This window comes from Tachypleus tridentatus, chromosome 7 (assembly GCF_004210375.1).
Source record: "Tachypleus tridentatus isolate NWPU-2018 chromosome 7, ASM421037v1, whole genome shotgun sequence".
NCBI lineage: Eukaryota > Metazoa > Arthropoda > Merostomata > Xiphosura > Limulidae > Tachypleus > Tachypleus tridentatus.
In genome coordinates, this window is record NC_134831.1 from 131,664,942 (window position 1) to 131,806,131 (window position 141,190).

Below are 141,190 nucleotides of genomic sequence, written 5' to 3' on the forward strand. Positions count from 1 at the left end.
ATCTCATTTCAAATACGGCCTTCAATTACAAGCATGCTGTCACTATAGAGAAGGTAGAAATAATCGTTTTGCTTGAACTAATAAAAAAAAAAAGAACCCGACATGGCCAGGTGGGTTAAGGCGTGCGACTCGTAATCTGAGGGTCGCGGGTTTGAATCCCCGTCACATCAAACATGCTCATTTTTCAGCCGTGTGAGTGTTATAATGTGATGGTCAATCCCACTATTCGTTGGTAAAAGAGTAGCCCAAGAGTTGGCGGTGGGTGGTGATGACTAGCTGCCTTCTCTCTATTCTTACACTGCTAAATTAGGGACGGCTAGCGCAGATAGCCCTCGAGTAGCTTTGCGAGAAATTAAAAACAAACAAACTAATAAAAAGATTCGTTTCGGGAAAAAAATATATTTTCGTAGACATTAGAATAGTTATTCATCATAAAAAACACTACAGGGCACTAAATAAGCATATTCTTATTGATATGCATGGAAGTGGTTGGAACACGGACTAACAGACAGATTTGAAATGGTTATCTACAGCCTTGCGAATGGTCGCTTCTTGTAAATGCGTATACGACATTTTTGTTTTAATAAGAATAATCAACTAGAACTGTGGAGACAAAAGTAACACGATATTTTATTTGAAATCGTAACATCGTTTACATGTGGATTATTCCGTGTGGAATCTGTTAAACAGAGAGACGATTAGATTTTGTGCTTTTATGTAAGATAGAAATGCTAGTGTATAAGAATGGCACTCAAGAAACGTTTGGTATGAATCATTCTGAACACATACATACATACATATATATAAGAAGCGTGTGTTACTTTTAAAAAAGAGTAAAAAATTATTTAATAAATAAATAAATAAAACTAAACCTAATAATCTTTCACGAAAGGGGAGGAAGAGGAACCACAACGTTCCTGAACACCCCAGTTGGAGAGAGAATTCCTACTATTTCTCTCTCTCTAAACTAAACCCCTGCCACGTTAGTTTGCGTTTGCGTTTTAATGGCCGGAAGAAACAGCTCATCAACGTATCCTTTGTAGAAACTCCGAATTTTTTCTTTCCAATAACATACTTGTAGATTTTTACGTGTAACGTGATTCAAAAATAATAATGTCAACCCATGTCTACACTTTTTTTTTTACGACTCGACTAAAGTCATTTAATATATTTTGGCCGCATTAATTAACACTTAAAGACACTGATAATCAGAGTAGCTTTGTGATATTTTGTTGTCTGAGCTATGACTAGTAAATAGTAAATGCTAACTTTGAATAAATAAACTTTTGAAACAAATAAAATTTAATTCACGTCTAGTCCTCTCTCACAAAAATTCAGCTCACAGAAGCTCATCCCACAGGTTTTTTTTTAACACTTGGGCAGTTGATTATAATCTATCGTTTGGGATGTTTCATACTCTCATTTCTTCAGAAACATATCTTGAAGGTGGCGCCATCCTGTGACAAGAACGATGTAGCAAAGCTGGAGTTTCGAATAATGGCTTCTCTTCAAGAGTGGTGTAGATTAGCTTTAGAGGTATCTTTGGGGGTGTAAGTAGCGGCATAGGAGGAGGTGAAGGGATTTCTTGACTGGACAAAGATAAAGGAAGGCCATGAGGAGGAAGTTCTTGATCGGACAATGATAAGGGAAGAACACGGGACACTTGTTTAGTTTGAAAACTTGCAGTGTTGTCGAATTCTTTCACCATCTTGAGCTGTTTAAAATTCAAATTGGCTGACATCACAAACATAAACAGAATTCTAAGCCTCCCCCCCCAAATATATCAATATCATTATCAAAACTACATATTACCATACACCTAAACTCTAAGAAAAAAAGATATTACACTTTCTGTAGTTGAAACGTAGAAAAATTCTAAACTGACAAATTAACGTTTACTGAAACATAAAGTTTTATGTCGGAGTTGTTTTGAGAAGGGAATTCAAATAAAGAAGACACACAGTATTTTGAAAAAGAGAATACAGTAAAAATTCATCATTTATATTTATTTTGATTTTAACATTTAGAGCATACTATCTCAAGAACATCTTAAGGTAGTAGTTGATGGCATAACTGAAGTTATAACTAAAAAAGCTGCGGGGGGTATTTGAACATACGTTACAAACATATGGGTTAGACAGGTTGTTAGATGATATAATTGATTCTACGAGTCAGATATTGGTTGATTACGTAAAATAACTGTTTTATCGTTTCTATTATTATTAAGTGACAGGTTTAATTTTGTGATTAGGAAGCCATTCAATATTATTTAAAAATTCAGCTTAAACTTATGTGAAGGAAATACAGTTTGTGATGTCACTTCCGTTGGTATGACTGAAACCTTCCAATGGATTGTTTAACTATGCAACAGAGAATCAGGTGAATTATGGATACAGAATTATTAACTGGTTTAGTTATTTTCAGTCACTGGGTTTTGATATCACAATACGTAAAATATAAGTATTCCCAGTCCATACCCTAATGAAAGAAATAGCATTTTTCAAAGGAATTTAACAGTCTAGTGATTTAATAACTAAACAGTCTACGACTTCAGTATTTTAAAGTAGCAAGATTCCTAATACTATAGAAGTATTTTATCTTATACCTTGTAGTTGTTTTTGTGAAGCGTGACGTTAAGTCTGTTCTTGTCTTTTTGGTAAAACAATCCAGTAAAAACCAGAATGTTGAGAATGAGCAGAGAACAACCAACTGCAACGGTGACGCTGAGTGTTGTTGAATAACTACTTTGTTCAAACACGTGCGCTGAGCCAGTAGAATAGTTTAGGGACATTCCAGGAACAGTCGTTGCGAGAGAAGTGGTCGATGGGCCATTAGATGTAACATAAAGCACATTGGTGTTTGTAGCTGAAGAAGCAGTGCTATCTTCAGTAGAGATAACGTTAGCTTTAGAAGTTGATGCTGCTAAGTAAGGGGTTGAGACTGCAACTTCATCGTATCTGTATGTGCCTTTAAAAAAACTGTGATGAGGAGGGGATCCGGATCCACTTCTGTGGAGCTTAGGGATTAGATTGTTCCAGAAAGACAGTTGATGAGCACGATAATGATCACGGACTTTCGGCTTGGTTCCTAGGAAAACAAATTGACGGTGTAATGTGTTATTACACTTTTGTAAAACAGTCAATTATAGCCTTCATAATTACATTGTCGTTAACAATTAAAAATGGAATCATTTATTAAGTTATCATTACAGAATTATATCTACTTGACTTAAATGTTTAATGAGAGTTTCTGAAAAATAAAATTCGTGTAGGAATTACAGAGTTTCTGTAGCAGATTTTAAAACGTAATTACTATTGAAAATCGATCAAATAATTGTAATACAACGTTTTCCTATACATAATTAAAAGCCCCCCCAGTGAAACGTCTGCTGACATACGCACTAAAAACCGGGTTTCGATCCCCGTGGTGGGCAGAACACAGAAAGCCCATTGCGTAGCTTTGTGCTTAATTCTAAATAAACAAACAAAAACATAATTAAAAGTGATGTCGAAACACGTGTTGCTTTTTGTAAATGGAAGCTCTTGACGGCTTCAACAAATATTACTTCATTGTGTACAGAACACATAGTATTTTATCCATTTATTTGACTTCAATGATTGTACAAGTGTTGATTATTCAAACGCAATTATTATATGTAGTATCTATATAAATGTGAAATACATATGTTTTATACTGCCTATCAGACTGTAATTCAATCCACTTGTATATATATATTATTATATTTATACATTATTTTATTATGAATGATATCTAGTTGCATTTTTTAAACATATATTGTGATATAATGACACTTTTCTTTCAATTTAAAGTATCATATTAAAAATCAACCTTAAAAGGAATATAATGGTTCGCTTACATAGGGAACATTTTCGCCTTTTCAGATTTAGGTGCAGCACTATACAAAAGTGTTAGGACAAGGGAATATTTTGTCATTCTTTGCATTTTATAGGACTAAAATCTTTCATGCCATTACACAATGTAAATCTCAACACTACAGAATGCTTTACAGATCCAAGGTGAGAATACCTATGAATGAACATTCTGATCAAATTTAGGGTTTGAAATGACTGTCCTAGTACCCCACGCAGTGTTTTAACTATATAGAAAAAAGCTAGCAAAAAGCAAGCATATGGTACTGGTATATATGGTACTGGCATATGGTAGGAGAAATCAATTAAATACCACTCCACAAATGAACCTTCACCAAAACAGTTTAAGACTATATATTAAGTTTTGTTTTCATACTATACTTCCTAGAATGAAATTAAACATATTATTTTTTTTTACATTTTAAGATCAAGATTCATTATTATTTCTGCCTCTGTGTTAATGTCGTGTTAATAAACATTTGAGGTTTTCTGATTTGTAATTCTTTGTTTCGGGACCTTATTTAATTAATTACAGATGTTTAAAACGAAATATTGCGTTCAAATGCACAAATGCTAAGATCAAACAATATTATCATGAAATGCAATTGCTATGTTTCATTGTTGAACTCTTTGTTGTCTAATAAAATTAATCTAATTTCTGTCATTTAGTCGTAAATCAATACTCCTCAGTTTTATTTAATTAATTGAAAAATCTTAAAGAACACATAAACATTTACATCTTCATAAAAAGTCGTACGTATTCAACCAGTTACATTTAAATAAAAAAAAAATCCAAAAATTAGAACGAACTGCAGTTAATCATCAATAAAGGAAAACAAAATTTAAAAGTAATGTTACAAATTTTTTTGTGTCACTTGTTCATGGTTGAGCTCTCGCAATGTTAATCTGGTTCAGTGATTAAGACTTCATATATCAATGTTAGTAATCGTAACTTTCGTAGGAAATATGCTAATAAAGGCTGTATGAACAGTGAAATAACTTACGTACCCAGACTTAAATATTTTTGATAAACGTTTTCAAAGGCTGGCCACTCTATACTCTCGAACCGACTCTTAAACTTATCTTTTTTGTCATCTTGAATATTGGGATTGCTAAGAAATCAGAGAAGATACCTTGTTAGCAAGAATTTTGAATTCCCCTAAGAGACCTTTTAACATTCTACTGATTCGTAACAAACGTTTTTCCATGAAAACAAAACAAACAAATTATGACATACAAGAATAAACAAGTTCTTTAGCACTAAGGATTTCCGTTACGATTTATTCAACCTGTAATATATTTGAACATCACTGTAAAGCGAGATTATTTTACAAATCGTAAAAATAGGAGAAAATAGAGCATTTTCCAGCTCATAATCTTTAGTCTTAGCTGTCCAAATCCATACATTAGGAAGTATGGTTAGAGTTCAAATATTATTACAAAGGTAAGAATTGTTTGAAACACACAAGTTACAGAAACAGACAAAAAACCACAACAACAGCACTTAGCGAGCGTAACTACCATCTTCCATTTTTCACGTAATAAATAACACATAGATTACAGTTATAATTATTTGAAGTATATATACAAATAGAAAAACAAAAAACATATAATTTCCCTTCCTTACTCAGTTAAATACTTATAAATTATGGCTGTGATCATAAGCAGTAAGCGTAGTTATTAATATGATTCATATATTATAACGTGAGACAAGTAATAAATAGTTCTCAGTTTTTACTAAGTTTCCTACATAGCAGTACAAGAGCAGTTATTAATGTAATTCATATATTATAACGTGAGACAAGTAATAAATAGTCCTAAGTTTTTACTTATAATAAGTTCTCTACATAGCAGTACAAAAGTGATTATTAGTGTGATTCATATATTATAACCTATATATTATAACGTATCAATTTCCTAGATACAGATTCACCCATAAGAATTACAGTTTACACGGACATTTCACTTCATATGTATTGTACATATTGTTGATTCAATTTGAAGCTAAAGGTGGTACTTTTATAATATACCTAACATTAGCAAATGCATTAACACTATTCAAACGAGAACAAAAACTATTAGACAGTTTTGTTGTTGTTGTTTTATTATTTTATTTCTAACAAATACTGGATCGAGCTGTGGTTAAGAATATGGTTAGAAGTTGCTTCAGGTAATATTAATTTGATATTTATAAATTCACAGTGTTTCACACAAAGATATGAAATGTCTTTTAAGACTTCTTAAAATACGCCTTCACATATAATCAAATACACATCAGTTAATTTGTGCACTGTTAACATAAATACTTGTGGGTTTTGGACGTTTAAAACGTGGAATAGTGTTTCTTTTGTTCACATTTCATGAACGAACTAAACAAAACTAACAGCTCCGAAGGAAAAAATATTAAAACTGAACATGTAATTACAAATGGTTTGGCCTTGAGTGGGATATTTACTCTACCTATGTTAAACATTTTAATTTTACAACATTGAAAACTGTATTTTTGAAGTTTATTTTTTCTTACCTTTCCCTGAGCCATCGGAGGACGTAAAATGCCAATATCGTGTTTCGATACGTGCATTAGACAGTGTAAAAATGGCCCAATGTACAGCTTTGTGCTTAATAAAGAAAGTTACTAACCCTTCCCCTTCAGTGGCACAGTAGTATTTCTTCAGACTTACAACACTAGAATATAGGTTTCGATACCCGTCATGGACAGAGAGCTGATAGCCCGTTATGTAGCTTTGTGTTTAGCTACAAACAAACAGTAAGCTACATGTGACAGACATCTCGTCATTATGTAGTGATTATAACTGAAGGAAGCCTTAAGATCTGTGACGTTAAGAAAATAAATTTGTTTGGCTTGTACAGACGAATATGATTAAGTAGTTACAAGAAAAATCACAAGACACTGTATCCTATGCATACATCACAAACGTTTTTTTTTTTTTTCATTTCATTAACAACTTGTTCCATTCAAGATAAAAAGAAAAAGAGAGATAGAAAAATAGAGAAATAACCTTATTTTCATGGTTAGTACAACTGTTATAGAGTTTATTACTTAACTCTCGGTCCATTTCTTCTGGATACACTTTTCGGAACACATTATGTATCTTATAATATGAATTATTATTTTACTTTCATGCACTTTTTGAGATCTGGTTTCTAGGCTGGTTGTTACCAATTCCTTTGAACGAACTTCGCAAAATTATTAGCGGTGTATTTTTGAAAACTTGCTAATTACGGTCTTTAACTTTCCTTGAATAATTTCAGTCCGTTTCTTTTCTTTCTTTCTTTTTAACTTCCTGATTATTACCATTATATTATAGAAAGGTTACACGGTTTAGTAGACTCAAGTGTGAATAATGTTAATAATGCTATAGAGCAAAGTTGTCTGGTTTTGTCTGTTTAATCCGCCATCTATAAGATGTATATTTTGGTTAAAAACCCGAGCGTATTACATGACAGATATTCATGAGAACCTTGCAAACTGGGCTTATTTCTCTCTCTCGTTACTTGATATTATAAAGCTAATAGGGACGTGATTGTACAATAAACTGCACATTCCTATAGGTTTCTCTACGCACGACACTGAAATTTATACGTATATTACATCAATTATTCAAGTATTACAAACAACTAGTACGTGATTAATAACTAATACTTTCAATTATTTTAATTTTAATGGTACATAAATCGTGCATTCGAAATCATATCAAGTGTGTCATTTTTGTTTGACATGTTTGTGCATCATATACTGTTATAGTTAGTTTCACGAACCTAATCATTGTTTTACTTACAACAGAATTGCGTTACGCAGAACTATTGTTAAGTTAAAACAAAACATATTAAAAACTTTATTTTTATTTTATTTTTTACAAACGTTTGGTATATAAGAGGTGAGAAATATGTTTTTATTATATAAGTAGGCGAAAATATTTTAAAATATTACATGACTAAACACATGTATGAGCGTGATAGAATTGTTTGTTTTTTTTTGAATTTCGCACAAAGCTACTTGAGGGCTATCTGCGCTAGCCGTCCCTAATTTAGCAGTGTAAGACTAAAGGGAAGGCAGCTAGTCATCACCACCCACCGCCAACTCTTGGGCTACTCTTTTACCAACGAATAGTGGGATTAACCGTCACATTATAACGCCCCCACGGCTGAAAGGGTGAGCATGTTTGGCGCGACGGGGATGCGAACCCACAATCCTCCGATTACGAATCGCACGCCTTAACACGCTTGGCCATGCCGGGCCGAAATTATTAAAGAAGAAAAGACTTCAGTGTAAATTAGTGTAAACAATGGAACTGTGAAACATTTTACTAAAACAAATGTTTATGGGTAGACATTGAAGTGAAAGTAATATTCAGCCATAACGTACTTTGATGATTCAGATTTGTGGTTCTTTATTTACTAGACATTCAATAAAACGTCGTATAATACACTTTAAGGTTTCATTAGTATTTCTACCATTAAGCTCGACCAAATATTCCATCACGCCTTCGTTAGCAACAGTGTCTTAAGTCCTTTTTTTTTTACCAACAGACATATGCTCTTTTTGTCTGTTGTTGTTATTATCCTATGGTTTTACGTGATCTGAATATTGGGGGGTCGTTCCTCAATATCTGCTATTAAAGACCACGACTCTTCATGAAACCGCTGTTTAGCTTTCACGCAGTAACACAGTTAAGGGTTGTTTAATGAATGATTTAATAGAAAGCACAAATATTAAAACCACAGTATTTACTGAAAACATTAAGAACTGTGCTTGGCTCTTGTAAAACAAAGTTTCTCTATTATAAAGTATGAAATTACGACCAAAATAATCCAGGTGAAATACTAGCACCATTTCCAACAATCCGTTATTTTACGTGGATAACAATAACTTGCTATATGTCTAAACATTTGGAACCTGAAAAAAGAATGAGAAAAAAATAGTAAATAGTTTTAGTGTGTCTTTTCTCAAAATATCAGTAACATCTGATTTGTTTAGAATAAATAAGGATACATATAGTTTAGTAAGTGACGTGTGTATTAGTAATATGCTAGGTATTGCTGTAAAAATATGACTTTCTTTTCTTTATAAGATATGACCGACAACAATTTACTATTTTTCACACTAAAACAATGTAATATTGAAAACTGAACATATCTTAGTCTCTTATATAACATATTTACAAGGCTTATAAAATTTCCTGTTATATTTTTGAAACAGGTTAAATCTGGTTGAGGAATTATGTTCATTAGACTGATCGGACAAAGAATACATTTCTTTTTTTTTCATGGATAGTTAAACTGTGTTCTACGTTATTTGTTCACAGAGAACAACCTCAGGACTCTCATTCCGAACATGGCTATTCAAGTTCTGTGTTTTTGTTGATCAGTTTGCAAAAAAAGTGTGTATTGTGAATATAATGTGTTTTTTTTTTATATTCCTGATCATATTTGCCTCAAACTACGAAAAAAGAGGTTTAGTCTCTGATTCGAGAGATTCAAGGTATGTTACACAATTATTGTCACAGTCTTAGCACTTTCAAACGCATTGACTGTACGTAATTTAGTTTCTGGTCTCTTTTAAAGTTTATTTTTATTATTTATTTCATCTTAATGTAATCCAACCTTAACTACTAAACACAATATTACAATATAAACCATATTTGTCTTTAAAACTAAATAACGTGTTTTATTTCTTACCTTGAGATTAACGCCGTCTCTTGTCACTTTTATTTTACTGTTACACCTATTATTCCACATATCAGATCTGTGAACATAATACTTTTACGAATATTGAGTACTTAAGCACTAGGCTTAACCTTAACATTACCATAAGTCATGTATTTTAGTAATATAGTGATTGTTAATGTAGGAGCATTATCTGTAGTAATGTGTTATTGTTGTAATGACTAAAATATGCCAATTTCACTATTTCATCACTTGTTTAAAATAATCGGATATATTTAGGTAGCCTGTGGTACCATAAACTCCTGGAAAAGACGTAAGCTAAAACATCAGCATGGCCAGGTGGGTTAAGGCGTTTGACTCGTAATCTGAAGGTAGCGGGCTAGAATATCGGTCGCACCAAACATGCTTGCTTATTCAGTCGCGGAGGCGTTATAATGTGACGTTCAATCCCACTATTCGTTGGTAAAAGAGTAACCCAAAATTTGGCGGAGGATGGTGATGACTAGCTGCCTTCCCTCTACTCTTACACTGTTGAATTAGGGACGGCTAGCTTAGATAGCCGTCGTGTAGCTTTGCGCGAAATTAAAAAACAAAACAAACAAAATAAAAGACAAGATTTATCTCAACTTGTTTGTCATTTTCGTGGAAAATGTTTTCCATTCGTTTGTCAGCACTGAAAGCTTTAAAAATATATATATTCAATAAGGTCCTTCCAGTTTCTCTGCATAGGTTTTGGTGTTGCATGACATTCACGTTAATCAATTCTCAAAAGATCGTAAGCACATGTCAACCTTTTTACCCTGTGTCCGGTTTGCCTTGGGAGAAACTAGCCCCTTTAAAGTTGTATCAGTGTACAATTTTGAACGAGTTAGAGCATTTTTTCCTCTCCGATTGCTATTTGAGCTAGTTACTGACATACAGTAGTGAAAAAATGATACGACAAGAGAATATTATGTATTTCTTTCCATTTTATGTGGATAATTCTTCGATGCCCTTACAGAATGTAAATCTCAACACCATGTAATGCTTTACTGATCCCTATTGACAATTAAATGAACCAGGGTGAGAATAGTTATCCAGTTTCAGAAATCCCACATACTTGTACCAAGAGCATACCATAAGGGTTTTGCTTGAATGAACATACCGATCAAATTTAGGGTCTGAAATAACTGTTGTAGTACCCCATACATTGTTTTACCTGTGTAGGGAGAAGCCAGCATATGGTAGAAGTAATCAATGTAATAGCACTGTACAAATAAACATTGATTAAAAACAATGTTTAACACTATATATTAAGTTTGTTGTCATACCATGGCCAAAATGGCGTAGAGAGTTGTCAATAGGCGAGAAAGCTGTCGCATGAAAGCTTTATGTGATTCTGGTTGGACTCTCTGACAAATTGCTGCAGACTTGAAATGCTCCCCAGATACTGTCAGATCGTTAGACCAAGAAAGGTAAATTTGAAGATAGAAAGGGAAGAAGCAGAACACCTAAACTCAATGATACTCATGTTAAGTATCTTTGTTTATACAGCCTTCAGGACAGAAGGAAGACTGTTACTGATCTCAAGCTTGAGATAAACAACCATGTACCAAATAACAGAAGACTCAATGAGAATGGGATATATGACCTTTACTTTGATATCCAAATATTGTCAAGAGACTAAAAGTACAAAAACTGGACTGTTGATGGTTTGAAAAGGGTGTTATGGACAGATGAGTCCAAGTTTGTAATTCCGACGGAAGGAAGGTGAAATATATTTTCCTCATACATGCCACCTACCATGAAGCATGAAGAAGGAAATGTGCTGGTTCACGAATGTTTGTTGCCAGGGCAACAGGACAAATTTCCAAAATAGATGGAATAATAGACCGTCGCAAGTACCATCAGATACTGAATCGTTATATTACACCCAGTGGTTTGTATATTATTGGTAAAAAATTTATTACCAAGAAAATAATTTCCCTAATAATTCGTCCAAACTATGCTGACATAAATTAACTAAGAATGAAACTGCTTGAGTCATTCAACTGATGTAATGACTCCCACATATTCCTGATTTTAAACTAATTGAGCAGTTCTGGGATTTCATGGACCAAAATCTTGACAAATCAAAGGTTACTTCTAAAGAAACTATATGGGAGTGTATTGCATACATTTGGAGTAAAACCCGAAAGGGCACTTTGATTAAATATGTTGCAATAATGTCTGAGAGACTCTGTGGTTAATAAAGCAAAAGTGGAACACATAAAATATTAACTATTTACTGAACTCACACACTTCTACTGAGTTTATGTTGTACTAAATTAGAAGATTAATAGAATGTTTAGGTTTTTCAAACTATTTTCAAAGAAAGGTGAAACATGAACGTAGGACAAAATCCCTATCAAACTTTTAATTGTTTGTCTGAATTAATTATTTCTTTTTCTGTGCGAATGTAAATTATGTCTCTGTCTTGTATGATTTTGTATAGAAGGACTTCCAACAACCCCAAAAGCCAATTAAAGTCATACTAGAAATGACCAATAAGTTTGAAGATCTGCACATTCCTTGTGATTGTTATTTTGTATGTTCGCTTGTGTTATGTTTTTATTACTTTTTTGTTAATTCCCTTTGTAACATTTACCGAAAAATAAACACACATTTCTGGACACCGTGAAATATATATCAGTTATCAGTGGAACAGTGTATGATATTACTTTATATAACGAAACTTGTAATGCAGGGAAATTGAGTCTTTACTCTTGAAGACATATGCTGCTCTAGACCTTTGATCTGTTCCAATATGCCGTTCTTTTAAATTAGGAAACATATACATATTGGTTTTTATTTTATAAGACGTTGGGCTGGAAAGAGATATTGTATCTCAGGACGACTGGTATCGGTGTTAACACTTTTAATAAAATAAAGCAGAGAACAACGTTTCGACCTTCTTGGGTCATCAGGTTAATACCCATACCAACCGTCCTTAAAAACGTTTTTATTTCAACTGGGTTTCTCGTCATCACGAAGTACTTCTCCATGGAGAAAAATATCGATTCGTCTGAGATTGCGTGTTATTGAAAATTTTCGTTTTGAAATTATTATAAAATCAACAAATACCGTATCAATAAATACACAATACTTTATGTCTTGAAAGCTGGAGTTTTGTAGCTTGCAGTTGTTTTGGTGCAAAGCTACGCGAAAGGTTATTTGCAATCTGTCGGGGAATCGAACCTCACATTTTCGTAATGTTAGTCCGTAAACCTACCACTGATTTACTGGGGAAACCCGATGGTTCAAAAGCAATAAGATTTGATGAGTTTAAAGTTTGATTCTAAAATCTTATTAGCCATGTAAATGTTGTTGTTTTATGTAAGTTCTAAGTTATTCTTTTTATATATATCTTTTGTTTTTTTTACTTTTAAAATATCACAAGTCAATAACCTATAAAGTATGTTATCAATACCATAAAGTATGTTATCAATAACCTATAAAGTATGTTATCAATACCATAAAGTATGTTATCAATACCATAAAGTATGTTATGAATACCATAAAGTATGTTATCAATACCATAACGTATGTTATCAATACCATAAAGTATGTTATCAATACCATAACGTATGTTATCAATACCATAACGTATGTTATGAATACCATAAAGTATGTTATCAATACCATAACGTATGTTATCAATACCATAAAGTATGTTATCAATACCATAAAATATATTATCAATAACCTATAAAGTATGTTATCAATACCATAAAGTATGTTATCAATACCATAAAGTATATTATCAATACCATAAAGTATGTTATCAATACCATAAAGTATGTTATCAATACCATTGATGTGATTAACAACAAATTTTATGGATTTACTTTAAGTGGAGTTCACTGAGTGATTATGATATACCGTATTGACGTCACTCATGTTATATCAAATATCATTAATCTAGATTTTCTAAATAGTAATAAAGTAGTTTTACCCCTTCTTAGCAAAAGTGTACCAGTAAATTAGGACAGCCTGAGCCAGTGAGGTTTCCGAGCGCGTGTAGTTACGCTGAAAATGTGCAAGTTTCCCAACTAAAGGGACGCCCAAAACGTAAGGAAGGTCTTCCCCATGGATGCATCCGTATCTCTTGGGAAACTCAGAGTCTTCAGTCTGATGACCAAATACGAAAAGAAACGTTTTCTTATTTCCTTTGTCACGATATTTAGCAGCTTTAAATAGTGGTCCAACTACGAGACCGTCACTAATTGCACGTGCCGTATTTTCGAGGATGTTAATTGGATGTTCCATCGTTCTTTCCCAGTCCGTGTATTCGTTTTCCAGAACATAGAATATTTCTTTTAAGTGATACGTGTATATATTCCTGACTAAGTTTCGAAACAGTTTAGTTCGACGACTCTTCTCAAGACCGTAACGCTCCTCATTCGCCGAAAACTTGTAATAAAATTCCATTCGAGACACACCAAGTAGAAGATCATATTGGTTGTACAGGTTGTTGTCATCTTTCATCAACATCTCAGGCTCATCTGGTATTACTACTCCGTCAATGGTTGGTCCAAAGGCTGTTAGATAGTCTGGAACATCTAACTGAACGTTCAATATTTGTTTCATGGGTCGACTTCTTAGACACTCTATCATCATGATGTTGCTCTCGTTTGGGCACTTCAGTTTACCGGCCAGTTGTCGAGCAAATTTCGGAGCTTCTCTGGCTATAGCCCATGGACTCAGCGCCGATCCGCTGTGCATGATACAACGATGGAACAGCCCTGTAGATTTACAGAGAAACTTTTAAATGAATAACAGACTGAAGTTTACTTCTGAATATCTTGTTCTTAGATACAAAACAACAAACTAAAAAGCACGCTATTATTAGTTTATTGAATTAATAAACTCAACATACAAGAATATATTTATTACGGGAGTAAAACTAAGGTTTCGAAATATGAACAGAAGCTTATCTTGTTTTTATTATATTTATTAATTGTCGTAAGTCTACGTTACTTACACAAGAAGTAGTACATTATATTTTTTAAATTGAATGATGTAATCTTGGTTGCTATGTAAGGCGAACCTGTGAAAACTAACTTAACCACAGACAAGCGTTAAAAACCAATTACTAGTATCTTTTTTTTTACGTATCAACTTTTCAAGCAACGTTAATAAGAGTATATTACATAATTATATTTAAAGTTTACTAAAACAAAAATTAACTTGAATGTAATATATATATTTTTTGTCTTAAAATGAAGTTCAAATAATAAAGTCATAGATTATCGTTTTAAATTTATGATTTAAGTTCTAGTGTGTAGTTAAGTTCTAATTTAAAATATCCAGTGGTTTATTATCATATATTGTATTTAGTTACAATCGAGATCCAAGGCAGACTGTTTATATGTTTTCAGAATTTTCTCACAAAGCTATCATGAGAGTTTGCACGGCATGACCATGTGGTTAGAGCAAATTCGAATCCCTGTTCTACTAACCACACTCGTCCTTTCAGCCGTGGGGGCACTCTAAAGTGACGGCCAATCCCATTATTTATGGATAAAAGAGTACCCCAAGAGTTGACAGTAGTGATGTTCACTAGCTATCTTCCCTCTAGTCTTTCATTGAACGACTATGTAAATAACTTTCGTGTATATTTGCGCGAAATTCAAACCAACCTAATTTTAAACTGATAAACAAGAACCAAGACAACTATTCAAAACACATTCCGTCAACTCGGATGTAATCAAAATCTGGAATTTGATTGTCACTCTTACAACTCTCTAACGGCCCAAAAAATACAAAATGCGTTTTGCGGCAACGGGTCCTGTACCGTGAATCTTCAGATTTACACTCTTGGCACGCTATTCAATTGGTTATGCCCTGCATGGCTTTCTCAGAATTAGAAATACAAACAAAGTTGACTGAAGATTCGAGTGCCACTGAATAATGGTAACACTAAGTTACAAGAGGAATATTGACTCTAGTATATCAAACTGAATGAAAAAGTTCAGTTACCAAACAATGCGTCTTCGCCAGTTGTGATTACTTCCTCAGTTGAATAGTAAATCGGTGAGCCGTACGTTTAATTAGTGAAACACAACTACTGAAAACAAACAAAGAAGAAAATAACACAGGCTTGCTATGGTTTTATTGTATTGAATTTTTTTACATGTTCTACAGTAATTCCATTTTTCTCCACCACCTACGTGTTTTTCATGAAAACGTCATATGTACTTTCACACGAGTGAATTGTTTTCTTTGTAATCAAGTCACGTTTTACTGTGTTTAAAATGTAGATTTCTTTAGACCAATCGCGACGTGAAAGCCATCGATCGTTACAGAACCCAAACATAACAAATATAATTTTAAAAAAATGTTCATTGTGGTAAACAAACTAGTAATTTGATCTAAGTAAGATTTTATTTCTTTCCAATTTGTAAAAAAAATCCTTCGGTGATAGAAAAAATACATAATAGCTTTTGAAATCTGCATAGATGAATTATGGTAAAATCCATTGTTCAAGCAAAGTTTTTCCGTGAGAAATTTCCAAAAATTCAGATGTTTACTATCGAAGAACTAAATTGTGTACCAAATAGTTTTTTTTAATGAATTGGTCGTTAGATTAAATATATTTTATTTAAACGAACAGAGAAATGGACTAAATGCTATAATTAAACAAGAACAATTATTTTAAGATATATAAATTATGTGAGCTACTATGACTTTTTTAAACCCCTCTAACATTGTGCAAGTTACACCAAAACTTAATATTGCATGCAACTTTCTGAATCAACGTGAGAGCTAATTTTAATATCATATCCTATTTAGGCTGACATTGTGCAACATGACATACAGAATCGTATTTGCTTAAACTGTATAACTAATAAAAACACCAATTAATGACGACATTAGATAAATTATCAGAATACTGTCTAGTGTTTACTGTACTATGACTAACACTGCTATTGGATATTGTACAATATTTATACCTATATTAATAATTATCAGAATACTGTCTAGTGTTTACTGTACTATGACTAACACTGCTACTGAATTTCGTACAATATTTATACCTATGTTAATAATTATTAGAATACTGTCTAGTGTTTACTGTACTATGACTAACACTGCTACTGAATGTCGTACAATATTTATACCTAAGCTAATAGTAACGCCGAAAAAAAGGTTTTGGAATTTCCTGTTCATGAAAGTGATATTATATAATAACTGAAGAAAGCTTACGTTTATAAACAAATAAAGCAAGTTTGAACTTCTAATTGAAATAAAATGACTGTTCTTTAGAAAAACTGACATGCTATGTCATGCATTTTATAATATAAACAGAATATGGTCATATATTTTTCAAATACTGCCTGAACAAGTCAAAAGATAATTGTCAAACTAACAATCACAACCTGGACGTTTTAAGTCACATTCTATAATGGAGTTAGAAGTAGAAAACAAGACTTCTCAAGTCACTTAAAGCAGAAGCAACTAGTGCCTTCCCCTTCCAGTCCCATGTCTCTAGTGACTTAACATGTAAATAAAGCGAAATGTAAAGTGATGAGATATTTGTCTTACCCTCCGCCATTGGTGAAATCATCAATAGGTTTACAAACGCAGCTCCGTGGCCATGCCCTATAATAGTAACATTATTAACATCTCCACCAAATGCTGATACGTTTTCCCGTATCCAGTGTAGAGCGGCCACTTGGTCCATTAGGCCGTAGTTACCTCTAGAAGCTTCCTCTAGTGCTGGTAAAAACCCTTTAAAAATACCACGTTTAAAACACGCGCATACCAAAAAATTATTTTCTCTAATAGCAAAATAAAATTTTCAGGTGAATATGTGAACGTTTAATCATAATATCGAGATCATTAACTTTGCAACATATTTTGTGGTTTTATAAGTTTCATAAATAATTTTAATGTATACAAACCGAAAATTCCGAGGCGAAAGTTTAAAGTTATGAAGATAATATCAGCTGTACTTGATATAACACTGCCGTCGTATAGATTTCCGGAATTCCAATTGTAAGAGTCTCCTTGAATGAAAACAACCACTGGAACTTTCACATTGCTGTTAAGGACTGAAAAGACACACACAAGAAAACGGAAATTCAGCACTAATAGATGTCATTATTCGTTTTCAGCTATGAAAACAACCACCGAAACTTTCACATTATTGTTAAGGTCTGAAAAATACATAACAAAAACAGGTACTCAGAGATTTCATTATACATTCGTAGCTACGAAACAACCACTGGAACTTTCACATTGTTGTTAAGAAGTGAAAAAAAAAACACACGTAACAATAACAGAAATGCAATATTCATAGATCTAATTATACATCCTTAGTTAGAAACTGTACAATTCTAAATCAGATTTCAAGCCAATGAAATAAAATAATAATAATCCGTTATGACGAGAAACCCCACTTGTAGAGAAAATTACATATGTAAAAAACGACTGGTATGGGTAGAGAAAGCACTATATAGAGGAAAGAACAACGTTTTGACCTTCTTCAGTCATTTTGTGAGCCTGACGATGGTCGAAGAAGGTTGAAGCGTTGTTCGCTCCTCTACATAGTGCATTCTCTATTCATACCAGCCGTTTTTTACATATATAAAATTAATAATGTCTTAGTTGTTTCAGGGTATATTACTTGTAAGAAAAGTAACAATACATTTAGAGTTTGGAAACACATTGTTAGTTTTAAGATATCATGACATTTGTTGATTTTTTAAGTCAACAGTGTAAACAAAATGGGTTTAGGTTTTCGATTGAAAATATTAACATACTTTCTGACACCAAAACAAACTACCTGCAGGCTTGTTTACACATCATCTGCATGTGATTATGTGAAAATATTTTTATTGACTTTAGTACAGTAAAACAAAAACTTTGGAATACAAGTTCTGACAGCTAAGCTCTAAATAACATAACGCAGTTTGTAGGCTATAGGAACAGTAGCTTAAATATAGCTTTTATTACCCAAAGCGTTATTGATGCGAGGCCCGGCATAGTCAGGTAGATTAAGTCGTTCGGCTCGTAATCTGAAAGTAACGGGTTCGAATCCCCGTCGCGCCAAAAACATGCTCGCTCGTTCAGCCGTATGGGCGTTATAATGTGACGGTCGATCCCACTATTAGTTGGCAAAAGAGTAGTCCAAGAGTTGGTGGTGGGTGGTGATAACTAGCTGCCTCCCTCTAGTCTTACACAACTAAATTAGGGACGGCTAGCGCAGATAGCCCTCGAGTAGCTTTGCGCGAAATTCAAAACAAACAAACAATTATTAATACGCTCATATGCGAGTTCTTTCTATGACATCAGATTACCAAAAATAAAAGAGGTACCCTCCCCAGTGGCACAGCGGGACGTCTAAGACACAAGAACACTAGAAATCGAATTTCCGTACCCCTGGTGGACAGAGCAAAGATAGCTCATTTTGTAACTTTGTGCTTAACTTCAACCAATCAAACATAAAATAGGCTTAACTTTCATTTACAATCGTTAATACAGCCCTTATTTTCGTAATGTATTGAAACATGAGATCTTTAGAAGCCCAGGTTTATAATTTTTTTTTGCATTTTTCAGTAGCTTCTCGCATATATAATGTATATAAATATATCAGAATAAAGAAATGATTTTTAAAACATCAAACATTTTATATACGTTTGGTCATGCAAATATATCCATACATTTCTTAAAGCCACTAATTGCCTGCAGCTAAATGTTTTATTATTACTTGAATAAAAATGTGTATACTGACTGATTATCTATGTAGTTTTACGTTACTGTTATCTAATTGTATATCGAGAAAGATATTGCTAGAATCTACCTAATAAATATATATATTTTAATACAACCGATCACAGTTGCAGTAAGCAAATACAACGTCTGCCACATATACACTTTGGTCGATGTACTGATAACGGAATAACCATCTAAACTCGGCTGAATGAATAAAATTCCGAAAACTTTTACCAGCTAATAGGGTTAGTAGCTGTTACGAGATTATCTATAGTTGTAGACAAACACTCGCGAACTTCGCCTAAGTCTACTCTCATTACTTTAATGCTTGGACCTTTATTTATTTAGAAACTCATTTAATTACCTCAATTTGACATTAAAGTATCAGACTCACGAATCATGACATACAAGTGTATTTGCACGTGCACTGAACATTTGAATATTTGTAGATGAATAAAAGCTTCTATCGCTCAAATTTTATTAACTCTTAGTTAAGGAAATTTTAAACGTACGTTACAAAGCCTAGAGGGATTCCAAACACACTAAAATATATTTTAATTTACGAAAGTGAAAAGCTTCAGCTATGTAACAAATTAAATAAAAGGAGAAAAGAAGGTAGCAAAAATGTTACAGCAAAGATCTAAATTGGAAAGCTTTAAAAAAGGAAAGATTACATTGTTTGAGTGTTAGTCATTGAAACATCTTTCGAACATTTTTTTTGACCGTTTAAAGTGTAAAAGAAATATAAAAATTTTGAGGTTTTGTCGTAAATTTTGTATACAAATGTTAACAACTTTATGATAAAAACAATAGGATTCAATAAAGTTTGATGTTTAAGACATTGATAAGTTCACAAACAAGGAAACGTTCCAAGTATATTTCTAAGCACAGCTTGATAGGGTCTGATGGTTTTGCACTCGACTTGCAACTTGTGGACCTCGGAATCGAACTCAGTTACCGAATATGCTCGCCCTTTCAGCCTTGGAGATAGTATAATGTAACGGTCACTTCCAAAATTTATTATTAAAGAGTATCCCAAGAGTTGACGGTGGATGGTGTTAAATATCTACATTTTTTCTAATCAGTCATTTCCAAATTAGGGATGGATGGCACGGATATTCCTCATTTAGCCTTGCGCGAAATTTAACAAGAAACATTTCTAAGCCTTGCTATTTATGAAAACTTGGATGAAATTTGGGATAAAAAAAACCTGTTCCCCAGTGGCACAGCTGTAAGTCTGCAGGCTTATAGTACAGAGAGCCAATTGTGCATCTTTGTGTTTAGTTACAAACAACAATGAAAGAATGCTTGAATGTAAAACTGCTCATAATATAAAAGACCTTTATCACTTTTTTGTTGTGTCCAAGATGTCATTTGTTTTTATATTTCAGCTTCTGCTTGCTATTTAGCTATTGGTTTATCCACGATTACTCGGTGTTATTTTCTAGCGTTCTTTCCTGATTTTAGAGCGTGTTTTCGTGTTGAATATATTTCAATAATAAGATAATACGTATGGCCCTTGCTTTTCTGTAAATATTTTTTTTATTTTTGTCTCAATTCTAAAAGGGATTTATGAAGATTTTGCGTAAAATTACACGATCCTAAATATATATTAATTATTTATTATGAGAACTGGTAGTTAATTCTCAATCAGTTTAAATAACACAAATATACGTATTATTCACATTTTATAGAACACGATTTTCCATTGGTTTATTCAAGACTGCTTTTAACTCCCATTCACTACTATTAAAAACTATTATTTCATAATAGCAAAAATAGCATAGGTTGCGATTTTGTAATAACGCAAACCCTAATTTACTGTACAAATTTCCTCTCAGCTCGCCCCTCCATCGTGGCACATATGCAAACTTACAACGCTAAAAACTGGTTTTTGATACACGTGAGATGTACAGCACATATAGCCAGTTGTGCATCTTTGCGCTAAACGTCATACATTAAAAAAAATGTATAACGTAGAAACAAACTAGTAAAGTCGCTATTAGTTACGAATCAAACTAGATCAGAAAAAATAGTAATTTTAACAAGTGAACCGTATCGTTTTGTTTTGTATTTTTTCATTTTGAAAATTCAGTTTATTTACTACTGAAATTTGAGGAATACTGTGTATATGGTATATCAGTAATAGTTCCTTCTTCATTTCGACTATCGACTTATTGAAACTAGTCGGGATTAGCTATTTAACCTTATGTCCCATTGAAAAAAACAACAGTAACGAATACTCAGAGATCTATCAAGATTGTGAATGTAATGAGTAATGGCTGATTTCTGAAGTTCATTTTTTTACGGGAGTTATTATAATTTGAAACTTTTCTTGAAATCTAAAACAAATCGAAAGCATGGAAATTAATTCAAAGCAAACTGTGTCGTCTACATTTCTTTTGAAGCTTGTTTAACTCCTGGTCCATTTAAGAGTAAGAATACCAACCGATAAGAATACCAACCGATAACCAGTTCCTCTGGAGTTCTGCCAACTTTCTGTATATATAAGTAAAAAAAAATATGAAGAAATCAATTTTAAAAATTACACTGGCCTCGTAGTAAGAATGATTCAGGGTACTATTGATGACATCTTACGCCTGGTTTTTTTTTGTTTAGAAATTATTACCTATAGTATCCTCCTGAATTATTTCCATGACTAGTAACTTGCTGTGATCTAACACAACAGTGTCTGTAACGGAATTACTATTATGTATTTATTTTAATATTGACGTTTGTTTTAGTTAAATATATATTTAGAAATGCATGTAACTTATATTGTTAAATGTGTATTGCGAAGGTCTTGCCTATTCTCTAAATGTGTAGAAGATTTTCGAGTGTAAGAATGAACAATATATGTTTTACTTTGTTGCCAACTAAACTTCAGATAATCTTGCTTAAAGTTTATAACCGACGAGTCAAGAGACAGTTTTCATATTATTGTTGGTTTGCTACGGGTTCACATATGATAAACCTCTGAAGCTATAACTACGATAAACACTTATTAATTAGCAAACTTCAGATATTTAATCAGGAACGTTTATAGATTATAAACTGTTTAACTTCAGTTGATTAACTTCGGACGATAATATATCTACATGTGTTGTTGTTGTCATTTTGAATTAAGCACAAAAGTACACAATGAGCTATCTGTCCTCTGCCTACCATAGGTTTCGAAACCAGGATTCTAGCGGTGCACGTCCGCAGAAGTACTGCTGTGTCACTGGTGGCTTTTACATGTGAATAAACTAGTTACCTTCTCGTCAAGTAAAGTGTACCTGCATATCAACATAAAATTGATTCGCTCATTATGATCTATCGATAAAATATTCAGTTCAAGACAAGATAAAAGACTCAGTATTGTGTGTAAGTTTGTAAGACTTTTCTATGTAAACCATTACTTGTAATAACCATTATTATAAATTGTATGGTTGTTTGTATATTAAAATATAATTGTGTTTAGAAAGAAAATTGTGTGTAAAAGTCTTGTTAGCAAATATCATATGTCTAATATATATCGACATTGAATTTTCTTTTAAATTAAAATTAAAATTTCCGGGTATTTCATATCGTAACAACTAACATAATAAATCAGAGACTCTTCTGAGATAGATTATAATACGTAACAATAATAAATTGGAAGCTCCATTCGAGATAAATGAGAATTTGTAACATAATAGATTGTGGGTTCGTGGCCGAGATCAGAATCAGAGACAAAATTTGATCTAAATTGAAATTAAAATATTCATTCAATTTATACTTATCAGTGCTAACAAGATTTGATTATGTCTGATTATATAAAGGTTTTCTTGATTCACCCCCTCGAACAACTAGAAGTTATGTAATTAATGAGAAAAAAATGAGCTAAAAAGAACATTATTGGAATACTGGTCAACAATGATTTATTGTCTAAGGAAGTATTAAGAAAATGCTCTAATGTCTCCACTTGCCAGTCAGAGCTCGGTGATAAAGATAAGTTAGAAGTCCAGCTAAAACTTAAACAAATCAAGCTTGAACAGGCCCGTATTAAAGCAAGCTCGTATCGAAGATGGAAAAAATAAATAAACATATATAGTCCAAACAGGCACCGCCAACTCTTGGACTACTCTTTCACCAACGAATAGTGAGATTGACCGTCACATTATAACGCCCCCACGGCCGAAAGGGCGAGCATGTTTGGCACGACGGGGATGCGAACCTACGACCCTCAGATTACGAGTCGCACGCCTTAACACGCTTGGCCATGCCGGGCCGCTTCAAACTGAGTTAAGTCTAAATGAGGCTTTTAAACGTTCTACAAGTGACAACCTCAAAACTTACTTAGATAAAAAATAATGTTGAAACATTCCAGGGAGCAGCTTCAATCCAGAAAACTACTTTTGTTTAAAAATAATTCCTGCCATTCCAGCAAAAATTTATATTTGTACATTCCACTAAAGTTGAAGATTATTCTAAAATAATCCATTTCTTCTAATTCAGAGTCTTCTGACAGGAAAAGCTAAGATTTGATGCAAACCATCAAGGCTTATTTGCTATTTTTGTTAAAAACCCGGCAATGCTATATGTGATTGTTGGTGTTTGAAAAGGAAAACGAAAAGGAGGCAAAACCCATTTCCACATAGATGTAGTTTCACCAGATGACCTGATTTTGTTGATTCATCCATTGATAAATAGCTTGATGTCTGTTGTTTCTGTGTTTTTGACAAATGTTACTGCTATTTCCATATCCATATGTATTTTACGTGATACTGGGTTCGTCCGAGAACAATAAAATACGTAACACGTCGAATAAAAATATTCGGGTAAAAACTAGCAATAGCGTTAACTTCAGGGAAATGAAACAAAACTGAAGCCATCCGTAAATGTGAACAGTTTTTTTATAAATCAAACAAGTCCGAAATAAAATGTTAGCTCCAGTCAATTTCTAGTTGTAACTTTGCCATTATAAGGATCTGATGTGACCTGCAACGTACAATAGCTATTATATGTAAATCAAAACCTAAGTACATCCAAATTTTTAATGAAAATAGACAGGTAATAACTGTGTAAAATTAAGATGTCTGTTTATTTTCTTAATTGCGGAACAATTAATGCAAAGATTATTTTAACGAGGTTGGATGCAGATGTATACATTTATTGTGACCGGAAGCTCAGCAAACTCTGTAGTCTTTCTTCTTTTCTTGTCTACCAGACATGGCCAGGCGATTAGGGCGCTTGACTAGTAAGCTGAGAATTACAGGTTCGAATCGCCGTCATACCAAACATATTCGCCCTTTCAGCCTTGGGAATGTTATAATTAACTTTCAGTCCTACTATTCTTTCAGACCCGGCATGACCAAGCGTGTTAAGGCGTGCGACTTGTAATCTCAGGGGCGCGGGTTCGCATCCCCGTCGCGCTAAACATGTTCGCTCTTTCAGCCGTGGGGGCGTTATAATGTTATGGTCAATCCCACTATTCGTTGGTAAAAGAGTAGCCCAAGAGTTGGCGGTGGGTGGTGATGACTAGCTGCCTTCCCTCTAGTCTTACACTGCTAAATTAGGGACGGCTAGCACAGATAGTTCTTAAGTAGCTTTGTGTGAAATTAAAAAAACAAAAAAAGCTAACTATTCTTTAGCAAAATAGTAACTCAAGAGTTGGTGGCGATTACTAGTTGCTTTCTAAGTTAGAGACTGCTAAAGCAAATAGCACTCGTTTGGTTTTGCGCAAAATTCAATAAACAATCAATTTTTTTCTATGTTTCAGAAGTTTACACCATTAATTTTGAGCTGATAGACATCCACCATAAATTCTTGGGATATGTTTATCAGAGATAACAGTGGTATTTCATTATATTACGATGCCGCATTTTTTGAAAAGTTACTTTTTATAAACAAAGTAATTCTGAATGACGAGGAACCCACTTTTTGTTAACCTGAAGATGACCTTGGAAGGTTGAAACGTTGTTCTTTGCTTATCAATAAAAGCGTTAATACTAGTTATTCTGAGATACATTTCAGACAAAGATTTTCTGTATCGTATTCGAAAGAAAGTTTGAACCTTATTAGTTTTGTGTATAACTTTACGGTTTACTCTTATCTTCTGGAAGCTTTGTGCTTGGGAACTGTTGAAAACCGGTTTTGAAAACATCGACAAGTTTTAGCACAGTTGATTTGTTTTGAATTTCGCGCAAAGCTACTCGAGAGCTATCTGCGCTAGCCGTCCCTAATTTGGTAGTGTAAGACTAGAAGGAAGGCAGCTAGTCATCACCACCCACCGCCAACTCTTGGGCTACTCATTTACCAATTAATAGTGGGATTGACCGTCACATTGTAACGCTCCCACGGCTGAAAGGGCGAGCATGCTTGGTGCGACCGGGATTCGAACCCGCGACCCTCACATTACGGGTTGAACGCCTTAACACGCTTGGCCATGCCGGGCCAGCACAGTTGACATTAGAACAGTGAACTTTTGTAACTGTATATCTAGCATGAATTTCAACATTGAATTTAGATACTGAATTTTGACATACTAAGAGTGAAGTGATTACTTTGAATTGGAGAGACAGTTCCTACCTGAATCTACCAATATAGGGAGTTTTGTATTTTACACTTCTATAAATTATTTTATATAAGGTATTATTTCACATTTGTCTTTTTTATGTTATAATATACATATAACTACAGAACTGAGTTGTCATTTTCTTGTTTTACATAATGTACAGTACGGTAATACGGGATTGTAACAATTATTTTATCGTAATTTTTATAGCGTGTTCACGGTTCTAAAGTACAGAGACGTATTTGCAACAACTGGTCGCGAAACATGAATTGTAGGACCTATATTCTTGGCACGCTTACTAATTTATTACATTCAGTCCAACCTTTTTAGGAACACGTAACATTGTTCGTAACTGAATAATCTACACATATAAAGCACAAACAAAATCTGTGTGCCTGTTTGTTTGTCTGTCTGTTACATAACTACTCTTGGGGCGTGGGGCCAATCTCAACCAAACTTTTAGGATGACAGTTTGGAACAAGGGACATGTTAATGGTGGCTCAAAAATCTTTCTATCTACACTACTGCTGTTATTGAGCGTTTTTTATCTTTGAAGTAAGTTAACGTTAATTACATTTATATATGACCCCACATTCCTGCAAACACAAACTTTATTAAATGTCTTATAATACAACATGCACAAAGTGCGAGGGGACACAAACTCCTTACATATCTCAGAAAGTGCAGTAGCACTCTCTACGGAGAAATATAGTTAAAAAAGGCCGCTACTACTGCAGTAATACATAAACTCATCTGAAGTTCTTACTCTAACAGTCACCGTAGCATTGATATGAAAAGCCGTTTCTTGAGTTGTACTCACTTCCTACTTTGACCCTCGACCTTTCAACTTCTGCAGCCATCAATGAATTAATCATATGAAACACTCTGGAAGGACAGTAAGAGGTGGGTGTTTAAAGCGGATGACAAAAATACCTCTTTCGCCACCATTTTTTTTCGCCACCTCTGCCTACAAAGTCACCCTGAATATCGCACAGTATATACTATATTTCAAATATACATACACATTTGAATTATTAAAATCTACGTAAAATGCTATGAAAGTTAGGATTTGTGTGTTATTTATCATAGCATCCACCCACATATTTTTTGAAGTTCATAATGCGGACAAAGGACGGGCACCTCAGCTTGTTTAGATATAATAATAAACCAACTGTTTTCTCTCTTACAGTGCTTATATATATATATAATCATTAATGAGAGATAATAAAATTCTAAATCAGCAAATCGCAAGAACAACTGAATGGGAAATGAAAATAACAATGTGTACAATCTTCGTAATTAATTTAGGTACATGATAAAATAACTTAATTTCCAACAGTAAAAATCAAAGAGTAAGTTTTTTCTCCACAAAGCATAACTATGACTAGTGGAACACTTTTCAATCATTAAAAGGAGATTTAAGTTCACGCTGTTTATTTAAGCAAATAATCAATTGCCCTTCACAAGGCATCGAATTTTACCTTGTTAAAACCTTACCATGCATAAAGGGAATGTTTTCTATGCTACTGAAAGTGCAGAAATGCACGTCCTTCATCTCAATGGAACATGAGGAAAGCAGTGTGATGGATTGAGAGTGTTTTACTGCTGAGACAAAAGGAAATATTTGCAAATCAGATGGAATAATGGAGCAGCACAAGTACCATCAGGTGCTGATTCATTATGGTATATCCAGTGGTTGGTAAATGAACCTATTATAAAAAAATACACTCATCCAACCTATGCATGAATTACTTAGATAAGATTTTGTTTGTTATGCACAAAGCTACACAAAGGGATATCCATCTGTACTCTACCCACCACGGGTATCGAAATCCGATGTCTAGCAGCATAAGTTCTTAGACATACCACTGTGCCACTGAAGGGCTACTTAGTTAAGAAAGAAGTTGCCAGAGTCTTTCAAATAATGCAACGGTCCTCACAAAGCTCGATCTGAACCCGACTGAGTAGGTCTGGGATTTGATGGTCCAAAAGCTCGAGAAATCAAAAGTTACGTCCAAAGAAATTTTGTGGGAGTGTATCAGATACATCTGTAGTAAAATTTCAAAGACACATTAATTAAATATTTTATAACAATGCCTGAAAGACTGTCTGCAGTTATTAAAGCAAATATTAACAGCACTTCTACTAACCATGAAGATAAATAAGGTTTTGCTGTTTTACCTATGATTTACTTCTTTGAATGTAGCCTGAAATCTAATTTTTGACTTTGTCCTAACACTTTTGTACAGTATCGTATGTAGTGCTGGATTTTGATATATCAAACTTTTAACAATTATTCTAAATCTGTATTCTTTGCTAATGTAAATAATTTTCCTTGGTGTTTTACATATTTGCTTGTATTAAACCCCACGAAGAAATGCACATTAATTTTGGTGTTTTACATGTTTGCATGTAATAGCCCCCACGAAGAAATGCACAATAATTTTGGTGCTTTACATGTTTGCTTGTATTAGTCTCCCCTTTTCTGTTCATGTTTTCGATTAATTCTCTTTGTAACATTTCACGAATTTGCATTTCTGGATACCATGGAACTTATATGTCGGTTATCAGTATAACTGAATATCATATCACTTTATACAAGGAAACGTGTAATATAAGGGAATCAAGTCTTTATTATTGAAGACGTATTGCTTCAGACCTTTGATCTGTTCCAATATGGTATTGTTTTATATCAGGAAATATATACAAATTGGTTTTTACTTTAGAAGACGTTGCACTGGAGCAAGATATTGATTCATCTTGGAGTGTGTGTTGTTGAGAATATATAAAGTATATATATATATATATATATATATATAATTGCCCCTCACAAATCACTGGATTTTAAATTGCATGTTATTAAGACCTTACCATGCATGCAGAGAATGGTTTCTATGTTGCTGAAATAACATAAATGAAGCTACTTTACTTTTTTTTACAGAGTTAAGTAAGAAGCCAATGTCATAGTTTCAGGATTATGTTAATTAAAAAATATTAATACTTATTACAGTCTCTATCTGTTTGTTCGTGGAAGCTTTTATCAAAGACCTTGTTCTTACATGCCAAGCAGGAAATTTACAACTTTAATGGTAATGTTTATGGGATGTAATATATTATATTGCTCCATATATTACTTAGCTAAACTATCGTCTTATAAAAATGACCTTGCCCAGAAACAATGACCATTATGAAAAGTAATATTAATAATCTAGCCCATTAGTTTGTTTGTTTTTAATCTGGACAATGAGCTATCTGTGTTGTGCTCACTACTGTTATCTAAATCCGGATTTTAGTTTATAAGCCTTCAGACTTATCTAACCTGATAATGTCACGGAATTCTTACTTTTCTCAAAAGTAAAAGTAGAAACGGTGATCAATCATGATACATTAAAAAAAACGGTTTGAAGGTACTTGAAATTCATGAAGGTACTTGAAATCCATTACCTTCCTACGCTGTGGTTTCTTTGGTTTGCTCTGTTTTGAATTTCGCGCAAAAAATTACACGAGAGCTATCTGCGCTAGCCGTCCCTAATTGACGAGTGTAAAACTATAGGGAAGGCAGTTAGTCATCACCATCCACCGCCAACTCTTGGACTACCCTTTTACCAACGAATAGTGGGATTGATCGTAACATTATAACGTCGCAATGGCTGAAAGGGCGAGCATGTTTGGTGCAACGGAGATTTGAACCCGCAACCTTATTACGAGTTGAGTGCCTTAACCGCTTGGCCATGCCAGGCTGCCTTATTCTGTGTAATAATTATCTAGTCAATAAATAAAAGTCGATATGATGTTACGCAAAATGCTACGGATGCTAATTTGAGAACTTTTATACGAAATAAGAAAATACAACTTTTCTAAATGCGAGAATATAGTACACAAAAGTAGAAGATGTATTACTAACCACTTGCCAAGATAGAAAATATATTTTCAAGTATTTCGTATACAAGTGTTTGTTAGTAAAATTTGTAAAATTTCACTTTGTTAAAACAGGTATCTCTTAAACGAAATTACAAATAACACAGGCTTTCACTTCGCAACATTGATTTTTGATTGTTAAAAGTGCTTATATTTCATTTCTACATATGGTTCTTTCTCTTTCTCCTAAAAGAAAGGACACATCATTTATTTAGTTTTCAAACATTCATATGGACTTCTAGTAAGCCCTCTAAAGTTAAGAGCTGAAAACAACGCTACTCAATAAGGTTCACATTGTTATACAGTGGGCAATCGGTGTTTGTGTAACAAAAGTAAACATTTTCTCACATATCTACCCTTTTACAAATTGGACAAAATATTTTACTGCGATAACATACGCATTGTTGTCTTTAATTTGTTTTTAAACCCACTCTGTGCATCAGATCTCGATTTTGAGCACTATTAAGCCTTCAATCGAGTTACAGCAGACTTGATTCTATAATAGCATACAAAAACACATGTTTTTCACAAACAAAAATACTGCAAGCACGTTTACACGTGCTTCACAAGCTGTCTATTGAATGTTTTTGAGTCATAAAGCCTAAGTATCAAATGTGATGTGGCACTTATAAGTATTTTTTAATATCATAAGCAAATACAGTTGCGATTGTTTTTTGTTTGTTTTTGTTAATTTCGCACAAAGCTACTCGAGGGCTATCTGAGCTAGTCGTCCCTAATTTAGCAGTGTAAGACTAGAGGGAAGGCAGCTAGTCATCACCACCCACTGCAACGTTTGGGCAACTCTATTACCAAGGGATAGTGGGATTGACCGTCACATTATAACGCTTTCAGGGCTGAAAGGACAAGCATGTTTGGTGCCACGGGGATTTGAACCCGCGACTCTCAGATTACGAGTCGAGTGTCTTATCCACCCACAAATAAGGCATGTCTCAACGAATGGAAAGTAGTTCCGCCAAGCGTAAGTAAACTAGTAAAACTGAGCATCTTCGTCAGCCATATTAGTTAAACAATATCGTATTAGATATAAGTGCACATGTATTTTATAAATCTATTTTTTAAATACCTTTTCTTTCTAACGTTAAAGTGTTGCAACAGCTGTCTTTTGAGGATACTCAACAGCTTAACTATTCAAATAATACGTAATTTAGCTGTTATAGTTAAAGAATTAGTTCATAAACAGTGATATAGGCAATATATTTGTGTCGTTAATTTTCTGAAGATGGCAACTATCTTACAGGTATTTTCGGTGGCAGGTGTAACTTGTACTCTAGAACACTGAAGAGTGGCAACTCTTGTCTGTGAGATTTGTATGTTACTTGCTAAGCAATCGAACATTTACTTACAAGACCAACAAAAACAATTGAATTGACTGACACCCAAGACGTTTACTTGTGTTTATGGCAAAGCTACTGAAGCTATTTTCTCTATCATTCTTAACTATGAACTGCCGACAACGGGAAAGGCAATCGGTCAGAAGCACCCACCGCCAACTCTTGAGTTACTCTTTACCAATAAATAGTTGGCTTGGTCGTCATGTTAAATATTACCATGGCCGAACGAGTGGGTATATTCGACGCAGGATTTCGTTCCCGTAACCCACTAATTCCCAGTTAAGTGTCCTGACCACCAGAACATGTCAGGCCATCCAAGAAGAATCAGTTTTCACTGTAATATGTATGCAAAAACGGCTCATTTAGGTTGAGAAAATATTTTACAAAGAAGAGCAAACAACGTTTCGACCTTCTTTGGTCATCGTCAGGTTCACAAAGAAAGAGGTAACTGACCGGAAGCTGACCACATGTTTGGAAGGGGTTGTGTAACTGAGTGTCGGAATCAGTTATGTCGAGAAACCCACTTGTTGAGAAATTTATATGCAAAAACGGCTCGTTTGGGTTGAGAAAATATTTTACATATAAATGAGTGTCGGAATGTAGAGGGCGATGTTAGATGCTCGAATATATAATAAACCAATATAAAATAATATAAATATAAAATAATAAATAATAAAATAATAAATATAAAATAAATAAACCAATATAAAGGAAAGCCTTTATACCTATATTAATATAATAAAATAAATAAAATTTTATATTCAAACATCTAACACCGCCTTCTACATTCCGACACTCAGTTACACAACCCCTTCCAAACATGTGGTCAGGTTCCGGTCAGTTACCTCTTTCTTTGTGAACCTGACGATGACCGAAGAAGGTCGAAACGTTGTTCGCTCTTCTATGTAAAATATTTTCTCAACCCAAACGAGCCGTTTTTGCATATATATTTCTCAACAAGTGGGTTTCTCGACATCACTGATTATTATTATTTCGTCACGTCGATTGTACGAGAAGTGTAAGTCTTTGTGTTTTTCTCAGTGTATTTGTACTTACCTGTTACCATTATGTCTGAACTAGCATACCGCACACCACTGTTAACAGTACACGCTCACACGATTGTTAAGAAACTAAGGAATTTAAACCAGAGAATTATCAATAGAAGAAATGACATCTATTTTATTCAACAATGTAGAAAGGAACAACTAACCCCCAATTTTGTAAAAATAAAACTTTCAAAAAATTTTAATAAATACACAAACATTATCCAAAATTTACAGAAAAAACTACTTAAAGCCATGTTGAACACAAAATACAAAGAACTACATGACTTACAAAAACAAAAAATGAACCTAGACCATTAACTGGCATGCTGCATTAAACCAGATATTTACGGACATATACAACGAAACATAAACCAAATCAACACTAAGAACGACAGAGACAAAAAGATCTGCCACAACAAACAACTAGAAAAACTAAGATGCAAACAACAGAAAAGACACAAACACGACAAACCGTTGACTAACCTCATAATTAACAGATCCGACCGACCATTAAACACAGACGAGATACATCCACTTAACAAAGGACTCAACTTCGCAATAGCACCCAGATACATCCCAAACTTAGAAAGTAAAACATGTTTAGAATACCTAGCCAGGAGACTTGTGAAACAACCAAAAACTACCAACAGAAAGAAGACAACTTAGATAATTTTATTGGCATCTAACAGCCAAACTTTCCAGGTAAAAGTAAAAATTTATATTTTCCAGAAACACCTAAAAACAACATCTTAAACGATTTTTTCAAAGAATTTTCTCACAAAACCATCAACATAATTTCACAAAATAAAAAACTAAAAAAAAATCCTACAAAAAAAGACATTAATTCCATTGAAAACCTAAAACAAGACAAAAACATAAAAATTCTAAAAGCAGATAAAGGTAACGCTATAGTCATAATGAACACGAATGAATACATCAAAAAATGAAGATCATCCTATCAGACACGAACAAATTTAAACCAATACACACAAATCCAACAAAGACACACGATACGCAACTGAACAAATTACTACTACAAATGAAAAAAGCCAACACAATTTCACAAACACTTTATTCCTACCTACGTAAAACCGACTCACGCACATCACAAATATACGGCATCCCCAAACCTCATAAACCAGATTGTCCATTACGACCAATAATGTCCACATATGAATCGTTTAATTAAAATCTTGGTAAATACATAGCATGGGCATTCTCCAAATATGTAACATCAGCCAGCTCATTCATCAAAGACTCTTTTAATTTCAAGTCTAACCTTAATCAACTTAATCATAAAGCCTTGATAGGCAGTTTCGATGTTATATCCCTCTTTGCAGAAGCCACAACCGGTGAAGCCTGCAAGATAGCCTTAGAACTCTATATCCGAGACTTTAACCTATCAATAGACATTCCCGACAACCAATTAGCAACCCTCATAGATTTCACCACGATGAAGACAAACTTCACGTTCAATAACCACAACTATGTACAAACAAATGGCCTAAGCATGGGCAACCCAGTATTACCAGTTCTAGCCAATATTTTTATGATACAAGTTGAAACACAGGCAATTAACACAGCATTACATCCACCACTATACTAATACAGATATGTAGATGACACGGTTGCAGGATTCAAATCTACATAACACATACTTAATTTTTTTCAATCACATTAACTCTATACATCCCAACATTAACTTCACATGCGAACAGGAAGAAAGCAATCAAATATCATTTCTTAACCTCAAAATTACAAGAACCGATACACAATTCAAAACAGAAATCCACCGAAAAATCACCCATACTGGACTATACATTCCTTGGGACTCAGCACATGAAACAAAACAAAAACTCAACATACTAAGAAACCAAATAAACACAGCCACAAAACTATGCTCACCGGATAAAATTAACGATGAATTAGACATAATAAAACAATACTTCATCAACATCAATAAGTTTCCCCCACAAACCGTAGAAAACATTATACGCACACATCTAGACAGAAAGCAAAATCAACCAACAAAAGTAAATATATCTCCCGAATCAAAAACCACGAAACCATATACTGCTGCATACCATATATTCCGGACATCAGCAGACAAATAACCAACATTTGGCAAAACCTAGTAACAAAATATGACATCCCTGTTAATACGAAATTTATTCAAAATCCAGCCACAAAACTGAGGTCTATACTATGTAAAAACTACACTGACAAACACCACACCAACATTATTTATAAAATACAATGTGATAACTGCCACGACTTCTATATTGGAGAAACAAGTAGAAAAATGGAAATCAGATTCAAAGAACATAAAAAAGTCACCTTCACACGTTTTCGAACACTGCAAGTCAAATAAACACAACACAACCATAGAAAACACTCAAATACTAAATAAAGAAACAAACATAAACAAACGCAAAATTAAAGAAGCCTTACTTATACAACAACTTAAACCCAAAATAAACCAATATAAAGGAACGCCTTTATACCTATATTAATATAATAAAATAAATAAAATTATATATTCAAACATCTAACACCGCCCTCTACATTCCGACACTCAGTTTCACAACCCCTTCCAAACATGTGGTCAGCTTCCGGTCAGTTACCTATTTCTTTGTGAACCTGACGATGACCAAAGAAGGTCGAAACGTTCTTTGTTCTTCTATGTAAAATATTTTCTCAAACCAAACAAGCCGTTTTTGCATATATATTTCTCTACAAGTGGGTTTTCTCGACATCACAGTTTTCACTGTATTCGCCCCGATTTAATATATATACTATGAAACGACTTATGTCTAAATGTCCGTTTCTTTGTCTAAAATTCCAAAATTTCCAACATTCCGGTCATGGAATTATTCGAGGGTTTTATTGAGTCAGCCTCAGAGAAATTCTGAAACCACTTACTTTATCTGTTTTCTCATTTCTACAAATTTGACAACGATTTTCTCTTCACAGCTACTGGCCTTCAGTCATTCACGTGAACCAAGTAAAAATAAATGACTCACTAGGCACGGGTACCTTTGTTCGTTTCATTAAATGGTTTGTTTGTTGTTTTCCTGTGTGAGACCCCACTTTATTAACTTCACTTTCAATTAACATAATGGGTTTTACGCTGAACGTTAACTCTGAGTTGTTCTTTGTTTCTAAATTAGGTGTCCTAATATTAAAAAAAAATCTAACATTTGCATTTATGTTATTTTAACATATGATATGTTTCAACAACTTTTATAACATAAGTCGATTCTTATTATGAAATGTTGATCATATATATATATATATATTTCCAATTCCTTTAGAGCAAGTTTAACGAATTATTTCTGTTTTAACCCTAGAGGTGATGATCGTTTGTCCTCGTGACACAGTGGTATGTCTGTGGACTTACACTACTAAAAACCGGGTTTCGATACTCGTGGTGAGTAGTGCGTTGTGCATAACAAACAAACTGATGATTGTTATGCCATTTCCATGATTAAAAAACAATTATTTCGCGTTGCAAAATTTGTGAAACAAATTCAAGTAAAGCATAATAGAAAACAACAGAAAGTGAACAACCCCTTTTCTACTTTAGCTAAGAAATCAAAACCAAAAAGGTACAAAGAACAATGATTAAAAACTGATTTCCTAAAGGATTTTGAGTTTATACAAACTTTGAAACGAAATCTTGAAAAATCAAATATTAAATTGAAAAATATCAAAACTTTATTTTTTGAAATTACGTTTCCATGGTATCAAAAACGTGGAGTTTGAAAAATGATACGAAAATTTAAAAATTGGGATAAAATACGACTTACAATCTCTGATTAGAACTTTAAAATTCAACACTGTTATGGTAACTATTTAATTAATATGTGGGAAAGTCGGTATTACTGAGCTATGTCCTTGTTTCAGACTATTTTAAATGGTGCTTTTAATAGCTACGACGACCTGAGCATGACCTAGTCGTCAACGTGCCAAATTATAAATTTGAGAGTCAGTGGTTTGCTTCACATAGACGTAGTTCTCTTTTAAAGATTTGTTCACATTTTCTCATTTTAAAGATATGTTCGTATAAAAAGAGATAAAACAGATAATCTTAAACAATAAGTACTATTTACGGAAAAAACAACAACAATACTTGTACCAAATTCAGGGATCTAAGCTTTGTTCCTCCATACCAGAACAATTGCACTTTGGAATAGTAGTGCATTATAAGAGTGACAATCAAATTCCACTGTATGATTACTATAGCCAAAGTTTTAGTGGTGAGCAGTGCTGACAGCCCTCTATTCTACCAGCTCAAAATAAGTGACAACTAAAGTAGATAGCCTTTGAGCAGCTCTGCCCAGCCTTCCAAGACAAACACTAATGACGATTATAGTTTTTATTATATATTAAGAATCTACTGGTTTATTAAAGCTTCTTTTGAGTAACACAGTTTGATTTTATTTGCCTAAATTGATCTAATCAGTCAGCGTCTTTGGCATAATAATAAAGTAGAGAAAAAACAGGAGAGGATATAACTTATAAACGGACTGGTTAATATATGTTATATATTATGTTGGTAAAGTATCCCTATTCACTTTATTTTAGCAGGATAACAATAACGTTATCAAAGCCTATAGATAAATATACGCATGAAAATATTATTCTATACATATAAAATAATTATTTCTACTTAAAGAACATTCTCCCAATCAGTATATTAATTCTCTAGGTTTGTATATAAATAGCAATTTTTCGTAATTATATCAATATTTTTTGCCAGTTGGTTTGTCTATTAGTTAATCACAAAGCTACACAACGGGCTGTCTGTGCTCTGCCCAACAAGGGTATAAAAACAACAACCCGGTTTATAGCGTTGTTAGTCCTCAGACGTACCACTGTGCCACCTGGTAGGGCTTAATCAAGCAATTTAGTCATCAGCATTTTCATAGAGAAAAACCTGTTTTTTATACCGTTGTTGGGCAGAGCACAGACAGCCCATTGTGTAGCTTTATGATTAACTAATAAACAAACCGACTGGCAAAATATATTGATATAATTACGCACCACTGTGCCACCTGATAAGGCTTGATCAATCAACTTAGGCATCAGCATTTTCATAGAGAAAAACCTGGAACAGGTATCGTATTAGAAGAAACATGAAGTTTTTACATGTACTGTTAGATATTTTTTAAAACCAGTAAATAACTGATTAATCGATTATTTACTGGTCAACAAGACTTTGAAACTAATAACACGCTTTTCAGCAAAAAGTAAGCAGTCTTGAAATTACTTAGCTATATGAATGAACAACATTGTGATATAATTATATCATCGTTTATTGGCATCTGAGCATGTTCTTAATGTCCTCATAATTGCTATAGAAACAGTTACATCTGAGTTAGGCGAAAATTATAGTTGCTTTAGCTATAAGGCTAAGGAAAAAGAATAAGAGAAATAAATAGTGAGTCACTTTCTCTGTCTTGAGAGAATAAACTGGAATGTTTAACGATCAGCTCTCCAGATCACCAGGGAAATAATCTTCATATGCTATTTAGATCCTGATCCAATGTACTGAATTTATTTCCAAACTTCCTTTAAACGCCACAACCTTAAAGTAGACATCTGAGCAAGTGTTCAGGGACACTCAGATGAAATAATTATTCAAGCAACATTAGAAACTTTAATGTATTGTTTAAATTATTAGTAATAAAATAATTTGTATAAGTACCTTGCTGATGAGTGAGAGGTAGAAGAGTTATTTGTTATGTACAACTTACGAAATATTAAGAGAGATATTCTTCCGGATGTTTAGATGAAAGTAAATTTATATTTCTGGATGAGATGAATTATTAAACTGGGAGTATAACAGATGGTTTTAAAACCACAATTGTTCTTTAGCATATGTGAGATACAAAAGATTGTTTAGAATGTTTAGATGACGAGAAACCAGCTTAAAGTTGATCTGTATCTCAAGACGGTTGGTATGAATATTAACACGTTTATTAAAATAAAGTAGACAACAATGTTTCGACATTATTAGGTCATCTTCGGCTTAGCCTACACCAGCCGTCTTGAGATACATATTTAGCGTGATATTATTAATTTATTTATTTCCTGTTTGTAACTGACTTATGTCGAAGCTATCGAACGTTGTATTTGCAATCCATTAATATCGAAACTATGGAGACTTCTAGAAATAATAGCTGCGCCAGACGGTCAGAAAGAGAATAAAAGTAAAGCCACATGAAAGAGAAGTTCGGTCAGAGAAAAGTTAGAAAACGTAAAGATAACTGTCGTTAGCATGAATAGCCTAGAGGTTGATATGTTATAGTGAAATTAACAGTTTAAAGAGATAAGAAAAAGGATTTATCTCGCCAAAGAGTGTTCTAAATTAAATGAACTCGTCTGTGTGGGTTTTAACAAAAGGCAGACGATTATTGGAAGTTCAGGACACAACTGCGGTAACTCTCGTGAATACGTGAGTAAGTTACACACGAATACTATTGATATTCGGCTTGTCAACAGAATTCTAAAGCAATTGAATTGACCTAAGTGAACTTTTGCCATGAAGAAGCAAAGTGTGATCTGTATAGCTCAAAGAATTTCTGTACATACGTTTAACTTGTTTACAATATATATAGTTTTAAAAACAATAGGAGTGCGTGCTGTTCGTTTGTTGTCAAATTTATCGCCAGCCAATCACAGACACCTATTCTAGAAGAATCTTTAGCCAAACATATCCATATGTGTACATTATGTATTTGCTACTAAAAAGTTGCTAACAGCATATATCATGTTACAAAAAAAAAAACAAACCTGAACGCAAAGTAAATTAATTGAGTTTCTTAAATTTGCTATCAAGATAACTTGTTAATCTTTTGAAGTCTTAAATAATACAATAAAGATAAATAGAGATAACCTATGCATCTCTTTATGTATACGGCTTAACAAACTGCCAATGGACGTACATTCTGAAAGAATGATTTTTATTCTTGGAGAAAAATAATCATAATGTATACACAATAGTACTATAGAGCAACTAACGTAAATTTCAAGCTTAGTGAGCATATATGTGATATTGCTATGAAGAATTTAAATGCAAGACGTTCACTCTGTTATCTTACATTTCTTTTCCCAAACAGTCAGTAGATTTATACACTTGATGCCCAGTATCTGTTATAAGAATGTAATGTTACATCTGCTTCTGTACTAGTGACATTATGTTTCAATAAAGAAAGCAACTGTTAGGCCTCTTTAACTTTGCGTAGGATTCAGGCATAGCGGTCTCTAACCTTAAATTACTGACGACTGGTTAGGAACTAGCTACCAAGACATGTCTTTACAAGGACTGTGGAGAACTCATTGAAATAAGTAACGAGATGGATTGTGCTCACAAGTTAAATTACAGAATGTATTTAATGTTATCACGTAACAAACCTTGGACTCTTTGATATTCAGGCCAGCATCCTATCGAGTAGAGTTCACCCGGCTTCTTTAGGAAAAAAATAGTAAAATAAAAATGAACTTAAAAACTATTTTGTGACTTTGAAATTGGATAAGAAATGACATTTCTTTTAAGTTTTTCATTCTAGCAATCAATAATTATTAGCTGAAAATATCTACAAATCACAAACTCACTTGACTGAATAAGTAAAAAGAGAAAATAAAAGCTAGACTGTGTGCCTTTTACATGAAAATTCAATAAATCACAAAATTCATTCTTGGTTTAACATACGAACACTCTAGAAATATAGATTCTAAACTAAAGCACACAAACTTAGATGTGCAGACATCGCAGTTAGAGCTTCAGAAAAGGACTTAAAATATTTGAAAACTCTTCACTTTTAACTAAATGTAACGTTCCAAGTCAAGAATGTGGACACATTTGACATTCTATTTACTCAAAGATGAAAATAAAGGTTCAACCAGCCCTTATAAAAAAGGTCACATCAAGCTATGTTCCTCTGTTTCGAATCATATTACCCTACGTACACCAAATAAGAAATTATCTTTGTTCGACTCTTTAAGGCTATATAAACTAGTGCTAGTATTAGTGCAGAGGAAGCACAAGCCTCATACCTTCCAAATATCCTGTTATTTGTTACTTCCGCAACATCACATTATACTTTCTTAAAATATAAGAAAGAAAATACGAAGAAAGAAAACATCTAAATCTTATAAATCCAAATTTCTCTTTCCGCACATCTACCTGAAAATACCTGCTAGAAATAAAACTTAACTTTAACACACGAATAAGTTAAAAACCAGAAATTAAGTTCCTTCTTGAGAAAGTAAAACAACTTGCTCTTAAACTACTCCTATGGCTGCAAAGCTAATTTCAGTGCACGCATTTGCTCAACAATAAGTATAGCATTTAGTGGTAGTAGTTACGTAGATTGTAAACCCGGATACATAAGTGAAATAGACATATCCATGAGAAAAAGGCAAGAAGAACATGCTAAGGCGACACACCATTATATCACTAATCACGGTCTGCCAAAACCAGAATGTTCTTTTTAACGTCGAGATACACTACAGAGTCTCCTCAATTTTTAGTTATAGATACAAAACAATTTATACAACAGCATGGCTCTCTTCTCTTCACTATTAGATATATCCTTCAAAATCATCTCATATATCCATGTTTCTCAGACTTCTTTATTTTAAGTAATATTAAAGCAAACATTTCTGTGTTTACTTCGTTAAATATGAGTAGAATTGTAATCAAATCACACTATTCTATTAGACGTACTTAGACAGGGTCTTCCAAACATATTCTCTTTCAACAGTAAATACAACCACAATTAAAAGTGACAAATATTTATATTTCCTCGTTTTGAAATTCATACGACACGCTGTGTTGAAGCATAAATGTTTTCGTGATTCATGGCATGTGTACATTTTATTGACGTCACGACAGTACAAATTCCAACTTTAAGCGTCCCTTATATGAAATCATTTTAGTGTCTATTGACTGAATGAGAGAAAATACACAACTGTATTGTGATGCGAGTGGTTAACATCAAATGACCCCTCCAGTTTGCCTTTAGCTTTCTTTCGGATAAATTATACAGTATCGCATTATCCTTACTTCCAGTTGTTTATTAGGTGCTGCGTTAATATTTTTTGTTGGATATAGTGCCTTAAAGAAAACATAAAGTAAGGCATGTAAAATAAAAGTACCAAATTTTTTCGAGTTCATATTGTGTTTAATAATATTTTATTATAGCCAATGGCTATTGTGACAGTCTGAAGTATGAGATATCATTATATAGCGATTTGGAAGATGCGTTTTCCCAAGTTATTGGCCTGACATTCACATAGGTAAATATCAATAACCTTCAAACCCGGCATGGCCAGGTGGTTAAGGCATTCGACTCGTAATCTGAGGGTCGCGGGTTTGAATCTTCGTCACACAAACATGCTTGCCCTTTCAGGCGTGGGGGCGTTATAATGTGACGTTTAATCCCACTATTCCTTGGTAAAAGAGTAGCCTAAGAGTTGGCGGTGGGTGGTGATGACTAGCTGCCTTCCCTCTCTAGTCTTTACTGCTAAATTAGGGACGGCTAGAGGACATAGCTCTCGTGTAGCTTTGCGCGAAATTCAAAACAAACGAAACAAACCAATAACATTTAACTGGTTTATACTGACCTAATCGGTAAATTGGTGTGCATGTTTTAATGTAATAGGTATTTAGTTATTGTAATGTTCATACAGAATGTATATGTTGTATGTATACTGTGAGGTACAGTGAATGATGAACATAAGGAAGAGTAATAAATATAAAGGACTGATTTATTCATGAAATAAAGCACTTGTGAACAGAGTTGATCAACTTCTGACCATCTACTAACCAAATCCTGTTAACCTTTTTGTTGACAGGGGTTGCAGTTTATAGTATGTGATAATTACATATCTGTGTTGCAGGCTACTTTTTACATCTGCATTTAAAATAGTTGATAAAAATATGAAGTTAAAAATAAAAAGTTTGGATACCAATGTAATAAATCATTTGGAAGCTAAAGCTTAAAAGATTGGTATTATTGTTTATCTCGTATCTAAACGAATTTTTAGTATTATTTTATGTTATATTTAACAGATTGTTTGGTACTGTTGTTTATGTTAAATTTAAAAGATTGTTTGATACTGTTGTTTATCTCGTATCTAAACGAATTTTTAGAATTATTGTTTATGTTAAATTTAAAAGATTGTTTGATACTGTTGTTTATCTTGTATCTAAAGGAATGTTTAGTATCATTGTTTATGTTAAATTTAAAATATTGTTTGATACTGTTGTTTATCTTTATCGAAAGAAATGTTTAGTATTATTGTTTATGTTATATTTAAAAGATTGTTTGTTAATTTGTCTATATTATATTGCTTGTTACTGTGTTCTTCCAAATCTTGGCACCAGTCTAATCCTAGCTCAGGTTTCAGAATGTTTATAGATCTTTACATATATCTCCGAAGGGACGTTCTCGATAATTCTCAAAATTTAAATATCCTTCCTTCGTTAGTACTGTTTACAGTGGACAGTAATAGGTTAAATAAATTATTACGCACAGCACGAAAAAACATTATTCTCATTAGTCGGATTAATAGAAATACAAACAGTAGGCAGCTTACGTTCCTGCTTGTCTTACACATTTAGATTTTTGTACAAGCACAACGAACCTGGCATAGCCTGATGACTAGGACTGTTGACTCACAAACTGCGGGTTGTGACTGTGAATCACCGTCACCAAAAATGCTCTCCCCTTTTAGTGATGAGGGCGTTATATACGTGAGGGCTAATCCCATTATTATTTGGTAAAAGAGAAGCCCAAGAAATGGTGTTAGGTAATGTTGACTACCTAATTTTCCTTTCAATTAGGGATGGCTAGTGCAGATAGTCCTCGTGTAGCTTTGCGCGAAATTCAAATCAAACCTTTTTAAAACTAGTTATTTGTGTTTAGAACAGCATAAAACTACAATTATTTTTCCAATTTTTAGTGGTAACTAGTGTGAAATTGTTAGGAATTATTTTTTGTATATCTGACATCACTAGGAAGCCCAATTTTTTACCATCAAATCTTTTGTGAGACAATGAAGAATGGTTAAAAGATTTTTGTTTAGTATGGCTTCGAATTTTTATATTAAATTTCTTTTGGATTGTATGATTGTATGGTTCTTTTAATGTCATAACAACAGTCATGATTTCGTTACAAGTTCTCTAAAATCAATATTTATAGATTCATTGAAAGAGAAAGCGTGCGACTCGTAATTTGAGGGTCGCGAATTCGCATCCCGGTCGCGCCAAACATGCTCGCCCTCCCAGCCGTGGGGGCGTTATAATGTGACGGTCAATCCCACTATTCGTTGGTAAAAGAGTAGCCCAAGAGTTGGCGGTGGGTGGTGATGACTAGCTGCCTTCCCTCTAGTCTTACACTGCTAAATTAGGGACAGCTAGCACAGATAGCCCTCGAGTAGCTTTGTGCGAAATTTAAAAAAAACAAACAAACAAGAGAAAGCGATTGTAAAAAATATGTCTATTATTAGATCACTTCACAAAACATCTCTGTATTTTCTATAACCCTCCTCTAAATTTGACAAAAGTAATCATTTTGGAAGTGACAATTAATCAAATAACAAACATTACTTTTATAAAAACTAATATTCGATGCAGTCTACCAAATGAAATAAAGTACTCTTAAGGTTTCTACAATGAGAAAAAGATAATCTTGTAATGTAACAAAATATAACTTTAGAAATTAGTTTGCATTATAAAACAGGAAAAATTATTACCGAAGTATATTAATTTCTTTTTGTTTGAATAATTATTGCATTGAAATGTCCGCAAACGTGCGAGGACTAAATAGTTCTTGTAGAAAAAGGTTTTTTAATTTTATACCACTCTATTCAGCTTTGAGCAAAATGCATATTTTCGCGCAAAGCTGCACGAGGGCTATTTGTGTCTAATTTAGCAGTGAAACACTAGAGGAAAAACAGCTAATCACCGACCACAACTACCAAGTGTGGGATACTCTTTTATTAACGAATATTGGAATTGATTGAAACATTGCAACGACCCCAAGGCTGAAAGAACAAAAATGCTTAATGGAATAGGGACTCAAACTCGCGTCTCACGAATTGCGAGTTAATCGCCCTAACCACCTGATCATTCCGGGCCTGGATGAAGGTTCACAATAATAATTGATTAGCAATATGTATTGTCATATGGCACTGCTATTGTGTGTTAAAGACGTAAAGCAGCTCAGATTTTGTTCGTGACTTGTTTTGTGTCTCAGTTAGTAAATTCTGTTGAAAAGACTCAAAATAAAATCAAGATTCGCATCAAACAATGTTAGATAAAGTAAGATACTGTAAGATAATATTAGATAAAGTAAGATAATGTTAGATAGAGTAAGATAATGTTAGATAAAATAAGATACTGTTAGATAAAGTAAGATACTGTTAGATAAAGTAAGATAATATTAGATAAAATAAGATAATATTAGATAAAGTAAGATACTATTAGATAAAGTAAGATAATGTTAGATAATGCTCAAGATATGATAAAACGCGCATTTTATAGGTTTGGTTTGTTTCGGATATTTGATATGATGATAAAATCGACACTTACATAAGTTTGTAATGATAGGATAATCGACACTTACATAAGTTTGTAATGATAGGATTTAATCTTTCAATGCACTCATGGCCCTAAAATACAGAGATAGTTTTTCTGAATTTTTTCAGCAGCTGGACATGAACCATACATTCTCGAGTCCTTAGTGCTGTACATTACATTAACCACTAGTGTATGCCTGGAGCTAGAATAGATACAACGTGTTCGAAGCACCTAGGTCCCAAAATTCTTCTATTTAAGTCTGTCAGTATGTTTTGTTATTGTTGTGAGATGTGATCTTAATATTAAAAATTTTTGTGGATCTACATCTAGAAATAAATATTGTCTATGAGATCTCTGTATCATGTTTAAAGCAGTTTTTTTATTAAAGAAATAATTATTTTTACAAATGTATCATCTTTAATTTGACATTCTGGTCTGTTCTTCAATATGTTGATGTTGTCTTACATTGCAAATTTAAATATCTTATGCGTTCTTTGAAGAAATAGAATTATTTTCCACGAAGATATAGATAATTTGGGTTAGAAGTATAAATATTCTTGCTTATGGGTTTATTATAGAACAAGTTACGTTGATGAAAAGTGCAACTGGTCTAAGACAGTTGCAAATAAGGAGTTCAGTCAACATATTATGTTCTTCTTTGATTATTTGTGTTTATTTGTCTGTTTTTGAGCAAAGCCATTTTGAACTATTTGCTATGTCCACCGAGTTGAATCGAAAACTGGATTTTAGTGTTGTAAGTCCGTAGGCACACCGCTTTCTCATTGGAGTACTCGTTTAGTGGTGTTAACATTGTTTCTAATTCTTCCATTATACTCAGCTAAAATTATAAATTTTAATTTTTAAAACAAACTCTCTGATATTATCATGTATTTGTTCGTAAAGTATATTTATACTAAGGACACTACAAGTATTAATAGTTTCTATTATATCTATTGTCCTTCAATTTGTCCTTGTGAACATTAAGAAAATGTAACTGTTGTTTGCTGGAAGTGATTATAATTCCATATTAGTTCACGATGTAGCCATGTTTATTTATTTATCTTCAAAGTCTTCCCACAGGTTTAGTGATAGCAAAACTTAAGTCAGAAGGCGTTACAAGGATATAAAATGCGTTCGGAAGGTCACTTATAGATGATCAGAGTACAAAAGTGGGTTTTAAGGGTAACTGAACACGAATCTGACATCCAATTTTGAGTTACTGGTCACTCTAGAGCAGTGGTTCCCAACCAGTTAGTGCGATATAACATTTTAGTGTTTTCTTTGTTTATATTAAGGGTACTGTCCTATATATTCAAAAATTACATTCGATTTTTATTTTTTATTTTTCTTGTTGCAGACGCAGTTTTTACTTTGTTACGATAAACACCGGCGCAGACCGAAATCTTAATGTACAACTGTAAACAAACAACACACGAAACGTAAACGTGACCTAAATACACGGCACAACTAACTAGGTTACGTTCGCGAACGCCGTCTTAAAGTGCTTATTATTTATCTATGTTATGTATTCACGTGATTGTGACTCGAGAAACTTCTAGAAGTATCCAGAATTAATCGATGACGTATATTCGAGAATGTTCTAGAAAGTTTTGCAGAGTATATAAACCCATGCGTGATGCTATGGTAGTCAGTGCATTGTTGCTTCTGTATTCGTGCAAAAAAACTTCATTATGTCAAAGAAAAGGAAATGGAATGATGATTATGTGAAGTTTGGTTTCACTTGCATCGGAACAACTGAGGATCTGCAAAAACTCCAGTGCATACTTTGTGACGCTGTCCTGTCAAACGCAAATTTGAAGCCATCTAAGCTGCAGGAACACTTCAACAACTTGCATGGTGGAGAAGTTGTTCAGACCATGATGTTGAATCGTTCAAAGGTGGAAGGGCCCTCTTTGATTCTCGAGCAACCCTTCCAAAATTAGGTTTTATATCTGTTGACAAACCACTGCTGATGGCTTCATACCACGTGGCGTATAAAGTAGCCAAATCAAAGAAACCCCATACAATTGCAGAAGAGGTGATAAAACCGTGTGCATTAGAAATGGCAACAATTGTTCTGGGAAAAGAAGCCTCAAACAAGCTTAAATTAGTGCGGTTATCAAATAACGTTATTCAAAACTGAATTGGTGATTTGAGTTTGAACATTTTGGACCAAGTTATCGCAGATATCAGGGCTATTCCCTTGAAAGTCTCTCTCCAATTGGACGAAACAACTGATGTTGCAAATTGCAGTCAACTCATCGCACAAGTGAGATATGAGGTCCATGATGGTGCCATAATGGAAGATTTCCTGTTCTGTGAAGATTTGAAAACAACCACAAAAGTGAAAGATGTTTTACAGTGTGTGAAGGACTTCTTTGCGAAACATGATCTAGATATCCAAATTATTGGCTCTGTGTGTACCGACGGTTCCCCTGCTATGTTAAGAAATAAATTAGGAGTTCAGGAGTTTTGCACTGATGAAACAAGAGATTTCGCACTTGCAAGGTACTCACTATTTTCTTCATCGACATGCTTTGGCATCAAAAACATTGCCTCCAAAGTTGACAAAGGTCCTTGACACTTCCATGAAGACCATCAACTGGATTAGGGGTCGCGCTCTGAACCACCGTCTCTTCAAGTCGCTTTGTGAAGATTTTGGAAGTGAGCATTCAGTTTTGCTTTTCCACACAGAAGTCCGCTGGCTGTCACGTGGGAGAGCTTTAACGCGCTTCTTTGAACTGCGAGAAGAAGTCAAAACTTTTCTGGGGAGAAATAGGATCACAAGTATTCAATTAAATGCTAGCCTATTTAAGTAATATTTTTACTCGAATGAATGACCTGAGTGTATCTCTACAAGGGAAAAATATAAACATATGGAAATGTTGCGAAAAGTTAAATGCTTTCAAAGAAAAGTTACATCTTTGGTGTCGACGAGTTAAAAGAGGGAATCTTCCAAATTTTCCATCACATAAAGAAATGGTAGGTGAGGATGAGTCCATGAGTGTGTGAAGAAACTGTGGACCTTTTGGAAATACCATCAAAGTCAGTTTGGTGGAGAACTGGAAACTTCTGAAAAATGGATTATGAATCCATACTCCTTCAATTTGGATAATATGTCGGATGATGAAGAACTGAAGGAAGATCTTATTGAACTGCGCACAAATCGAGTTCTTGAAATGCAATTTGAAGGCAAAACTTTGGAACAATATTGATGTTTGGTAATGGACATGTTTCCAAGACTTTGTGAAACAGCACTAACTGCGCTCATCCCATTCACGACAACATACTTATGTGAGTTTGGATTTAGTGTTCTTTTGTCAATCAAGACAAAATCTAGAAATCGTTTGGGTGCACAGGCAGACTTGCGGATTGCTATCAACAACAAAGTGCCACGCTTTGAAAAACTCGTAAGAAATAAACAGGAACAAAAGAGTCATTACATTTAAATTGGCTTGTGAACATTTGAACATTTCAACTTCAAAGAAATTTCCTTTTATGCATGAATGAAAATTTATTTTTTTGTAGGCCATGTAGGGTTTATGCAACTTTTAGATTGTTGTAATATTTTTTCTTTTCCAAATGTTTCGTTTTTGTATATATATCATTAAAAACTAATTATAAAAATTTCTTTTGGCCACCTTCACCTTTATTCTTAAATAAATAATTACTGTGAGGGGTGCGAGAACATATTAAAATTTTTTAGGGGTGCGGGGCATAAAAAAGTTGGGAACCACTACTTTAGAGATTTCAGGGCCGCCATATTTGAAACTGTATTTGTACCTCTTCTGACATGTTGAGAAAATCAAACTTGGCACGCATGCTAAGTTATAACACGAACAAATTTCGTAATGGGAATTTTGTTCTAATAGAGTCCCCCTTAATATAGATATAGGAATGAATATTCTTAATTATGAGAAGTCCACTTGAAATAAAAATATATCTCAGAGCGGCTGGCATGGGTTTTAACACTCTCACTAATAAAGTAGAGAATAACATTTCGGCCTTATCAGGTCATCTTTAGGTTAACAAAGAGACAGTTTGTAACTGACCGTTGCCGAGGAGATGTTTTAGAGACGAGAGCATAAACAGGTAGTAGACTGTAGGGGGCGCTGCAGTTAGATGTAAGGTTATTAATTAGTATAGGTATAAAGGCGTTCCTTCATATAGGTTTAATTTTGGTTTTAGTTGAATATTGAGTATAGATAACTGATGGATCTGATTGGTACTCTGGAGTTTCTGTAAAACATGGGAGGAGGTGTCTATAGTATGCTAAATGTAATAATCCACCTCGTTTGTTATCACAGGCGGGATTGAGTGAAAAGATCGTTTATGAACTTTAAATATCCATTATTTTAACATTTTTCCAAGCTCTTCTGGTTACGAAAATTAAAAGTATTTCTGTTTATCAATATTTATAAAATAATAAAATTTTTAGTTTTTGAAAGATAATCAGTTTGTTTGTTTGTTTTGGAATTTCGCACAAAGCTACTCGAGGGCTATCTGTGCTAGCCGTTCCTAATTTAGCAGTGTAAGACTAGAGGGAAGGCAGCTAGTCATCACCACCCACCGCCAACTCTTGGGCTACTCTTTTACTAACGAATAGTGATTGACCGTCACATTATAACGCTCCCACGGCTGAAAGGGCGAGCATGTTTGGCGCGACTGGGATGCGAACCCGCGCCCCTCAGATTACAAAGCGCACGCCTTAACGCGTTAGGCCATGCCAGGCCCCAAGATAATTAGAGTTCAATGTTTGTTTAAAAGAGAATTTATGTAATGTTTAAAGTAAAACGTTTCTCTGAATAAAATAAACAAATGTAATATCACGCTAGGTAGTTAGTACATTTTAAAACCTTTTTTTATTAAAGAAAACATTTTATATGTTTTTTAGAGTTACTTATTGATTGAGCTTCAAGGGTTGTCGTTTGAAAAATTCACAAAGTATTCATTAAGATTTTCGCCTTAGCTTCAATTATCTCTGTTTGCTGCCAAGTTCCAACTGAGCAAGAAATATTCTAATGCCCATATTTGATATAAAAAGTTTTTTAACGTATATTAAGTATGAATAAGAAGAATAAATACTAATAGCGAAAAATAACGAAATAGTTTCCATGAAACTATCTTTATTATCATGCAAAACAAATACAAACGTTATTATAACAGAATGATGCGTGATTCCTTTTGGGAGATGCAAGATGCAGGTATCTGTCAATTTTGTTTGCACTTTTGTAATATTATGCTTCATTTAAAGCAAAAATGTTTTACTTCATATATCGCTCTTATGGATTAAAAATATAAAAAAACAAATATTATATTGAAATGTTTTAGACCCACCAAAATTATTTTAACTCCTTACTTAGATTATTGATGTTTTTTATTATACCTCAAAATATTTTTTTCAGTTGTCTCTGCTTCAATGAGATATACTACTTAGAATTTAAAACTTTAATATTATTTATACAAATACCTTTAAAACGTTCTTAAAATATATTTCTTAGTACTAAATTTGTGGATTATGTGACGTTCTTAACACCTACTTTATTTCAGTTGAGTGACTGTGTCTATATAGATTTTATCTATGCTAGCCCGAAGTATTGCAGCATTAAAATAGTTACCTAATGTAACTCAGGTAAACTCGTGTAACTATAGATATGATAATTTGTACTTCCAGAAGTTACGGAATAACAGCCATACGATCCATATTTTTGAAAAAAAAAAAAAAGATATATTTTTTATATTTTTTTCAGTGTCACTAACTTTTCTAATGGTTTTAGATGTTTGTTCTATTTTTGAATTTCGCGCAAAGCTACTCGAGGGCTATCTGTGCTAGCCGTCCCTAATTTAGTAGTGTAGGACTACAGGGTAGGCAGCTAGTCATCACCACCCACCGGTAACTCCTGGACTACTCTTTTACCAACGAATAGTGGGATTGACCGTAACTTTATAACGCCCCCACGGCTGAAAGGGCGAGCATGTTTGGTGCGACCGGGATTCGAACCCTCTACCCTCAAATTGCGAGTCAAATGCCTTAACCCACCTGGCCATGCCGGGCCAATGGTTTTAGAATAAGAAACTTAAACGCGTTCCGTCATAAATTTTTTGATGATTAGTTTTAAACTAATGATAGTTAATGTGAGTTTCTTCTTGCACGAACGAGAGGCTAGTTTAGACTGCCTGCGTGTGTGTGCCTTGCGAGCTTATATTAGTATTGTGACCATTCAAGTAGTTTTAAAATGTAACTTAATTGCATTTATACATGAACAAAAAAAAGATAAAATATGTGAGAAACGAAAATCAACAAACCACTGAAAGGACAGCACACAAAGCAACAATGAGTAACGATCGAAAATATAAAACTTATTTTTATTTTATTTTATTTTATTTTGACATAAATTCTAGTGAAATACCATTTCATTAGGATGTATATGCTTCCCATATCTACCTCGTTCAACTCATGTATACACTAGTTATAACGTATTCTCAGTGTACGTGTGACCTCTTGTTCATCATCGTAAAAAAGCAATACTTCAGCAGAAAATATTAGTCTAACATATCATAGGACAACATAACAAAAATGAGATAATTAGATTAATGAGGAAGTTGTAGTATGGACTTTTAGGTAATACCAGCTACTTGTAAGTCATACCATTTCGATTTTTTTCCAAATTAAAAGGCTTAAGGCATAATACGATGTTTAATTATTATATATATATATATATATATATATATATATAATAAAACATATAAAAGATTTACACGTTTCTCAAGGAAGATTCTTTTTATATATACATTTTCATATATACGTGTGTGTAGAATAAAACATATAGCACATGCCAGACCTGATAAGTGACTTTTAATTTAAAAAGGAAAAAACATAACAAAAAATCTACAAATGAAAGTGTTCAATTCGTTGTTTACACCAATATTTCCAGTGTTTCAACTGATTTGCCTTCTGGTGTTATCTGATTGTATGGTGTTACTAAAGAGAATGTACATTTATATTTTATTTTGGAATCCAAAAAGGGTTCTAGGTTCTATCACCGTGACAATAATGTCAGTATGCTGTTAAAAATTCAGTTAGTTTAAGGTCTTAGCATTAAAACTAAACAACAGAGAAGGTGATAAAAAAAATCCGGATGATTAAGTCAAAATTTCCTTTTTTTAGTTCCTATTTACAAATAAGTCTTTCAGTATTTCATTCAGGATTTGGACACGTGTCAATACAAACTACCAATTAGTGATGACAAGAAACCCATGTGATGTAAAAATATATTTCAGGATGGCTGGTATTGGTATCAACACGTTTACTAATAAAGCAGAAAACAACGTTTAGGCATTCTTAGGTCATCTGCAGGTCGGGCCCGGCATGGCCAGGTGGGTTAAGGCATTCGATTCGTAATCCGAGGCTGGCGGGTTCGAATCCCCGTCGCTCCAAACATGCCTGTCCTTTCAGCCGTGGGGGCGTTATAATGTGACGGTCAATCCCACTATTCGTTGGTAAAAGAGTGGCCCAAGAGTTGGCGGTGGGTGGTAATAACTAGCTGTCTTCCCTATAGTCTTACACTGCTAAATTAGGAACGGTTAGCTCAGATAGCCCTCGTGTAGCTTTATTTGATATTCAATTACAAACAAACAAACAAATCTTCAGGTTGTTCTCTTTATTAGTAAATATTTTTATTAGTAAAAGTGTTAATATCTGCACCAACCGTCCGGAAATAGATTTTTAAACTTTACCGATGCTCCAAAGTTCTAATCGCTGTTTTAGCTTTACATCCATAATGTTAATTTTAGGTTTCAGCAGTGTAGTCTGATTTTATATAACAGTACTCTAAGAATAAGGTATATTACTGGATGGTAATTTGAACATTAACACCTACCTATTGGTGGTAAATGTATAATATTTTACACCCCTAAGAAGCTGAGTGAATTAATATCAATAACGTGAATATATATGATTTGTATGTGTATATCTAGTATTGATATGAAAAATAAATAGAAAAGGTTATAAGCTAACATACATAGTATAAATTGCCTAGTCCCTATATACTAAAAAAAATCGAACAAAAAGCAGTTGGTTCACCATAGCACATTTGTTGTATGCTTCAAACAACAGGAGTTAATTTTTATTATCAATATTCTTTTATATTTCATTCTATTTCTATTATATCTCCCTATACTTGTAAGGTTTGATGAAATAATATCAGATGAATTACGAGATTTCCTCATTGTTCACGTATGGTTGTAATTTACTATTACATGATGTGTCAAAGTAACTTTAAAAATTAATGTTCCATGCATCTCGAGCTTAAATATGAGTCTAACTACAATCATAGATACTAAAGAAATCAATGAATGGCAATTACTTTTATGAGGCCACTTTGACAAAGTAACAACACAAAGAAACGTTACCGCACTAATAATATAATTGAGAGAAAGAGTTTCCAGGAACAGTTGTAAGCTATTCTACTCAATTTAAAATATTCAGACCGTATATTTAAATTTTATCCAAAGATGAAAATACTACAATTGTTACTAAACCATCATAAACTAGTAAACCAAAATATTTATCAAAATATCCGTAAATTTATATTGCTTGTCACGTTTCCTTATTTCAAAATAACATATTTACACGCCAGTTTTAATTGTAAAATATTTTGCATAACACCAGATGCTGCGATTTTTAAGAGTCTTAGTCATGACGGATTGGCGAACCAAATCGACTTTCTTTTATCCTTTCAACTTAATGTCAACCCAATAATCTTAGCCTTTAAGTTCTGAGTGTCCTATTCATTTCCGTGCATTCCGCATGTTCAATTTTAAAATGAAAATAGAGCGATCTTTTAAAAAGGTTGACAAAATGACGTTTCTGTCTTTTTTTTTCTGTGACAATGGAAGAGATGAAAAAAGAAATTCCTTTCAGAACAAGAAAATAACAAAGACGTTCGAAGGAGATTACTCATAGATGTCATTTCCAAAAGGACTTCTACTGATAAGCTGTTTTCTACCTTAAAGGTTTCCTGACAGGATCATTTGTTAGGTTTTTATTTTATTTTATAAAGACAACTGAAGTTGATGGATTTACTATATATGCGTGTGTATTGTATAACTTCGAGCTTAACAATTCCTTGTAATTAAGAATCGTTTTGTTCACGATTGTTTTCTTTCTTTGTGTACTAAAAATAATATAAATAACGTTCTTTTGATAGAGCTTTATTAATTACAACGTGAATGATCCTGAAAGTCTGAAGTGGTTTGAAATGTATAACACTGTGAAAGAGATTATAATTCAAATAAGTGTTGTTTTATAGCTATTGTTATGATTCCTATATTTTTTTTCTTTATGTACAATTACAACATTTAAGATCATGATACCACATTTACACGTGAGATAGAAATCGTTTGGATAACCGGATACAAAAAAAAAACTGAAAAAAACCACAGCGTTTTAAATGGGCACACTTGTCTTTTTAATTTCATCTTTACTGCTTTCCCTCTAGCCTTACACTATTAAATTAGGGACGGCTAGCACAGATAGCTTCAAATAGCTTTGTGCGAAATTCAAAAACAAACAAAGCTACACCATGGGCTACCTGCGCTCTGCCCATCACGTATATCCAAATCCAATTTCTAGAGTTATACGTACGAAAGCATAACGCTGTGCAGTGGGGAGGAGGACAGTTGTTTAACATCATTTAATTAAAGAAACTAGAACATCGTATCCCGAAAATTTATTGGAAGCTGTAACAATAAAATTTAATAACATTAACGCTTTGCATGTTTTTAAAGACTTAACGAGTCAATGAAAAGTCGAATTATCCCTCAGATTTTGGCCCGGCATGGCCAAGTGGGTTAAGGCGTTTGATTCGAAATCTGAGAGCCACGGGTTCGAATTACCGTCGCACCAAACATGCTTGCCCTTTCAGCCGGGGGGGGGCTTTATAATGGAATGGTCAATCTCACTATTTGTTGTAAAAGAGTAGCCCAAGAGTTGGCGGTGGGTGGTGATGACTAGCTACTTTTCCTCTAGTCTTACTTACACTGCTAAATTAGGGACGGCTAGCGCAGATAGACCTCGTGTAGTTTTCCGCGAAATTCAAAAACAAAAAAAACCCTTAGATTTTTCCATGCAGCTTTTACATATAGCATTATTCAGCTGACTACATTTGTAACCATGAAGTACACTTACATAATATGAGTGTGAAGTGAAACGTTTGGCCACAGGAATTGAAAACAAATCAAATGATGTCTACGATCATTTATTATATACTTTAGTGATAGGTTTGGTAGAAAAATTCGAAAATATAATAAATTGAGAAGAATATAAACATATATCAGTGATATAAGATATTTACAAGGTTGATTTAAAAATATATGATTTATTGACTAGGATTGGGAAAAAAGTGCATTTGTACAAAAGGTTCTAAATTATGCAGCTTCTATGCATTTCTAAAATCAAACGAATGTGAAAAGGTTAAAAGTATTTTTAGGATATTATTATAATGTTCTAGGCCCATGAACGTTTTGTGTGATTTCCACTTTTTCTAAAATACAAGTGACACAAAAAGCGGTTTAAACTCAAAGAAAACTAGACCATCTTTATTGTCGCGTGTCATTCTTTTCTCATGTTTCTGAAAACAAGTTATTTATTTATTTTGTTTTCTGCATTTCAATTTTTGACTACCCGTGTTATTTGCTATATATATATATACATATGAAAACTTGTAATGTACGTTTTTTATCCTAAACAAACAACGTGGAATGTGTTAAATGATGTGACCTTTGACACTTTTCACAGTTATAGAGCAGTAAGAATAACTTTTATTTCTTTTTAGCTTCACGTAATTTTTGTCTAATGTTTAGGGAACATTAATTTTAGAGACACTTTTATTTTGTGGTAGTTCGTATGTTATTATTATCGTGGTATTAATGTGAAGGACACAAAGTTGTATTATATAGACTATTTCATGTTGTCGTAAATACGAAAGTATCCCAGTTATTCTATTGCAATAATTCCCGTGCTTTACCTTCAGTTCTATGAGAGATATTTTAAAACACTTTAACCACAAAAAAACAAATTATTCAAATTATTATTTTCCAGATTAACAGCTTTAAACTCTCCTCTTTGTGAAATATTTCAAAATGCGTTTAATCACAATAAAAGCATCTAAATCATTCTATTTCAAGCAACACCAGCTTTAAACCCTCTTCTCTGTTAAATCTGTTTTATTATAGTTATCATGAAAGCATCTTTAACTAGCGTTATCGGTCTTTTTTTTTATGTCCTTAAACTTCAATTGGCTGTGCAGTCTTTTACCATAATAACTAAAGCTTGACTTCCCTTTGTCAGCTAGAAGGTTTCAAAACCAATTGTCTGTGAAATATTTCAAATGATCACAATCAAGAAAACAACCAAATCATTTCTATATCAGCTTGAATTATTTCATTCCCGCTTCTTATGGTATCCTACATCATCATGAATGCTTTTAAACAACCCTTATAAATTAACTACAAAGTTCCATATTCTATTATATCATTCAGTATATTTAAACTGTTAATGAGAATTCCTCACTAATATTCGCAGGAAATGGCTACCGTGGTTAATGGCTACCATGGTTATTGCCCGCTAATGATTCATCCATGGCTGCAATTCTCGTTATTTCTGCTCATCTGACTGCTGTTTTGTTTTCAAGAGCTTGTAGTTAATACGTTTGCCAATTATAGTGGCTCGTTTTGTGTAATTCCTGTGTAAACTTAGTACATTGTGTGGGTTGGCTGGTAAGTTTAGTGTAAAAGAAAAAAATCCTGTGACTGGTGATTAACATATCGTTTGTTTTCTTTTGTCAGAAATTTGGGAAACGATGAATAGTAATCATAGAAAAACGATTGCTCGATTATTTCAAAGTCGTTTGTTTTTCTTCAAATATACTATTTGTTATTGCAGTTTCAAATACGTTTTCTTTCTTTTGCAAAAACACATGTAGCACCTGAAAACTAAAAGTCCTGTAACACCTCCTTTTAAATGTTAGCAATTATAATAAAAAAAGACTAAAAATATTAAAGTTTTACAAATTGAAAGCAAAAGATTCTATATGACCACTATACAAAATACAAATATGTGATATCAGTATCCATTATATTATTAAACGTCTTTGTTAGATTGATAAAAGTTGCTAATTTCTAGAAATAAATTAATTAAAAATGTACAGGGAACGACCATTAGTTTTAATTTATCAGACATTTTAAATACGTAATATAAAAAAATCAGGTAAGAATATTCTAAAATGTATTAATCTAATCAAGTTATGGTCTAAAATTATTTATATTAGTAATTAATAATCATACCCTATCAAGACTGAAATTAGCTACTTCTGGAAGTAGAAAAAATTCCATTATTTAAAAGTCCGTTTCTCAGTCAATTCTAAAGAATTCTAGCACATTATTTTTATTTTCTCACCTAAAATACATTTCTGTATTTAACATATTGTATTCTATTGTGCACATAATGCCTTTCTCAATACACTTATTTCATTTTATATTATTCATACTTATCGACATATTCTCTCGTGTTTGGCCTCGTCTTTCCACCACCTATAATATTTATCATTAATAACCATCAGATTTTTCGTTTCATCAGACTGGTTGGTTATTTCATTTGTGAAAAGTCTTTATTAGCCACATGCATTGTTTTAACGTTGTCTACCTTACCCTTACGTTTTCCAATGCACTTTATTCCTTGATAAAGTACTTCATCAGTGGTTAACACATTGCTCTATGTTTTTACCTATGAGACACGCTACTTTACCAAATTGTTTTGCCATTAATTATGTAATATATATTAGTGTTTTTGACTATTTGGTATTTTCAATCTTAATGGAACATTAATGACACAATGTTCAGTAAACAGCCATCCCTAATTTACAATTACTATTTAGAAAGTAACCAAACAACAGCATCCTCTTAACCGAGTATTAGGATTGACTATCACGGTTACAAAGCTTTAAAAACTGAAAGTATGATGTTTTTAGTTGCTTTTTAATTCTCAACTCACTACATTAATCAGTAAACCATGATTGGCTCCAACATATTATCCGTCATTCTAATCATTAAACCATGATTGGCCCCAGCACATTACTAGCCACTCTAATCATTAAACCATGATTGGCCCCAGCACATTACTAGCCACTCTAATCATTAAACCATGATTGCCTCTAACACATTACCTGTCATTCTAATCATTAAACCATGATTGGCCCCAGCACATTATTAGCCACTTTAATCAATAAACCATGATTGGCCCTAGCACATTACCCGTCATTCTAATCATTAAACCATGATTGCCTCTAACACATTATCTGTCATTCTAATCATTAAACCATGATTGGCCCCAGCACATTACCCGCCACTCTAATCATTAAACCATGATTGCCTCTAACACATTACCTGTCATTCTAATCATTAAACCATGATTGGCCCCAGCACATTACCCGCCACTCTAATCATTAAACCATGATTGCCTCTAACACATTACCTGTCATTCTAATCATTAAACCATGATTGGCCCCAGCACATTATTAGCCACTCTAATCATTAAACCATGATTGTCTCTAACACATTACCTGTCATTCTAATTATTAAACCATGATTGGCCCCAGCACATTATTAGCCACTTTAATCAATAAACCATGATTGGCCCTAGCACATTATCCGTCATTCTAATCATTAAACCATGATTGCCTCTAACACATTATCTGTCATTCTAATCATTAAACCATGATTGGCCCCAGCACATTACCCGCCACTCTAATCATTAAACCATGATTGCCTCTAACACATTACCTGTCATTCTAATCATTAAACCATGATTAGCCCCAGCACATTATTAGCCACTCTAATAATTAAACCATACATTACTAGTTTATATTATTTAAACGATGATTTATTGTATAAAATATCAATGTAGTCTAGAGAATTATCATGTTTTAGGTAATGCTGAATACACAGTAGGGAAATTCAAATGATAGAAATTGTTAAGACATGGGTTATATTGACGTTTGGGTTGTTCTTTCCACGTGATGATCAGAATATCCCAAACTAACTTGAGTGTGTTACAAAAGAAGAAATAAATCTAAGTATCAGTTATACAAAATAACTTATCGATTGACTTTTCACGTTTATTCTGTGTTTGTTATTTTAACAAACTACATTCATGTGGAAATCTTCACGGATGACATTATGGAAATGAAAATTTGTTGTCTTGATGTTGTCGTGTTTGAACTGGAAGTTGATAAAGATGTTTTTCTGGCTTTATCAGACGCCATTACGTTGGAGAAGTGACAATAAAAAATATTTTCACGTAAATTGTAAAAACTGTTTTTTTTCTTTTGGCAAAAAAAAAACGAAAACAAAATGTTCTTCTTTGAAAGACGAAAACAAAAGAAAGCGACACGAAAGTGATAGCTCAGATCAGAGCTGTCATTTCCAAAGAAACGCCTATTGGTTGGCGACTATTCACATTAAAGGCTTCTTGACGGTATCATTTGTAAGAAAACATTATTTTCTCATATAAAATAAAGAAGACTGAATCTGTAACTCAAGGAATATTATTTTTCTCAACTTTGCAAACAAAATAGCAGTGCATATTGCCCATGATATTAAAAAGCACGTGAGGATCACCAGAAAGAAACAACAATAACCCGAATATATTTGCAAAGTGGACTTTCATCAGGGATAAATGGTACCTTACCTTCATCTTCTTGTTCCAATACATATGAAGACCATGTTGCATGTTGGTAAACAGCTCAAGGCCATCAAAAAGCACTTCGTGCGTAAATATTTCAAATACAAACTTCCCGTTGTATCTATTACTTTCTAAAGATGTAGGACAACTGTAAGGTGTTAGGTGGGAATTGATGTTCCAAAGAGGTGTTAGAGTCTGCATGTTGATGACCCAAGTTGAACAGATGTGTAAATACAGATTAGTAAAACAATTTAGTTTATTTAAATTGTATGGTTGACCTCTTCTCATGAAAATATTTCAGTAATAACTGCATATAATGTGTAGTATATTGTCCTTTTTCATCACTTAACACATATAAAGTCATACTTTTTTCGTCACTTAACACGTATACAGTCATACTTTTTTCGTCACTTAACACGTACACAGTCATACTTTCTCCCGATTATACTGAATTTGTAATTTATTTTATTTTTATAATTATCTATATGGCGTTCCAAATGAAAAATGATATAAGAAAAAATAATTAGATTAAATCTAAATAAATCAGAATCATCTATAAAGATTCATGCAGAGATATGGCATTTGATTCAAGAAAGCAGATCAGTTTGATCTATACCAGTAAGAAGGGTTCTTTAAGATTTGTATTCTGATACAAAATATACATAGAGAAAACACAGTTCCATAATTTAATAGCGTACAATTATTTGAAGAGGCGTATTTTATTAAAGGACTGTTTATTTTAATAACTAGTTAACAGCTGCTTTTACCAAGACACCGAAATATATGATGAATTAATTGTTTGTTTTTTGAATTTCGCGCAAAGCTACTCGAGGGCTATCTGCGTTAGCCGTCCCTAATTTAGCAGTGTAAGACTAGAGGGAAGGCAGCTAGTCATCACCACCCACCGCTAACTCTTGGGCTACTCTTTTACCAACGAATAGGGGGATTGACCGTCACATTATAACGCCCCCACGGCTGAAATGGCGAGCATGTTTGGTGCGACCGGGATTCGAACCCGCGACCCTCGTATTACGAGTCGAAAGTCTTAACACGCTTGGCCATGTCGGGCCTATGATTAATTAAAAATACACGGTTTATTTTTATATTATATTTATGATAAAAGTAATTAAGGTTAGCCCAAATAAAATGAAATTCTATTTATTTTAACAGTTAAAGAAATTATCCATTATGTAAAACTTAAAACTTGTTTATTTTCGGATATACAGAGTATAATATTCATGGTTATAACGTTTCCGAACAACCTAGCACCAAGAGGTACAACAGTTAACAACGACTGATCTAGATAATACTGAAAACTAACGAATGGATATACTGGTTCTTGATTGATTGAGTTTATCTAAGAGTGCGTAATAATAAAGAAGAGTATGGCAACTGATCAAACATTTAATGTTATTTTTCTATACATGAGGAATTTTGGTAGTAAATTCAAATGGAAATTATATCATATTTATGTATGTATATATAACATAAAAATCTGTGTGTTTGTTTGTTATCTAATTACTCCTAGGTCGCTGAGCCAATCTCACCCATCTGCAGAATGATAGTTTGGAACAACAGGTAGGTTCACAACCCCCTATGGTTTCCATTATTGTTGTTATTGAGCAATTATGATATCGCAATAATACATAAACACAGCTGAGGTTTTTATTCCAACAGCCACCATAAGGCTGATATGATGAGCCGTCTATTGAGCTACACCCACTTTCTACTTTGACCCTTGACCTTTGAATTTCTGCCTGTAAGACACTTCTAAAGTCAATGACCATCATTTAAGTAATCACTTGACACATTGTGAAAAGACTTAGCTGTGTGCTGAAAGTGGGTAACAGAAAACACATCTATCGTCACTGCTTTTCTGCTACCTTTTCCTACAAAGACATCTGATTGGTTACTATATCTTTCTTCATTGACAATTTTAACTTTGCAAGGTAGGTTTGCTTGTTTAGAATTAAACACAAAACTACATAATAAGTTATCTGTGCTCTGTCTACCACGGCTATCGAAGCCCGGATTTAGCGGTGTGAACGTCGCTGTGCCACTGAGGGGCTGCAAGGTAGGAGTTTGAACGTGGGTTTATCCAATTTAAAACTCGTTCTATTTTTCATGATTTATTTGCTACACAAAGCCAGAGGTAATAGAATCCTGGTATTTCTTTGATAGAAATTGCCCTACGTTTCTGTCAGGAATGAACAGAAATTGTACACACAATATAAGTTGATTTTTTACATTTTTTTTTTAAATTTTCTGATTGAATGTGATCAGTGTCACAACAGTTTGTGAGAAAATGAATTTTGTAATAAATAGGACGTTCATTGTTACTTGACTTGTGTTGAGACTTCACTTTTGATTTTTTTAAATATTTTATTATTGGAGAAGAGAACGGAATCTAGAGAAAAAAAAAACGTTTTGAGTTACTAATTCTGTTTTCAGTTTGTCAAGGCATAATTGAAAATGTTCGTTACTGGAACAAGTAGTCTTGATAGAATTATACAGAATTTTATAATGCTTAATTTAAAAAAAAAAGATCATGGTAGGAGTTCCAAGATATATGTGAATATCTTTATGATAACTGAAAGTGTGGAACGTATTATTGTGTATTTTAAGAAGAACATCCAGAAACAGGAATGTATAAGTTTCTTTATGTTAACTGATAAAGTTAATGTTATCGTGGATCAGGTTCGTATATGTATCATTGGATAAGAAATCACTGAAACTAGTGTTTATTTAATAAAGAAAGTTCCAAGCCCTATAACGGCATATGACTTCAGTGATTGGGGGGGTGGGGTTCAGCTTAAGCTGACCTTAAATGATGTTTGAAGTTTGCAATCTTTGGATTAAAGGAACTCACACCCCACAGTGGCCCAACAGTATGTCTGTGGACTTACAACACCAGAAACCGAGTTTCGATGCCCGTGGTTAGCAGAGCGCAGGTACTCCATTGTCCATCAACAGCGTCTGGTTAAATATTGTTATGAACGGATTATCTTTTCTGTTTCCACTGCAGGGAATCGAACCTCCCTGCGTTGTAAGTCTATAAAGTTTTTGTTGATCTACCGAGGGACGTTTCTTTGAGTATTCCGCAGGATTTCTTTCTTTATATTTTTATTTTTCAACGTTAACTGTCCCTTCCATTGACCGTTACACTAATTTATTTTAACCTTAACATTTGGCCTCCCTCCGCCTCCCTCGAGACTTAGCGGAAAGTCTCAGGACTTATAACGATAAAATGATAAAAGTCGTCATTTTACACCCACAGTAAGTGTGTAGTTCTGCGCTTGGCGATAAAGACAAATTCAAAACATGTCAAACATTTATGTCTGTTAAAACGTTTCTCATTGGGAATTCCAATTTTTATAAGATTATTTAAGCTTGTTTTGTTTTTGTTTTTGTAAATGTACACATACAACAAAATCCGAAGCAATTAAAAAGTAACTCTTAATAGTTCATAATAGTATTAAAATAAATCTAGTCCATATTTTTCTATCACTAATTAGAGGCACGGAATGATTCATAAGAAACTATCTGGATTTTAATTAGAAAAATTAGTTGGATTAGTTGATAATAGTAAACTCTTGAACAATAAATCATTCTGTATAAAGTCAATGAATTGAACAGAGGAAACGAAAAATTCAATAAAAGTCATATATGTTTCAAAGACAAAAAAACTAGTTTCCTTTCTGGTTAGGCCTTCCTAATGATTAGCGTATCAGAAGAACAAACTCCGAACTGCCATATGTCTCTGAATACAGTCCATTTATTCAGCTGGGTGTTATAACTGTGACAGTCAGCTCACTTATTCAGCTACATTTATGAGAGGCTGAATCTTTTCACTGTTTTTTTCACTTTCTCTCTCTCTGATCAGCAGTATTTAATTGTTTGCTTTTTTTGGTTTGTTTTAGAATTTCGCACAAAGCTACACAAGGGCTATCTGCGGTAGCCGTTCCTAACTTAGCAGTGTAAGACTAGAGAGAAGGCAGCTAGTCATCACTACTCACCACCAACTCTTGGGCTACTTTTTACCAACGAATAGAGGGATTGACCGTCACATTTTAACACCCCACAGCTGAAAGGGCGAGCATGTTCGGTGTGACAGAGATTCGAACCCGCGACCTTCAGATTACGAAACGAGTTCCTTATCCACCTAGCCATGCAAGGCCAGTACTGGCTATATCTGGACATTGGGAGCATCTGACCTGTTCATTTAACCCATGAATCATTTAAGATAATATTCCCGTAAAATGTATCACCTTTCCTTCAACACTAGTGTGTCATTTTCTATTATGTTAAACTTGATTTCAAAATGTACATTTTGAAAGAGACATTCTTTTTATTTTCAGTTAAAATGTTTAGAATTAAGGTAAGCCAGAATAAGTACAATTTTCTTTGCAAATGTTAACATGAAAACTTATACAATGCTTTATTTTCACGTAATTGTACTTTATTTGTGAACATTTCTCTTAACGTAATTAAAAATTCCAAACCATAACTCATTCGACAGTTTACCGTCTTAATTACGGAAGTAAATCTTCATAAAAATCAAGTTTTCGAATGATCATTAAGTTCTTAATGGGAGTTAAAACACTTTTGATAATCAAATAACCAAGGTGTAAATTAATTTTTATTTAGTGGTTCAAGATATGTGAAAAATTATAATTTGGCCAATGTGGTCCTTTTTGGCACCAGAATTATAATAAAAAGAACTAAATTTGTTATTGCTTACTCACAATAGAACCCCCCCCCTCCAATAGCATAGCGGTAAGCCTGTGTGCTGATAACGGTAAAACACGGGTTTTGATACCCGTGATCGGCACACCACAGATAGTCCATTGCGTATATTGGTGAGTAACATCAAACAAATAAACACAGCAGAAAATAGGTAGTTCTAAAATAAAATATCGATTATATTTGTGTGACCGGGCTTGACATATTTGTTAGCTTGTCGTACTACCGATTGAAGGGTCCAGGGTTCGAGGCGTGATGATGATGAAGATGGTATACACTTTCAGCTATCAGACATGTTATAAAAGTGACAGTCACTTCTGTTATTCGGTTCAAAGATCCAGATAAAACCATGTGGTCGATGGTGCTTTGGCTCGCTACCTTAAATCAGTTGCTCAAAATTAGGAAAACAACTACATGTGAATTCTATTGTCGTCACATCTAGAAGATCTAATAGTTAGGACGTTCGACTCAAACCTGCACGTCACTAAATTGAAATCCAACGATGAACAAATTTTCCCCTTTCAACTGTGAGGGCGGTATAATGTGATGCTCAATTACATTCTGAGTTGGTAAAGGGTAGCCCACGAGTTGGCGGTGAGTAGAATTAACTAAATAATTCCCTCTAGTCCATCACTTCGAAAGTAGGGATGGCTGGTGCAGATTGCCCGCAAGTAACTCTGTGTAGTTCTTTAAAACAAACAAACACTATCCAGATGTGACGACATCCAAATCCGATTGTGCAACAAAAAGTAAGAGAATTAATTTAGTTATTCTTAAAATTCATGAGGTCTATGATCTTTGGATCTAACCTAATGATTTACCATGTACAACATAAGGTTGTACAGTCAGGTTGAAAATGTGTATCCATATTTATGCATTTACCAACAACTTTAATAAATAAAATATAGAAACAAATAACATAAACAAGTGGAGGTAATTATCCGCTTACTATAACAGGTTTTTGTTCAATCTGACTCGTAAGTACTTCCAACTGGATTTAATTATTCTAAATAAAATATTCTGTTTTCAACTTAAATCGACACAACTAAGAATATCCAAGAAGTTACATCACCAATTTCTTTAAGATGATACTTGAATAAAATGATAAATCACTTCTGAAGTGTGTATTACTCATAAGCTATTTCTTTCAAATCTCAAAAATGAAGAACTGTCTTACAAGTTTACAATGGCCCGTGTTTGATGAACTTTCTAATAGGATCGCGTTCGTCATTATTTCGTGTAGAAACGTGTCTGTTTTGAGTAAAATCTTTAGGTATTCAAGATTAATTGTAACTAATTTCTAGTTTTACATAACCTAACGGTGCTTATCTCCTGGTTTTCTAAATTGTGAAGCCATTAAAAAAATACCACATAAAGGGTAACTATTGTTAATCAAATGGTTTGTCGAATATTTTTAACTTACAACAGAATATATAATTATTATCATATAATTTCATGAACTCTGCCTTTTCATTCACTGAAAACACAGAACTAAATACAACAATACAACAATATCAGGATTCTTCTCTGATTTTCTTTTGAACTGATTCCGAAGTCTTCCTTTAAGGTTGATTTTCTGCTGAACTACAAACTGACACTAAGATTATTTCATTATCTGATAAGCCTCGCTCTTGGTTATCATCTACTCATATTGTACTTTTTATATAAATTCAGCTCCAAGCGGTTCCTTCCATCTCTACCTTATGTTTCCTGTTTTAAAATAAAACCTAAATTCCATGAACCGTTTTCAGTATTCACCTGCCCTTTCGTGCACTCATACAGAAAGTAATGTATTATGGATTAATTTTACGCAAATTGGTTTAACTTCTGGTTAAGTAAGATATGGTTTAATGTTCATGAGCATGTTCAGTAATTATGAACTGCGTTATTCATCAAGTTGATCCTCCTTTGTTCGAAGATTCCGACTTTTCCAATGTTGTTGTTGTTCTTGCTTGTTTGGTCGTTTCTTTGTATTTGGAATTTCTCGCAAAGCTGCACGAGGGCTACCTGATGGTAATGCTATGTAATTTAGCATTGAAAGACTAGAGGAAAGGCAGCTATCATCACCATCCACTGCCAACTTTTGGGGTACTCTTTTACTAACTAATAGTGGAATTGACCGTCACATTACAAGGCACCCACGACTCAAAGGGCGAACATCTTGAGTGTAACGGGAATGTTGCTGTTTGTTAATAAACACCAAGCTACACAATGGGCTATCTGTGCTCTGCCCACCACAGGTATGGAAACCCAGTTTCTAGCAATATAAGCCTACAAATATACCCCTGTGCCAATGGGGGGAAGGGGATTTTCCGATATAACATTACCCCTATGCCAATGGGGGGAAGGGGATTTTCCGATATAACATTACCTCTGTGCCAATGGGAGGAAGGGGATTTTCCGATATAACATTACCTCTGTGCCAATGGGGAGGGGGATTTTCCGATATAACATTAAATAAAGAAGCTGATGTGATATTAAAATCCTTGATTTTTCCGATATAATATGATTAATAAAGATTCTACGATATAGGATCTTTTGACATTCCGATATAACATCAAATGAAGAAGCTGACAAGATACACTTCTTACCTCTGAATAACTCCTGATAACCCCATTTAGTCCTGTTAAATTATTGGTGATGGTTTCACTGGAGCTCTGACTTGAGGCCCGGCATGGCCAAGTTGTTAAGGCATTCGACTCGTAATGCGAGTGTCGCGAGTTCGAGTACCGGTCGCACCAAACATGCTTTCTCTTCCAGCCGTGGGGGCGTTATAATGTGACGGTTAATCCCACTATTCGTTGGTAAAATAGTAGCCCAAGAGTTGGCGGTGGGTAGTGATGACTAGCTGCCTTCCCTCTAGTCTTACAATGCTAAATTAAGGATGGCCAGCGCAGATAGCCCTCGAGTAGCTGTGTGCGAAATTCAAAACAAACAAACTCTGACTTGAACCAATTACTACAAACGCTGACAGAACACTTGTTCCTTCCGAGCATGTTCAACTGGTTAACTTACTGGAATGTGAATATGTTGCTCTTCATTATTATAAAAACATGTTCCTCACTTTCGGCCTCTGATATTTTGTAAATGTTACAACCAAATTCTACCTTCAAACAACTCTAGTGGAAAAGTTGTTGGTGAGTGATGCTGACCAGCTGTCTTCCCTCTTGTCAAAAAGTTCAAAATCGTGAAAAATTTTGTGCTAACATCAGAAAATAAATAAACACCAAGTACATGAATGTGTGTGTGTTCTACACCTCGACGCCTGTTCTAAGCGGTCCTTCAATATGAACATCATTTTTTATTTCCTTCAGTTATTTCATCTAAGTTCTTTCTTAAAGGCTTCCTTAATCGAATTTTACCACTCTCTATTTCCTGATGTTGTGTTGCATCAATCATGGCCAATTTATTATTTAACAATACACTTGATATTGCATCTATCATGGCCAATTTCTCACTCTTACGTTACTCTCAGTTATTCTGTTTACATTTCCATTTTCAGCTTTTTTTTGGCGCGTCATACCTTGCTTTGTAGTACTGTACTTTTCTTTGTTTTACCTGTCCATCTCAGCTAACGCTGTTGCCAATGAACTTTAAGTACACACAATACTTCTTAAAATATTCGTTACGAGATGCATAAATACATTTGTTGGTTTAAGAAGAATGGACGTTAACCTGTTGATTGCCAAAAAATGGTCTGTGGCTCAGAGGAAACTGAATGAACATGTTTTTTTAAGATGTTCGGATGGATAAGACATATGCCAATGTTACTTAATGATGAAACAGATTTACACAATGTCTTAAGCTACAATGATTTCAGGAAACATAACCAGAGACCAGATAGTGCTATGGTTTAGCAAGGTCTGCCAGAAAGCCATATTATTGATCCGTTTTTCATAAAATGACACTGAATGGAGAAGGTTATGCTACTTCATGTACGCAAGAAAATATTGATTTGCAAAACAATTATAGAATATCTCGCTTCATCAAGATTGCACGCTGAGAATCATTATGAACTGGATGTCAGATAATATTTGGATGTTGTTGCTTTTCCTGACACATGAATAAGGAGTCATGGATCATTGATATGGACTTTACGTCCTATTAACCTGTTGACTGCCAAATATTTCAGCTGCTACAATACAACTCTAATGCTTCTTTATTTTGTAACTTTTTTGTGACGTCATTTTGGATCGAAAGTGAAACAATTTGTAAGTAGGTCAAATGCATGTATGGTGCTGATATCTAGCGTTGAAGTTAGGTATTATTGAGAACGAATTAACTCGTCCGTGGCACTGTGTTACCGATCGGCTTGGACGAGTTATCTCGTCTACGGCACTAAACAGGTTAAACAATCCTGTGTTAAAAAGTTGTTCACCGGTTGGACATCGCAAAATATTCGAATTTACAACACTAAAATCAGGAGGTTCGATTTACCTCTGTGGGCACAGCAGATATGTGACGTTGTTATAACAAAACTCAAACACACAGAAAGTTTTGAGCCCCACAGAAGTATGTCTTGGATTTACACTGCTAGAAACCTGTTTTCGATATCCCTGGTGGTCAGAGCACAGAAAACGTCGTGTTTTCTAACAAATAAACGGCTCAAACGTTTTGACTTTATTTCGACTTTTTTTAAATTAAAACCCTTCAAAAAATGAAATTACCAAACTTGCCACAAAATCTTTCACACTAAATTTGCTACAAAATCTTTCATACTAAACTTGCTACAAAATATTTCATAGATGAACTGTTACTTTTTATTTCTCATCAATACATTGTTTACGTGCAACCGATTTAACAAATGAACATCGACTTTAACAAACTGAAACTCAAAATAAGAAATATTTGCTACAAAAGAAAATAAGTAATCATGTTTATTACGAAATGCAAACCGCTTGAATATTTATTGTTGAGTGATCGAACGAACTTGTTTTTCAAGCATCTTCGAACAAAGTAAAAATATGAGCAGACAGGTAACATGTTTTAAAACAAAAAAATACACAGTACTTCAAAATAACGAATAGTTAGGAAATCTTTCGATCCAAAAGAATTTGTTAACCACATTATTACATTATTTTAATGTTACTCCAAGAGTTATAAGTAATACAAATATAGTTGTTTTACTGTATAATCGCACTTTATCTAATAACTTATTGGTCTTATGAATTTTGACTTATTATCAAAATAAATCAATAAAAAAACAAATGAGAAAATAGCACATTAATTCAAACAGTTTGTCTATTTAAAAAGTATGAAGGACGTAAGAGCTATGATAGTACTTGTTCATTGGATACTTACATGAATATAATTTAATTATAGCGGGAACAAGTAAAAAATTACATTTGAAAAGTTACATACACACATATCGGGTCTTATTTTAAACCACGCATGTGAATATTGTGAAACAAATCACACGTTGTTCATTTCTAGCCTCAGCAATGCACATTCGAAATTCGTTTTATCATGTCAACATAAAAACATAACAAGCGCCATCATTGAGAGAGATTGCATTAAACGTTGACACAAAGTATAAATCAACCATGAATGACTTTCAAAGTATCGCTGCATTCATCTATCAGTAAATGTTATGTGTATAAACTCCAAGGAATAAAGCTTTTAAAACACTGTTGTTCAAGTTTTGCGGTTTCTAGTCCTGAAAGAAAAATCCAGAACTTTAGTAACAGAGAATCATAATGCCTACTTTAGAAGCAGTGACTATATTAAAGTATGCAGGAAGTTATTAAATACGTTCGTTGTATGCACTCAAGTCTTCGTGCCAGAGACACCCAGATGGATTTTTCGATTTGCACTCAAATGCATTGTTAAGCAAGTAGTATTCTCCTTTCAAGCTAAAATCACGAGAACATAAATAAGTGTATATTTAAAGAAACAATGTGGACTTTACATCCATAAATATATAAGGCTATTACTTGGATGAATTTCCATATAGTTAAGATCCAAGAAATTTTAATCCAGCATCAGACGGCGGAAAGTAGTTTTAACTGACGTTAGGACTACTTTGTAATCGAAAATAGTATGACATTTTGGAGAAGCTTTTCCGTAAAAAAGTTGTTCTAAATGATCGAATAAAAACTTGTGACTTCTTTTACTCACTAAATTTATTTAATTAAGATATTTCGTTTGGATGAAAGTTGTGGACATTTCTATGAGATAGCCAATTATTAGGCTTATGTACAATGAAAAGTTTCAGTAAAAATACTTTACGAAGGTAAAAAAATACAATAAAATATATTAATTACAAAGATCTGAATGATGACAATCAATTTAAATACTTTTGCGGGTTATTAATACAACTTGAACTAAACCCTATTTACAGTCATATATTATTTGCTGTAACGTGTGAAATTTATAAACACCAATCCAAGAATTGTTAAAGTGTAAATTATTACTTATAAAATACAAATTTGTATTTGAGTTCCCAGTTCTATCTTTTTGATATAAATATATATGTGTGTGTGTGTGTGTGTGTGCAGAATCTGTTGTTATGGTAAATAATATAGTTATTCTATAATATATTAAGTAGGATTAGGCATTATCACATTTTGTAAGATAGGCTATATAAATTAGGCTTACCAAACTTTCACTTCCCAGTGGCACAGTGACATGTTTATGAAATTGTAATGCCAGAAACCGGTTTTTGATACCTGTGGTGGGTACAGCACAGATAGCCCATTGTGTTGTTTTGTACTTAACTTCAAACCATACTTACAAGTAGTTGCTATGAACTGTGTAGAGCTAAATATCTCGCTATTGTTTTTATCTGTATTAATCTTTGGATTAGGCCCAACATGGCCAGGTGATTGTTTGTTTGTTTTGAATTTCGCGCAAAGCTACATGAGAACTATCTGCGCTAGCTACCCCAAATTTAGCAGTTTCGTCATCACCACCCACCGCCAACTCTTGGGCTATTCTTTTAGTAGATTAGTGGATTGACTGTCACATTCTAACACTCCTACGGCTGAAATAGCGAGCATGTTTGGCGTGACAGAGATCTGAATCCGATACCCTCGGATTACGAATCTGGTGCCCTAACCACCTAGCCATGTCGAGCTTTCAGGTGGTTAAAGAGCTCTCGACTCGTAACCTGAGGGTTGCGGATTCGAATCCCCGCCCCATCAGACACGTTTCTTATTTCACCCGTTGGGAGCATTATAATGTGAAGATCAGTCTGTGATAAAAGAGTAGTCTAAGAGTTGCAATGGATGGCGAGATTAGCTGCCTTCCCTTTAGTCTTTCACTTCTCAATTAGAGATGGCTAAATTTTGTTTGTTTGTTTGTTTGTTTTGAATTTCGCACAAAGCTACTCGAGGGCTATCTGTGCTAGCCGTCCCTAATTTAGCAGTGTAAGACTAGAGGGAAGGCAGCTAGTCATCACCACCCACCGCCAACCTTTGGGCTACTCTCTTACCAACGAATAGTGGGATTACCGCACATTATAACGCTTCCACGGCTGAAAGGGAGAGCATGTTTGGCGCGACGGGGATGGCTAAGTAGATAACCCTCTTGTAGCTTTGCGCAAAATTTGAAACAAACAAACAAACATACATCTTTAGATTTTTGGAATCTATAATACAAAATTATCTCTTTTAAATTGGTATTAAACACAGTTGGAAGATCAAAGAGATTAGGGATAATATAACTTTCTCCAGAAATAATTTTAGAACTACCAGAAATTAGGTTAAAATAAAAAGAAATGTTATATCTTTTTTTTAATTAGCATTTATCGTATAAAGGATTAAAACGGTATTGATTGTCGCTTTGACGTAAACATGAGTGCATTGTCATTAACAAAAAATATTTAGTTTTTACTTCAATTAAACCCCATTGTAAAATCAATTATTAAAGTGTAGCTTGAAATCTCATCGAAATTTCAAGGAACAACGACGATACATTTTAAACTTTCTCTGTCTGTCTGAGTTAGCTTGTTTTATTCTATAATGTCTATAAATCAGCTCCATCGTGCAACAGTCGAAAGACAGCACTCTCGTGGAAAGTTAATTGGATCTAATTAGTTCAGTTGTGGTTCGACACACTACGTTAACGTCAAGAGTTATCTATTTTTAAGTTATTTATTTCAATATTTCATGATATACAGGTGTTGATATACTATGTTTATATTTATGTAAAGTTTTCCACAATCAGAAGACACAACCTAATTAACTTTGCAATTAATTACTTGTCCCTTTTCAAGTAACTTGTTTTTTTTAATATATATTATTTCCCTTATCTCCATGGTGATACAAAATGTCGCGCACCACCATAATATTTCTCAGTTATGCTCTTATTGTAAGTTTCCTAAGTTATCTTTATGTTTCACTTAGTTGTCTCCTTTTCTCTTGTTACAATAATTGACAGTCGTGTCATCAATCTTACAAGAGCACATGAAACTAATGTTTTTGTATTACTAACCAAGTTTGAATTAACAATAGGTCAAATAGAATTTAATATGGAACATTCTGAATCGACGTCGGTTGTTTCCTAACCAACTTTCATGAAACTGGTTTGAAACACCAAAGACGCTCTTCTTTAATAACGAATGAGAAAGTTTTGAATAGATCTGAAAACCAGTGATGTCAAGAAAACCCACGAAACGCAACTAAACAAAATACTACTAAAAATGAAAAAAAGCCAACATAATTTCACAAACTTTATTCCTATCTACGTAAAACCGACTCACGCACACCATAAATATACGGTATCCCCAAACCTCATAAACCAGATTATCCATTACGACCAATAATGTCCGCATATGAATCGTTTAATTACAATCTCGGTAAATACATAGCATGGGCATTCTCCTAATATGTAACATCAGTCAGCTCATTCATCAAAGACTCTTTTAATTTCAAGTCCATTCTAAATCAACTTAATCATAAAGCCCTAATGGCCAGTTTGATGCTATATCCCTCTTTGCAGAAGTTCGAACCACTGAAGCCTGCAAGATAGCCTGAGAAATCTATATCCGAGACCCTAACCCATCTATAGACATTCCCAGCAACCAATTAGCAACCGTCATAGAATTCATCACGATGACGACAAACTTCTTGTTCAGCAACCACAACTATATATAAATAAATGGCTTAAGCATGGGCAACCCAGTATCACCAGTTCTAGCCAATATTTTTATGGCACAAGTTGAAACACAAGCAATTAACACAGCATTACATCTACCACTATGCTGGTACAGATATGTATATGACACGATTGCGAGATTCACATCTACAGAACACATACTTAATTTTTTCAATCACATTAACTCAATACATCCCAACATTAACTTCACATGCGAACAGGAAGAAAGCAATCAAATATCATTTCTTAACCTCAAAATTACAAGAACCGATACACAATTCAAAACAGAAATCCACCGAAAAATCACCCATACTGGACTATACATTCCTTGGGACTCAGCACATGAAACAAAACAAAAACTCAACATACTAAGAAACCAAATAAACACAGCCATAAAACTATGCTCACCAGATAAGATTAACGATGAATTAGACATAATAAAACAATACTTCATCAACATCAACAAGTTTCCTCCACAAACCGTAGAAAACATTATACGCACACACCTAGACAGAAAGCAAAATCAACCAACAAAAATAAATATATCTCACTAATCAAAAAATCACGAAACCATGTACTGCTGCATACCATATATTCCTGACATCAGCAGAAAAATAACCAACATTTGGCAAAAACTATTAACAAAATATGACATTTCAGTTAATACCAAATTTATTCAAAAACCAGGCACAAAAGTGAGGTATATGCTATGTAAAAACTACACTGACAAACACCACACCAACATTATTTATAAAATACAATGTGATAACTGCCACGACTTCTATTAAGGATAAACAAGTAGAAAAATAGAATCCAGATTCAAAAAAACATAAAAAGTCACCTTCACACGTTTTCAAACACTGCAAGTCAAATAAACACAACATAACCATAGAAAACACCCAAATACTAAATAAAGAAACAAACATAAACAAACGCAAAATTAAAAAAGCCTTACTTATACAACAACTTAAACCCAAAATAAACCAATACAAAGGAACACCTTTATATCTATATTAAAAATAATAAAATTAATAATATAAAATTATATATTCAAACATCTACATTCCGACACTCAGTTACACAATCCCTTTTAAACATGTGGTCAGCTTACGGTCAGTTACCTCTTTCTTTTTTTGTGAACCTGACGATGACCGAAGAAGGTCGAAACGTTGTTCGCTCCTCTACGTAAAATATTTTTCAACCTAAACTAGCCGTTTTTACATATAAAGATCTGAGAACCGTCTTCTTGAAGGACCAACGAGGACAACTCACCAAATTCCTCAAAAAATTAAAGAAAAAGTAAAATGTGTTCATAACTTCCATTCATAAATGTTGAACATGAACTGGAATACACTTATAACCTAGCTATGAAGTTTTACAAATAGTCTGTGGCCCAGGAGAAACTGAATGAACTCTATTTTTTGTAAGATGTTCAGACAGTTGAGACATCGTTATTATGTCATTGTTGCCTGATGATGAAACGGACTGACGCAATTACCAGTACTGTTTCAAGCCACAAGCTGAACATTATCTAGAATATGGTTAAAACCTATATATGGAATGTGGAAAATGGTCTGTGGCTCAGAGGAAACTGAATGAACATGTTTTTTTAAGATGTTCGGATGGATAAGACACATGTCAATGTTACTTAATGATGAAACAGATTTACACAATGTCTTAAGTCACAATGATTTCAGGAAACATAACCAGAGACCAGATAGTGCTATGGTTTAGCAAGGTCTGCCAGAAAGCCATATTATTGATCCGTTTTTCATAAAATGACACTGAATGGAGAAGGTTATGCTACTTCATGTACGCAAGAAAATATTGATTTGCAAAACAATTATAGAATATCCCGCTTCATCAAGTTTGCACGCTGAGAATCACTATGAACTGGATATCAGATAATATTTGGATGTTGTTGCTTTTCCTGACACCTGAATAAGGAGTCATGGACCATTGATTTGGACTTTACGTCCTATTAACCTGTTGACTGCTAAGTATTTCAGCTGCTACAATACAACTCTAATGCTTCTTTATTTTGTAACTTTTTCGTGATGCCATTTTGGATCGAAAGTGAAACAATTTGTAAGTAGGTCAAATGCATGTATGGTGCTGATATCTAGCGTTGAAGTTAGGTATTATTGAGAACGAATTAACTCGACAGTGGCACTGTGTTACCGATCGGCTTGGACAAGTTATCTCGTCTACGGCACTGAACAGGTTAATTTTACATCATTAAACTGTTTTCTTAGGGGGATACACCAAACACTTGATATTTGACACATGCTTAGATAACCTGTTTTGTTAATTTACATGAAAAGATGCACAGCTACAGGGATCAAACCTGAATTTGGCGTTATAACCATTCATGTTCTTTACTGAATCACATTGGGATCAGATAACTAGAAAATTTAAGCAGAGACTCACGTAAATCTCGGGAAATATACAACAACACTTATTTGAAAACGTCTGCGGCAAACTGACTGTAATAATAACATTGTCTCTTAATATTAATGACAGACATTTCATTAGGTTACAAACTATGACAGTACTTTGCCCCTTTAAATGTCGGTATTTTAAACTGTTTAAAAGTATATTCCTTTTATTTTCGCTTACGAACAAATAAATACACTTCAGTTTCGCATTGTTTAAGTTTGTCATATCATTTACCCAATTAGCATCTTTAAAATGTATTTATTGCATCGTGCAATGGTAAATAAAAGGTACCATAGTTACATGGAAAGTATTAGATAATACTTGAACTTGTACCACAGTTACCTGTAAAGTATTAGAGATGCACGTTTTTCATTTTCCAATAGTAGTGGAATATTTCCAACTATAGATATGTTTAAGATCAAAGGACTCAATAAAATAGTACATGTAATATAAATTTGTTTACAAACATTTTAATGAATCATTCAGGTACGCTAAGTATTTATGCACCTAAAATGTGTGAATCTTTAATTAAAATTGAGAAAATTAGAATAATGACTCCATTGACATAATTTTTAAACGAAAGTGATATACATTTAATGTACAGTTTAATGGAACATGTCGGTTGCTAAAGAAAAAATATTTGTCTTTTAGTTGTATGTGATTAATGAAATGTTCTGAAGCCAATGTTTTGTAGGATTCCTTTAAAATGAAATTGTAAACACAATTTTATAAAAATGCCTCGATTTAACACTATTTTTGATTTAGACTAAGTCGTATACTCATACAAGGTGATAACACTATTTTTGATTTAGACTAAGTCGTATACTCATACAAGGTGATAACACTATTTTTGATTTAGACTAAGTCGTATACTCATACAAGGTGATAACACTATTTTTGATTTAGACTAAGTCGTATACTCATACAAGGTGATAACACTATTTTTGATTTAGACTAAGTCGTATACTCATACAAGGTGATAACACTATTTTTGATTTAGACTAAGTCGTATACTCATACAAGGTGATAACACTATTTTTGATTTAGACTAAGTCGTATACTCATACAAGGTGATAACACTATTTTTGATTTAGACTAAGTCGTATACTCATACAAGGTGATAACACTATTTTTGATTTAGACTAAGTCGTATACTCATACAAGGTGATAACACTATTTTTGATTTAGACTAAGTCGTATACTCATACAAGGTGATAACACTATTTTGATTTAGACTAAGTCGTATACTCATACAAGGTGATAACACTATTTTTATTTAGACTAAGTCGTATACTCATACAAGGTGATAACACTATTTTTATTTAGACTAAGTCGTATCCTCATACAAGGTGATAACACTATTTTTGATTTAGACTAAGTCGTATACTCATACAAGGTGATAACACTATTTTTGATTTAGACTAAGTCGTATACTCATACAAGGTGATAACACTATTTTTGATTTAGACTAAGTCGTATACTCATACAAGGTGATAACACTATTTTTATTTAGACTAAGTCGTATCCTCATACAAGGTGAAAGTTTAATTATACAATTATTCCAAGGTTGTCAGTATTGTAAAAATGGTTTTCAGCTGATAAACCAACTTGATTATGTGTAAGTATATATTTCATTAACTTCATTGAAATAAGCGAAGCATGTTAAGGGTGCTAATTTGGAAGGTCGAAGTTTTCTCCATTATTCAGAAAACAAGCGGGGACCGTTTAAAGACCGTGCTTATTATATTTAATTATTACAGACTGTCCAAGTTAAACCTGTAATTATATATGTCTGCTCACATGTTATTGACTTGTTGCATGCAACTCTTGTGTGAGGTTTCGAACTAAAGCTGGCTTTGCTAAATGTGAAAACACTTCTCTAGACAGATTCTCATTAATGCTTTTTTCTCAAGTATTAATGTATTTTGTGTTCGCTTAGAACCAACTTTTGCGATGTTAGATCTATTTGGTAATGTCGGTTTAATAGCTTCGGTTGTTTTCCTCTTTGCTGCAAACGCCTTTATACGTGCCTCATACCTCATCTTACACCAAGACGTCTGAACGCATTTTTAGTTGTTGCTTAAAACCGTGTTACGTTACTTCCAGGGAAATAAAATATGAATCATTCTGGATGTAAGTTCTACTTCAGTAATTAAATACATTAGTTCTGTTGCTTTTATTTCCAGCGTATTTTTAAAAGTTCCTGATAATACGTGTTCTGAGTCTTGTTTTTTTTTTTACTTCGCTTTCCATTTAATTTCATCTGACATGATGAGGTAAACATACTTTAACCCTCGTGAATAGAGATGTACCGTATTTTCCGGTTAATAAGCCAAATCGCCGAATAAGCCGAGGCCAATTTTCAGCTCTGAAAATGAGGGTTTTTTGCTTATTACCGCCCAATAAGCCGAAGCCATTTTTAAGAAGTGACAAGTTTCTTCAAAATGATTTCTTAGTCTCGTTTCAGCGTCAGCATGCATGTTGTGTGTGATTATTGGCGTTCTGTAGTAAAGCAAAACGTGTCGTATTGAGACAGAGATGGAATCAATATGTCATTCGTTATTGGCTCCACTCACTGTAATTAGGTAACCAATGAAATTCTAGAAACAACGTTTCACTGTAGTCTTAACGTGCTTTGCTGATGGGACAAAATTACCGCCTGTGGTCATTTTCAAAAGAAAAACATTTCCTAAGAAGAAAAAATTCCGAAAGGAGTGATCGGCCAATAAGCCGACCCCAAAAATCAGGTCCAAAATTTAGGGCCAGAAATTCGGCTTATTAGGCGGAAAATACGGTAATTAGAAACAACTTACTCGTACTTGATATTCAAGGTTAAATAACGAGGATTCTGTGAGTTTTTTTAATATATATTTTGGTAAGCATTGATGTATTCATATGTCCATGTAAATAAGTTAGAAATAAATTACAGTCCAGTTCAACTGATGCTCGAAATACAGTAATTAATGCTAAACACTCTGAGCAACTGTAATGTGTCACGTGGAATAAGCTATTAAACCTAATGTCTGTTCTAAATGTTTCTTATTCCCCGATACAAATTTTAAGAAATCAATATGACAAACTGTAAGAAATTTAGTTTTATTAGTTCACTTTACTAGTGTAAGCACTACTGAAGCAAATAGTAACAACAAACACTTAAAATAATGAAAACAATAAAGATAAAAATGGTGTGTTAATGTGATGACCTTTGTCATCATCGTCCAAGTATAAGAGATACCAATTTCATTTAGAAGGTAAATACTTTACATAAAATACATCTCTACAATGTAAGAAAATAACTCTAAATACCTCGTTTAATAACTGTTGCACAAATTAGTAAGTGGTAGTTATTGCTAAGACTCAAGTAGTAACTATTAATTTGCTTAGTTAACGGTGCTAAAGCCTAAGAAACTAACCTGCAATTGATTTTTAAAAAAATAGTTAGAAAGTTGAAAGTTAATTTACGTCCTGACTTACAAGCAATGTTGTTTAAATGTAATTATCAAGTTGTTGATTTCAAATAGTGAAAACACAAAAGCACTCAGTCTCTGGTAACGAACAGTGTGTGAACTTTGTATTATTTAGCTCAATTCTATACACGTAGAAATGGAATGGATGTTTACTCGTTGAAAATAAACTATAATGAGCACAACCAACACTTCCTGTGAATGTTATATATAAGGAACCTACTTGGAAATGAAGTTATGGTTGATCTGTTATTCATGAAAGTATTGTTTGTTTTAAATTTCGCGCAAAGCTACACGAGGGCTATCTGCGCTAGCCGTTCCTAATTTAGTAGTGTAAGACAAGAGGGAAGGCAGCTAGTCATCACTACCCACCGCCAACTCTTGTGCTACTCTTTTACCAACGAATAGTGGGATTGACCGTCACATTATAACGCCCTTACGGCTGGGAGAGGAGGGATTCGAACCCATGACCCTCGGATTACGAGTCGAACGCCTTAACACACTTGACCATGCCGTGTGAAAATATAAGATAATAATTATTGGTGTATTTGATACATATTAATGTATGTTAAACATTCATCAGAATTATTCAGTCTTTTAAAGCAGTTTCTTCAGAAATTTATAAAATCAATTCATATGCGTAATAGTAACAATGTTTTAACATAGTATGCTTTATTCGACGACGTGAAGTTTTACTTTACACAATTAATTCAATCTGATATACCTATTTGTAATATTTTTACCTTTTCTCACTAAAACAAATGATTTTGATAAACAGAATAAGAGGATAACATTCGACCTGATGTTGAGACCTAATCCATTTTTTGATTCATGACTTCTCGACACAGCCTGGGAGAGAGAATCATAGGAACACTTTTTAATGGTGGGTCCTTCATTGGAAATATCCGGATTTATAATATTTAAAGCTGTTATTCGATTATTCGCGGTGGGCACAACATAGAGTGCCCATTGGATAATTGTGAGCTAAAAACTTTTAGTGGTCAAACATAAACAATTTGTAGGTTTGAAATAAACGTATTTAAGTCAAAAGTGATGACTTATACTTGGTACAGTAATTTTTGCTTCTTTATTTACTTATAATATAGGCCCGGCCTGGCCAGGTGGTTGAGGCACTCCACTTGTAATCCGACAGCCGCGGTTGCGAATCCCTGTTACACCAAACATGCTCGCCCTTTCAGCTATGGGATCGTGATAATGTGACGGTCAATCCCACTTTTCGTTGGTAAAAGAGCAGCCCAATAATTGGTAATTGGTGGTGATGACTAACTGCGTTCCCTCTAGTCTTCGGGTTCGCATCCCCGTCGCGCCAAACATGCTCGCCCTTTCAGCCGTGGGGGCGTTATAATGTTACGGTCAATCCCACTATTTGTTGGTAAAAGAGTAGCCCAAGAGTTGTCGGTTGGTGGTGATAACTAATTGCCTTCCATCTAGTCTTACACTGCTAAATTAGGGACGGCTAGCACAGATAGCCCTCGAGTAGCTTTGTACGAAATTCAAAAAACAAACAAACAAACCCTCTAGTCTTACACTGCTAAATTAGGAACGGCTAGCGCAGATTGCCCTCGTGTAGCTTCGTGGAAAATTCCAAACGAACCAAACCAAAACTTATAATATATTCTGATCACAGTTTTAATAAATAATATAGTCTTATTTGTCATCACTAATAGAAGTATATATATCAATAGAGAAAGTATCATTAGGTGATTTATTTCTATCAACATAACTTTCTAAAAGTAAATAGTGACTATTAATACTATCAACCATAATCTATAAACTTCTCTCTTATTTCCGTAGCAGAACAGTTGTTTACTTACTATTGTTTTAAGCTAATGTAATAAGTGATCTTCACTAATGTGGGTACGTTAAGGTAAAAAAAAATTCTAATAATCAAATGATGGAAAGTATAAACCTTCTCACGAAGGCAACATTTTTTAACATAAACTGTCTTAGCAGTTTAAATGTCGCCTTCACTTGGTTTTTTGATAATGAAACAAATAAACCATGTAAACCTTCTTCAACGTAAGGGAAATAAAACCTTTACCTTTTGGTTGACCACTAATACAATGAACAACGTAAAGCTCTCCCACCACGCGATTAATAATTGTAAGCATATATATACTGGTTGAGTAATTATGAAATAAGTAACACAAAACTTCCTCAAGTATAGAGGTTGGTGTGTTATATTAAAATCGATTTTGGAAATTCACAATGTCGTTATCATCCACGTCGCCTCGCCCGATTATGCTTATCTGATGACCGTGTTTCTGAAAATAGCCTTGCAGCTCAGTTTCCATTGCCAAAAGCTCTGTCGTAAAACTGTGTTATGGAATTAACACTACAAGCCCCCTAGTGTACAAGAACAATGAACGTCTAGCACCCGTTTTAACAAATCAGTCACATAGAATTCCATGGGCATTGTTGTGTCCGGCGACATGACCACGATATATTTGTAAGGAATAGCACGAATACTTGTATATTTCATATTCCAAGTGCTTGAGATACACGAAGACTAAACGGGATATAGTATGATTAACAGCCTTATCTTGACGAGACCGTACTGTGTTGGCCTTGCTTCCAGGTGAGGAAATCCTTTTGGTTATATTACTTTCCTCTTTTATGGGACGCGTGGACAGCTTTTGACAATTACCTTTGTGTTCTTTGATACTTGTCTGTTATAAGACACTACAGTTTCCTTATTATGCCTGGGGTACAACTTCTTAAAGGTATTTTTCCTGGATGGTCCTGGTTTTCCACGTTGATACACGCATTTTTTTTTCAAACCCATTAAGTATAAAGAATTTCAGTGTCTTGGAAATACTAAATTCCAAATCTGAACACATTTCTATGGCTTGAGTGATAAACGTTTCACGTTGGAAACATATTATGTACCTTTGTTAAAATTCATCACATTATCTACGTAAAATCAAACACTGCTAAAATGTAGTTCTCATTAATGCTGTTCTACCGTTGTGACTTAAAAAATGCAGTTCTGATTTATGCCGTACTACCGTGACTTTAAAAAATGTAGTTCTGATTTATGCCGTACTACCGTGACTTTAAAAAATGTAGTTCTGATTTATGCCGTACTACCGTGACTTTAAAAAATGTAGTTCTGATTTATGCCGTACTACCGTTGTGACTTAAAAAATGTAGTTCTGATTTATGCCGTACTACCGTTGTGACTTAAAAAATGCAGTTCTGATTTATGCCGTACTACCGTGACTTTAAAAAATGTAGTTCTGATTTATGCCGTACTACCGTGACTTTAAAAAAATGTAGTTCTGATTTATGCCGTTCTACCGTGACTTTAAAAATGTAGTTCTGACTTATGCCGTTCTACCGTGACTTTAAAAATGTAGTTCTGACTTATGCCGTTCTACCGTGACTTTAAAAATGTAGTTCTGATTTATCCGTTATACTTTAATTTTATATTAGTCGTGTTTGTCTCCTGGCTTGCTAATTTTCATATTTAAGACCACGTTTCGTTGGTCTCCCCCCCCCCTACAGTGGCAGAGCAGTATGTATCCGGACTTAAACCGTTATAAACTGGGTTTCGATACGTATAGTCCATTGTGTAGCTTTATGCTTAACTGCTAAACAATGAAACAATCAATCGTTGGTAAAGAGTAACCCAAGTGTTGTTGGTGGATGTTTTTGACTGCTTTCCTTATCTCTACTCTGTCACGTCTAAGTTAGGAATGATAAATGCATATAGCTGTCCAGTAGTTTTTGGCAAAATTTAATAAATAAACAAATTAACAAATTCAACCCTTTGTAGTTAATTAAAAATCACAGACGTATTCCCAGTAAATGTTCTAGTGATTGGTTGCTCGTGAAAGGAGTGAACAATGTAATCTTCCTCAGTTGGTTGATTAGTAATAAAGTAAACAATGTAAACCTTCTCTTATTGGTTGATTAGTAATGAAGTAAACAATGTAAACCTTCTCTTATTGGTTGATTAAAATGAAGACGACGAAGAATAAAGATCTTTTTCAACTAGTTAATTAATAGTTAAGTAAACGATGTAAACATTCTTCAGCTGATTGGCTAATAACAAATGAAATTCACAACGTAAACTTTTCTTAACTGGTTGAATATTAGTAAAGAAAGTGGATTTTATTGTTATTGGCATTTTCAAATTGAACGTCACATTATGTTACAAATAAGCTTAAAAACAGCCCAGCGTTTGCCAAGATTTAAATATGGCTGTCTCTACTTTAAGCATGAAATCAGAGAAAGGGTTATCAGTCAGAAGCAACCTATACAAGCTATGTTTCTATTCCTAAACTATTAGCACTATTGCCTATTATAGTTATAACGCTTCAGTAAGTAAGGAACGTGTTTAATGATATATCACGGCTCTATCCTCGAATCTACTGAGTGCAGCTGAAATGGAAACAGTTAAATTACGTCTGGTTCGAGTAAACACAGTAATGTAAGCATCCGAAACGTTGACCAAGAGTTCAGTAGATAAACATACAAACATGCCTTTCAGAATTAAACTTTAAACGAGTGTTATTAGCAATGATTAGATGAAGTTAATTATTAAAATGAAGTACATATTCTCCCTCGGTGGACTCAGCAGATAGTCCGATGTGGCTTTGCCATAAGAAATAAACACACACACATATTCCCAACAATACAGAATTATGTACAAAGTAGATTTTGTGCTCATGAGTGCGATTCGTATAGGAATCCACACGTTCTATTTTACTTGGTATTAATGGGATAACTGAGCAAAAATTTGGTTATTGAAAATTTGAACACGATAAGTTGTTGAAAGCTATAGATCACCTCCTTCTGTTAGTTGTTTATAACTGATTAATTATCTCTCGTCACACGTAAGTTGTTTTGTTGGGTCATCAGGTTCTGTAGTTAAAAGAAAGCTTGCAGACTGGAATGTACTTAATCTGAGCAGTTCTCTTCTTGAAATATTAATATTATATTGTAATTAGCAAGTGTTCAAGCGCTCATAACTTGAACATGTAGCAATTTCAAGGTAGATTTATTTTATCATGACTTCCAATACTTTGTTGCTGGCAAAATGTGGAATTTTTGCTGAGAAGTTAAGCAATTATTTTGACTTAGTCTCTCTATTAAATGTTAGATAATGAAAATTGTTTCCAAAAATAATGAACCAAAATGTACAGAAGAATCTGGAATTCTACTAGTTGTTACTGTTAAGCGATTAAAATGAGTCAAGGGAAATATGAAGTTGTGACGTGTTCTTAATGTTCTTAAAGTGATACAGCCTAAAGCATTTGTGTTCACCCAACTACATGAATAATCAAAGCTGTCCAGGATTTGCATTTTCAAAAGTATTTATCACGTCCTTAAGCCTAACTTTTCTTGATCATCTGTTTCATTTTCAATGTTCGAACGAAACGAAAGCTCAGTATCATTCCTGGAAATTTTCTAGGTTTTCAATACTAGACAGTATAGTAAAAATATTATGCTAGATCATAAGATTATGTTTTTATTTTACTTTGTCCTAAGAAAAAGCAGCACTTCATGCTTAGTTTGGATTTGTTTGTTTTGAATTTCGCGCAAAGCTACATTTCGGGTATCTGCGCTCGCCGTTCCTAATTTAGCAGTGTAAGACTAGAAGGAAGGCTGCTAGTCAACGGTCCCCACCGCCAACTCTTGGGCTACTCTTTTACCAACGAATAATGGGATTGACTATGACATTATAACGCCCCCACGGCTGAAAGGGCGAGCATGATTGGTGCGACAAGGATTTGAATCCGCGACCCTCAGGTTACGAATCGAACTCCTCTACCCACCTGGCCATGCCGGGCTTTCATGCTTAGTGAATCACATTGTCCACTTACAGCTAGACCAATTTGGATTTCAAAATAGCTTTATTCGTTTAAAAAATGTGTAAGAGCTTTTTTTTTTAGTACATTTAGGGAATCACTTATGTAGAACCCAAGCGCAACAGATCAATAAGCTAGCTTATGAAATGTTTGAGCCTTAGGCTGTAATATTTGTCTGTTCAAAAATATGATTCAATAGCAGCAAAAAGCAATTTCCAAAATAAGTAAAACCTTATTGCGCACAAAATATAATGCAAGTTTTGAAATTGACGCTTTAGTATCTTAACCGTTTCACGTTTCGTGCTTTTTAACATATATGTGTATTATTTAATTTTTCGAAATGCAATTACACCATTAATACACCCAAGATTAAAACGCTGAGTGCATAACACGTTGTTAAGAGAACATATAAACAAACTAGAAAACCTTTGGTAACAGGGAAGGAACACGAGCGCGAATAGGGAATATTTTGACGCTGAACATGATATGTAAAACCAAGTAAACCAAATAAGTTCTACACATTGTCGTTCCAAAGGGCAGTAACGATAAAAAAGTGTCATTATAGAATACATTCAGTTGAGATTGATAATTGTTTGTTCAATAAGACATTTTTTAAAAAAATGTTTTATCGACAGGTTAATCGTTAACGATAAGGAAGAAAATGTTATCGAAATCACTTATTGTTTGATATTTGTAATTTCTATATAAATTACCAGCGTAACACATTTATATATAAATATCAGTTACTGACAAAAATATTTTAACTGCTTATTTAAAGTTGGATTATAAGTCAAATCATTCTCATATGTGACCTTGAAGAGCAGAACGTTTCAGATTTTACGAAAAAAAAACAGATTTTTTTTTATATAGATTTAACGACAAGTCTTTTAGAACAAATGAAATCTGGAAAAACATGTTGTGTAATTGAAGAATTTTAATGTAAAAATAGTGAAACACATTTGTAAATTTGTATATATATTTGTATATATATTCTTTATGAAAGATTAAAAAGAGTTTTAACTGTACAAGACCCTCGTTTAAAATTAAACATTTTTTTTATTATATAAGCATATGGGAATTTATTACGAAAGCCAAAACAGTAGCTATAAATATGTCAGGTAAACTTTAAAATTATTAAATATAGTTTACGTATATTTTGTTTTCACACCACATAAAAGTCGTTTGAAATATGGATATGCAGCATAAACATGAGCACTAACACCATCTACTGCCTAGAAAAAGACATGACGTAACACTGAATATTGTTTGTTTTTTGAATTTTGCACAAAGTTATTCGAGGGCTATCTGTGCTGGCCGTCCCTAATTTAGCAGTGTAAGATTAGAGGGAAGGCAGCTCGTCATCACCACCCACCGCCAACTCTTGTGCTACTCTTTTACCAACAAATAGTGGGATTGTCCGTATAATTATAACGCTCCCACGGCTGAGAGGACGAGCATGTTCGGTGAGACCGGAATTCGAACCCGCGACCCTCGGATTACGAGTCGAACGCATTAACCCACCTGGCTATGCCTGGCGACAGTGAATACTGTAAGAATTATTTGTTTATATTCAATTAAATAGTTTTAATATTATTTCATGAATAGAATGGCGCTTTTAGAACCTCGAAGTAATTATTAAGACTTACAAATCGCAAAGAAATAGAAATATTCTACAGTCAAACTTTAAGTGTGAGATACTTTCGGTTACTTGAGCAACTTTATTTGTAAGATTACTTTCAATAGATTTTTGGACGAGTTAATCGCACCAGTTATAAAGAAACATTAAATTCTGAATATTTTTACCCCTAAAATCTGTTGAGTGAAACAGAAGTGTTTTAATTACAAAAACAATCTTAATAAGTCTTCGTATCTGGTTTTATTGGATTCCCTTTACGATCAATGAAAAGAAAAAAAATAATAAAAGAAGTCAATAATACTAATTTACTTTATTAAATTAGCCGAAACTACGGAGGACAAGCTTTATCAAGGGTATATTTGCTTTTCCAACAGTCTTTACCGAATTAACACGAGAACAAATCACTGTTCGTAGTGAAAACTTATAGATTTCAAAATATCTCCCATTGGACCTACTGAACACAAACGTATTTAATAAAAAAGATCAAAGCTATACAAACTGAATCCGGGTTACTCCGACGACACAATAAAAAGATAAAGTGTGACAAGAAAACAATAGAACTTATTACAGCCGCGTAAGGTAAGAGCTGCTTACTCTCAATACATCCAAATCCTTCTAATGTCTTAAATGTTCTACTATGAGATTACAATGTGGTCTATTTCTACACGTGTTAGACCCTCAACAATTTCCAATCTATCCTAATAGAAAAGTCACTAATTCATAGGGAAATCAAAAACATGTTGCTCTCTAGAACATGTTGCCAGTTGAGTTATTCAATGTATAACCTTCTTCGCTGTCACTTCCATTTAATCACAGGAACTGTTTATTCGAGGTAAAGTGTTTTTAACGCCTTCCTTCTTTTAAGGTATTAATTCATTAGTGTCTTTAACAAAACGTGATGCAATGATTTTATTTGTTTTAATTTTTACTACACATCTTAAACAGGATTGTTTAATACTATTTCTAGGCATTCGTTTATATTAGAGAATCGGACTCTGAAAACGGTAATTTCCGAAATTTCTTCTAACACGATCAACATCGTTTGATGTGATTAAAATAGAATCAATCTCATGACCTCTTGACTTATAACAAAATATATATATATATATAAATATACAGTAGAGGACCCGTAGATCCCTTATCATATTACACGACATGGCAAAGAAAGTGAAAGGTAAAAATAAGTTATTTGATATAAATGTAATATAATTTTTAAAATTAAACGTAAGAAACAGGCAAAGGTCACTCAGACGCTTGTTCAGGTGTACAAGAATGTCCTCAGACCATACCTTATTATGCTACTTGTGATTTCATAAATGAAATACTAAATGCAGGTCATACATTTCCTGAAATAAGCACGACTAACAGATAACCCTTTTCTGTTTACTGTATTTTGTTTATGAGTGTTTACTTGAGGCTGACATAAAACAAGAACAAATAAATGTACAAGTTGTCAAACAACTAGTACGATAAGTTCAAAATATTTTCCCATGAAAATGAAATTTCTTACACTTTTGTTTTAAGTACTTTCATTGGTTTAATTGTAAATGGTCACTTGATTATTAATTATAAATTACTTTAAAACACTCATAATTAACCAAAGAAATATTAAGGTTTGTTGTACAAAATTGAAGTGTGACGGAAAAGGCTAAAGACAAATAGAGTTAACAGTCATCGTGTTCTGTTCAAGCATGTGTGTTTTCATTTTAAAGTTAAGAAAAGAGGCTTTATGCGTTTATAAGAACCATAAAAGAGAAATAACACTATGTAAAAAATCTTAAATTTTGTAACTTAAATACCTATTTATATGATGTTCCATATTTGTTTATATAAAGGATGCAAAATATTAGTATTCTGTAAATTATGAATAAAATTACAATTTCGACAAATAAATGATGGTCAAAGTATTTATTATTATCCAATCTGTTAGAGGAAAACAACAACAAACCTTCATTTTGCGAATTAACATTTCGTTTCCTTTCAAAATAGACGCACAACAATTTTTTTTCATTGTAGTTATAAAATAATACAAATAAATGTAACTGCCTATACATTATATAGAAATATTAATTCTTAAAGATAACTCTAACATAATTAAAAGCCTTTAATGTTCTCCGTTGTTTGTGGTTTTTTTATTTACTTGTTAATTACGCCCTGTAATTAGTTTTCAACTACGAACTTTGCTGCCATCTACATTTCCTGTAAAGTTTTAATTAAGATAGCATAGAACTTACGAGTGAAGTATTTTTCAATTAATTACCAATAATACAAAACTATGTTAAGAAAGTTAAGGATAAGAAACTCTATCAACATTTAACTGTGGAACACAAAAAACAACATATTATGTACAAATAAATAACACACTGTGCAGTAATACATAAATATTGAACTAGCAGTAGAAAGTTAATCTTCAAGGCAAAATAATTTAGATTTGAATTATGTGATACTAAAATACTGTAAAATAATATAAAACGTTAAGGAAGAAAAGATAATTTAATGATATAGATCAAAATAGTCGGAGGTCACATTTCACAGTTTTTAATCCTTTGAACGCAAGATGAACGTGGACATTTTTCTTTAATATGCAATCGCATAAACACAGAACGAAAGTACAAAATAAATTGTGATATTTTAATTAATAAAAGTCGCGATAATGAATCTTTAATTACATGTTCTCCATCGTCTTTTTCTTTTATCCTGAAGCTACACAAGCGCTACCTGTGTGTAATCCTATAATCCTTCATAATTGTAAATTTGTAGACTGCAGCTAAGGTATTTTTCAGACCGACATTAAAAGGTCCCTTGAAACTTAGAAATCATAGACAGTAAAGATTAGTTAGTTAAAATATAATAAGTTTAAATAATTAGTTGTTTTTTTTTAAATACTTACTGGGGCTGCTAAAGGTATTTCTCTTAAGTGTTTTTTTTATATATATGCTTCTCTTCGTGCTTTTTGATATATAGTGACCACTAACAAATTTACGAAATTTACCAAAACATTCAATACACTTATAAATGCATTTCTGTGCGTTGCACTTCACAGTTTATCAGTGATTATCGTGGAATAGTTTCAAAATAGTTTGTGTTATTCGACACAATTTAGTAAAGTTGTTCGGCCCTATTTTAATGTTCTAACGTTTTACGTATGTTTATATAAGCAGTTTCAAGAATGTCTACATTTGGATTTTGGGCATCCCAAACCATGGTTGAGAGGGTTCTCTTGACCTCTTTTTTTTACCAGAATATCATTTCATCATTTTGCTTTAAGCTTGAGATCACAGTTTCGCTGAGAAACAAATATCCTCATGATAAGTCTGTTCCTAAGCGAATGACATGATGGATGAAAGTCTGCATTTGCCAGCCAGTAGTGATAGTGCCATCAATTTTGTGTAAAACACGAACAGTAATGGCCGAAATGCAGTTCAAAACTTTTCCCGATACCCACTATGATTCACTGAAAAGTTTGTACGTTCATTATTATACCATTTTCTTCACTCTCATTGAAAACACTATCGTTAATAACAAACAATTTGTTATTAGATTCATCTGCAAAGAGCACAAGTCTCAAGCTTTATTTCACTTGTTTGGGCACAATATCCACTTTAACCATTGAACCTCAACAGCGGTTTCTGAACAGTTACTTGTCTGTTGAGACCACTTCGTGCTAATTTGGATCGTACTATTATCGAAGTAGTATTCGTACTTGTATTTACAGCAAGCCGTTAACAGGATTTGTATTCAGTCGTCGTTTGACTCAAAAAGAAAACATCGTGAAATACTTAGCATACCTTTTGTTTGGTTTCAGTTTTCTTCCTCGACCACCGCTGTTTCTAAGAGCAACAGTTCCACGTACTCTCTTCAGAGTTTCCTATATACATCTGTTACTGAAACATGAATTCTGGCCACATATATATTTTTATATGTAGTACCCATCGATAGCCAAATCTTTGATTTCTACTCGGTATTTGAGTCCTTGGAATTATGACAGGATTATCTTCAATGACCAGTTATAATATGAAGATTTGTACTTTTATAGGCGATTATACTGATTTGTCACTTTCTGATTGGTTGAATAAAAGCCAGTCAAAGTGGAAACTATTAAAAAGTGACTAAGAATGGAAAAGTTCATTTTTACACGACGGTGTTGTTTTTATTTTGAGTACAAAGCTACACAATGGGCTGTCTGTACTCTGTTCACTACAGCTGTCGAAACCCGGTTTTTAGCATTGTAAGTCTGCAGACATACCGCTGTTTCACTGAGGGGCTTTAAACGTCGAAGAGATGGAATTCTCGTAGCACGTATCTGTGATACATATTACTTCCTCACAACTTCTATAACCATTTCGAATATTATTTATTGTTATTATATAAAAAAATTTGTGAATAATAGTAATACATCCATAAAAAAATATTAGATACTCTAGAGTGTCAGACTTATGTCTGTTTGATTTAATTTATTTGCTTAAGGTATGTGTTTTTCTTATAGCAAAGCCACATCAGGCAACCTGCCGTGTCCATACTTGCTTAGAAGACGTAAGTATATGTCTTATTTTACTTGTTTGCTGGAAAAGATGTTACTGCATGCCGAGCTTTAATTTGTAGGCTTAAGAAGACGTACGCCCCGGCATGGCCAGGTGGGTTAAGGCGTTTGACTCGTAATCCGAGGGCCGCGGGTTCGAACCCCCGTCACATCAAACATGTTCGCCCTTTCAGCCGTGGGGGCATTGTAATGTGACGGTCAATTCTACCGTTCGTTAGTAAAAGAGTAGCTCAAGAGTTGGCAGTGGGTGGTGATGACTAGCTGCCTTCCCTCTAGTCTTACACTGTTAAATTAGGGACGGCTAGCGCAGATAGCCCTTGAGTAGCTTTGCGCGAAATTAAAAAAACAACAACAAATAAATAAGAAGATGTTAATACGTGTCTTGTTTTAACTTATTTCCTTGGAAAGACGTTAACGCGTGTCTCATTTTAATTTTGATTTTAGGCCTAAATATAATATTTACTTTTAATACTATTCTACACTCTTAAATAAGCAATCACGTTTCAGCTAAAGTTTCACAAGAAAATCTATCCTGAAAATATACTACCATCAAACAAATCGATAGAAAAGTAATTATGTTGACAAGTGTGCCTATTTCTTTCAAGAAAAAAGACAACCAATTACCGGTTTATGAAACGGAAAATTTTGAAATTTTGTTTTCAACATTAACAGAAAACGTCCGAATGAATATTCAGGGAAAATAAAAAAAATAATTTTCAGAAAATACTCTAGTACGTTGGTATACTAAACTCAAGTAAACACGAAGAAGTAAAAGCATATCCTATATGTATCATATTAACATTCTAAGCCAAGAGCCAACATTTACGTGATAGTAAGTAAAGTATAGTAAATGTTTTGTTACTTTCACTAACAATATTGACTATAAGGTTTGATACATATAATTTTATTGTTTTTAATTATATACTTTATTGTAATTTATTCTTTATTGTTTATATTGTTTTGCGTTGTCACTAAATATACAGATTTGAGATTGATCATAATCGACTAACGTAGCTGAGCCTCGTGAAATATTATTGGGTTTACGGCCGAAAATATCGTTAACAGTGAGAATACCGGACTAACAAAATAATGGATTCTAATCTTAATAAGTGAGAACGTGAGAAAATTAACTATATAAACTAACTGGTAGATTTGATTTTTGTACTGAATCAATAGTTTATTCTGTTCAAAAATTAATATTAAATGCTAATCTAATAAAGATTGATCTATATTAAGGCGCATTTGTTCATGTTTATCCTTTGGTTAAATGTCTCATTGCAGTTGCCTAAGGTAAAGAATAACTTCATTAGAGCAATTTAAAAAAAATAGCAGTTACGTATTATACGAGTGTAAGAAATACACGTTTTGTTAGAATGAATCGAATTTGTTTGTAACTGTCAAATGTACGGAAGTAAATTATTTCATTTTCAGTAACAACGTACTGCAAGTGTTAAGTTTGTTGACTGACACTGTATTTCAGAGGTGGTAAGTAGAAGGGCGGAACTTCAAGTATTTTAGTATTAACTGTCATTGTTTATACAAGTCAGATAAAGATAATATAAAAGAAAAACTGAAAAAGAACAAACAGATTTTCGTTGCATTTAGTCTCCATGTCAAATCCTTAGGATATAAAGAACACTACAATTGATATTCACATGTGTAATTACTTGTAAATCAAAATAAACACTTGCCTGTCGTTGGAGCGTAAATGTTTAAGTACAAGCAGTCTTCACTCTGATTCAAGAGTTTCGGACGAATGCGTCGAAGGTAAGCCAGCCTTCCGGGGGGCATCGTCTCCAGTGCTTTGGTGTGATTTATAATATCGGGAAGTGTCTGTGGGCAAACTGGACCGAACTTGGAAGCATTTCTGATTCCTCGCCAGTGAGGCGGGGTAACCGGCGGCATGAATCTCAGGGAGCCAACGGGGGCGCTCGCATAAGGAACGCTGTAAAATACCTCAACAGGTCGGAGGTCCTTGTTGGTTTTAAACTCCTGAATTATTCCTTTCAGAGATCCATATTTGGTCATTACAACTCTGTAGCTCTCGTGGTCTGTTGCTCCATGAATGTAGCGGAAATAGACGAGAGCGCCGAGAAATATAAAATGTTTAAGTGATTTGAGCCTGTCGCGCATTTTAAATTCTGCTTTTCGATTTAGTGACATCTTATGATATCAGTTTGTTTAGCACACCGAGTCTTTGAGTCACCGGACAGTGAACGATAGCTGATTGAGTGATTTTGTGTTATACGAAGAACTGAAAGTCACTGTCTTCATCCTACAGAAAAGTGGAAATTTGCTAATAATATCTTTCCATTTATAACAGTAATTATTAATATTTCTGAAAGCTGAATAACGCAGTAGGCGGTTATTAGAAAATTACGGTACGAAGTCGAAAAAGAAAATTATTATGAAACTTCATACTTCCTGTAGTCAATGATTTTTTTTTCGGTTTACGCTTTAGCGACCATCACGATGATGAAAACGAATTCATCTGCCCTTGAGGGTTTCACGTCTATTTCTAGGAGAACGGCAGGAACGTTTTCTCGAAGTAATGGAGAAGAGCGAGTCGTTTAATACACACGCATGCGCCTTACTATTTGTCTCTTTATGATGTTCAAAGTTAGACGTGAGTAGTAAGACGAGTATCTCCAAGACAAATAACTGTACTTTGTTCGGTTTGTTAAATGATGAAAGTTTGTTTATTTGTTTACTGATATCCGCACAAAGCTATGTCAGCCTTTTTAGATTTGTGCTGGGGAACTAGACGGAAATCGGTTAGCCATCAGTATCCATCGCCAACTCTTCGGCTGCTACTGCCTCACCGAATGGAAGGTTTGACCGTCACCCTAATAAAGCATCCATGGTTCCAAAGTGCGTGGCGTTATTGTTTGTCGTTAGCGGCTCGCGAACGCTGAACCCGAAAGTTTAAAGCATGGTGCTCTCTGGACCACACAAGGTTTGTGATGAGAGTAAAACATGATAAATTTATCAAACTCCTCATAACAAGTGGACATTGCTTCATTTTGTTTCTTAGTACACAGCTGCTACAGAATGAGACGTTTCATATTCTATCCATCCACGAAACTGAAACATGAAATTACCAACGAACCGGGAGGAAACATATTACGTTTAAATTGAAGTCTAGACGTCGTATACTGGATTTAATTTTTTAAGGGATAAACGCAGCAGGTTCTTACATTATATATACTAAGGTAGCATGCACTTTGAAAGAATTATATAAATCACAAAAAATTAACCGATAACTTGAACTTTTTCGGGAAGGTATAACTTTCTTTAGGACGGTCTGGCATGGCCTGGTGTGTAGGACACACAACTCTAATTAGAGAGTCGAAGGTTCAAATCCCCGTCACACTAAACACTCTCGTCCTTTCAGTCACGGGGTATTATAATGTCGTGGTCAATCCCACTATTCGTTAATAAACGATTAGCTCAATAGTTGGCGGTGAGTGGCGATGACGAGCTACCTACCCTCTAGTCTTACACTGCTAAATTAGGGACGGCTAGCGCAGATAGCCCTCTTGTAGCTTTGTGCGTAATTCCAAAAATCAACAAAAAAATAGAATGGTTGAAGTTATAGACAATGAGTCATCTGACACGTAGACTGGGGTTATTGTTGAATTTGTAGAATCATCTGTTTCATCAATGATACCTAGACTAATAGTATATAAAGTAAACCATACCTAGATCAGTACGATAGTATATAAAGTAAACCATACCTAGATCAGTACGATAGTATATAAAGTAAACCATACCAAGATCAGTACGATATAGCTTTGTGCTAAATTTAAAAAAGCAAACGAACAAATTCTCCAGGAGTGAACTGGGAACTTGTTTATGTTATTATAACGAAGAACAGTAATATTGATGTTTTCTTCAAAGACAACCGTGTTCTAATCAACCATGTAAAAATACAAAGTGCATTCAAAATACCTTAGATCTTGTACAGCAAATGACAATAATTTAGATAATCACATATTTAAAACAGTATCTGTCAGTATATTTGTCTCTATTATTGTTATTCTGAACACAATTAATCCACAGGTTAAATAACGAACAAGAAAAATATTTGTTGAAAGTGTTATTGTAGAAGATATTTATGGTTATTTATATATTCTGCCTATATATATATATATATATATATATATATATTACCAAAGGCATCACACGTCGGTCCGGCATGACCAGATGGATAAGGGATGTGGTTCGTAATCCGAGGGACGCGGGTTCGAATTCCCGTCATATCAAATATGGTCACTCTCTCAGTCGTGGGCGAGTTATAATGTGACGGTCAATCCCACTATTGGTGGGTAAAAAAGTAGCCCAAGACTTGGCGGAAGGTGGTGATGACTAGCTGCCTTCCCTCTTGTCTTACACTGCTAAATTAGGGACGGCTAGCGCAGATAGCCCTCGTCTAGGTTTGCGCGAAATTCAAAAACAAAAAAACGATAACCGACATCCCAGACGCTCATTAAATCACGGGGTATACGTGGGTTGTAATTATTTTGGCGGCTCATTTTTTTTTTCTACTGTTCTCTTGTAACTAGGGTTTTGAATAATTCTTATGGATTTCACAACATCATACATAGTTTTTACTATTACATACTGTAGTTTTCCTACGAAAACGGGAGGTTTCATGAATATTCGCAGCGTTTCATATAGTATATTAGTCTAGGTTTTCGTGCAAAATACACCAAAAATTTTGTTATAGGCTTGTGAAACAAAAATATGAACAACAATAACAAAAGAGTAGTAAAATACGTAATCACATTTTCAGCGAAGTACGAATATCAGTCTACTAATCGTCTACTCTGAGAAAACTCACTGAAATAGACGAGGAAAACCACATAGAGACAAAGTACGACAATGAACTCGATAAACGATGAGCTCTCTAACAGGCCCGGCATGGCCAGGTGGTTAAGGTATTCAACGTGTAATCTGAGGGTCACGGGCTCAAATCCCCGTCGCACCAAAAATGCTTGCCGTTTCAGTCGTGGGGGCGTTATAATGTGACGGTCAATCTCACTATTAGTTGGTAAAAGAGTACCCCAACAGTTGGCGGTGGGTGGTGATGACTAGCTGCCTTCTCTTCAGTCTTACACTTCAAAATTAGGGACGGCTAACGCAGATATCCTTTTTGAAGCTTTGCGCGAAGTTCAAAGAAAAAAAATTCCTTAACATAAATATTTCCAATTAATGCACTATAAATTGCAAAAAAATATTTTCTAATTTATATACATTAGCAAATACTCGATTTCTTCAATGGCAGAAAGTGAAGGAAAGCAGTTGGATTAATTTAAAAAAGACAAACTACTCTATGACATACTCAATACCGGATTCATTACTACTGTCCAAGTTTATTAATAACCGTTCTTTTTTTCTGTAGCAGCTGATCAAAAGTATAATTAAGAATAAGTCTAAGACACTGCTATAAATATACACATTGTTTGATCGAACAAAACGAAACATTTTCAACTAATATAAAGATGCTTAAAGTACTGCTACTTTTCTACGATGCTTGAATGGCTTCGAAGAGATTATGTTCTTAGTAAAAAAGAAAACTTTAGAATGTGGAAATTTCGACTTTCAAGAATCAACTTCAAAATAGGCCTACAACCTTCAGAGGAGTTTGTTTAGCAGCTGTGCATACAATTTGTCGCTATTTGTGCTGTAAACTTTTGTGCTTGAATAAGTTCGAAAGTTGATAAAATCCATTCTTTTCTTTCAAGAGTCCTGTGACCAATGCAGGAGATCTTTTTAGTACGTTTCTCTCGGTTTTAATAAAAATATTGCTATTATGAATATTTTATCAGACCTAGCCACTGGGACAGAAGATCTTAAGTATTGTTTTAAATTCAAAAACAAGCCTGCTTTTTAAGAATATTTTGCCCTACGTTCTATTTCATTTTCTGCGAAATTCCCAGGCAACCCCAGTTATGAATAACTACGGTGTTTCATGATAGATTATTAGTCTTACGCTATTTTTTGCAGACGATACATAAATTATTAGTATGGTATTTTAAATGATCTACAAAGTTCTACACGACTAATAAATAGATTTTACTTAGTTATTTAATCGAAGTTTGCACAAAATAATATTATGATATACGTTCTTCATCTCCTGTTGGAATTTCAGCAATTTTGTCATCTAACTCGACCAGCATGTCGCTCGATATTTAAAATAATAAATGTTCCAATATTAATTTATTTTAATGTTTCACTGTATGTAATATATTAAGAAAATACTTTCAATTTTATGTTTTGCAGAAGCTATATCTTTGAAACCATTAAGAAGAATTTTTTCTTTCCAATAGGAACATTTTTCACCACGAGGTGGAACATTACTAAATACATCTTAATTCATTTACTAGACTCTTTAGACACACTCGTCTATCTCTCAGTGGCACAAATATATGTCTGCAGGCTTACAAGGTTAGAAATCGGGTTCAATACCCGTGATGGGTAGAGTACAGACAGCCCATTGTGCATACCTACAAACGACCAAACACACTCACCTCAGGAAACGACGACTAATGGTGTACTAAAAAGCGTAACTATGTCCAAAATATGTATAGTCTAGCCTTGTTGCGTTCAAGATTTGGAAGTTTGTTTGTTTGTTTGTTTGTTTTGAATTTCGCGCAAAGCTACTCGAGGGCTATCTGCGCTAGCCGTCCCTAATTTAGCAGTGTAAGACTAGAAGTATGGCAGCTTGTCATCACCACTCACGCCAACTCTTAAGCTACTCTTTTACCAACGAATAGTGGAGTTGACCGACACATTATAATGCTACCACGGCTGAAATGGCGAGCATGTTTGGCGCGACGGGAATGAGAACCCGCGACCATCAGATTACGAGTCTCACGCCTTAACACGCTTGGTCATGCCGAGCCAGAATTGAAAGAACTGGATTAAATAGTTTTAGTTATTTTACAACAAAAATGTTTTATTGGGTCACGTTTCAGTTCTCAGTTGAGTTGACATTAACAATGAAGGCTTGTTTGAAACGTTGCCCTGATTTTTTTTGTAACAATATTAGTTATCTGGTTGATCTATTGTAAAATTTTTAACCACCTGCGGATCTTATGATTAGTGTCCCCAGTAGCAGAGCGGTATGTTTGTGGACTCACAACACTAGAATCCACGTTTCGATACCATGCTTAGCAGAATACAGATAACCTAGTGAGTATCTTTGTTCTTAATTCTAAAAAAAAACAAACTTATTAATAGTTACCCATATGTTCTTAGCTCTTCCTATCCGTTCACATAAAATGACTTTTTTTTTAATCTATGACCTACCCTAGGCCCAGCATGGCATGATGCTCAAGGCGCTTGACTCGTAATCCGAGGGTCGCGGGTTCGAATTCCCGTCACACCAAACATACTCGCCATTTCAGCCGTGAGGCATTGTAATGTGACGGTCAATCTCACTATTCGTTGGTAAAAGAGTAGCACAAGAATTGGCGATGGGTGGTGATGACTAGCTGCCTTCCCTCTAGTCTTACACTAGTAAATCAGGGACGGCTAGCGCAGATAGCCCTCGTGTAGCTTTGCGCGAAATAAAAAAAAAAAAGCAGCGACCCACCCCTTATTTTCTAATATCTGTCTTAACTACTTTAAATACAAAAAATAAGTTAACTTCTTCATATTGATCTCATTATGAACTTTGAATGATCCATTTTAAAAAATATCGTAATGATATTTATTAAATTATAAAAAGTTAAAGTACGTAAAGCTAATTAGCCGGTTCGTAACGCAGTAGGTTGGTTTAGTAACCTGCAAGAGGAATATTATTTGTTTCTTTTTTGTTCCTCATTTTCTAATTGGGAACGAGAACACCTTTGTTTGAAGTGAATATCGATTGGCAAATGCGTAAGAGCTAAGATATATAATAAATATTTGCCGTCATTAAATATCCAGTAAGTGAGCATTACTTTCTCGTGTGACCTCAAATATAGTTGTTTTTAAAAGTATTCTACAGTCTTAGAGCTGTTGGCTTACATATATTTTTTATTCCTTGAGGCTTAGAGTTTATTATGCTTGAGTTATCTTCTAAATCTAGGTTTTTCAAAACATTTGTTAGTCCATAAAAAAATAGAGAAAAATAAAATTTCGTTTGACCATTTATGTCATTGATAAGGACGGTTGTAGTTACACTACGAATACTCTGCACACGCAAAGTTTAATATATTTAATTGCACAAACACAACACAGCTTTAATTAAGATAACACACGTTGGGATAGTACTTAGAACTTTTGGTAAACACGCACATACATATTCAAATCGGTATTAGACCTTTAATAATAGGATGATTAAGTCGATTGACTTACGCGAAATGACATCAACTATACTTTATTATGCTTTTGAATTATATTATTTGAATTTCCACAACGAATCCAAGTAGTCTTAAGAACGACATTCCAAGCACATCAAGGTCGGTGCTAAATCATTAACAATAACGTTTAATGTATTATTGGTAAGGAACTTTACAATATGAGTTACGATAACGTTAAAGATACGTTTGAATAATAGCACGTGGAACTTGGAATGTTATATGGGCTTTTTGTCTGGCTTCATTAGCCATGGTCTTCTCAGTAATAATTAATAACTCAAATTGTTGCTTAGAACATATAGATTTAAAATGTTAATGTTTTATACTGCAGTAGACTTTTGCCTTCATAAGGCTATATGTGTTACATCTTTTCTCATATGAAGAATTTCTTCATAAGATGAGTTAAGCTAATTTGATTGTTTTCTGTATTGATTACCCTTTATCTGTTAATACATTAAACATTTGAATCTGTAAGTCTTTGATTGTGGAAGAAGGCGGTACGACAGGCTAGATTTTGGTTTTGCAACATTTTCAACGCAAGCAATTTGCGTGTAAGTCAACTGAACAGATTGCTACTCCTCTTTCCAAGATTTTCCTTTCAGGCAACATCGTACCGGAAATGGAGAAACGGACATGACAGCTAACATCACCACAAAAGAGACAAGAAATTGAAAGGACCAGATACTTATTTTAAGTTGTAATTTTCGGAAAGACGATATTTCAACCATTATTATATTTGGCTCGCCATAGAAATTTGGTCCACACACAAAACCAAGTTTAGCAGAAATTCTGTTACTACCATTACAACTATAATAATTAGAACAGTATTTTACGTTTCGAAAATAAATTAACACCTGACACTTACTTGAATAAACAACACAATAGTTAATTCCTTTATTCGTTAAAGACTTAAATATGATTGATAATAAACAAAACAATATTTAATGGTATTACTGCATGCACGTGGGCCTTACGCAAGGAAACTCAAATTTTGTCTGACGCTAGAACTTTTTTTTAGTTTTAAAATTTAAACAGTTTATAAACCAATGATTTACAGAAATTATTGCATTTAATAAGTATTAAAACTCATTAGAATTTGTTATGTATTTTTCGTTATAAATAATTACGAAGATTTTAATGACCGTCTTTTACCGATAACAACAAAGATTAAATAATTGATTTTCAAACTTAAGTTTTAACGAGGCTTAAATTATCAAAACACTCAATTTCTCATTGAAACAAGAGACTGACGTAAGAAGGCGCTTTTTTAAGTGCTTGGGTAATTTTTCTTAAATTCGAAGTCATGTCACATGGAAGAAAAATCGTTCTATAAGTGTCGGTTTTCTTTCAGAAAAACCACAACAAATTATCTGCTGAGTCCACCGAGGGAAATCGAACCCCTGATTGTAGCCTTATTCCCTATACCTACCGCTGTACGACCGAGAGACCGTTCTATTAAGTACATTCTTGTAAAAGAAAGCTTCGGTAGAAAATGAGACTTTTTTTTTTTTTAAGAAACCTGAAAAGATTAGGAAGAGACATTTAGAAAATAGAAAAGTTCAACTTGTTTATGCCATTTATAATATTATGTTATAAAGTGTATACTTTATTTAAACGAGAAAATAACAAGAGCTTTAATAGTAAGGGTAACCAAACAAAACTGAAATATCTGTTTGTTTGTTTTTTGAATTTCGCACAAAACTACTCGAGGGCTATCTGTGCTAGCCGTCCCTAATTTAGTAGTGTACGACTAGAGGGAAGGCAGCTAGTCATCACCACCCACCGCCAACTCTTGGGCTACTCTTTTACCAACGAATAGTGGGATTGATCGTTATATTACAACGTTCTCACAGCTGACAGAGCGAGCATCTTTGGTGCGACAGGGATTAGAATCTGCGACCCTCAAATTACGAGTTGAACGCATGAACCCACCTGGCTATGTCGGGCCTTTCTGATTTTATTTCAGAATTTTACACCACTAACTTTGACCCGGCATGGCCAGGCAGTTAACGCAATCGAGTCGTAATCTAAGAGTCGCGGGTTCGAATCCCCATCACACCAAACATGCTCGCCCTTTCAGCCGTGAGGCATTGTAATGTGACGGTCAATCCCACTATTCTTTGGTAAAAAAGTAGCCCAAGAGTTGGCGGTGGGAGGTGATGACTAGCTGCCTTCCCTCTAGTCTGACACTGCTAAATTAGGAATGACTAGCGCAGATAGCCCTCGTGTAGCTTTGCGCGAATTTCAAAACAAACAAACAAACTATAGAGTTTACCGTGCTTTTAATCACAATAAATATATACAAGCTTGTTAAAATTATCTGTAGTTTACTTGCTCCATTGTTAAAAGAAATGCGGGGACATTTTAATGTTATACAATTAATACCGTATAACTTCCATCAAAAATCTGCTGAGTACATCTGGGTTTCACGTACATATAATGACTATTGTATGTCGTAGGTCATACCTAATTTTTATATCGGCCAAGTTACAAAATGTAATTAATAGAAATTGCCATTTTATTATACAGTACTGTAATACAAAATCGTAACAATATATATATATATGAATACATGCAACTTGTAAAGTTCATAAGGCTGTATTTATATATGGATTTCGATTTTAAAAGCTATATATCCTGCGTGTATACATACATATATAAATACTAGCCAATAAACTTTGCACGTGCGTGCGTGTAATAAAACTCTTGCGGTTACAAAATCCAGTCCATTCATCATTCCAGTATAGTTCAGTAGTCCTTCCAATCCAGATTCCCCTTATATTTAAAAGGTATAAATACAGTAACTATATATTTTACAAGCATATACATAATATATGATATGTCAATCATCACACGTCAAAGTGATCTAGCATACATTATCAATGGTAACCTTGTGACAATGAGTTGTTACCATCTGATAACGATACCAGGAACAAAACCACTCTGTCTCTATGTACATAGGAAGACTGTAGTATTTAAGATAAGGGACATTTACTTTATAGATATACTTACTTCGATTAACATTTCAAGAATGGAATTACCATTACACATAACACTGAATCTTGAGTGGGTTATTGGATGTCCAACTTCATGTCAGTGATTTTAAATCACTTAACCTGGCAGACTTAAAAAAGGATGCTACATACTTAACCTAAATGATACCTCATCTGGATACGGACGGAAAATATTTCGTTTCTTTGATGCAGGTAGTCTTGCAGCATTCAATACCTGTGTTTTTATTAAGCATCCAAGATCGCAAAAGAGAAAGATTTGTTTGGTTTGAATTTCGCGCAAAACTACACGAGGGTTATTTGCGCGAGCCGTCCCTAATTTTGCATTCTAACACCAGATGGAAAGCAACTAGTCATCAGCACTCACCGCTACTCTTGAGCTACTCTTTTACCAACAAATATTGGGATTGACTGTCACATAATAACGCCCCCACTGCTGAAAGAACGAGTATGTTTGGTGTGACGGGGATTCGAACGTAAAGTTTTTTTCAAGTAATTAGAAAATTATTTTGATCTTGTATTTGTCATTGTACTAATTATCGTTATTTTCTTAGCCTTGAAAATGACCTCAGCAGAGTCGAAACGTCACATGACCATATTTATACGTGTGTGTTTATATGTAATAAACATCTTGTTACAAGTTGGAAGGATGAACTCAGCAGATAGCTCCATGTGGCTTTGCTGTAAGTAAACACACACATAAACGTTATGCTAAACAGAACAATGTAAAGTATTACACACCGCTATATCTATACACAATGTTAATTATAAGGAAAATTACAAATAAAATCATACTTTATTCAGATCCAAATGCTGAAAATTGAAAAGAAAAATTAAATGTTGATCTAACAAAACCAATTTATTTTTATTACAAATAAATGTAATTATTTCATATAATTCGAAATGTATACGTAGCTGAAACATAATGCCAAAACATCAGAATTTTATATTATGATTCAGAAACATATGGTTTACCGTAGTCAAGATTCAAACTGTCTTTTGGTCCAGAACTTCTTGGCCTATAAAAAAACAAAAAAAAACAAATAAAAGTCAGCTTATTAGAGTGAATATTTCAATAATAAGCAGTATTATCACAGCGTTAATCATTAAAGCATCTGAATAGTCTACCACATTTTAATATTACAGGCTTCACTTGACAAGACTATGATAATCATATTGTGTTTTATATATACTATTAATTTTCTGGATGATATCTGTAGTAATTCCAAAGAAATATTTTAAAAACTTAATGTACAAAATGGAACAACAAAAGCCTAAGTGATTAAAGTATATCAGTAGGTAACCAAAGGAAAACCTTCACAGCGATGTGGCTTGAATGTACAGAAATAGTTTAGTAAACAAAAGCAAAAAACCTACCGCCATCCAATGATATTCAGTCGTTTCTGGACATAGACAGAAAACCAATAAACCAGTTACTTACTCATGTTTTATCAGATCTTACAATTGTGAACTCATGACAACTTTTAGCAAAGTAACTTATAACTTACACATGGCTCAAGGAATGATGACATCAGTTGATTTGTTTGTTTGTAGTTAAGCACAAGCCTATATAATGGGATATTTGTGCTCTGCCCACTAAGGGTATCGAAACCTGGTTTTAGCGGAATGAGTTTGCAGATATACTACTGTTCCAGTGTGCGTGTGTGGGGTGGCACCAGTTGATATATACACTTTAACAAAACTGTAAACAAGTTCTGTTATTCATTTATAGAACTGGAAAAAATAAATAGCTCCAAAAACATAAAAGATATATTAAGTTTCTGTATTTATAATAACCATATATTTTTTTAATAAACAGGGTTTAAACAAGTAATAGGAGTTCCAATGAGAACTAACTATTCTACTTGTATAGCAAATTTATATCTTTAGTGTTATGAAATATATTTATTGAAAACTACACAAATCCAGATTTTTTTACTTTAACTTACAGATATATAGATGATTTAATTAGTATGAATAATACTGAAATAAAAAATATTATTAACACTATTTATCTTATTGAATCAAAAATTGAAAATACTTCAACATCTAATACAGAAACACGTTACTTAGATTTAAAAATGTAAATACTGGATAAGGATATCAGTATAAACATTTTTTATAAAAGGGAACATTTTGCCTTTCCAATATATGGTTTACACTCTTTTAACAGTACTGTACCATACCCTTCTATTATAAGTGTTATGAGTTAGCAATTATTTAGATATTGTAAAATTTGTAATAAATTACAATATTTTATCATTAATTTTAAAATACTGATACAAAAATTAACGGCCCGGCACGGTCACGTGATTAAGGCATTCGACTCGTAGTCCGAGGGTCGGGGGTTCGCATTCCCCTCGCACCAGCCGTGAGAGCGTTATAATGGTACGGTTAATCCCATTATTCGTTGATAAAAGTGTAACGCAAGAGTTGACGGTGGGTGGGGATGACTAGCTGCCTTCTTGCTAATCTTATACTGCTAAATTAGGGACAGCTAAAGCAAATAGCCCTCGCGTAGATTTGCGCGAATTAAAAAACAACAACAACAGAAACAAACAAAAATTAATAGTTATTGGATTTAAGAAAGATACTTGAGGTAAAATTATTAAACTATTCTGTAACACATATAAAAATATATTAAATGAATAAAAAGAGAGGAATATTATTTGGAATTTCTTATAACTATTTTTAGTTATTTTAACGACTTGGCACTACTTTATGCGGATCAACTCCTTACCGCATATAATGACTTGTTTAGAACATGATAGTCACAGTAATCTTGGTGAATGGGTGGTGGTTGGGAGCTATACAAGTTTGTTTGGATAGCTGGATGAGATGTTTCATGCTAGTATAGTTCATTTTCTGTGCTATCAATTAGTGTCTTTCTACCGTATGCTGGAATGCTAACTTCAAGAGGTAAGTTTTCAACTTACTTACCCCCAGATAGCATTACCTTTCATTTTTCTTATTTTTATTTCAGTTAATTTTCTTCTTTACTTGGAAAAGCAATCATCTTTCTACAACTGTTTGCAGGCTGTGAGGGGTGATATATATATGGAAAGTTGTGGGTTTGAGCATTTACATTTCGCTCTACTGACTTCTATTTCTATATCTATTGCTACCCTTTTGTTTCTTATGTGAGATTGGCAAATGAAGGTTAAGACTGATAGAGAGTGCATCCCCACCGCAATGCAAGTCCTACTTTTTCAGTCACCTCCAAAACCAAGGATACATCTTATAATCCCACATTATATCTTGTACTCTAGGATCTTTTCAATTAGTGCAGCGTTTTTTATTTAATTTATTTCTGTTTCGGCTTGTTTTTAAGCTAAAACAAATTAATATAATTAGTCAGAAGTTTGGATTTGCTGTTTTTAATGCAGTCTTTCCTTGCGATTTTCCTTACTAAACTTCATTAAAATGTATTCATTTTACTAAAATAAATATACATAGTCACAACAACCAAAAATATAACAGTCTGTAGGACAAAAAAATCACCTGTCAGTAACAACGAAAGAATAAGACTGACCTAGTCATTAACTCATCCAACTGGTCACATCGTCCAGTGTCTGGTCCCAATTACTTCAAATGATTAAAGCGTAAAAGTGGTTTTCTTAAACCTTGAAATGACTCTATTCAAATTACCTAAATTTCTAGGTTATTTTAACCTATTTCAGTAGTGACAATATTCGTCTTAGTACAAAGTTTCTCTAAACGTTGCTTTTCATTAACAATTAAAAAAAAAAAGACTCCTGTTCGAGGTGTTAATTATAATTATTGTTATAATTATTCTTTCCAGGACCATAATAATCATAATATTACTATATATTCGCTTTCAATTCTTGACTATTAACAGCTATTTGCCATGGCAATAATATAAGAGATATTATGTTTGAAAATACACGTTACGTTAACCAAGAGCGAATCACTTTCTATATAGCTATGCACGTATAAAGATTGGAATAGCGAGCCAATACTTTTCTCCTATCATACAAACCAATGCTCGAAGGTAAATAAGTTATTACGATATATTTTCTCCTGGATCGTATAATACGAATTGCAAAACATCGATCTCTGAAGGTGTGACTCAACAAGCGTGGGGAAAGGGGTTATATGAGTCATTTGTCTACTATCTGCTAAATCTATTAATGATAACAACAAGACGGATTACGGATCCATGATGAATGAATATGGGCAATGGAGTTTTGTACATCAGACGCTGAAGAGAGAGTTATTATTAAAGTCTGACAGGTTGAGGAATAGGTTATATTACAAACAAGCTGAGAACTTTGCTAACAGGTGTGGTATTCTGAAAGAAACACAAACGGTAAATCGTTTTCATTCTCCAACATGTGATTCAATAGTTGAATATAAAACAAAAACGCACCGTTTCTTGTGGTGCACTTCCCTACAAAATCAAAATCTTTGAAATTTTAAAGAGCCGTTGAATTGATGAAAAAGGTTTGTGTGTTTTGAATTTCGCGCAAAGCTACTCGAGGACTATCTGCGCTAGCCGTCCCTAATTTAGCAGTGTAAGACTAGAGAGAAGACAGCTAGTCATCACCACCCACCGCCAACTCTTGGGCTACACTTTTACCAACGAATAGTGGGATTGACCGCACATTATAACGCCCCCACGACTGAAAGGGCGAGCATTTTGGTGCGACCGGGATTCGAACCCGTGACCCTGTAATTCAGTTCACCGCGCTATCAAAACGCATACAGCCACTCTGTAATGCTTTTGCACTAAAACACATAAATAAATCACGTAAACTATAAAAATAACCCCTAGACGCTGATGATAATACAAAATAAAAGGCAGCACAATAAAAATATAACATGAAAAACAGTTAAATGTTTAAAATAATAATATTTCAAATACTGATTCACGAAAAACAGATGTTTGCAAATAGAAAACTTATAAAATAAACTACTGTGTGCTGAGGTTTTGCAAAGTGAATGTAATGTGTTCCACATTATTCGATAAAACCATCAGAACACAATAAATTTCAAACGATCGTGCTGTTCGAAACATATACAGTTGTGAGGGAAAGACCATTTAAACAGTATCAACTTAAGAATTCCTTCTAAGGAAAAAAAATTCTGGAACATACTGAATGTATTTTATACATGGGACAGTTTGTTTCCACTTAAAGAGATTTACTCATAAAAAAACTAAATGTAGTTTTTGGGCAAATAAAACCTATTATTCAAAACAGTTAATGCAATTTCACACATTGTAAAAATTATAAAGTTAACAATAATAAAACCTTTGAATATTAAGCCTCTAGGTTCAGAACTTATTTTACATAGCAGTAAGGGTTTGTAATTGTGTTTTTTTTATTGACTATAGCCGACGTAAGACCAGAAGAAAGGCAATAATTTCAAGTGAGTCTGAAGTGATTGTTTCAAAACATATTCCTGCAAAAGGACGTTAGATGTAACTAGATTTGACAGGCCCAAAACCCTCATTATACGAAATACTTTGACCTATGATACCTCTAGTATAAATAAAAAACAACCCATATACGCCTGCTTTTGTTGATATATATTTTTGTTGAGCATCATTTATAATAAATATATATATTCATATATATATATGATAAATATATATATAATTATATATTTATTTATTAAAAAAATATAGTTTTTTGTAATGTTTGACTTTTGACCCATGAAATCGGAACGGGGGTGTCTACAAAATGGAAAACGACGTTCCAAAGTGATTTGTCCAAAAATAAAGAAATGACATACGTTATAATTATTGGAAAACGTAAGAAACATATAAAATACAGTATCTTTTCTTCTCTATTGGGTTTTCTACTGAAACAGTAATATGTCTGCGCACTTATACTACGAAAAACTGGGTTTCGATACCCGTGATTAGACGTGTGCTTAATAACAAAGAAACTTCACTACTGGGAAAGATGTAATTATATACTCTTTAGTGGATTTTGTCATATGATAAAAGTTTCAGTAGGAAAGTAGTTACACTACACTTATCTTATGCCTCTCAGAACTGAATGCGGCCCGGCATGGCCAGGTGATTAAGGCACTCGACGCGTTATCCGAGGGTCGCGGGTTCTAATTCCCTTCTCACCAAACATACTCGCCTGTTCATCCGTGAGGGCGTTATAATGTGACAGACAATCCCACTGTTCATTGGTAAAAGAGTAGTCCAAGAGTTGGCGGTGGGTGGTGATGACGAGCTGTCTTCCATCTAGTCTTACACTGCTAAATTAGGGACGGATAGCGCAGATAGCCGTCGAGTAGCTTTGCACAAAATTTAAAAAAAACACAACTGAATCGGTATCAAGTTCAACAAGCAGTGATAAGGGATTAACTGAGTTATATATTAGGCTTTAGCTTTGTTTTTCGTATTAAATAAAGTCATTGGAAAACTCAAATCTCTATCAAAATACACATTATTAATCATCACAACCAATGTTTTAAATATTCGAAAAATCAAAATTCATTTTTAAAGTAATATATTTTAATTTCTAAATGTTCATGCTTTATTAAGAAGGATAATCGCAACAAAACTATAGTAATTTAAATTTTTGTTCAATGTGTATTTTTCTTATAGCAAAGTTACATTAAATTATTTGCTGTGTTTACAGAATGGAATCGAACTCCTTATTTTAGGGTTGTAAGTCCGTAAACTTACTGTGCTTCCAGTAAACAAGTTTTGTTTACAACATGTATTACTTAATATTTTCTGAAAATCTTAATTTGTCAGTTTTTCTTGTACGAGGTTTTAAAGTTTAAAATATAATTGATAATTATATAATAAGAGTGGACAGTAGGTCATAGGTCATTATCTTTCGTTTTGATATTATAAAAGAATAGCATCTCTGTGGGAATAATTCGTGTTGTGTCTTACAGTGTATGTATAAGTCCACTGAGATGAGATTGCATAATACTTAACTTAAAATATAATAATATTCTCTGCAACAATTCTATAAAAATTATGACAGCATTCTTACTATGTTACCAAAAAAATGTGGTATTAGATTTTCTTACTGTTTTTCCATGCGTTAAAAACAAAACCCTGCAATTACTAAAAATAAATTTTATTATATTTAAGGACTAGATGAAACACCCATCTTCTGGACAGAAGTTATGTAAATTTGTTATTAATGAAAGGCTATCTTAGGAGGCGAAAAGTTTAAACCTCAAATATGAACGCAAAAAACCTTGATATCAAGTCTCCTGAAGATCCATCCAAAGACCACAAACGGTACTATTCTAGTTATATTGGTATCCTTATGTTTAAAGGTTTGTGTTTACGTTTTTCTTATAGAAAAGCCACATCCGGCTATTTGCTGAGCCCACCGAGGGGAATCGACCCCTGATTATAGCGTTATAAATCCGTAGACGTACCACTGTACTAGCGGGGAACTTTAAAATCACGATGGAACAGGATGTTTTGTTTGTAAATAAATAGAGGGCTACACAATAAGATATCTCTGTTTTGCTCAGCACGGGTTTCGAACTCTGGCTCCTAGTGGTGTGAGTCCACAAACATACCGCTGAACCCCTGGGGGGGCATGTATAAAGGAGAACCATACCGTTATAACGTAATAATAGCAAAGGTTTCAGTGTAACAGTTCGAAATACTAATTGGAGAAGAGAAGAAATAAGTAAAATTATTTCCATCAGACTTACATTTCCAAGACTAATTGGTTTAGATATAAATGTTATTGAATGCTCGAAGAGAGTTGGGATTACTGAAATGCATTGTAATGGCGTACGTATAGAATATGTATATATATAGATGTTATTAAAACAAAGTATCTAAGACAACATGTGGTTTCTTTATTGACAAGTTGCAGGTTACAACATACAGACAATATCTGTATCATTATAACTAATTAGAAAATAATTCCCTACTGAAACGCACGTGTGCAAACAGAACGCTCTGTCAGTCTTTATATGATTAGTAATTTAAATTCAAACCAACATGCCATATAAATGTAAGCCAACACGTCAGGTTCTTTAAAAACAACGCCTGAATCGTAATGTGAAAATATTTGCTTACATTAGTCAACAAAATCCATTACAGGTTAGCTAAGAACAACAGTTTCATCAACCTAACTGGATGATTATAGAAGATACCATCAAATGCTGTGTGATGATTTTAAATCGTTTTAGTGTAGTTTTACACAAATACGCACGATTTTATATCTTCTCTTTTTCAAAATGCTTTGCGGTTGTTCAACTTGTCTAATAATATGTATCACTCGGACTTTCTAGACGTGTTGCTTTTGTGAGATGGGATATTGAAGTTTACCCATTTTGAGCCGATCTATATTCATGACGTCACACTAAAAGATGAAGACATTATGAGCGCCACCACCAATGAGAAAGAAGAAAAGATCCAAAATCTCTTCCTAATGAACGAATTAAAATCAAAACTTGGATTACCACCCTTTCTTTTTTTTTATTTTTATAAACAAAGAAGAAAGTTTTTATTCTTCGTTCGTTTTCGAAACTATAGTAAACACCATATTGTTTAAAGTGTATTACACAGAGAAACGAAACTCAATAATAGTAAGATACATTGTATTTTAGTAAGATACATTGTATTTTAAACTATTCAAAATTATTACACTTTTTTTCCTTACGGTAGTGCTACTGTAACTGCAGTCTTATCCGCCAGACGGGAAACACGTCGATTCATCAAAATCTCGATATCAGACTTTCAATAAACACACACGAAAACCATGAATACAAACTGGGTCTTCTGGGAAAACTAACAAAGCATATTGTTTTTCAATAACAAGGTATTTGCTACTTAACTGTGCTTTCAGCTTTCTGCTAGATTCTTGCTAATTTTGTAAGAAACGTTTGCAAATAGAATATTCTGTTGAAGTACCTAACAGCAAATATTTGATAATATGATTTTATTTGTTTCCGTGATTTTATTAAAATAAGTAAGCCTACAAATAGAGAAATTATAATTACATTACAACGGCATAAACAATGTTTGTACAAATATCAAACTTCTTAGAGATGGCTTAGCAATAAGCCTAGAAGTTTAAACACTAATATAGTGTTTCAATACGCAAGATGGGCAAAGCAGAGACGTCTCACGTGTAGTCTTGCGCTTAATAATAAACTGAGAAGGAATAATTAGAACCATTTGTCTAACAACAACACAGAAAATGTAATATTACTCGTCATAGCAAAAATATATAAATTTACATATTTATTTATTTTAGTTTGTTAGGAAGTGAGATTATTAGCATATTTTAGTGCTATAACTAGAAAAAAAAAGAGCCAAACATTTGAACACACAGGCTAAGTTTCGAAAGAGGAGGAAACCCTCAGAGTACATCGAGATCAATAAACATTCTTGACGAAACCCCGAGAGTGTTAATTAGGGTTGCAGACCAGTTGAATTGGGTAAAACTGTTGGCACAGGATAGTCAAAGGATTATTCAAGAATTGTTTGAAACTTAAGATTACATTCCCCAAGAGAGAACGTAATTCATTTTCGTTAAATGTATATCTTTGGAGCGCAACGTGTCACGTTCTAAATTAACTTTTCTAGTTTAACGTAGTAGCTACTTTAATACAATATAAATAATCCTTATGTAAAGCAACGAGAGGAATCTTTCCTGGAGCGTTTTTATATACGATAACATATTATTGTGATTCTCGTGTTCTTTGGCATTAACTGAAACATTGGCAAAAATTAAATGTTTCGTTGTTTATAACGCTGTTATGCATTCAGCGAAACATCGTTTAAAACGTTTTCAAGCTCAAGATTTCCCGTCATTTTTGTGATATTTGAATTTGTTCTGAAAGATTATGAAATAAATACGATAATGAAAAAAAATATTTTTATTTTTTCTCATTCTATTAGCGTTTATAGAATGCACCTAAAGTAGAATTCCTTTCAGAAAAATTTTTATTGAATTATCTTTAATTTCTTTTACTACTCCTAGAAACGTACCTTAAACGATGTGCTAATTTTATATTTGTACTATTCAGATATGTATGCCTAATAACATGATCTTATCGTAGGCTTCATCGGGTACAGTATTTGTTTAGTCTAACACAAAAATCCATTACAAACCTGTTAAATATCTAACAACAGAGATCCATCACACGTCGTGTCAGTTACAATAGCTTAATCTTTTAACAACTAACATCCATCACGGGCTTCATTATTGACAGCATTTTAATTGTTTAGCAGCAAAGGCTCAACAGTATCGTAGTTGTTCAACAACATAGACCCAACACAGGACTTGTTATTTACAGAGTTCCTTAGCTATCCAACAATAAAAACCCAACACAGATCTTGTTGTCATTTATATTATCTTAATTGTCAACAATATAGACCCAACACAGGTCGTGCTAATAAAGTAAGTTTATTATTGTCAGTAACTTGCGTAATAGGAAATAAGAGCATTATTACGGATTTATTGTAAAATATGTGTCTTAATTATATGTTTAAATTGAAATAACAAACGTTCCGTCATTTATAGTGTATATTATTTTTGAAAATAAACTGCCCTCTGTGTACATTATTGCTTAAAAATTTCATTTTTATTATATATATATTTTAGATAAAAATTAATACTAATAAAGTTAAGTAAACAAAATCACAAGGAAGGACAATGTTAAAAACAGTAAATCTAAACCTTTGACTGATTATATTAGTTTGTTATAACCTAAAAACAAGCTGAAACAAAAATAAATTAAGAAATAAAAACCAAAAACTCTGCACTAATTAAAACGATCCCAGGGTACAAGTTCTCTTTTTTTGAAGCTAAATTTTCTTTCTTCCAGTGAAAGGTGATGTAGATATTGGACATTGTGGGTTTGAGCACCCACATGTCGCTCTCCTAATTTCTATATCTATTGCTACTCCTTTATTTTTATTTTTTTATGTGAGACTGACGAATAGAGGTTAAGACTGATAGACGGTGTATCCTCACCTACAGTCACCTCTAAAACCTAGGATACATTTTATATCCCACATTATGTCATAGCTTGTACCCTGGAATTTTTTATATGAGTGCAATGTTTTTGTTTATTATTTTTTAATTTATTTTTATTTCGGCTTATTCTTACATTATAACAAATATATTATTTATATATATATATACACACACACAAATAATAACTTATTTATTATAGAATATATTAATTTCCAATTTTCATTTGAGCAACAGTAAAAAAAATTAAGCTCTTAAGGTTTCTGGCTTGAGTTTGAATTTCACGCAATGCTACACATGAGCTATTTGTGCTAGCCGTCCCTAATTTAGCAGTGTAAGACTAGAGGGAAGGCATCTAGTCACCACCATCCATCGCTCTTGAAACTGTTTTATTAAAGACAATGTGAACTCATTGCTCACCAGCCAGGGAAATTTTTAAATAAAAATATCATACTATTACAGTATTTTGGGGGTACTTTAACTAAACTAATGAATTTGATAATTTTTGTTATATTTTTAATATTAGCCGTTACATTATAACGCCCTCACGGTTTAAAGGGCGAATATGTTGGGTGGGACGGAGATCCATACCTGTAACCAGCAGATTACGAGTCGAGCACCCTATCCACCTAAGACAGAATATACTTCTGTTTCGGTAAGGACAACAGTGTTTTAGAATATCTACTTTGTATATATCGTTTCAATAAGTGTTCGATTCCTCAAACTGTGGCACATTTTATACTTTTATCATAAATAAAGTCACCAGTGAATTCACGTTTATTAGTGATGCAGACGTATACATTGGTGTAAGTTACTCGTATCATTTTCAGAAATACAAATTTCACTTACAGTGAGACCTAATTAAAATTATCTTTAACTACATCGCATGAAGCAATTAAAACTAACCGGAATCTGTAAGTTTATAAGTTTAAAAACAATTTAACTCTTCTACTATGTTCACTGTTATGTACATATCAGTTATCCATTATTTTGTATTTGTTTGTTTTTTTTTTTGAATTTCGCGCAAAGCTACTCGAGAGCTATCTGCGCTAGCCGTCTCTAATTTAGCAGTGTAAGACAAGAGGGAAGGCAGTTAATCACCACCACCCACCGCCAACTCTTGGGCTACTCTTTTACCAACGAGTAGTGGGATTGAGCTTCATATTATAACTCCCCCACAGCTGAAAGGGCGAGCATGTTTGGTGCGACGGAGATTCGAACCCGCAACCCTCATATTACGAGACGAACGCTTTAACCCACCTGGCCATGCCGGGCAATAGTTTGTAAATTTAGAAGTTTAAAAACAGAGTCAGCTTCTTACCAAGTTTACCCTCAAGCACGTATTAGTTATCTGATACCTTGTAAGTTTATAAGTTTGAAAACAATGTCTCCTTCTTAACAAGTTCACTGTTTTTCATATATCATTTATCTGATAATTAGTCATATAGTCTGTAATACAAACGGTTCATCATTGAACATACGTTCAATAAACGTTGATAGAAGTGGATGCACATATTTACAGTTCATGACATTTCGCTCGAATATGAAGTTTTAACCCCATAAGAACAACAAGGGAATCTCTGTTCAAGAAGCTACATTCTTTGTGAACGTGTTATAGAAGATATGCCATTGAGTTCCGACCTGTTCTACATTCTACTAATAATACATTTACACTACTTTGTACGAAAGTTAATTTGAGCTTGGTACTATACACGTATTTCAGTTTACATCGTTTGTAAATATCAAAGGTTATCATGCTGTCAGCTTGTTAGAGGAACTTAGCCCTCAGATAAGATTTAAGAATACCATTCAAATTATAATGTGGACGATACTCTTTTTTTTGTTTTTTTTACATGTCTAAATTTCCAAGAAATAAGACTATGTATAGATCATCGTAAGTATATTTCTAAAGTTAAATGTAAGTGAGAAATACGTGAATTATGGATCAAAAACAGACTGTAATAGCTTAAAAACATAAAATAATTACCCAATAATAATCACACATTGAGAACGTACATGCAGCTCCCTATATTGTTTGTTTGTTTTTTTAATTTCGCGCAGAGCTACTCGAAGGCTATCTGCACTAGCCGTCTCTAATCTAGCAGAGTCAGACTAGAGGGAAGGCGCTAGTCATCACCATCCACCGCCTACTCTTCGGCTACTCTTTTACCAACGAATAGTGCGATTGACCGTAACTTATAACGCCCGAATTGTTGAAAGGGCGAACATGTTTGGTGTGACGGGGATCCCAACCTTGGACCCTCGGATTTTGAATCGAGTGCCTTAACCACCTGGCCATGCCGGGCCTTCTATATTGTTATATAAAGTGAACAAATAGATAATTTTGTTTTTCTGACTATTAAATTCAGTGACATATAGAATCTGTTCTTTATTGTCAGAGTTAGTGTATAGTAAATATGAAGACTGTTTTGTTTGCAAAGGCAAAGCTTTTGTGTACTAAAAAACAGTAATTATAATATATTTATTAAATGAGAAATAAAACATGTTGTTGTCTTTAATTCTTGGAAACTTGAAAGATATAGAAATATAATTCCTGGTTTGTATGTCTGTTTTATAGAAACAAATGCAATATTTGTTTTTTCTCAAGTGTCCACGTAACTAAATGAACAAAGGTGAAATCTGTAATCACATTGTTGTACTCTTAACCGTGCTGTACAGTTTATTCTGGTCGGTGTCATATTTATTTACTTTATCCACATAAATTTGTTTTATTTACACAGCCATATACTTAAAAATTTAAACATATCCCAGTGTTTGAGTGTCTGACTCTTTATAAGTCCTTATTTACATACATTGCAAATAACATATGGTGAATCACGTCTGTTTTGAGGTGTTTGGTTTGTTCTTAATTTCGCGCGAACCTACACGAAAGCTATTTCCGCTAACCGTCTCTAATTTAGTAATGTAAGACTAGAGGGAAGGCAGCTAACTCTTCGACTACTCTTTTAACCAACGAATAGTGGGAATGATAGTCATTTTAACGTCCCCATAGCTAAAAGAGCAAGCATGTTTAGTGGACGGGAACTCGAACCCGCGGCCCTCGGATTACGAGTCAGTAACTTAACCACCTGGTCAGGCCGGGTCGTTTTGAGGTTACGGGTAATGCGAGTATCAAGATCTAATGTTCAGCATAATGATGGACCGTCACTTCATTTGCAGATTCAAGTGCATAACATGTTTTGTAACTTCCTAAACTAAAGAAACTTTGGAAATTTTGAAAAGTGCCCTTAGGTTTCATAAAATATGACTAAAAACGTGATAGAACAAATATACACTGTAGGTATTATTGCATTGCACCGTAAGACAGTATTTTTTAAACTAAGACGCTTTTGTATATAGCATATAAGATATACCTTGAAGCTTTGTTAACAAGAGGTTCAAGATGTGTAGTCCCCGTATAGCCAGGTGGTTAATGCACTCGACTCATAATCCGAGGGTCGCGGGTTCGAATTCCCGTCACCCCAAACATGCTTGCCCTTTCAGCCGTGAGGGCGTTATAATGGGACAGTCAGTTCAACTATTCGTTAATAAAAGAGTAGCCCAATAGTTGGCGGTGGGTAATACTGACTAGCTGTCTTACCTCTAGTCTCACACTGCTAAATTTGGGACGGCTAACGCAAATAGCTCTCGTGTAGCTTTGTGCAAAATTAAAAACAAACCAAGATGTGTAATACTTATGTCTGAAATTTCACTTGCATATACTAAATATAATATATTAGTCTATAACGAGAAGTGAGTTTCTCCACAGAAAATTACAGAACATTGATTTATTATTTATAGATTTTATATAATTGATGATCTAGCTATAAAGTGTAAAGAAAAAATAATTCCTGATACAGTAACAATTTTAAAATTAATGGAATGGAATGAAAAACCTGTTTTGAAATCGTCAAAGAATAATGATTTGATTTGATGTCGAGAAAACCCACTTGTAGAGAAATATATATACAAAAACGACTCGTTTAGGTTGAGAAAATATTTTACGTAGAGGAGCGAACAACGTTTCGGCCTTCTTCGGTCATCGTCAGGTTCGCAAAGAAAGAAAGAGGTAACTGACCGTAAGCTGACCACATGTTTGGAAGGGGTTGTGTAACAGAGTGTCGGAATGTAGAGGGCGGTGTTAGATGTTTGAATATATAATTTTATTTTATTATATTTAATATAGGTATAAAGGCGTCCCTTTATATTGATTTATTTTGGGTTTGAGTTGTTGTATAAGTAAGGTTTCTTTAATTTTCCGTTTGCTTATGTTTGTTTCTTTATTTAGTATTTGAGTGTTTTCTATAATTATGTTGTGTTTATTTGACTTGCAGCGTTCGAAAACGTGTGAAGGTGACTTTTTATGGTCTTTGGTTCTGGTTTCCATTTTTCTACTTGTTTCTCCAATATAGAAGTCGTGGCAGTTATCACATTGTATTTTATAAATAATGTTGGTGTGGTGTTTGTCAGTGTAGTTTTTACATAGTATAGACCTCAGTTTTGTGCCTGGTTTTTGAATAAATTTGGTATTAACTGGAATGTCATATTTTGTTACTAGTTTTGCCAAATGTTGGTTATTTTTCTGTTGATGTCAGGAATATATGGTATACAGCAGTATATGGTTTCGTGATTTTTTGATTCGTGAGATATATTTACTTTTGTTGGTTTATTTTGCTTTCTGTCTAGATGTGTGCGTATAATGTTTTCTACGGTTTGTGGAGAAAACTTATTGATGTTGATGAAGTATTGTTTTATTGTGTCTAATTCATCGTTAATTTTATCTGGTGTCTATAGATGGGTTAGGGTCTCGGATATAGAGTTCTAAGGCTATCTTGCAGGCTTTAGTGGTTGAAACTTCTGTAAAGAGAGATATAACATTGAAACTGGCCATTAAGTTGATTTAGAATGGACTTGAAATTAAAAGAGTCTTTGATAAATGAGCTGGCTGATGTTACATATTTGGAGAATGCCCATGCTATGTATTTACCAAGATTGTAATTAAACGATTCATATGTGGACATTATTGGTCGTAATGAACAATCTGGGTTATGAGGTTTGGGGATGCCGTATATTTATGATGTGCGTGAGTCGGTTTTACGTAGGTAGGAATAAAGTGTTTGTGAAATTGTGTTGGCTTTTTTCATTTTTAGTAGTAATTTGTTTAGTTGCGTCTCCTGTGTCTTGTTAGATTTATGTGTATTGGTTTTAATTTGTTTGTGTCTGATAGGATGTTCTTCATTTTTTGGATGTATTCATTCGTGTTCATTATGAGTACAGCGTTATCTTTATCTGCTTCTAGAATTTTTATGTTTTTGTCTTGTTTTAGGTTTTTAATGGAATTAATGTCTCTTTTGTAAGATTATTTTTTAGTTTTCTGTTTTGTGAAATTATGTTGATGGTTTTGTGAGACAATTCTTTGAAAAAAATCGTTTAAGATGTTGTTTTTAGGTGTTTCTGGAAAATATAAAATTTAATTTTACCTGAGAAGTTTGGCTGTTGGATGTCAATAAAATTATCTAAGTTGTCTTCTTTCTGTTGGTTGTTTTTGGTTGTTTTCTTGTTTTCGTTTTCTGTAGAAAGTATCACAAGTCTCATCGCTAGATCTTCTAAGCATGTTTTGATTTCCATGGTTGGAATGTATTTAGGTGCTATTGCGAAGTTGAGTCCTTTGTTAAGTAGATGTATCCCGTCTGTATTTAATGGTCGGTCGGATCTGTTAATTATGAGGTTAGTCAACGGTATGTCGTGTTGGTGTCTTTTCTCTTGTTTGCATCTTAGTTTTTCTAGTTTTTTGTAAACCTGACGATGACCGAAGAAGGTCGAAATGTTGTTCGCTCTTCTACGTAAAATATTTTCTCAACCCAAACGAGCCGTTTTTGCATATATAAATCACTTGATTTATAACTAAAGGTTATTTTACGATTATGATTGTCAACTTTTTCTATGTATTACTAATTTAAACTAATAAGATTATATAGAATAGTGTACATAAAAATAAACTTTTGTACTGATTTTTAGAGAAAAACATAATACTTGTTACTATAACATTGTTTCAAAAATTTATGCCAGTTTTAAGAAAATACATTTTTTTACTCTGAAATATAAATAAATAAATATACTATGTCAATGGCAACTTGTTAATATTTCAATAAAAATTAGAGTGTTTTTTGTAGAATACACTTGTGAACATGTTTCACAACAATATATAGAAACAACTAACTCTGTTACCACTCGAGTGCATAATTCGTTGTATCTTATAATGAAATCTCATACATTTCACATGTTTACTAATATTATAAGTTAAAATCAAGTAGATATTTTATTTGAAAAGCATATACTAAGCTCAATGACACCATACGCTATGCATCGGACAAAATATGCAATAAACGTATGGTAATTGAAATGTCCCATCGACTAGTAAGTACTGTGAAACAACTATTATATATGTAAAAACGGCTGGCATGTGTATAGAAAGCACTATGTAGAGAGAGGATCGAACAACGTTTCGACCTTCTTTGGTCATCATCAGATTATGGACTTTTGATCTTCAGTGATGTACAAAATCTATGGTTAAAATATAGTGAACATTGAATATTACATTTATGTAGAAAATATACGATTACATATTTTAAATTATTTATTTTTAATATAAGTATAACGTATACTTACTCGGGTTACGAGTCGAACGTCTTCACACGCTTGGCCATGCCGGGCCCATACGCAACAGCATAGTTTTTTTTCTTCGAAACAAATTACATTCTATTGTTTAACTAGCAGAGCAAATTAACAAGTAAGTTGTAAATGAAATGCCTTCTAACCGGAACTGATAATATCATTTTGCAAAGACGCATCTAAACAAATAATATATTTTTTATTTTTGCATATTTAAAGCATATTTTTGGAGCACAACGGGAAATAGTATTTACAAACATTTAAGTCACTTGAACTATCCTATCTCGGTCGCACCAAACATGCTCGCCCTTTCAGCCGTGGGGGCGTTATAATGTGTGGTGAATCCCACTATTCGTTGGTAAATGAGTAGCCCAAGAGTTGGCGGTGGGTGGTGATGACTAGCTGCCTTCCCTCTAGTCTTACACTGCTAAATTAGGGACGGCTAGCACAGACAGCCCTCGAGTAGCTTTGTGCAAAATTCAAAAACAAACTGAATTATCCTTTCGGACAAAATACGCAACTCAAAACTATATAAGAAAAACTGAAAAATTAAGAACCTCCTAAGTAGTGTGGATGTATTGTATATCAAAGTCCTCCATATATAAAGCGATAAATCTACTCACATAAAAAACAAAAGAACGAACTAGATATGTTCTTACAAACTATTGTGCCTGAGACTTTAACTGTAACACTATGTCCAAAACAAATAGAAGATAAGTCAGCAGTCCAATAACATCACAAAAAATCTTGCAATACAATAATGAAAAACATATTGCTGGATTAATGTATTTCATAAGTAACATATTGTTCAGCAAATCATCCTAACCTTCAGTTTGACTTTAAGGAATAATAAGTAAAATTTTGCGACTGATGGATTTATATGGGTTAAAAATAATTTGCAGTCTACTGATTGTATTTGTTCTGGGAAGGCATGACGAGTCATTAATGAGTATGCTATCTATTTGTCACCGCTGGTACAGCGATATGTCTACGGATTTACAACGCTAAAATCAGGGGTTCGATTCCCCTCGGTGGGCTCAGCAGATAGCCCGATGTGGCTTTGCTATAAGAAAACACACACACAAATACTATATATTCGTCAAGTGAAAAATATATTTGGAGTTTAAGTTATGGATAATGGCTGAATAAGGGATATGTAAAGCAACAAAATTTATTTACGTTTTTATCTGTTTATTTATTCATTATGAAGAGATGGTAGAGAAATAAAAAAAACTTAGTTATCTTAAGCTTGAGTCCAGCATGGCCTTGTAATCTGGGGGTCGCAGGTTTAAATCCCCATAACACCAAATATACTCGTACATTCAACCGCAGGGTTTATTATGTAATGGTCAACCTCACTGTTCATCGGTAAAAGAGTAGCCCAAGCGTTGGCGGTGTGCGGTGATGACTAACTCCCTTCCCTCTAGTCATACGCTGCTAAATTAGGGACGGCTAGCATAGATTGCCCTCGTGTAGTTTTAAGCGAAAAACACAACAACAAACAACGTGTCTTTAGCTCGATGGGGTATAAACAGGTACTTATATACGAAACGTTTAAGTGTCATTATAGGTAGTATTATCAACCGAAACGGCCATGAAATAAAAATTTGAGAAATACCCGGCTAACGGAATAGTTGTCAAAGGTTTTTTAGTACGCAATAAAACCTAAAGAAAAATGTTCGAATTTTTAAAGCAGGTGTTATTATACTTGATTCTAAGACGATTTAGGCTATCGTAATTGGAAGAAAATTTATTTAGTTCTAGTATTCTTAGTGAGGATAAGAACGCGGGCACTTAAAGTTATTCAATAATCATTAGACTTTCTTAAAATGTAGAAAATGTACGTATTCATGGCGTATGACCGTAAGTAAGACAGGGTAAGACTAAGATTTTGTAAGAACATATAGGAATATAATTAAGACTATAATACAGATAGATGACGCTTTTTATAAAGTATTTGACAAATAGTATCCAAAGCCAGCTTGGAGTCAAACAGGAAAAGTCAAGAAGACGTATTGGCATTAAAATTATTTGTAATGATATCGGAGAGTTTAAAAATATAATCTCGTTTGAAAGACCCTGCGCGCCAACCGCTCTGAGTACTGGGGAGGAGGGTATAGTCAGTTTAAAAGTGAAAAAAAAAAAGTCTCGAAACCAAGATTCGTTCAAGTGTTTTGCTAAAACGCTGGTTAGACTAGTGGATCAATAACAACTAAGTTATTGATGGTTTGTTTGTTCGTTTTTTGAATTTTGCTTAAAGCTTCACGAGGGCTATCTGCACTAGCCGTCCCTAATATAGCAGTATAAGAGTAGAGGGAAGGCAGCTAGTCATCACCACCCATCGCCAACTCTTGGGATACTCTTTTACCAACGAATAGAGGGGTTGACCGTCATATTATAACGCCCTCACGGCTTAAAGGGCTAACATGTTTGGTGCGACGGGGATTCGAAACCGCAACCCTCAGATTACGAGTCGAACGCCTTAACCCACCTGGCCATGCCGGGCCTATCTTGTTGATGGTCTTGAGAGTTTGAAAATCTGGAGGGAGGTAACAGATTACCTTAGAATATTACTAGTATGGTATGGTCATCTAATGTGAGAAAGGTATGCTAGTAATACTTAAAAAAGTACCATTGTTTCCTCGAAATGAAAGGATCGCTGAATCACATGGGAAAGTATTGGATAAAAAATAAAATGTTTGAAACGATTCTAGAAGCAAAAAGGGCAGGAAATAATAAAAATGTGATTACAGGTGGGATAATTTAGCTGCTACAAGATAGGGTCGATAGTTAAACTGAATCCACCTGTGAAGCCCGGTATGGCCAGGTGGTTGAGGCGCTTGACTCGTAAAACGAAGGCCTCAGGTTAGAATCCCCGTCACACCAAACATGCTCGCCCTTTCAGCCGTAGGTTCATTATAATGTAACGGTCAATTCCACTATTCGTTAGTAAAAGAGTAACCGAAAAGTTGGCAGTGGGTGGTGATGACTAACTACCTTCTCTCTAGTCTTACACTGCTAAGTTTGAGACGACTAGCGCAGATAGCCCTCGTGTAGCTTTTCATGAAATACAAAGTTTTTATCTTTTATGCCCCCTTTAAAATATATTATTCCTAATAATTATCATTTCTTTTGAAACACTTTGTGTTACTGCATTAGGTTTTAAAAGAAGTAACTGAAAAACCGAAGTTTTTCGGCACAATTATTGGTAAAATATTTAATATTAATTACAGTGTTTCGATAACACAGTTACCATTATCAGAGATAGTAATTGTAACAGTGTTACCAAAACTAATTAATACTAAAAATAATTATCAACTGTCGCTTATAGTAAATATTCTACCGTTCATTGTGGCAAAAGTCGTCGGTTTTCATGTTTTTTCTCTTAATAAACCATTTCTGTTTTAATAATTCACTTTACTTCAATAGGTTTTCGTTTGAAGCGAATGTAAGTTTCCTTAATTTAAATGGAGAAAAATTAATTATTTCTACACCATTAATAAACAATGTTTAATATTGTGTCGCCTAGAGTATTAGCTTTAATTAAACTTCAACGTTTTTTAATAACAGTCAATAACTGCTTATTCTTTCCACAAGATGGCAGCCAGTAATCACTGGATATATAATTACACGTTAATACACAATCAGCCTTATAGTGACGGATAATTCCATAGAGGGCTCTCAAGAGCTATAAACGCTTTTATGTATTACCACCAGCCAGCCAGTGTGACAGATCTTTTGAGACTCCAGAAACTGGACTGAACACGAGAGAATTAAAAGTGTACTAACCTACAATTAGAAAAGTTGGACCTTAATAGACTTTGTTTATATTTAAAATCTGCATTCCAAACACGATATTTACTTCTGCGATATTGCGACAATTAACTTTCTAAACTATACTTTTTATTTTAAGTATCAATTTATTCAATAATTAACAAAAATTAATGTGAAATGTTAATATTTTATTTTTCTTTCGTTTTCGTACAGTTTGACTATTTGCAGAGAACATTTCATGATTGAACTACATTCATAAACTAGTTTAAATTACAATAGTTCACGCGCCTCCAGTTGTGATTCAGAGAGTAACTTACAATGCTGAATTCCAAACTTTAATACTCTTGGTGGGTAGAGCACAGATAGCTCATTGTGTAGCTTTGTGCCTAATAACAAACAAACAAGATAATTGTCTATGTTATATCACATATCAATAAAATGGTTAATGATCTGAGAAAAAATTTGGATACTGTGATTTTTCCGTACCACACAGTGGCACAACGACGGAATTTGTGGCCCTTTTTATGTCTTATAACAGCAAAACAGTTACTATGGTGGTCTTCATTATTCCACATAAAACGGTTGGTCAAGCGGCTATTATTACAACATATAACAACAAAACAGTTGATGTTGTGTCTCTCTTATTCTGTTTTACATTGATACATTTGTTATGCTTATTTGTTTTTAATTTCGCACAAAGCTACTCGAGTGCTATCTGTGTTAGCCGTCCCTAATTTAGCAGTGTAAGACTAGAGAAAACGTAGCTAGTCATCACCACCCACCGCCAACTCTTGGGCTACTCTTTTTTCAACGAATAGTGGGATTGACCCTCACATTATAACGCCCCCACGGCTGAAAGAGCGAACATGTTTGGTGTGACAGGGATTCTAACCTGAGGCCTTCGAATTACGAGTCGAGTGCCTTAACCAGCTGGCCACGTCGGGCCCACCGTTTGTAGCTACCACTTATTTATATTGTAAGAATCGATGGCAAATAAGAAAACATATAACTCTAGAATTTAACAACAAATATCAAGAATGTAACGTAAGTGTACACTTTGTTAAATTATCGTTCTCACAAAGATCAAAGGCGAACCCAAATGTATCGTTTTAACGTGTGAAATTGTTTGTTTGTATGTTTTGATTTTCATGAAAAGATAATCGAGGATTATCAATGATAGCCATTTAAACAAGAAGGAAGACAGCTAGTCAACAGCATATCAACAAGAAGGAAGACAGCTAGTCAACAGCATATCAACAAGAAGGAAGACAGCTAGTCAACAGCATATCCTCTTCGATTACACTTTACCAACAAGAAAGATTGAGTAACCGTTACATAATAATGCCCCACGGCTGAAAAAACAGTCAATCATATTCGGTGATGGGATTGGAACTCGTGATCCACTGAGGGGGAGTCGAGCGTGCTAACCACCAGCTCGTACAAATTAAATCTTTCGAAGAAGCTTAACGAAGATATGATGATACGACGTGGGAACCTTATGGTTGTATTCCCAGTGATTTAAAACCCGAGATAGAACAAAAACGCCTTAAGATAAGACCATTTCTCGATGATAATACTTTGATGCATATACCTATGTAAGATAACAACTGATATACTCTTCGATCAACCTAACACTGGCAGTGATAAACATAGAATAATATTATATAAAAGAGGTGATTATGCATAGGCGTATTATTTGTTTAAGCCACTTTTTTTCTAATACTTGTCAGAAAGCTGACACTTGTGAAACATGCCAGACATACACTTGTACAACCTGAAGCTGAGTAGATTTCTTTCTTACTAATTAAGTTCCAGTTTTAACACCATGCTGTTCCTATCTCATCAATATATAATATGGTTATTAAAGAATAACATTACAGAACAGAAACGTAGAGCTTATATCTAAATTAATTTATAGCATTGTGTTAAACAGTTGGAAAAGTTACCTAGAGCAACACATTAAAAAATATTCAAAATACTATCACAGAAACAAAATAATAATTCCATTACGTGCCTTTGTGAGCATGTTTTTAATATTTAAAACATATAGCATGTGCGTGACGAATGAACAAAAGCAAAGATCGGAGGCCTCCGATAGTACAGCGGTAAGTCCACGAATTTACAACGCTGAAATCAGGGGTTCGATTCCCCTCGGTGGGTTCAGCAGATAGCCCGATGCGGCTCTGCTATAAAAAAAACAAACAAAGGTCTAAGACGACAAAAGTCACTCTTGAGGGAGTTAGACGCCAAAGAATCATCAATTAGTCAGACACGAAACTGATTCGCTAAGAAAAGAGGATTTATACTGTTACTCGTACTTTAAGTTGTCTGTTTTCTCTGGAATTGCGATTAGTAAAAATATTGCTGGCCTGAAAAAAGAAGTACCATAGGTAAAGCGCACAGTTCTTGTTTCTGAAGAAATGACACCATCTGTTTATAATCAAAATATAATGAGACCCGTACGTACAATATTATATCATTAAGCCTAAAATATATAGTCAGTGTTATAAAATAATAAAACTACTAGAATAAGCTTGAGAAATAGCGCTATCCTGACACCAATATCGTCATCAAACGTTTCAGGATCATAACATAAAGACAAATTGGTTTTGTTTGTTTTGTTTTTTTTAATTTCGCGCAAAGCTACACGAGATCTATCTGCGCTAGCCGTCCCTAATGTAGCAGTGTAAGATTAGAGAGAAGACAGCTAGTCATCACCGCCCACTGCCAACTCTTGGGCTACTCTTTTACCAACGAATAGTGGGATTGACCGCGCAATATAACGCTCCCACGGTCGAAAGGGCTAGCATGTTTGGTGTGACGGGGAAAACAAATTGGAGTTCATCACTCATGCTTTGTGATTCGATATTATAAGAAGTGTCCTCAAGAATATTCATAAATCCTGCTAAGCATGATCCTGACTGGTATTGATTTGAAATAGATTGAGCATGGAAAACAATGATCAGTCTAAGGGTTGATTTTCAAGGCATATATAGCAGATCTTATTACACTACGTAACAAATGTTTTACTTTTTCTTGTTCCTGGGCAGAAAGTGTTATTTCCCAGTTGCTTATGCCTAAACTAAATGTAAAAGACCTTTTTTTCTCTTTAAAATTTGCTTTTGTGATCTGGGAGCGTATAACGAAAACATGATGGGAGACAACGTTTGGAGGCTGATACGTGAAAGTGATTTATATTACAGTCGCAAATATCGAAAAACTACTCACTTCTAAACATTTTTGTTCATTTTTGTATAACTTTAGTATGAATACATGTAAATCCTGATTCATATGTTGTGTTATTCTGCTTTTATGTAAATTAAACTGTGCAAATTTGCCCGTTTTTACGTAGAAAATAGGGTAATTTCTAAATTTCATTATTCAGGTCACAAAAGCAAAGTTTGAAGGCAGGGCGTAGATCCTGGGGGGAATGGGGTATACATCCCCCCTTCATTTTAGGTGGGGGTATGGTTCATACAATCATTCCCCTACAGTTTGGTCTGTTGAATTGTTTTATTGCATCACAGGCCTACAAATTGTGTGTTTGTTCTTGTGATTCTCGTGTTCTTACCAATCGAATTACATAATTAGGCCTAGATGTTGGCTTTTTCAATAGCCGAAATGTAAATCTGTAATATAGGCGTGCTTTTGAGCTTTTCGATCTAAGCGATAGTTCGTAAATATCAGTCAGTAGGCCTAAGTATACATGCAAGGTTTGCAAGCACTATCACAGAATCTACCTACGTCTTATACGTAGTGTAAGAATAAGTAAAATTTTCATCACAACAGATTGAACAGAGCATGAAATTTGAAAATATTACTCCAAAGCGCAAACTCCTGTGATCTAGATCTGGCAGGCCATTTGTAGCTTGTAGCTGCATCAATCTTATGTGTTTATTGTGCGATTTTCCTATGCCATTTGTTCTTATGCATGTCTAGCCGGTTTTATTGTCGAACGCCTTACTCTCCTTAGCTGCCGAATCCGCTGACCATCATGGATAGTAAAAATATTGTATTTTCATGTATAATTAGAACACATTAAAATGAAAGCAGATTTTTAACGTGCCTGAAGCAATATATTTTCTTACTAGAATTGTATTGCTAGATTTTTTGTTTAGGTGTATTTTATTTAATAGATGTTTTTATTTAATAGACTATGCTTATAGACATTATATCATAACGTGTTTGCGTTTTGATGAGTTTTAACAGGAATATAATATATTTGTAATTGTTTTTGTATTTTTCGAGAAACTTGTAATTACTTGTGTTGTAACTAGCACACATTATTGTCCCAGCGATGCCCAAGCGGTCAGTCGGCTCGATAGTCACTGTGAGGTTCGCGCGTTCGACTTAAATACATTGTACAGTTCAGTCCTACTTCCATTCTGTTCTATCTTCGTTCGTTGTACGTTAGAGTTTTTCAATAAAGACTGTATTTTAGCCTGTTGAGTGTTCTGGGAAACAGATTCCAATTATGACAAGCAAGAGTCTGAAACTTTCCGATATTAGACAGTTCTACAAGTCAGTTACTAGTACTACAAGTGACAATGTAGATGTAGATAATCCAACATCCTCAAGCAAAGGAATGGAAACTTGCCATACAGAGGAAATACCATGTTCATCAGAGGACGAGTCTGAAAATGCTTGTGCAACTATTGCACATCATGAACCATTAAAGAGTTGTGAAACAAGTTTGTGCAGTAATGAAAAATCTGACACTCCACAAATACAGTGTTGAAAGCCATATCGTTCAGACGCACAACTAATACCACGACAGAAAGTAAACTCTCAAAATATCAACTTCCAGGGCAAGTGGTTTGATGAGTTCCCATGGCTGCACTTCGACAATCAGACTCAAAAAATCATATGCTTTCATTGTGCCAAGGCGGAAAATAGAGGTCTTTTTACAGGGAAATTGGAGAGGCCAGTGGAGTATACCTTCATATCCACCGGTTTTTGCAACTGGAAAAAAGCAAAACAGAAATTCAACGAACGCCAATCCTCCTTTCAGCACAGATTTGCTATATCTCTAGAAGTTTCACTTGATGTAACACCAGTGACTGTCCAGATACATGATGGAAAAAAGAAGCAGCAGGAAGAATGCAAAGGAAGTCTAGCCAAAATATTCAAAAGTTTACGTTTCTTACAGCGTCAAGGTTTAGCATTACGTGGACGTACTGATACAGAGGGGAACTTCCTGCAGTTAATGAAGCTCCTGGAAGAGAAAGATCCTGAGTTGACGGCCTACTTGTCAAAGAAAACCACAATCACATCACCCCAGGCTCAGAATGAAACAATGGAGATGTTCAGCCATCAAATACTGAGTAACATAGCACACGAAGTGCAGCAAAGTAAAATCTTTGCATTAGTGGTTGATGGCACTCAAGATTTTACAGGTGTCGAACAGGAAGCAATACGTGTACAATACGTAGATGAGAACCTTGACGTCCATGAGACATTTCTTGGTTGTACAGTGTTTCCAATACAACTGGTGAAACAATATCCTCGACTATACTTGATGTACTGACTAGACTCAATTTACCACTGTCAGGATTAAGAGCACGAACTTATGATGGAGCCGCTAACATGAGTGGTGCGTACAGTGGATGCCAGGCAAAAATAAAAGAGAAGCAACTGTCAGCTTTGTTTCTTCACTGCGGAGCACACAAGGATAATTTAATAATGCAACATGCAGTTGAAGCTTGTGAATGTGTTCGAGATTCTATCCAGTGGGTACATGAACTTGGTGTCTTGCTTCAGAGGTCAGGCGAATACAAGACAATCTTTGAAAATATTGTATCATCAGACAGCTTCAATGGTCCAGTTAAATACATCCGCCCACTGTGTCCAACACGCTGGTTGTGCCGTCTATCTGCAATTACATGTGCTAATGATCACTACAGTGACATTGTTGATTCTTTGTCTGAATTAGTAAATGAAAAATCAGATGTAGCAGTGAAAGCACGAGGTCTGCTGGACAGATTTGAGAAAGGAAAGGCTCAGCATCCATTAGCTGCATTAGATGAACTAAACCGTGCATTCCAAGCAAAATCAGCGACAATATGACATGACTGAAGCATCTGCAATGACAGTTGAGCAATTGCAGGTATTGCGAACAGAAGAAAATTACAACAAGATATTTGATGAAGCTGAGAAAAAGGTAACTTCCCTAGATCTAGTGCCTATTGAACTATCACGCATTGACAGACTAACCCCCCAGAAGGATCACAGGTGATGGCTCAGCACGCTATTCTGCAACAGCTAGAGATTACTACAGAATCCAATATTTTGAATTTGTGGACACAGTCATACATCTGACCACTAGATTCAATGCAGACAACAATAACTTGAGGCAATATCTGGCACTTGAGAACATGATCACATCTGGCAAGATTGACCACTCGGTTATAAACTTCTATCCAGAAATCTCTGCACAACGGCTCGAGTTTCAGTTGCCCATGTTCAAAGGAACAACAAAAGCAGTATCTCTGAAAGTTGCGAAGGATGCTTACTGTAAAATGCATGAAACAAGCCAGCAGATGTGTAGTGAAGTGTTTCTTCTCATGAAAATTTTGCTTGTATGTCCAGTATCCAGCTTTTCTGCATTAAGACGATTGAAGACGTAGTTAAGGTCAACTATGTCTTAGTGCCGCCTCAACCATGTAGCAGTTTGTCGCACTTACAAAGATGAAATCTACAAGATAAATATAGAAGAGCTTATGAAATAATTCATAAACAGATCATCACAAAGGAGGTCTACGTTTGGGAACATGTAGACTAGAGGACTAAATGAATCTTACTTCAATGAAAAGTATGAATAATTATGTGCTACATTGTATTGATGTGTAATTTTCAAGAGTTCGCAAAGACATTTTAATTATTTTTATCAAACAACATGAACAGTTTCTCAGTAGATATAAACTTATCGAAGGCAATTACTAATTTTATTAATATTTGAAAACGTAATTCATGCAATGAAAGTTACTGATAACCTTGTCAAGTATAATGACCATCTTTTATACTGTTTAGTGTGCAGGAATAAATTCATGTGGCAGTTAATTTGTGACACATTTGTCTTTATTCTATTAACATTTTGAAAACTGTTCACAACACCTCACTTGTACAAACCTACATGGAAACCTTGAAGTATCGTGGCAACAAGATTACTCTGTGACTGCATGTTTACAGCTTTCAGGTTCACGTAATCAGAGATTACCAATTTGCAAATTGAACAGTCTACATAAGTGGTTGCAAAAATTATCCCCCCCCATTGGGTGTAAAAAAATCTACGCCCTTGTTTGAAGGGAATAATGGCTATTTTCTGTACTTTTAAAACATAAGCAATTAAAAAAATAACACATACTATCCAGGAACAAAATTTGTGTTACATAGTGTTATCTATGTTATATATATATATATAAAGATAATATTTTTTATCCAATGAGGTAGCAAGGATTTACAGAAATATCAGATGAAAATAACATTCCGCAATATGTTAGTATATGATATACAGTATAAATTGATTTAAATAGAAATTGCTCAAGAAATAAGCTTGTTGTATCCAGACAAGCACGTTTCTAATAAGATATTATGAACTAGCATTGTGTTATTGTGTGCCGATTAAACACAGTCAAGTAAAGACGGAATTAATCTACTTGCTGTGATAATCGAATAAATAATACTATAACAGATTCTGCCTATAGTAAAAGAAATCAAAGAGGCTGAGTGTGGCTCATTGGATCTGCCTGTTAAACGTTCGTATCAAGTCAGCGCAATAACAATATTTGAGGACCCTGCATGGCCAGATGGTTAGGGCGCATGACTCGCAATCTGAGAGTTGCTGGTTTGAATCCCTGTTACACCGAACATTCTCACTCTTTCAACCTGGAGGCGTTATAATGTGACTGTTAACTCCCCTATTCGTTGGTAAAAGAGTAGCTCAATAGTTGATGACTGGCTGCCTTCCTTCAAGTCTTACACTGCTAAATTAGAGATAGCTCTCGTGTAGCTTTGCGCAATATAAAAAAAACAAAACAATACTGGCCTTCGTACTTTAAGGTCAAGGGTGTATCATAAGAGTGACTGTCAAATCCCACCATTCTGTCAGGCAAAAGTAGGCAAAGAGTTAGCAATCAGTGTTGTTGACTAGCTAACACTCCGCTAACCTATGAGTTCAAAATTAGGAACGGCCAAGGCAGATAGATAATACTCGTGTATTTTCTTGCAAACTTCCGAAACAAATAACCAAATTAATTAAAGATTCCGGTGACACATGCTGATGTATATTTGAGAGAAAAAAATATGTCAGCTTTAGACTGGATTCCATCTACTAAAGTCCTGCATGTCTTGTAGGTTATGAAGGAGTTTAACGACTTTACATACAGTTAAAACATTAACTCAAGAAGAAAATTAATAAACAAAGTTGCTGCATTACATAACAACAGTTTGAACTTTTTAGGTGATCTTCAGGTTAATGACCTAAGAAGATCAAAACGTTGTTCTGTGATTCTGTTCAGTGCCGTAGACTAGATAATTCGTCTAAGCCAATCGATAACACAGTGCCACGGATGAGTTAATTCGTTCTCAATAATATCTAACTTCAATGCATTTGACCTACTTACAAATTGTTTCACTTTCGATCCAAAATGGTGTAACAAAAAAGTTGCAAAATGAAGAAGCATTAGAGTTGTATTGTAGCAGCTGAAATACTTGGCAGTCAACAAGTTAATTAAAATGTTAATACTCGTAACAGCTATCTTTAGAATTTTTTTTTTACTTCAAGTGAGTTTCTCGTCATCATCAATTACTAAGTTAATTTTTTTTATTGCAGTCTTTTGACTCCAAGGTATTTTTCAGGTAATGAACATCACAGTTTAAAAATAAATGACTACACCACCTGATGACAACACCACCTGCTGCTGAGATAGTTTGACTGAGTGCAAATTTTGTTTGATTGAGAATTAATAAGAATTTACATAAATAAACAAAAATATCAAAATTATTAGTTTTTACGAAAAATCGAGAATTAATACGGATAATTGAAATATACCTTAAAATATGTTACAGTATAAATGCTATGTTGTTATAAGATTACATTCTGAATATAAAAGTTACATATGTAGTTAATATATTTAATGTATGGCATTGTTTTAGCATGTCCTGGAGTTTCCAAGTGGCACAGCCATATGTCTTCGGACTTCCAACGCTAAAAACCGGGTTTTGATACCGGTGGTTGGCAGAGGACAGATAACCGATTGTGTAACTTTGTGGTGAGTTGAGTTCGAATCTCTGTAGTACCAAGAAATATCCCTACTCGAGCATACATTTTAAGCCTTGGGTACGTTATTATAATGATAGTAAATCATTCAGTATGGATGTTGAATGGTGGAGGAAATGATGACTGGTTATTTTTTCTCTGATCAATATCATAGAATTAGAGACGATAGCACTTGCTATTGAAATATTTCCGTAAGTACAAGTACACTAATATAATTTCATCAAAGACAATTATAAATACTATAAAATCAACTAATGTAAGAATCACAATTAGCATATAAAAGGAAGAATTTGATGTTAAAATATCATAGATTTAATTTTACATCAATACTGTGGCCAATAGGAAGTTGGGTTACTTGGATTAAATATATCCATACAGTGATTGGTTCAATACTGTGGCCAATAGGATGTTGGGTTACTTGAGTTAAATATATCCATACAGTGATTGGTTCAATACTGTGACCAATAGGACTGATTTGCTTTTCTGAGTGTCTGCTCCAGCTTTGACTAGTTATTAGTAATATTTCCTTAACACAATTCTTGGTGTCTCATTAATGTTGTTTCATACTGACTTGTAGCAGCAGATGCATTTTTGCAAGTAAAGTTTATTACATTCATATTTTAGGCTGTACCTAATGTTTTGTATGAATTGTTACGTATAAAAACGGCCATTATATTGAACTTTTATAGTATTCTTTTTTTAAGGTTTTCTCCAAATCCAAGTATGTAAATAAATACTTTATTTTAATTTATGTTTTTGCTGGTTGATTGCTTTGAGAATGCTGGAGTGTCTTTGCTTATATAGCGCGTGTTGTATAAATATTTTGGAGAACAACCAAGACTTTTAAGTTCGTCCTCAATGTATATTGAAGATCATACAATTTGAGCTATAGAATTGAAGGTCTAATTCATTCTATTTTGAAAGAGGGTTGCTAATATTAATGAAAATTTAAATAGTTATATGAGAGAATTTCTGGTTATCTTATTGTTGTTGGTTTTTTGCAATACACTGTAGTAACGATCCTGATTTTTTAATTTGCGTCTATCTGAATCAAAAACATGTAAAAACAGAAGGAAGCTTTATTCGCGGTTGCGTTTTCCGCTTTCAAACTGACTATTTAAATATAAAAGAAAGTTTTCGAATTTTTCTTTTGCACGTTACCACAGAACAAACGTATCATTGATATATCCAACCTAAACACATGGTTGGTAATGACATGCAGATAGAATAGTTCGTTCAAAATGGTGCACGAATATTTTCGCCATTACTGGTAATAAAAAATGGCACCTGGTGGTTTGTCATCGAACATACTATAAAAATTCTTGTTTCATAGGGAATAATTCGACTGTAAATAAACGTACAACAGTCAGGAAACACAAACATTTGTTCTCGAAGAAAGAGACCTATCTTCAATTAAAACATTCTGTTTTATGTTCATATTTTATTTGACTCGTATGTAAGCGAAGGATAAATCAGCGTTGAAACTAACCATAATGCAGTTATCAGCTATAGTTCTGTAAGACATAAGGTTAAAAAACACATGTGCGTTTTGAATGGAATGTTCCAAAGTACCTGTTAAAGATTTAGGAATGTTAAATATTATTGTAATTATGTTGTTTAGGTTAGGTTTCATGGTTTTGAATTTCGCGCAAACAAAGCTAAGCTACACAAGGGCTATCTGCGCTATCTGTTTTTAATTTACCAGTGTTAGATTAGAGGAAAAGCAGCTAGTCATTACCACTGACCGTCAACTCTTAGGCTACTCTTTTACTAACGAATAGTGGGATTGATCGTAACATTATAACGCACCCACGGCTAAATGGGCAAGCACGTTTGGTGGTATGGGAATTGGAACCCGAGACACTCAGATTACAAGTCGAGCGTCTTAATCACCTTGCCATGCCGAGTCTTGTTTAGGTTAGAACGATTTAATATAAATAAACGTTGGGTGTATATACTTTCGGCTAATCATAAAGTGTAAGCATAGTTTTTTCTTCATTCATCCAAGTTAATTTTCCCTTTTATATTTTATATCATTCAGTTCTATTAGTTTGTTTTCTATACCCTGAATTGGACCAAAAGTTCTTTTTTGTATATATATATAGTTTTGATAATAGTTTTACCTAATGGCGTGAACTTGAAATTTCGTGTTAAAAATGAAACATAATTTAAGATGTTTCTCCAACATTCATCTGTTTTTGCAAGAAACGTCAAAATCTATCTTTCTACCATCTTAGCTCGTATTGAATCGCTTCAGAAAGGTTCGGTTAATCATCCTTTGAAATTGCATAGAGTGCAAAGTACTTTCAGCGCCTGAGGGGAATTTGCGAACTTCTATTGATAACTCGTTCTTAGGACTAGTACCAACTCGTCTTGTGATTGGCTGCGTGGATAATAATGCTTTTGACGGATCTCGAAAAGTGTATTCATTCAATTTCAAACATCACAGTTTCAAATTTTCGGTCATCAATGTGATGGAAAACAAATTCCCTTTCAATCTTCACAAACCGACTTTGATTTCAATATTTATGCACACTGTAATTCGGTGGAACGAGAAAACAGCTTCTATAAATATTCTGCGAGATTTACACTATATGCACATGTTACAGATCCTCGCTGTAATCTGGCACGACAAATTAAATGTTCAAATTAAGTTTCGCTCTGCAAAGGCTTCGTCTAATACTATACGTATTGCCTGTGCTAAATCTCATCCAGTTTTAGAAAGTGATCAATACAGGTTTCTAAATATGAATATTATCAAACCTTATTTAATCTCAGCTAAAGATGTGAAACGCGGGATACGTTTGGTGGCGTCTTCAGTAGAGATCGATTTCATGGTTGTTCGGAAAAGCAAATTTACATTAGTTTGATCCAGTCACCAGCAGAGGGAGTCATTGGTTCTGTGTTTACTTAAGGAGGAAGACAAGAATATTTCGATTCGTATAGATTATCTTCAGATAATCAGATCATAAAAAGGTTGGTCTTGACAAACTGTCCAACGTGGAAATATAACAGAATAGTATTGCAAGGGTATCATATTATTCTGTGTGCGGATAGTATTGGTTATTATAAATATTATTTATATTATTGCTAAGCATAAAACTACGTAAAGAACTACCAATACTCTGTCCACTACGGGTGTCGAAACCCGCTTTTCAGTGGTATAACTCCGCAGATACTGTGCTTCTGTGGGGGAAGGGGCCCTTGTATGGAATTATCATTTCTTGTTATACAAATCGATGGATCTACGTTGTGAATTAATAAGATAGAAAATGATCAAAATAATATGTAACATTATATCTTTATTTAAAACAAACAAATAGGATACGTTAATACTTACTGAATAAAAAAGCAATTTTTCTTACATGTTTGAAATCGTTAAATGTGGGAACTTGCAGAGAGTTTCAGAGTCGAGCAGCTCATGAATAAATTCATCTTTCACACGTGTATCCTAGAGAGAAGTATGAAGAAAATCTAGTACTTTGAACTTATGAGCTCTCTCGTGAATCGCAGATTGAACTATTTCTTTATTCAACTTAGCCAATGTGGCTCTCCAATACAACCAAATATCTCTGGCGTGATATGACATGATGCTTGTACAGTGAACTTGTCTGAGATAATCGATTTCAAGTGCTTCACTCTTTTCTTTCCTCAGCGTTACTACTTAAAATTTAAGTAATAAAGTTTTAAATTCGCCCCTGTTATCAGTAGTTGTCTTTGATCCTTATTGAGTTATCCATTTACGTATAAATCTGCATAGCATAATGCATTCCCTTCTGTTTTGGTCAAAGTAACTATATTGTTCAGATGGAGTGTAAACGCAGTTAACATGAGAACAATAAGTAAACCGAACAGAAATATTGTATAGTTATTCACGACACAAATAACACGAAAACGTCCCTTTAGTAAAGATTCTGGCCCGTTTTACACAGAACAACAATAGTCTCACATGATATCATCTGTTTAAGTTCTTGTCACTTATCTTCATAAAATGTAGCAGTCACAGATGGAACTCCCTGTTCAAATCATTGACATTTATCTTGAGAAAATGTTATACCTTGTTTAATGGGTTGTAGTTTACCACTCCAGTAGTCTTTGTATTGGAAAATGTGCATCTCCAGTCCGTTATTTATGTGACTATGGCGATATAACGGTCGTTTCCCAACAAAATACATGAGGCTATCCTGGATAATATTCTCGTATCTTTAACGACCGAGGTCGTTGTTCCTTCAACGTTTAGTTAGTTAGAATATTTACGGTTTATCGCCAGTTTCTAATCACGAGAAGCACTTTTTGTTTTGTAAAAAACGTGAACTAAAATCACAATCAGTAATTAGTGGCAGGCGTTATATAAATAATGATGCTGACATCAAACGAATATAAAAAAGATCTATAAGACGACATAGAAACATCGAAATACACGACTTAGAAGAATATAAAACTAGGATATAATATTTACTTTGCAGACTGGTTCTTCATTCTATCTTCCAGGTGGTTGATCAGCATCAAACTGATGACAAAAATTCAACAGTAAAGAATGAAGTCCTCTATTTATATTTGAAACTATTACACATATTACTTGTCTGTACCGTTGATAAACAATTAAGTGGACTGAGAAATAATTATTGCAAAATATAATAAGATCAGTAGTGCTAAAGGACGTTTTTCTCTTTGCGTCACACATTTAGCAATTGAACCTAAAACGTTGTTCATATGATTTCAATTTTGGAATCGCAAAGTTAAGACACGTCTGCATAGTCACTTCCTCGTTTTGAAGTCCCAAAAGACCTACCAAACCTTCTGGTGGTACACTATGGAACTATCTGCTGATTGGTGGTTATTTGTGAAACTATTCCTCCTCTGGTGGCTCTTTATAGAAATAACGCCTATGACAACAAGGGCCACGTCATCCTCCATTCTCATAGGGTTATTTAAAACTTAGATGCTACACGGGCCAAATTACTGCTTGTCCCTCTTACTTCATTACTTCTAGTTTTATATTGTGTATTTGAACATATTTTTTTAAATGTGCGTGTAAATTTATGAAATATATAAGAACTCTTGTATGCATCTTGTAAAAGTTTGTTGTCACCTAATTTTTACACGCTGTTCATAAAACAGATTTTCCTCAAAACTAATGTCACTTCTTTTTACTGCCTTATACAACTCGAAATGAAAGAGAAACCAAAATTCTATTGTGCTTTTAATAAAGTAGTAGTAAAGTATTTGGTTGTCTGATATATAACCAATTAGACCCAACATGGCCAGGTTGTTAAGGCCATCCACGACTCCTCATCTGAGGGGCGTGGGTTCGAATTCCCGTCACACCAAACATGCTCGCCCTTTCAGCCGTTGGGGCATTATAATGTGACGGTCAATTCCACTATTCGTTGGTAAAAGAGCAGCTCAAGAGTTGGCGGTGAGTAGTGATGACTAGTTGCTTTCTCTTTAGTCTTACACTGCTAAATTAGGGACGACTAACGTAGATAGCCCTCGTGTAGCTTTGCGCGAAATTCAAAAACAAACAGTCTAACAATTATTTTAAAATATGAAAAAAATAATAATACAGTGAATTTTAAACTTTTTTGGAGTTTAAAATTTCTCAACAAATTGCAATAAAAAGAAAATTTGATGAAATGTTTGTGACAGAACAAGTGTCCATATTTTTTTGTATAGTTAATACATTAATTAAAATATTTTAAATTCATTTCAGTTGACAATACAATGAATGTTTTTGTTTGTTTGAGTTCGATGACTTGAAAACCTTATTTTTTGTGAAATATATGTTTATATTCTGTCATTGCAATTAAGACTTAATGTACTTCAGAATATCTGTAAGGACATCTTTCCTTACATTTTGATGAGCAACTTTGTGTTATTTTACTAAATCAAGTTTATTATGTTAGCACAAAGTAAATATTATAAAACTTTAGCTGATTAGTTCATTGCTGAAATACTGTTGTGCTTCTATCAGGAGTATTTGAGAAATACAGGACTTTATTAAAGATTCTGAAACTCTTTATTGATCTTGGGTGGATGTTATGTATCGTATACACACCAGAGATCAATAATGTTTTTGATACAAGTTGAACCCACATTTATAAAAACATGCTATTAGCAGGTGTGCTTTAGATTATAAGATTTGTTTAGCGAGTCCAGTTTACTTTAGTATTTTATGTATTTTTAAAAGTCGAAAATAACACTATACTTAATTATCTGTAGCACTTTTTTATGTACGGAAGTGGTGTAAATTAATGTCTAATGAAAGACTGTGTTGAGACATGAAAAGTTGTTTTTCTAACATGTGACTGTAAAAAAACGCCCATAAAAACGGCTAAACACACGCACAAAAATGTCAAACCCCAAGTCTGTATGTATCTGCGGTCTGTATAAGCGTTTTTCAGAACTACTTCGCCCCATATTGATCGGAACACTACAGAAAATATGGCACGAGATTTGTTAGGTGTATGCGGAGATACATACAGACATGAACTTCCATACCAATTTTGATGACGACCCATTTACACTCTGTGAAGTAGTTACATGAACTTACAACAGACTGTAAAATTACATTTATATAAATAGGAAGTTTTCAAATTGTCATTACATGTTATTCCCAGATAATTATTGGTATAATTTCATAACAAGGTATGTCAAAGAGAAAATAATAATACAAATATTGTTACACATCAGTGATGTCGAGAAAACCCACTTGTAGAGAAATATATATGCAAAAACGGCTCGTTCTACGTAAAATGTTTTCTCAACCCAAACGAGCCGTTTTTGCATATATATTGTTACACATGTTATTTTCGGATCTCTCAAACATCTCTTTACTAAATCAACTACTAGTTTCATCTATAAGTTGGCCACTTTCACACTGAGAAAACAAGTTGGTCATGTGTAAAGTTGTGGACTGACACTAATGTATGTTTCACGTTAACATAACTCAACCATTTTCGATTATATTGCCATAGAAAAGGCTGTTTCGTTTCTAGTTTTACCAGGCATTACTTTACCAGATCATGGTTGTTATTTACGATGACATCTTTGTTGAGTGTCATAACCACTTGTGTTGTGATGAGTGAAGACTCTTGTGTTATTTCTTGATACTAAACAGTTGCTGGTGATCTATGAACTATGTGACTGTTAACCGAGTGTATATTATAACAATAAATAAGTGAGCCATTAAATCCGTCAACTAATGCATTTAAAGGTAAATAAGTAATATAATTACATTATATTCTAGTGAAAATCAATAAAAAAAACTTTTGTCTCACGTATGACTCTCAGTTCAGAAGAATGGTGCTTTAAATCAAACAACTATGAATATATCCTTATTATTTTGTGATTGTTTTAAAAGTTGGTTAACATTCCATCTCTTCAAGTTCGTTCATCATACCGTGCTCCAGAAATTTTTAATATTGAAATACTGAACGTGAGTCGATGTTCTACGTTGTTTGGATTTATTACTTTAAGACATTTATGTATTCTTGTTTGTATTTGGTTCCTGTTCAATATCATGTAGTCTTTGGATCAGATGAAACATAAAGAATTACAAGCAACAGCAGCGCCAAACTTCCAAAATTATTTGCAGCCACTTTACGCAACAACGACGTCAGCACATCGTGGAGCCTTTTGTTAATATTTCAAGATCCTCCAAAGTTCGGGGCGCTTTGTTTACCGGGGAAGGTTGGGGAGGCAATAACGGGACTCGAACCAAGGAATCTAAATTCTCATTCCACAACATTAGTCACTGGCTAACCATCAGCCCGTATTACCTTCCATTTTTCTGTCGTAATGTTTTTATCGTGTATAGAAATTTGCATCTACAGGCATTTAGGAGAAAGAAGTTCGTTTATAACATAGCAAAATTATAAACATGGAATAAGTAACTGG

General features: G+C 33.8%; 1 protein-coding gene across 1 annotated transcript; it reads right to left on the reverse strand.

Annotated features, from left to right (window-relative positions):
- Positions 1–403: 403 nt before the first annotated feature.
- LOC143257812 (neuroligin-4, X-linked-like) lies at positions 404–93,390 on the reverse strand. The gene is made up of 7 exons (XM_076516841.1): positions 92,949–93,390; positions 17,504–17,653; positions 17,145–17,330; positions 13,552–14,341; positions 4,899–5,002; positions 2,606–3,087; positions 404–1,714 (listed from the first exon to the last, which is right to left on the reverse strand). The coding sequence occupies exons 1-7, from the start codon at positions 93,388–93,390 to the stop codon at positions 1,412–1,414; spliced, it is 2,457 nt and encodes an 818-aa protein (XP_076372956.1). The 3' UTR covers positions 404–1,411.
- Positions 93,391–141,190: the final 47,800 nt, after the last annotated feature.

Bases quoted from the DNA above. Each gene is read 5' to 3' on its own strand.
- LOC143257812 (XM_076516841.1), bottom strand. From the start codon at position 93,390: ATGCGCGACAGGCTCAAATCACTTAAACATTTTATATTTCTCGGCGCT. The intron at 5,003-13,551 runs GTAAAACTACTT...CTGATTTCTTAG, and splicing joins TACACTTTTGCTAAGAAGGG to CAATCCCAATATTCAAGATG. The intron at 1,715-2,605 runs GTATAAGATAAA...AATTTTAAACAG, and splicing joins TTCACAAAAACAACTACAAG to CTCAAGATGGTGAAAGAATT.